General features: G+C 42.9%; 1 protein-coding gene across 2 annotated transcripts; it reads left to right on the forward strand.

The window, feature by feature from the left end:
- The first annotated feature begins 20,051 nt into the window (after positions 1-20,051).
- nrp2a (neuropilin 2a) lies at positions 20,052-79,371 on the forward strand. 2 transcript variants are annotated; one of them, XM_085263853.1, is made up of 18 exons: positions 20,054-20,987; positions 30,051-30,228; positions 40,113-40,294; positions 46,749-46,979; positions 48,370-48,525; positions 49,066-49,235; positions 50,183-50,338; positions 56,702-56,846; positions 58,634-58,809; positions 59,149-59,328; positions 59,423-59,567; positions 65,647-65,727; positions 65,957-66,061; positions 69,172-69,437; positions 70,898-70,994; positions 72,590-72,622; positions 77,581-77,631; positions 78,289-79,371. In XM_085263853.1, the coding sequence occupies exons 1-18, from the start codon at positions 20,912-20,914 to the stop codon at positions 78,591-78,593; spliced, it is 2,733 nt and encodes a 910-aa protein (XP_085119979.1). In that variant the 5' UTR covers positions 20,054-20,911; the 3' UTR covers positions 78,594-79,371. The 2 variants fall into 2 exon arrangements, with proteins under 2 accessions (XP_085119980.1, XP_085119979.1); XM_085263854.1 differs by lacking the exons at positions 77,581-77,631; positions 78,289-79,371 and adding an exon at positions 74,558-75,410 and having other exon boundaries at positions 20,052-20,987.
- The last annotated feature ends 64,808 nt before the right edge of the window (positions 79,372-144,179 follow it).

Consider the following 144,179-nt stretch of genomic DNA (forward strand, 5'->3'; position numbering starts at 1 on the left):
TGGGCCTAACTTGCACACTAGTCACATAAACTTCACTTTACTGCTCAGTTATGCTCAGGTGCAGCACAGTCACCAGATCTGTTACTTATAATAGCTTTCGATATAAAAATTATTTTTTAGTAGCTAGGTATCATAGGCTTCTGGCGCGGATTTGGGCAGCATATGCCTACTGGGACATAACCAGTATATCTCAGTAAGCTTTCCACTAGCATTGGAAAAACTATACGTGGTGCAGTTGCTGCGATAGCTCCAGCCTGACTCCCTGATGAGAAAGGCAGTAAGAGTTGGGTATGGAAGTACTTTGCATTAAGAGCTACTTTTGCTGTGCCGTTATTCACAAGGGTTCTTGCAGCACATAGCTCCACCACAAGATACCCTTCCTGACAACACCCCAGGGGGAACTGTGTCTTCTCCAAGAGTCAAACGTGGGATGATACAAGTGAATGAATGATAAATGTATTAACCACTATGCAATGCTGTTGTGCAGCTATGCTCCACGGGCTGAAGTGCTTGAAATGACTAATGTTACACAAATACTGACGCTAACATAATGTAACTAATATTATAGCTTGCATTGATGTTAACAGGCTACTCAGCAACCTTCCTAACATTTCAAGTCATGTCAACAAAACACAATGTTAACATTTCAAAAACATCCCTAGGTCAGTGACTTAAAACCAGTTGTGTGATTCAACTCTTCTTGCTACCGAACACTAAATTTCTGCTACTAAGTGAGTATTAGTGAGTATACCTTCAGTTTAGATGCCCAACAGGCACCTGATAAGGATGATTTTTTAGTCTCATTAGATCAGTCATTACAAACATCCTCTATACCACAAAATGCTGTAGTTAATGTTCCTTAATCTTAGACAGTTGCCCACACTGAAGAAAAGCTGAATAAGTACTGACATAAGCGAGCACTTAGACTAAGTTTGTTCTGATTTGCCACTCTTCTTTTTCTTTGAGTAAGCCAAGTTATCCAGCAGCTCATCATCAAGCTGGGATTTTTGGGGAGTTTCTTGTATTGTTCGAATCTCTCATACTCCAGACCTGCACGTCTACTTAGCGTTAGGGTAAGTTAGGCACATCCGGATCAGCTTTTCTGATTTGTTCAACCTGAGCTGACCAAAGACCCAGATTATGAAATATCCTGTTTTTACTGGTTCAACAGCTTGAGAATGAGGATCAGGCTGCTGAACCAGTAAAAACAGGCTTCCTCAGTTCCAACGCCAATGTTAGCCACAAGCCCTTTGATCTGTGTTTGCATGTGTGTTTTGTGATGTGTAGTAGTGAGGGACATTGATTAAACATTATTTGCATCCAGTGCTCCCAGACCAGTTAAAGGAATAAGGGAGAATGGATATCAATAATGTTAAAGATAAACTGAGTTAATTTCTTTAGAAGATGTCTAACACTGAAGGACAAACAGATTGATTAAAATCGACAAATGAAAGGAAAAACCAGCCTGAAGTGTATTTAAAGTATTGCATCACCACATGTTGTCGGAACAGCTAAATTGCCCTTTAACATCGATTCTACGTTTCTCACCGAGAGACATTCAAAAAGATATTCAGTTTTTTTGTGCTTTGATTGTGGATGAGACTCTCCTGTCCCTCCGAGGCCTGGGAACATGATCGCAAACAGCACAGCAGACCTACCGACTCCCCTCGCTGCAGGGGTCGAGGGTTCAGGTTTTTCCTTTAATCTGTCACTGATCTGTATCTTGTTTGTCATGAAGGATGGAGACGACCTACTCGTATTCCACCCGATAAACTTGTTTGTTGTGTTTTGCCTTGTCAGACACAAATCATCATCTATCTTCGCTTTGGTCAAGGTTGGCTTCACCTGAGGTCAGGGCACACTTGATAACACCTTGATATCTCCTTCTTATCAGCTATCTAAATTACAACCGCCCGGGACCACCGTGGGGAGCTACACGAGCGCATACCAAACATACCGGTGTCACCCTTCCCTCGGTCCTTGCAGTGTGACTTGAAGCTCAGCCAAGCTTGATAAACACTGACAGTTGAAGCGAGGTATTTCCATGACTGACGGTTATTGACTCAGCAATATGGTGATTTGTTTCTGCGCTGCGGCGCAATTGATTAGCCATAAGGAAACTCAGGAGACGTTATTGGATTGCTATTCAGAAAGATTGAGTGTCAGTCTCCATCGGATTCCAAATCTCATCCATCTCCTTTTTTCACTCTCTGGGTTTCTCTCTTCAGAATATATTAGTCATTTTCAATAATAACAGCCTGATATGGAGGCGTCTCCTGTCCTCCATTTGATATTCTATATCCATGGCTAAATAATGATCCACGGGCTTGTCTTGTTCACCTGTCACACTGTTCCTTCCTTCTCCATCTTTGCGCGTCAATGCCTTGCGGGTGCCTCGCCTGTCTCGCTTCCTTTCTGTCTGTCTGCTGCCTCCATGCTCTGACATTAAGGAACCACTCCACAAACTTTACACCTGACGACCAGTTAACTTGTGAGAGGTGGACTTCCAGAAGTAGACTGTAAAATTACATTTCTGTCCCTACAGGTACACTCTACACACAGGTACGCCCTGGGGCCTCCAGGTAATTATGTGTACCTTTTCAAGGCCTACAAATGTACATATACTGTATCGCCCTAAGCAGCAAATGGTCCAGTTTAGGGCTGGGCTATATCATACCGTTCACGGTAATACTGGTGTAATTTTGGGCAACATAGGAAAATTAAATATCGTGATAGAAAATGGGTAAAACGCACATGCGCAGTGCCTTTGTTTACATACGCACACGGCGGCGACGCAGAATGAGAAGAGCGAAAGCGGATCGTTGAATGAAACGATGAACCAGAACTGGTTTGTAAAAATGCTGAAACTTCAGTGGTGTGGAACTGGTTTGGCTTTCGTCCGTCAGATACACAACAAAGCACTGTTTATGGTAGAGCATGCTAGCGGGCCGTCGTTATTACCATGTTGTTTGGAAAATATGGCACACTTAAAATCAATCCTTTGATTTTTCTGAAAATCGACAGTGCCCCTTATAATCCCGTGTGCCTTATGTATGAATTCTGGTTGTTTACTGACCTCGAAACGATTTTATGTACACGGCGCTCGAAAATCTGTCAAATGTTTTAGTACAACTTTGCTAAGCTACGAACCCGCACCGCTTGATGGATTGTCAGAGCATTACAGCTATATTAGGCAGGCGCCTCGTGGAGTGATACGTACTGTGCTTCAACATAATATTACCATATTGTGTGTGTATAACCTCTTTTTAAGTTTTGTGGATATTATACATGGTTATGCTGAGGATATGTCAGCCAGTTTCCACTGGAAATGCCTTTTGGTTAAACTGTCAGCAAGGAATTTGCACTGTTAAATTTTTATATAACTTTAATGCAGATAAAAAACAGCTGCTTGTTTAAGTGAAAATACATTGATGGGGTTTTTTGCACTAATAAAGTTGTGGAGTTGTAAAGTGTTTTGTCTAGTGTCAATTATATCGTCAGTTATATCGTTATCGCAAATTTTCAAATGTATATCGTGAAAAATATTTTTGGTCATATCGCCCTGCTCTAGTCCAGTTGCATTTTTAAGGGTGCACTTTTTATTAGAGATGGACCGATCCGATATTACGTATCGGTATCGGTCCGATACTGACCTAAATTACTGGATCGGATATCGGAGAAAAATAAAAAATGTAATCCGATCCATTAAATATCACGAAAGCACCTCACAAAACTTGCAACGCGCCGTAACTCACCTCAGAACGTTAGCACGTTGGAGCAGTATGCATCACGTGATGGCTGTGGCATGCGGGACCTGTGGTGGTCTGGATAGCATTTGGAGCTTCGCTAGCAACCCGGCATTTCATCTCCGACAAAGTTATCCCGAGAGAAGTAAAGCAAGTGTGTAAGTCCATCTCTGAATGTTTGTAAAGCATTCCTGCGTTAAGCTTAACAAGCGATATATGGAGCGACTGCTTCTTCTTGCTGCTACTTCAATCATGAAACTGCTTAATGATCAGCTGATCGGCTTTTCTGTCGGGAGTCCGTGTCTCTAGTTTGCTTTTGGCCCACTTCGCACCAGAAAGAGGAAACCAGCGGCTGAACAACAGCAGCACGTTTAAGCTTGATCAGCTGTTGTTAGAATGTATTTAATATTACTTTCTACTCCAGGATCTTTTTCTACGTAGCTGACGGCTGTAACTGTGCAGGGGCGGATCTAGCAAAGTTTAGCCAAGGGGGCCGATAGGGCATTAACAGGGAAAAGGGGGCACAAAGACATACTTTTCTTTCTTATTCTCATTTAAAATGTCTAGCTTTTAATAAATAATTATCTGACACCCAAAGTTTTAATTTGATGCAAAATGAATAGAAGTCCATTACTGTATATAGTAACTATTACAGTTTTTTCTGAATGCTTAAACCCTAACTGTGATTCCTGTAGCACAATCTCTAAAACTATTCAGACTTATAGCAAAACCACTCACTGAGTTTGCAAAACTAAAAGCACAAAAACTGCTTTGCACTCAGTTTGCAATTTTGTAACACACACTTTGCAAAACTGTAGGCACAATTCACTGCACAACACTCAATTACTAAATTTCCAACACACTCCTAGCAAAAGTATACACATGTATGGCTATCATTAACACTAACTTGCCAACTGTCTGGCACACTTTCACATGTGAAAACTTTTTTAGATAATTAGTTCACTTTGCAATCAGCCTAAGCACTATAATACAGGTAAGCTGTGTGTGCGGAGTACAATGGAGGGAGCAGAAAGAGTGAGAAGTAGAGGAGGCCGAGGAAGAGGACGTGGAGGTGAAGAAGTAGGATGAAGAGGACGACAAGGACAAGGAGGAGCAAGAGGAAGATGAGGAGGGGGGAGAGGAAGATGAGGAGGGGGGAGAGGAAGGGTAGGAAGAGTAAGAAATAGAATTGCTGATGAAATCAGAGCTACAATAGTGGACCATGTAATCAACCGTGGAATGACCCCCAACGGGTCCAGCCTAACTCGAGCCGCTACACTGTAGCAAGTACCATAAGGACATCTTGAAATGAGAATCGGTTAGTACAGTCACTTCGCACAAAGATTTGTAGCACTGCCATATGCCAATGAGAAACACACCAATACCATTGATGTAAAAATACTGAAATTGTTACTTTACAGAATTGCTAGATGACCAGATGCTGGGGCAGAGGAAGCATGTTCACTGCAGACCAAGTAACCCATATAGTCATTATGGCGATTGCAAATAATCCTATACTTGGAAATAAACACTTGTGTTTGTTTTGATGTACTTGAAGTTTGGATCCCTCTATGCTTATGGATCTATGACAGAAGTATGAGCTCAAACTGACATAGCCTACCTTGTGCACAGAGAAAGCAAAGGCCAGATGTGTTTTGTATTCATACCATCAGTGTGCAGTTGGCGCATTGTGTGCTTAGTAGATGATGGCCTGTGTGTACTGTTTGATACGGAAACACCATTTTTACGAAGGTGTGAAGAGTTAATCTAGCTGTGTTTGCTTTTGCAAGAGAACTACAATGTTTTGATGATTGGGTGACAGGTTTTCTTATTTGTGTGAAGAGTTTTGCAAAATTAGCCAATAGTTACAAAAAATGTGCTTAAGCAATCAGAAAAAACTGTAAGTATAATATATATACCCTAGTAAGCTATAGTACTTTTTCCTTTGGGAAGGTACCATCTGTGCAGTCTGCAATTTTGTTGAAGAAAGATGTTGAATCTATTTAATATTTCTTGAAAAATAATTGATTTCTGTGCATTTTTTTTCACACTGCATCAAATTAAGGTTGATTACGTCGATTAAGCATCATGAGGTGGAGCGTGAGGGGTGGTTCCCCATTTTTTATTTATTTATTTTTGTTGCTGGGAGTTGGAACCCTATTAGTTAGGTTGCTAAATATTTACGCTAAGTACTCTTTAAAATACCAGAATAGGGAGGATGGTGCAGGTTTACAGTTTTTTACAGACGCTAGGACACATTTCTCAATACTTAGGTCACATTTGCAAAACTCCTCACACAGTGAGCACAACAGAAGTCTATGTGGGCTAAACTGAGGACCAGTTATCATTGTTTTGGCACAAAATGCATTCAATGACTACATCTCTCAAATTTCATGAATCATCTTCTCACTCAGACACAACAACTGCCAAAAATCTTTGTACGTACAGGACATTTTGCATGTGCTTACATACTGTTTTCAAAACTGTTACAGTTTTTTCTGATTGCTTAAGCACATTTTTTGTAACTATTGGCTAATTTTGCAAAACTCTTCACACAAATAAGAAAACCTGTCACCCAATCATCAAAACATTGTAGTTCTCTTGCAAAAGCAAACACAGCTAGATTAACTCTTCACACCTTCGTAAAAATGGTGTTTCCGTATCAAACAGTACACACAGGCCATCATCTACTAAGCACACAATGCGCCAACTGCACACTGATGGTATGAATACAAAACACATCTGGCTTTTGCTTTCTCTGTGCACAAGGTAGGCTATGTCAGTTTGAGCTCATACTTCTGTCATAGATCCATAAGCATAGAGGGATCCAAACTTCAAGTACATCAAAACAAACACAAGTGTTTATTTCCAAGTATAGGATTATTTGCAATCGCCATAATGACTATATGGGTTACTTGGTCTGCAGTGAACATGCTTCCTCTGCCCCAGCATCTGGTCATCTAGCAATTCTGTAAAGTAACAATTTCAGTATTTTTACATCAATGGTATTGGTGTGTTTCTCATTGGCATATGGCAGTGCTACAAATCTTTGTGCGAAGTGACTGTACTAACCGATTCTCATTTCAAGATGTCCTTATGGTACTTGCTACAGTGTAGCGGCTCGAGTTAGGCTGGACCCGTTGGGGGTCATTCCACGGTTGATTACATGGTCCACTATTGTAGCTCTGATGTCATCAGCAATTCTATTTCTTACTCTTCCTACCCTTCCTCTCCCCCCTCCTCATCTTCCTCTCCCTCCTCCTCGTCTTCCTCTTGCTCCTCCTTGTCCTTGTTGTCCTCTTCATCCTACTTCTTCACCTCCACGTCCTCTTCCTCGGCCTCCTCTACTTCTCACTCTTTCTGCTCCCTCCATTGTACTCCGCACACACAGCTTACCTGTATTATAGTGCTTAGGCTGATTGCAAAGTGAACTAATTATCTAAAAAAGTTTTCACATGTGAAAGTGTGCCAGACAGTTGGCAAGTTAGTGTTAATGATAGCCATACATGTGTATACTTTTGCTAGGAGTGTGTTGGAAATTTAGTAATTGAGTGTTGTGCAGTGAATTGTGCCTACAGTTTTGCAAAGTGTGTGTTACAAAATTGCAAACTGAGTGCAAAGCAGTTTTTGTGCTTTTAGTTTTGCAAACTCAGTGAGTGGTTTTGCTATAAGTCTGAATAGTTTTAGAGATTGTGCTACAGGAATCACAGTTAGGGTTTAAGCATTCAGAAAAAACTGTAAACTTATGGCCAAAACAATAACACAATGCAAAACTTGAAAAGACAGCAAAATCCAACAGCAATATTTTATTGAAACATATTTTAAATCTAAAAATGCAGTTTAACCAGCCACAGCTTATTCTCATTGTAGATGAACATCTACACAGGTGTTACTCCTTCAATTTTTCAACTCCTTCAATTCTGGCATGCCAGAAGATTCTTTCCTAGGTGTATTGCCCTAGATGACATAAGATGTGATGTGGCCAAATGGAGAAGACCGAGTAGATTAGCATTACTATTGTATGTGTATCAGTGGATGGTGTGTATACAAATTCTTGTATTTTGGGATTACTTAGTGCAAAAAAATAAAAATACATAAACAAATATTAATGAATTCTGCATGATGTCTGATTCATTCCAGTAACATATATTGAAATTATAAACAGAGATGTGTCCTTGTTTTACACAAGAAAACACTGTGTAATGCTACATGTTGTTAGTGTTTTTTAGGTCATTGTTTTGTGGGTGACAAAGTGTGTTTGTCGGCTGTCAACCTTTGCTAGTGTTCTGGAAGAATGAGTTTATTTGAGACCTGAATGAAGTCTTTTGTTAGTTGTAGTGCATTTTGAATGTGAAATGAACTGCTTTGCCAAGCTGACGGTCAGTTAGGAGGATTGTGTGAAGAGTTTTGCAAAAGTGACCTAAGTATTGGGAAATGTGTCCTAGCGTCTGTAAAAAACTGTAAGTTTATTAGATTGATCAGTATTGCTGAACTATGAAATATTTTTTTTTGCATACAGGTATAACAGAATAGCTTTAGTGTAGTTGTTGTTTTAAACTTGAGTATGAACTTATACAAAATGCAGCAAGATATTTAAAAAACAGTTTTGTTGATTAAAAAACACTATATCGGATTCATATCGGTATCGGCAGATATCCAAATTTATGATATCGGTATCGGTATCGGACATAAAAAAGTGGTATCGTGCCATCTCTACTTTTTATGTAAGTTAAATGTAAATTATGCATTTTGACAAGTTTTATTCTGTATCTCTTTTGTATACTGAGCACACAGTTGGTGCAGAGAATAGCAACGTTGCCTCACAGCAAGAAGGTTCTGGCTTAAATTGGACTCAAAGTACAAAGTCTGTGTAGTGTCTCATGGCACTTCTGTGAGAAAAGGTACTTGTCTGGTGAATCCACAGCAAGTGAGTGGGTATCGTGTGTTCTGCCTGCATGGCTCTATTCAGGCACACTAAGCCTAAACCAAGGATTTCTAGTAGTGAGGACACACCTTAAGCAGACTATTTTCTGCTATGTTACAGTGATTGAGCTGAAAAAGGCGAGACAGAAATTTGTCAGTTTTGAACCTAATATGTGGCTCGTATTACTTCTGTTCATCAATCATCATCATCCATCACTTTTTATTTACATGATCAATGCAAACATCTGAAAGCTACTTTGCAAAATCAGGAATAACATACTGGCAAAATAACTTTAAAGGGGCGTAGTCTGCTGTTTTCTAACTGCATGTTTCCATTCTTTTACATTGCAATACTTCCATTTGAAGTAAATTATTACTTTTCTAATACTGGGTTTTTATTCTGCCCCTCACTTCCTCCTCTGACTTTTCTCCTATCCCTGTAAGGCCAACCTGATTCTTAAGCCAACTTTCTCTCTGATTGCCTCTCACAAATCGAAGGTTTGACTAGCAAGTGGGTGGAGCTTCTGTGTCCACAGCCACAGCTGTGCAAAAGTTACCACATCAAGGCTATCTCCTCTCGTTGACATCATACAAGTCCAAAACCGAGTGTTTGTAGAGCAGTCTGAAGCCTTATAGCTTTTGGTTCACAGCGATCAGTTCAACATATGCTAACCTCATTATTTGAAACATCGGTTCTGTTTAATATCAGGATTCACTAGCATTATATGTGCTGTAGAATAAATAAAAGCATTTTAACAGATCTGTGTGGACTGAAATAGCATTATATCTATTATGACAACAGTTTATAACCAGTTTATAATCCATTGCGATCCATTAAATGAAGCTCTGGTTTCTCAGGCTCCTGCATTGGCTCGACCAGCGTGGTAATTTTCCCAAAGTGCTTGAACTTCCTGATTTTCTGTGGTTGCATTAATAACCGATTCGATCCTCCTTAATAATTTCTATAGTTATTCTTCATTCATAGTTTATCCTAGAGATGGCACGATACCACTTTTTTATGTCCGATACCGATACCGATATCATAAATTTGGATATCTGCCGATACCGATATGAATCCGATAGTGTTTTTTTAATCAACAAAAGTGTTTTTTAAAATATCTTGCTGCATTTTGCAAGTCTGCAAGTTCATACTCAAGTTTAAAACAACAACTACACTAAAGCTATTCTGTTATACCTGTATGCAAAAAAAAATATTTCATAGTTCAGCAATACTGATCAATCTAATAAACTTAAACCTACACCATCCTCCCTATTCTGGTATTTTAAAGAGTACTTAGCATAAATATTAAGCAACCTAACTAATAGGGTTCCAACTCCCAGCAACAACAAAAATAAATAAATAAAAAATAGGGAACCACCCCTCACGCTCCACCTCATGATGCTTAATCTACGTAATCAACCTTAATTTGATGCAGTGTGAAAAAAAATGCACAGAAATCAATTATTTTTCAAGAAATATTAAATAGATTCAACATATTTCTTCAACAAAATTGCAGACTGCACAGATGGTACCTTCCCAAAGGAAAAAGTACTATAGCTTACTAGGGTATATATATTAGACTTAATAGTCACTATATACAGTAATTGACTTCTATTCATTTTACATCAAATTAAAACTTTGGGTGTCAGATAATTATTTATTAAAAGCTCGACATTTTAAATGAGAATAAGAAAGAAAAGTATGTCTTTGTGCCCCCTTTTCCCTGTTAATGCCCTATCGGCCCCCCTGGCTAAACTTTGCTAGATCCGCCCCTGCACAGTTACCAGCCGTCAGCTACATAGAAAAAGATCCTCCAGTAGAAAGTAATAATAAATAAATTCTAACAACAGCTTATCAAGCTTAAACGTGCTGCTGTTGTTCAGCCGCTGGTTTCCTCTTTCTGGTGCAAAGTGGGCCAAAAGCAAACTAGAGACACGGACTCGCGACAGAAAAGCCGATCAGCTGATCATTAAGCAGTTTCACGATTGAAGTAGCAGCAAGAAGAGGCAGTCGCTCCATATATCGTTTGGTAAGCTTAACGCAGGAATGCTTTACAAACATTCAGAGATGGACTTACACACTTGCTTTACTTCTCTCGGGGATAACTTTGTCGGAGATGAAATGCCGGGTTGCTAGCGAAGCTCCACATGCTATCCAGACCACCGACAGGTCCCGCATGCCACAGCCGCTCTATCACGTGAGGCATACTGCTCCGACGTGCTAACGTTCTGAGGTGAGTTACGGCGCGTTGCAAGTTTTGTGAGGTGCTTTCGTGATATTTAATGGATCGGATTACATTTTTTATTTTTCTCCGATATCCGATCCAGTAATTTAGGTCAGTATCAGACCGATACCGATACGTAATATCGGATCGGTCCATCTCTAGTTTATCCTTCTGTGTGGTTTAACACAAGCATAAACTAATCATCACACTTTATAATTCCACTCTTAACTGTCAACTGGTGACTCATACGTGTCATGATTAGTCTTTTTTTTTTTTTCACACCATGTCCATTACCTAATAACATTTCAGATTTTATTTTCTTTATTTGTAACTGGTGTTGATCCAACCACATTCTTTTTTTTTGTTTTGTTAATAATGACTGATAATGTTCCACTTTGTGCTTTCACTGCATTGGCAGTGTGTTTTCAGCATTGTTATGCTGAGAGTTGAAACCAAACCATGACACGGCCTCCACCTTGTTTCACAGGTGGCTTACTAAACACAAAGACATGGAAAAGGTCAGGTACAAGAACTGGACTGAAAATGAGTGGAAAAAGCAGGAAAGGTCCACAGAAAAACTTTCAGAACACTTTAAAAATTTACAAAAAAATCTGTCTGCTTGGCAACAAACTATAAAGAAATGAGGGATGGCTCGGGACTGTGCACAGTACTATAACTTGGGCCATAAAGTGCATGCTTCCATCCTTTCATAATGGACAGCCAACCAAAAGCAATATTACAAAAGGAAAGACATTTGTAGCAAATTTTACTACACAGCAGTGAAGATCCAAAAGTTTCCAAAATGACCAGATGAGCAAAGACATTTTAAGGGTTGGATGTGCACATACGGAGGCACATTATAGACATTTAGTGAAACAGTACAGCTATAAAAAGATTGTCTGAGGGTTGATTGTTTACATGAGTATAAACTGAGAAGGACACCAACTGTGTGTTGTCTGTGAAACCGTCAACCAGTGTTGGTTGATGCTTCCTATTTACATTATAGCCACTTTAAAGGGACAAAAGAGTAAAAATGCCAGTTTTCACATGGCATGTCTTCTCTCTTTAGCCACTATTTCCCACAGCATCTAATCTCAAGGAGACAAAGCTAGAGTCCATATTGCATTTGCTGGTGAATATCAAGGTCAGTTTGTTTCCAAAGGATGCACAATGAAGCAAATGTCATTTAAAGGTTTGTGTGAGTGTGTGTCTGTGTGTGGGGCGAGGCAGGACATTCACTTACATGACTAACACAGATGTTACCTTTGTGGTCAGAAGGCTGTAAGTCAATTAGGTTTTGCTAATGGGGGCCAAGTGCTTAGCTGTGTCCAACACACACACTCACACAAACACACGCACGCACGATATTGATAAGATTACCATGGTAATGTGAATACATCAGGGTTAAACCACATTAAGGGAGACGCCTTTCTCGATGATCCTCTTTTTGTTTAGCTGCTAGCCATCTCAGCCTGAGTGCCCTCCTCTGCCTCTTCCTATGTTTGTTAATAGAACCTTTCTTCTTTCATGTCCCCCTCTTTCCTTCTGTCTTCGTGCTGTTTCTCCCACAGCAGATGCACGGTAAATCCTCCTTTGTGGCTCTTTACATCGCTAACTTCCTCTTCCCATCTGTCTCCCCAAGTAGTTTCCTCTCACTCTTTGTCTTTCTCCATTCAGCTGAGATCCTCGCATGATGGGGTTTTTTCTACAGAAATAAATACAAAATCCTTTATCTTTCAGATTTTCTTTTGTATTTACGCTCTTTATAACATTTGTTTTTATCGACGAAGCAAAGGAGAAAGTCATGAATAAAATGAGGTTGATTGATGAATAAACAGCTTGTTATTGGCATAAAAAGGTGGCATTATTTCAACAACTGATTAAAAAAATAAGGGTCATTGTCATGAAGAGAATCCATTCATTCATTCATTCTTTTTTTTGCCATTTATCCAGGTTCGGGTGATGCTGGCAGTACACTAAGCAGACAAACCTAGACTTCCCTCTCTCCGGCCGCCTCTTCCAGCCCTCCGAGGCGACATTCCCAAGCCAGCCGAGAGATATAACCCCTTCAGTGTTCCTGGGTCTGCCCTGGAGCTTCCTCCTGGTAGGACATGCCCAAAACACCTCTCCCAGGAAGCGTCCAGGAGGCACCCTAGTCAGCCAAACCACTCTTAACGGTTCCTTTCGATGTGGAGGAGAGGCAGCTCTACTCTGAGAATAAAAGCAATACAAATCATACTAATGCTGTATATGTAGCCAAACATGATATTTCCTTTATGCCAAAATACTTCATTGTTATCTAAAATCTGGTAAATAACTGAACCACACTCTTAAATTGTTTGATGAGTTTCTTCAAAGTGGACATCAGAGACATCAAACACTGCATTTTATTGTATCCCTACATACACTGTTCTCCTAATATACATCTTCAGTAATAATCAGTTTGGCTCTGACCACTCAGTAACCTTTGGGGATTAAAAAACAGAAGTGCCAAAAGCTGCAGTTCTTCTAATGGCCACTTGAGGCAGGCTCCAAAAGCGAGTCAGGTGCCATAGACTCCCATGTTAAAAAATCCAACCTTAGAGCAGAAAATAAACTTGTTTATAGCCCGGTACAAAAAATACAAAAACAGTTTCCTCCTCTACAAAAAATGTACAATGTATATATTTAATTAAAACTCCCTTATTTTAATTTTGCTAAGCTTTAAAATTAGGGCATCCGGACACAGGCAGTGTCAGCAGTGGAGAGCTGCATGTTATTTTGCAATCTATTTACATCTAGCAGCACGTTCATGGACAGAGCCCGGTAAATGCCCTGCATATGACTTATTTAGCCAGTTACAAATACAGTACAGATTACAGGTTTTAATAATGTTTACATACAGCGCCACCATCTAGGTGATAAGTTGGGGTTGGTAGAGCTGCTCCGACTTTCTAAATTGGAAGTCCGACTTGAGGGGGCTTTGGTATTGGAACTCCAGACTACAAACTTCAAACCATCAGGCATCATCTCCACTATTCCAGTCAGTGAACTGAATCTCATAAACTGTTTGTGTTGTTGCTACCTTTTAGAGCATTTTAATGCAACTATCTCACTTTTAATGTGACCTATTGTGGGCTACAGAGCATCCAAAAAGTTTCTCCCTTAGTTTTGTCGAGTGAAATTCTAATGCTTTATTCATTTTTGAATAGCACTAATTAGCAAATATGTGCATCTGCATGCTTCACTTTTGCTACTAAATTAGCTCCGTACCCTCTCAATTAAACACGCTCACTTCTGGCTCCAAAAAACCAAAATAACAAAACAGCACGATGACCCAAAATGCTGAAACCAGAAACCAACAGTTGTTCTAATGATTTCTATACATCCAACTTTTACATAAAGTCTGCACATCCAGCTGAATGCTACAATAAGCATGAGGAAAATTAGAAAGTACCCCTGCAGGCTAATGCTTATTTAGTTTGTGCTCTAACCCTGCGTTAAATGTGTTAACACTGAGGAAAATATGGATTAATGCCAATTTTAATCCTTTGAGGAAAACGAGCCATGCAGGGAAAGCAGCGCGTTGACTTTATCCACGGTATTAATGCACGCTATATAATCGATTGCCCGTGGATGATGTAATAACATAGTGTGTCTTCAGTCACAGTTAGAGCATGCATACATAATGACACAATCCTTCTCGTTCTGTTGTGCGTTGTGGTGGTACATAAAACTGCAGTTCCTTGCCGTGCAACACTTTTATCTCCCTCCCATGGAAAAAGAAACATCACGCTCTCTCTCATTAGGATGCACTTGTCCTCCAGTGTTTTCTCTCCCCAGTTTGTCGAGTGCTGTTCTTTCTCTCAGAGGCCAAGTGATAAAGGCCCCACAGAGTAAACAAGGCATGGAGAATGGCCTCTTGTCTTTTTTATTATTGTGCACTAATGCAGCGCTCATTCCTGCTGTGATGAAGCAGCGTTGGAGCCCACCTTGCGAGGGGCGGGGAAGCCGTCATACACCGTCTCATACAGACTCGAGCTGTACGCAGGAAAGACAAACACTTAAACATGCCAATTTACATGCACACGGGAGTCCCCAATGTTTAATATCAGCCATCAGAGAACACGCCCAAAAGGATTAGCCACAACATCTGCAGTAGCATTTTTTAAGTAGCTGGATTCCAGTTGTAATTTAAAAAAAAAATCACCCCACATGTCAGGTATTGTCTTGCAGCCTGGAAAATATGTGTAGTAACCCCCCTCTTTATGTGTGTCTCTTTTTTTTTTTGGTCTCCAGACTAAAAAAGAGGGGTGGGGGGCTTTTTGGAGGGAACGGGGTGGCGAAGGTCACTTTGATGTGACTATAAAGACACACAGCAGGCCAGTGGAAAGAGATGAAAGGGACGGAGCAGAAGTAAAATAGATCCTGGTGGAAAAGCAAAGGAGTAGGAGATGCATTTCTCTCTCCCTATCTCTGTGTCTGTTTTTTTTCTTTCTCTGCAAAATACAAAGGATAATGATGCTGTTTCATAAACAAGAGGTGACCAGGGAATAGAGCAGGCATCTTGCAATTAAAGCGAGCAAACAACAGTTTTTTGAACCAAGCTGACAGCAGCTATGAGGCAGTAGCTTCTGAGCAGTGGAGCCATCTTGCACACGAAGGAAGCGAAGCTCATATCTGAATAAAAAAAAAAACCCCAAAAAAACATGCAACTTATTAAGCAGGTTGATACATTACCATTCATCAAAATAGGGCATTTGGCAACTGCTGATCAGCCACTGATTTATTTAGTGAGTGATTAATAAATTCTGCTTTATTTAAACAGACTGCGCTCAGAGATGCTTTTTGGATATGCCATAATTAAGCAAATGAGATCTGTCTAGATTGCTGTCATATGTGCAGGTTTTCTGCGTGGTGATCTTAATATCTTAATCATTTTAATGTATGCATAATCTAACGTCGAGTTTGTTTATATTTACAGCGTGTTCCTAAAGATTGCTTGGAGCTTGGATTCCTCACCCTCCTGGCTTCATGCAGTTGCCTGCCCCCATTAGGCTCAGATGTGTACTGCAAATGAATCATCCTGTACAGAGACGAGGTTTGGCTGGATATCAGCCCAGACTGCAGTCAGTGTTTTATTATTATTATTTCTCCTTTCTGAATGGGTGACAGACTGAGCTCAGAAATCACAAAATGCCAGATTAAGTTTATTACAGCTTAAATCAACGCCGGACAGAAACACCACCCAACCGAAGATCGTTAAAGCTGGTGCCTCTGGGGTTGTTTCCTTAAACTGAAAACGTTGCATTCCAGTGTAAAGTTATTTAGCCGTTCCCTCTGTCCGTCTGTCTGTCTGCAGAAGCTGATTGTGACTGCAGCTGAAAGTGTTTTGATGATTGAGCTGTTTCTGGTATTGAAGGTAGCACAGAAGCTCACATACACAGAGAGAGAGAGTGAGGGAGGAGGAGTGGTAAGACAGCAGACAGACACCAGATGTTTCCGTGAAAAAATTCAACCAGTCAGCAAGCACAGCAGAGGCAATATCTGCAGTACAGTAGCTCGAAGCATGTGTGTTATTACCTTAGCCGGGGCATGCCCGTACCTTGGGTGGCCCGACAGTGAGTCTAGTGCCTCCTGGTGAAACACGGGGACACCCAGAAATCAGGTCGGGAATATGTTTCATGGGTTAGATTAGGATGTCTGTGTGTGTGTGCAAAGATGAACTTTTTAGATAAAAATCAGCGACATTTTTAATGATCCCGGGGGAAATTGGGTCACTGTAGCAGCAAAGAATATCATGAAGATAAAAATCCAGAATATGTAGATGATCAAAGAGAACCGATTCTGTTTCTCTCCCTGTTTTCTGTCACCCATGCAGTGCTATAATGGTAGATGCTCATATCAGACAAAGTTTCCAATAAATAGGCCAGCACGTGTGCAAATAATCTCAGACTTCTTACTGCTCCAAACACTCTGTTTCAGACAGGTTTTTTTCTGCTCTGCATCTGCGTGATGTCATTTGCCCCGCCCATGTGCTGGTGAAACCTTCTGTTTGCGAGTGGCAGCAAAACAGAAGAAAGCTGGCTTAAAGGGCCGAGACGGCAGATGAGTCGAGGAACTGCACCAAGACAAGCGTGGGATAAAATGATCTTGACGAGTCTAAGAATAAAAATATGCATCTGTTAATGGGTTGCATCCCCTTTGAAGCTGCAGCAGCCATCGGTTTACTCCAGAATCCTGTGTGTGGCTTTGTTTACATGTGTGCCTGTGAGTGCTCTTATCATTTAAACCTCTTTGCGGTCCCCCAAAGAAATGCCGGACATCTCTGAAGCATCATCCCCGTGAAGACCAAAAGGAGGTCGCGAAAGTCCCTGTCGACCCTCTGCTCTTGATGTGCCTGTAACCCCGCCCACACACACGCGGACGCTCACACTAAAGATGCTGATAGGGTCAAGTCGGGGCTATCTCTGGCTTATCTCCCACCGTCAGATCTAAAGCTGTCTGTCAGTGATGAAGAGAAGAAAGCTGAAGGCCTCAACCGGGATCACTCAGCCTCTCAAAGACTGCCCGACTTTCGCAAAGCTTCCTCCTTGAATCCACAGCCAGCTGACTACGGCGAAAAACACTGATGGGAGCGAGAGAGTGTAGGAGAGGTGTTGCAAGAGAAAGAGAAGAGGTAGAGAGGTGTGTGTTTGTGTGTGATGGAGATGTGTGTGTGTGAGTGTATTTGGGGGGGGGGGGTTAGAAAAAAATGAGGGAGAGTTATCAGTCATGCCGTCAGTCTCCGGGGCGGGTTGTGATAAGAGAGGCAGCGGTTGGTATCTCTCTTTCTCTCTCACTCCCACATACACACATTATGTGAGAGAGAAAGGCCCTGTTGTGTTCCCCTCTACCGCCCATGAGTGAACACAGCACAGGTGTGCTGGGGTGAGGGCTCAGACTGTATGGCAGCCATTTGTCGACTGCATTTTGGGGCAGAGAGACGAGAGAGGGAATACAGATGGTGAGACCTTGGGAGGGGGTTCTGTAGAAAAACGGGGTTCCCATATTGCAGCGGCAGGTTAAGTGTTTTGTTGCAAGGCCTCTTTCACTGAGAGACGTGACCTGTGGCTTTTTTTAAACAGGCTTCCAGCGCGTATCGCTTTAGTCATTTTCAGCATTTCCTAAACGGTGTCTTCTTATAAATGTCTTCTTCGCTCTTCTCCACTGCATCTCCTTTTCTATATAAACAGAAGATTTAGCCATGACGTAATGTTTCACCTACACAGGAACTCACACGTTATCAAGACCGTAGTTTGATTGACAGGTGTGCTTGCAAGTGCTGTGCAGCATTAGCTTGTTGCCAGGAGTACCAATGCATATGCAACCAAGAATCTGAGACTTCACAGTATCTCGTGTATTCCCTTGCGGGTTAAATCCAAACACGTTGCATCCACAACATTCCCACTGTACTTCTCCCACAGTTCAGCTTCCATTAGCCATGTGCTGACCCGATATTTTGGGGGGGGCAAGGGCAATGGTGGGAGGAGAGATGTTGACAAATGTTGGAGGGGGAGTATCAAATGACCCCTGGGGACGGAAGGGAGGGGCGGAGCAGAAAGTGACCCAGTGTTGCTTGAAGGTTTGGAAGCGCCTGTCTTCTCTCTCTTCCTTGTTATCTCTCTGAAAGGGTGATAGCGGAGGTTAAGCAAAGATCACTTCTGCTCTTTAAAGACTTCAGTCAGTGCTTTTGCCTCAGATAACGCAAACAACACGCATATAATCAAGTCCTCGATACACTGAAGGCGTTCGGCAGTAGAGGTGGGCGGATTAATCCATTTGGTATCAGATCGATATTAGCACGGCTGGATTGATACTTCTTTTTCTAAGTTCTGTATATAGCCCACTGAATTGTGCTGTGTAATTTTTTTTTAATTTTGGGGAAATTAAAAAATATGTGTCAGGCATGCACTATGAAAAATGAAGGTATCGGTATCAGTAATACTGGCTTTGTATTTTCTTGCCATCGATACCAAAATGTGCAATAACAAAAGTTCATGTGGGCACAGACCCCCCCCCAACTCGAAGCTCAGATTAGCCAATCACAGTGACATCTGACAGCCATTGTATCCTCAGGGCCAGAGGTGGGTTTTAAAATGACTGACAGGCAGTAAGAAAACCGCAAGTCGATGGCGTCTTCTAAACCTGGGGGTGTGTAGCGGCGGGGGATTGACAGTTGACTGAGGTGACACACAGACAGTGACACACAGACTTGTCATACAACCTTCTGTCAAGGGCATTGGGGGGGGGGGGGGGGAGTCTTCTCTTGACATTGTAGTAAATGTCAAGAGAAGACACAACTATTCTCCACACAACTTTCAGGTTGTGTGGAGAATAAAGAAAGAAGACGATGCTTAACGTTATAAAAGTGCACACTCAGAGGTAAAAGCTCCTACAGAGAAGCAGTACAGTATCTTACATTGCCTCAGAGAGTTTGCTGTGACCTTTAGGAATGCACATTTCCAAAGAAAGATGCCAGCAAGGCTACATACTGTACCTCATTACACAGCCAGGCCTCAACCAGTCCATTACATTACACGGTAATACAAGCCATAGGCAGGGCACATGGGCTGGACGCTGGAGAGGCCTTTCTCAGCAGATTATTTTGGGCTCGGTACTGTGTCATTACACGGCCTCCCGCTCTGTATTTAGCCCTGTTGATTGCAGGGCTGAAATTGGGCAGGGCTGAGGTGGGTTCTCCCTCCACTCAGTCGAGGGCTTTGACATATATTATCGGTCGTTCTTGTGCGTGTGTGTATTTTGTGGCAAAAGTCGGCTGTGCAGCCACCCGCCTCACTAATCAGACACTCCCTTCTTTCTCACTCTCTGTGATATATTTTTGATCTTCATCTGCACCCCCGCCCATTTTTTAAACAGCCCCAGGAGAAGCTGTGATCCCCTGGTTTACCATGAGAATGTTTTGTTTGTTTTTGTTTTTTAATCTCGGTCTCATCTGTGGAAGAGTTAATATCTGTGGTGTCTTTTGAAATAGGATGCATCTGTTTATGTGTGTGTGAGTGAGCGAGTGAGGGAGAGCGTGCCCCCCCCCCCCACACACACACACATCCTATAACCGGCGATCGACGGGAGGGGGCGGAGCCGAGGCGCCGTGACTGTAACGCGATAGCTGCTCAGCTCAAAAGCGCGATCACTCACACACACAGTGCACACACCTCACAGGCTGGACCCACGCTGCTGTCGGGGCAGAGCGCAGGCTTCACGGAGCCGTTACCAGAGAGAGGAGCGAAGACAGCAGAGAGGAGAGGTGCTGCAGGAGGAGGCACGGCATGTTCGTTGTTTCTGAGGATCCAGAGCGCGCTGCTTTTCATTTATTTCATTACTTTTGTGCCTCGCTGGGAAGCAGCTTCGGACTGGGGTTTACGTGGCTTTGAGAGCTGTTACCGTTGGACTTTTTTTTTCTTCGGGTTTCTTATAACGCTCCTACCGGAGAACCAGCCAAACCCTCGTGTGCGTAAAATCCGCGAGCGGGAGGACGCAGAGTTATAGGGAGATACCGGGACAGGGAGAGTCCCCCTCATCGGTCAGACGTTGGCGCACCCCGGAGCCTGCTGTCCTGTCCGGACTCTGCGAGGCGCAGATATCCCCTGAAGCCTCCCAGCTGCGGAGCGCACGCAGCACTGATCAAGGAGTTTGTTGATTCACTGTGGGTTTTTTCTTCTTCTTCTTCTTTTGGATGCGGTTTGGTGGCATCGCTCCGCTAAATGGACAGAGTCAAAAGGACAGCGCTTACAAAATATTCAGATTTTTCTCAGTGACAAGTAGTTGGCACACACTTTTCTCCACCAATGGTTTAATAAACACCGTGGGCTTTTTACTACAGCGGTTTAGTTTTCACTGCTGGTCCCAAACGGCTGTGGATTTTTCTTTTTTTTTTTTGGAGGAACGGAAGCATTTCAGTCCTGCGAGGTGGAAACATTAGATACTTGAAACTATCTACAAGTTTCTTTTGGTTTTTGGTTTTGTGTGTGATTCAACATGGATTTTGTGTTCTCGTTGGTTGGATTCTTAATGGCAGTGTGCCATGTATCGTTAAGAGTCAGAGGACAAAACGGTGAGTTTTTTTGGTTACTTCTTGATTTTGACGCACTCGTGATCTGAGTCAGCCAAAACAGCCTAATTGACACTAAACGTTGCTCTAAATCACGGGAACGTGTTTTTACTATAAGCACCACATTTAAGTATCATCTTCTCTTGGTCATTGTAATTGCTTTTATCCTTCAAATTCATTTCCAGGTCTCCAAGTCATATGTTTCAAATTATTTCAACACACAAACGCTCCCATGATAAAGCTGTTGATGTTTTATTCCTGCTAAATATGGCAAATACAGCAGCCTGCGGAGGAAAGGCTCTTTATTTGTTTTGTTTTTAAATGTTTAGATCTTATGCACTTGTTTCATCAAAATCATACTAAACATTAAAAACTGAAAGACATGGATGCGTTCATTAAATATTTAGAAAAACGGAAAGTGGAAATTGTTACGCTTAGAATAGTTTGCCGTGAAGCGTGAATGTTAAATTTAAACACGATGTTTATCCAACCCGTTCTCATCAGTTGTTTTCCTTTGATTAATCATCTCTGGGTATAAACTAACCCCACGCCTGATTAAAATGCTTTTGCGCACATCGTGATGAAAACGGCTAAAGCTGGGTGAAGAGCCTGCGTCTCACAGAGCCCGTGCGTAAAAGCGTACGAGCTTCAGTTGTGTTGACTAATAGGATCACTATCTTCATCAGCCACCACGAGTCTCTCCTTCAGTATCTCCTCGTGCTCCTCCGGGTTGTCTGGGCAGGGTGAAGCCAAGGCTGAGAGCTCCAGGCGGCGTAGTGGCACACCGCCACCTCTGCGCTCTTAGCCGTCTAAAAGAAAAGAAAAAACCGCAACTAGGAAGATAAGGAGCAGCATAATAGGAGCCAGTTGGTATGGATTTAGAGCCTTGTTTTAAGATACTTAAGTAGTTTACTGTTCAAACAGAAACGGCACTGTGGTATAGCTTAACCACATGAGTCCTTTGTATTCTTCAAAAAAAAAAGGGGGGGAATAAATTTCAGGTTTCACCATGTGGCATAAAAATCAGGGTGATCGCGATGCGTTCGATCGCCGGCAAATAAATGAGTGGATTACAAATTCACGCGTGCCGTTTCTTTACGCGGACAGAAATTGTGACAGATTTGAAGCTGCTGCCGGTGGTTGTTGTTGGTGGTGAGCAAGGCTTGTCTTACCATACAGAGAAGTGACGCCACTGGTGGGATGACACATGGCCTCACGCTCGGCTCACTCGTTCCTGTCTCGGATTGTTGACGCATTTACGGTGGCACACTTTTTCATATTTATGTGCGCTTTTCTTCGCCGCTGTGGTGATCAGGTGGCATTTCGCAACCCAAAACTGCTTTATGTCTTTCTTTCGCGTGTCTGTGATTCTCAGTGCTGGCTTTTTACTTCTTAATCATCATGCGCTGTAGTAAGATGTACATTTTATGCGATCTGCATAAGTAGTCTACTGGGAGTAGGCGGGCTGGGGAGCTGTCCGTGAGCTCATCATGACTGCTCAGCCTTTACAATACCACCCGCTGGCGTGCCTCAAAACAAAGCCAAGCTCTCTCTTCACTTCATTTGCACCCATCTTCTTTTTTTTTTTTTTTTAAAGCTACTTGTTTTAAATAGGACAGCTATCTCAGACATCCCTCTGAATGTGTGTGTGTTTTTCACTGGCTGCGCATGTACCCGTTGATCAGAGACAGATGTGGGCCTCTTGGCAGTCATCAGGCAGGCAAGAAGCTGGATCCCCCCCTATTCTCTCTCTCTCCCCTGCCAAGACACTGCACCACATCTCCCTGCCTCTGTACTCCCCTCAAGAGCCACATTACACACAGATGCCAGAGGAAAGAGAGACTGACAGATAACAGAACAGAGACAGAACAGGGAGAAAGCGAGAGCAGCATAAACAGAGAGACAGGGGGAGTGGGAGAAAGACGGTGACTCCAGAGTTTAAGAAAGCACAGAAGAGTGACCGAGCCATAGCACGAAGGCAACAAAGAGGAGGAACGCTCAGAAACCAGATCAGCTGAGTGGATTCTGCATCAAGCGGCATGGTGGAGGAAAAGGACGACATCAAAGTGTGCAGGGGTCAAGAGTCAGATCGCATCCAGGGTTCATGAAGGGACAGCGTCACGTAAAGTGGGATAAAGCCCCAGCCACAGGGGTGAAAATACTATCGCAGAGATCCTCTTGTGAATGTTAAGCACACAGAGTCACGTTAAAGTGTTTCATTTTCTAAAGAGTTGCTGTTTTGTGATGACAGAGTCCATCTGTGCTTCGGCAACTTGATACATTTGCAGCAGCAAAAGGTTTCCCCTAAAATGTAATGTTATGGAACGAGCAGATGCACGCCTGAGGCATCCCAGCCAGGAAACTCTTTTAAGTGTAAAAATCCTACGAGGTGCCAGGGTAAATGATCCACTAAAGATGTTCAGCGCTTGGACAGGTCATGCTGTGGACTTCTGTTTTTTTTTTGTTTTTGTTTTTTGTTTTTGTTTTTTGCTGGTGGCACCTTCACCCTCATTACAAAGCACCATTTTTTGTGTGTGGTTCTTCCTCAGGCAGTTTTCTGCTGCAATATTTCTGCACGAAGAAGAGTCACTTCCATTCCACTTGTCCTGTAATCACAATAGTTTGACTCGCTGACATGTGCATTAATTACTCCTTACCACAAGCATTAATATTCAAGCCATTAAGCAGCTCATTTGCATGTTTATTGAGCGGGCGGCTGTGCATCCTCTCCATTCATGGTATTGACTTCTTTAGAAGTTGGATTTCTATTATTTAATAATATCAGCTCCAGGGTGAAAAGAACTTAGTAAATTTTATGTTTATGTTATTCATGTTTTTTTCTTTTCTCCCCCTTCACCCCTTTGCCTCTTGTCTTCTCCTCTCGTCTAGGATCCTTTGCATTTCTCTGTACTTTAATCTGAAAAAAACAAGGTCACCTCTCTTAGCATTCATAGCCAAAGACAAACCCAGCGGCCCGTTCAATACCAGTCAGGTATGAGAGTCACAGGCTCGCACAAAGCCCTTGAACAGCTCACCACACTCAGGGTGAAATTAAATACAAGACCCCCATAAATAAAACAGAGCTGGGTCTTTTCAGTCTGTCGCATTAGCTGCACATGGGGGGGATCTTAGCGGGCGCTCGGGGACTGGGTTTTTAGGTAGGAAGCCATAGGGGGTCAGCTTTGTCAAGAGGCAGGGTGTTTTAGAATCTACTGCAATTCAAACCGCGGGTTCTGAAAAGAAGGAAGCAGTTCAGGAGTGTAAATTTAAAGAGAAGAAACTGCCTTTTTTGTAAGAAGTGTAATTCACCCAAAAAGAGGTTACTTTTTTTTTTCTTCCTTTTTTTTAAGCAGTCAGTTCCACTGCAAGGTAACACTCTGCAAGGTGGGGGGTAGAGGGTGCTAACAAATCACCAAGACTCCTGCAGCAAAGCTCAATTCTTCACAGCTTTCCCTTGCTGATGTAGGCTCGCTCCACCTTAGACGGGGAAAATCTTTTGTGAAAAGTGCTTCGGTGGTGCAGGTTTGACACTGGCGCGCAGAGCCGAGGGGGTGCACCGGTGGGGGGAGAAGGAGACGTGATACAGTAGCCAGGTAGCGTTTAGGATTAGGCCCACACCATTACCCCCCCCCCCCCCTCCACCCACCTCCTGCTGAAGGCACCAGTGACCATCTGTTTACTCGATTGATCCATTGATCCATTGATCGGAATGGCCAGCGCTGTGCATTTAGCTGATTAACGTGGGGCACTTATCCTGTTAGGGAGGGAGGAGTAGAGAAGGAGAAAGAAAAGGGAGGCAAAGAGGATTTGGGGATATTATCTGCTTTTGATGTGGCTTTTGTTAGTTCTTAAAAGAAATAATCCCCCTTTAAACACAGTTAACAGTGTTTAACAAAAAAGCCATTGTCAGCAACTGTTGCGTTTCTTGGAGCCGACTGTTATTTGCTTTTGGTCAGGTTTCACAAGCTCAAATCCACCTAAGCATCAATGCATGCTAGTGACCACTGAAATCAGGCTCAGCTTTCAGCGGAACGCCGTCGTTTAGCTACAGCGTATTTGATTTTAGATGTAAATTTGACGCAGCGTTGTGTAAGTGAGGGGAGAGATTTCTATGCTTGTTTTATGTTCACAAGCACAGACACAGCCCCCCCTGACAGGAACAAGAAAATGTTATGGGCGTCCAATCAGAATGCAGGGAATGAATAAAGGCGTTAAACTGTAATCCTCAGGTTTATTTCTACAGACTCCTCAATCTGAAAGGAAACGACGACAAGAACAGAGCATAAAAAAAGTGAAATGAGTCTCAAATGTCTTTCTGAAATAAAGTTATTGGTTAATTAAACTAATATGAACGTGGAATAAGAAATAAAGAACCAGCTGGATGATAGAAGTGCAACAGTTCTTGTCTCATTATTTTTATATTTCTGGTCTATTAACAATCTTGCTGTTTCCTTGCATGCATACACCTGTACACTTTACCTGCATCACATCCATGGCCAATTTGGACTCACCGATTAGCCTAACATGTGTCTTTTGACTGAGGGGGGAAGTCGGAGTACCTGGCGAGAGAAAGCATGAGTCTCTCTCTCTTAACGCTTTTATTTTGAATACGGCAACAAGAAACATTTGAAACCAGCATATTGACTAAACTCAACCATCTATGACTGGGTGGGCCACGCTCCCTGCTGCTGAGGCGCACACTGGTTTGACCTAAAAGGTCTTAAAGCAGGTCCCCACCTCTTCATCTCCCTCCCTCCTTTGGCCCAGCCTAGTGTCGAATGGGTGAGATTAAAAGCAGTCAGAGAGACAACCCCATGCTCTTCTCTGAATGTCTGAATGCATGAGTGCTGCCCACTCACTCCCCTCGTATTCCCTCACTCTGGGTGATAGCACTTTTTAATTAAGGTGGGGAAGCGGGGAGGGAGCAGGCGCAAGGGACGGGACGAGAGACACTAGGAATGATGGAGGGATTTATCAGCGCCTCTCCTCGCACTCGCGGCTTATCCCAGAGCGTGACGCCGTGCCTCCCCGATAAGGCAGCTAATAGAAATAAGAGCGGCGGGACGTGCAGCCGAACTCACACATGCTGCAGAAACCTGAGCTAAGACATGCAGACGTATGCACATTTTCTCAGATAATGAAGATAAAGGCAATCGCATTGGGTGCGAAGACGTCTCAGGAGCGACTAAAAAAGAAATGCACGCTCACACTCACACAAAAGTCATTAATTTCATTGATACAGTCTGCGCTGTGCTTTATGTCTTTTGGATTTCAGTTCCATCCACTCAAAACGCAGCTCTGCAAACATACTCTTAAGACTCACACATGCATAAAAGTGGCATTGTTCATTGTAATAGGGCCTTGGTCCATGCATGGTAGGGACATATGCAGCACTTTGTGTGTGAGTGTTTGTGTGCAGACAGATGGGCTGCTCTAGTAGAAGAGACAGTGTAATTCGTGGAGCTCGCTGGCAGCTCCTGAGTGCTTCCCCTCTGTTACTCATCCAGCACCACAAGTTCTGTTCACACCCAAACATTCTGCTTTAAAGTGAAACACACACACATTTGTACCATATAAGCATCCTCATAATGGCGAGCTATTCAAAAAATTAGAAGAGAATACACACACATCTGTCACTTTCCTTCTTCTATTAAATTTTTTTCTCATCAGCCGCAAACAAACACCCACCAAACTGCACACACGCATGTTTGCCAGTGCATGTGTGTGTGTGTGTGTGTGTGAGAGAGGTGACTGACAGAGGTTTCCCCCTGGGGGTCGGGATCTGCAGGACAGCACCGGATAGCAGGCATGTCTTAATGAGGCTCGTCAGGCTCTTTTGCGCTGCACACACGCACCCGCTCCTTTCTCCATCTTTTCTCTCTCCTCCTCGGCTGCCTGTATTTTTTTCCCCTTCCTCATCACCTTTTGTCGCCTCCTCCCTCTCCCCGCGCCTGTCACTCCTCTCCCTCGCTCTTCCCACCTATGTGCTCACCACCGCCCATCATGAATCAACCCAGCCTGCCGCCTTCACCCCCCCTCCGATCAATCTTTCCCCTTCTTTCTCAATCCGTGTTTTATCCATCGCCTCGCCATCAATCCTTCACCCTTCCTCACAACCCTCTGCTCTTCTTCATCCTCTTTCTTCACCCTCATCCTCTCTGTCACATCTCCCATTTTCCTTTCCTACTGTAATCCTTTCACCCCCCCCTTCTCTTCCCACTCATTCTGTCATTTCTCCTGCATCCCTCCTCTTCATCCTCCTTTGGAGGCCACTGAATGGGCAGCTCAGAGGAAAAAAAGTGTTGAGGCTGCAGGATTCTCCCCAAACGACTTAATCTGCCGAGGCTCTGCGCGCTGATAGCCTCTTGCACACCGTCCCCTCCATAGGCTTCCCAACAATGACTGTCTGTCTGCACAGCCGCGGCAGATAAAGAGATGTCTGTGCATGTGTGTGTCTATGTGTGTGTTTGTGTGTGTCTCGGTCTTTCTGTCTGTCTTTGTCATTCTTTCCTATCCCTGCTATCTTTTTGAAAAATTTCAGTTAGTGATTTTTTTCCTCCCTCCTGTGATTGACAGGCCCTCTGCGTGTTTTTGGAAGTGAGTTTGTGTGTGTGTGTGGGTGGTCCTTTGAACATTGTGCAGTGGCTCTCTGTGTTTCCGTGTATTTATACGTGCACCTAAACGCGTGGGCGTGCGTTAAAGCATGTATTCATGTGTGCACTTATGGCTAAAATTGCGTGTGTGTATATTTGTGCAGTAGTTTGTATCTGTGCATACGCAATGTGGGCGGCTGGAGTCATGCGCTCCCATGAAATCACCGGCAGCTCTGTGTGTGTGCGTGTGCCTGATGTGAGCGTGGGCGTTGCTCCTCTCCAGTAACAAAGTAAGGAAGCCATCGCAGCTCTATCAAATGTCAGAGAATCTAAGTGTGCCTTTTAAGCACAATAGGCGGTGGAAATGTCAACACTTGAAGGGTCTATTACACTTCAAGCCTTTGGTGCTGTTTTTTTCCCCCCTTATCTTTCCTTCTGTTTCCTTTATTGGTGCTTTCACAGAAATTTGAAAGAAACAGGCAAAAATATCAACCCATTTATGTCAATAATGGATTCATTCCAGTAGCTGAGTGGTTAAGGCCAACGTTTAGTGACACATTGTTAATGCCATATGATTCATGTTCCTGTCTCAGCTCCTTTCCTTCCTCATATGTATTCCTATGAACGTCCGCTACTGTAGTGAAACAGGATTTGTCTGTTGTTGCGTTCAAAATCGTGTTGGTTATTAAAGATCTCACTGGAGGATCAGCAAACATAAGCTAAACAAGGGATTGCCAAACAGGGATACAGTTAGCCCAGAGTGTACTTCAGGTCCTTCTAGAAGAATTATCTAAATTAACTTTCACCAGGACAAAAAGAACTGAATGGAAAGAATCAGTCAAATCTTAAAGAAACGCTTAACAAGTCATGACTTTTCCCTAAAATACATTTTTAAAGAGTCTATCCTAGTCTATTTTTTTTCTATCCCTTGGAAGATATACTTCTGCGGTTCTTCCATAGATTTCAATTTAGGATTCTTTGTCTCTTTTCACTATCTGAACGTCTCTCTTTGATTATGTCTTTGGTGCTTCTCTCCATAACCAGCAGGCACATGAAAAGATTAGCTCAACTAATAAGAAAATCCAAAAAGAGTAAGAATTGAACCGACCCGAGCAGTAACTTCTTAAAGTAATGGGTAACCGGTAAAAATCAACACAGAAAATAGATAAGTAAATATGAAAGATTATCGTTAGAAGTAAAAGCAAACATGAAGTTAAATAAAAGTAAAATGTATGTACAAAGTGTTACAATAGGAAGTTAAAACAATGGATAAAAACGTTAGCTAAAAGTATGGTGAAAAGCTAAAGTTGTTAGCTAGCACTATGCTATCCAAACAGAATTTTAAAAGATTTAACAGGTAAAATTGATCAGTAATCATAAAATAAAACATTAGAACCATTGTGGATGAAAGCAGTTTGGATTAATCTTAGAGCTGTGGTGGTACATCAAATGAAAAAGGTTGGGACCATCTGAGCTAAGCTAGCTCCTGCTGTTGTCGTGGTGCCCCTGTTTTTTTTTTTTTTCTCTAAAATTGATAATATCTCAAATCTGTTGCAGAGTAAGATTAATAAAGAACCAATATGCACAAGGCTGCCGGGCTTTGTGCGTGGATGTGTGCAGAATACTCATATATGTTTCTTTTGTATGTGCATGTGAGTTTATGTGTTTAGCATGTTTGTGGGAGATAACGGAGAGAGCGAGAGCCGCCGTGGCTCACGGGGCGAAATCAGAGAATGGGGTCTTTTGTTAGCGCGTTAGCTTTTCATTACAGAGTAGGGGTGAACCCCAGAACCTAGCTAGACAGGCCGTCTGCGTGTCACTTCCTGTCTAAGCCTGCAGAGCTACGCTATTGGCAAGCTATTGTTCCTGGGAGAGCGTGATAGGATCAGGGAATGTGTCCTAATGTTTGCAGATTGGCTTGCAGGAGCAACAATTACACTTGGAGAACGCTCCCTATGGGGGAGTAGGGAGATAAGAGCCTGGGTGTGGAAGAGGGTGAAAAAGGCTCGGTGTGTTTCTCTGTGTGTGTGTGTGCGCACTTTCACCAAATGCAACAGTAATGATCTTTTATTGTTTTAATAGCTTACCCATGTGGCGCTGCTTGCATTGAGAATCCACAATGGAGAAGTTTTTCCAATTTCCTCCTAACTGACAGCCTAAATTGCTTTCTTTTGTTTTACTGTTCATTTGTTGCTCATCACATCTTCATATAGAGAAGCAAGGTAAATGAAGGGGCGCCCACTGAGATGCTGCACTAGGGGAGCGCATCATTTCCTCAATCTTTTTTATTATTTATTTATTATTTTTCAGTGCTTTAAATGAGTCTGCCCCTGCAAATGACGCTGTGTAGAAATGCATCAAATTATGTTTAAAATAAAAACATGCATAAAACATTTTTAACCGCTCCTCTTCGCCTGCTTTATAGTCAGTACCTCCCAGCACCTTCTAACTCACCTTTCTGTCTCTTACACAGCGCCGGAGTGCGGAGGTTTGCTAGATGCCAGCGAGGCCGGTTATATCACCTCCCCTGGCTATCCTCTGGAGTACCCCCCACACCAGAACTGCCACTGGATCATCACGGCACCAGAGCCCTCGCAGCGCATCGTCCTCAACTTCAACCCCCACTTTGAGATCGAGAGGCTCGACTGCAAGTAAGACGGGAAGGCCGGGGAGGGGGGAAGGAGCTGGATTCGGGTCATAATGGTGCAGTCCATAAAACCCACTCTTTTCTGTCAGGGGAAAATTGGCTTCACCAGTAAGATGGTGTGCTATTATTGTGGCTGAATGATGATTCATGTTGACACGTTCATTAGTATGCTGCGAAAGCATCCGTATCTCAAACAAGTAATTTCCAGTTGAGGCGCACAGATTTTTACATACTGTTATAATTCAGTGCCGGGTGGTTTGGCCCAATTCCAGGCTGCTGAAACGTAATCCACATTTTGACCACAACAGGTCAATCGCAAAGGAAATTTTAATTGCAGATTGCAGGCTTCCTGTGAATAGCAGACCATTAGGTAGACTGTGGTTTTCTTTTTATATTTTCTGACATAATTATTTATTCAGAAAATGGAAAGCACATAAGCTCCATGTAGAAGCACATAACCATTAAACTCATTTTGTCCTGGATGCTAGTCGCCTTCTCCCAGGCAGTTATGGGGGTTAAATTCCTTGCTCAAGGGCACATCAGCTGCAATATCAACCCTCTGTGTTTTAGAGGACAGGAAATGCTGCTCATTTCCACATCCCAAGGTTTTCTGCTTCTTTCACACACTCTTGAATACAGACGAGGAAAAACAGGTCGCAATAAAACAATAAAACCCAAATGGAAAGAATGATTCAGATAGTTTAATAATAAGTTCCTGTGTTATTTCCGCTGGTTAAGCTTTAAAAAACAAGCGTTGTCAGCCAGGATGTATTTGTGTTTTATCCTGCTAAGAACCATATAAGGTGAGGTTTTTAACCTTCTGAAGAACAGCAGACTACTCGGGAAGATTTTTGACAGATGTAAAAATTTGAAATTGACTTTTGAAGGCATCAGCCAGCATTACCCAGACTATAAAGCTCTAATCCCCCCTCCATCTGATAATCAAATGCCAAGCAATATTTGGAAGTCGGCGTCTGCTTTTGGGCAGTAAAGACAGAATGATAAGATAGGATGTAAGAAAATGAATCATGATGTATTTTGAAGTCAGAGATTGGAGGGTGGGCCGAGAGAGAATAAACAGGGGAGGCTTTAAGAAGTAATAGAAGGGAATGAGACCCAGCTGTTTATCTCGATATGAGCGAGTTGGTCAGTTTCCTTTCTCAGAGACATAAATAATCCAAATCATATGGTCTTCTATTGTCTATGACCTCAGAGGAAGACAGTAGCGGGAGGGTGGAAAAAGCTCCCAGTCTCTACTGTTTAATTCAGTTTTATATACAACCAATTTTGGTCAAACGATGAGTCCATTTGGTCAGTTTATCAGTGCACTTTCTCTCTCTTCTCCACTCGGTAAATTGAAGAATTAATAATGGGGTTTTTTTGCATTTATTTTATTTATTTTTTGCATTGTTCGTCTACAAAGTGCTTTGTCTGGCTGGGAGAAGGGAAGAAAAACCAAACCAAAATAAAAAAAAACCGTTGCTTTCATGAGCGCATGAATGGCCGCTTTGGTTGGAAAATGTTTTGTAATATTTGACGGGTTCTTTTCGCACGGTAGCGCCGCAACGGCATTGAACTTGAAATGTTATTTTGATGTCGCCGCCTTTGAAACTCCAGGTTTCCGTCGTGTTTTTTTGTTGTGTAATTATCTTTTTGCACTAAAGCGCCTCTCCGCTTTGACACCAGCATCGCTGTGTCGGCAATGCGGCGTGCCCGCACTTCCTGTTGGACTGGTAGAGAGGGAGGGAGGGATGCCTCAGCTGTTGATAAGCAGTGTGTCAGGCAGTTTCTCACAGCCCAAGGCATGCAGGGCAGGAGGAGGCTGAGGGAGGAGGAAGAGAAACTGAAATACCCCCTTCTTCTACTTCTTCTTTTTTTTCCCTTCGGTACAGACAATCTTATTAGGATGGGGTTTTTTTTAACTTTTTTTTTTAACACACGCCTGAAGGGGACAAGGCCTCGGCGTGCCCTCTAACACACACTCCCACTCAGTCTCCCTTCATCCTGTATGTATGAGTGTGTGAGTGTGAGTGGGCGTTTATGAGTGAGTAACTGTGCAAGCACGTTTTGCAAGTTTGCACGGTTAGCATCCCTCTCTATCCATCACACCTCTGGTGACCCCCACCCCCCAGTTTGGAAAGAAATAGGGAATATTGCCAACATGTTTTTATGCATCAACTTGAACACCAGTGTGCCCTTCTGTGTTTTGTAGAGAACCCTTTAAGGCACAGAAAACAGCAAAATAGGGCTTGATAATCCTCCTCTCTCCATCCCGTGTTATGCTTTTCTTTTTTTTTTCTTTTTTACACGGATTGATCCAGGCCCTGTAGCGCTGTTACGGGTTGCTTCCTTTTCTTGCCTGTATGATTAGGCATGGCGGTGTGAGAGAGTGAGCAGAGAGGAGATTTTTGCATGTTTTCACGGTCCTCTCTGCGAGGTTAGGGCAAGGGGAGCCAGAGGGCTTTCCAGGAGGAGGGAAGGGCTCGGTATCTCGGCCGGGGCTGAAAATCTGCGTGACAGGTGGGATTACAGAGATGGCAGAGCAGAAAACCGAAGCGGTGTTACCTGAAAGACGCAGGGCTGTGGTGTCTGGACTGCTGATCATGGAAGCACGCAGGAAACGGGGGGAAAATGGTCACATGAAAGGCTGAACATATGTTTTTGGATATGCTTATAAAGCACGCATGCACGTGCGCTATTAAGCACGCAACCTGTCGGTGTAAAAGTGCTCATCAGTCATCACCTCACCACCGCCACCCCCACCCCATACCAAGGCACTTTAGGCCTTTATAAAACTGAGAAAAGTGCTTGGTCAGCTCAGGCAAGGCTTCTGAACGCTAATATCCCCTGCCAGCTGGTGATTTTCCCTCGGCGGGTTCAAACAGTCAGTACTCGTGCGATGTAACGAAGCCAAACACCGGCTCGACTGCAGCAATCAAATCGTGAGCCTTATGCAGGCGCTCCATGTCTGAGGTGGCACTTTAATTCAGGATTTCATTTCAGGGGGAGTCCGGCCATGTGCCAAATAGCTCTTACCTCCAGGCTGCCAGCCGATTGATGCGAACTAAATGTAATAAAGGCTAGATGAAATATCAGGCCCATATCTCTAATGCAATCTGCCATCACCAAGCCCCAGGATGCTACCTAGTGATATACCAGGAGTCGAGGAAGGGGAGAGAGAGAGTTTCTCTCCAGCTCTCTTTCTCGACGTCTCCCTCCTCCGATTTTTTCCTTCCCTCCATCTCTCCCTTTGTTCTTCCTCTCTCCCTCTCGCTCCCGCCCAAGGAGGTGTTTTATTTTTATGCACTTGAATTAAACATTGAAACGGGTGGGTGCACGCGCACACACAGACACACACACAGACACAAAAACAGTCATTCAAGAAGATCCATTTCTTGCACTTTTTCCCGGTTTTTATTTTCTCACTTTTATTTGGTTATTTGTTATTGAATGCAGTCTGCCTGAGGTGGAAAGATTTTATTATATAACTTTATAACTCTTCAGACACACAGCTAGACACCCCCCACACCCATCCCCACCCCCCGGGGCTTGTGACATGTCTGGCCACAGCGAGAAGTGCCACCAACACACGTACCAGCTCTGTGTTTCTATGCATGATATCGCCTTTTTGCTAGAGCTCGAGGGAGGGGTGTATGTCTGTATTCCGCTTGTAATGGGAAATCTATAAATGATCAGCAATAGCCAGAGGGGAAGGAAAGTAAAGAAGGCGCAAAAAGGGAAAGGGAAGGATGATGGCTGAGGATGAAAGGAAGGACAGACGAGCTCCCAGAGGTCATGGCTAAAGGAGGGAGTTGTTCCAGGATCATATCTGTCAACATCTGGCATTTGGCCTACAGTTAGGACACAATCATGGTCATCAGCGTCCAGCAGTCAACACAGCTGCCGGGATTTAATGATGATATAATGGCTAACTGGTACAATTAACCGTAAAAACCCAGCATGTGATTAGGATAGCCCGGTGCAGCTGCAGCACTGTTGTCTCTGTATTCATCTGTCACAAATGTAATCAGAGTTGATGAACTACGCCGCGGCGCGAGGAAAGCACAACGTTCAACATGCTTCGATAGAGGTGAAACGCGTCCAGCGAGAGTCAGCAGGGTCACGGCTTCAGTGCAGACAGCGTTTATAGTTTGATGCTTCCGATCGATGCTGCACTAGAAGGTCTGGGGCTGAGCCTAGACGGTCTGTGGTCAGTGGTTTGGCCCGAGTCATCTGTAAGCATGAACTCGTGATGGACAGCAAGGGGGAGGGCGGCGAGGCATGAGGAGATGAGAAGGAGAATTGCTGTTTGTTTTTTGGAGGGGGCTAGATTGAAGATGGCAGGCCCCCGCGGATCTGCTGGGATTTCGCTCGCAGCATCTAGTTAATATTTCAGAGGCACTTATGGCTTATTAGAGTCCCCTTTGCGGGTGGGAGGGAGTGTGTGTTCAGATATGTGAATATCTGGGTGTGTGTGCCTTTGCTTAATTTCTGCCTCTGCTTGTGTAAATCGCGGCGAGGTGGACGAAAGAAAGCCAAAGACAGCGCCTCATTGTTTACTGGATGGGGGTCTTGAGGTTTCTGTGAGCTCTGAGAAGGAGAAAAAACGGGTGGAGAAACACAGGCAACAGGAAGGGGGGAAATCATTTCAGCCGACGGCCCCGAGTGTCTGAGGGTACGGCCAAGTTTGATTTCCTGATGCTCGAGAACAGCTGTTCCCCTTTTACCAGCATAAACAAAATAAATCAAGGAGACAGTGACGCACCCGTGGCAAATTACGTGTTGATCTCTTACATAGTGCTGAAGTTCCCAGAGAATGCTTTGTGTAGGCACTGAGAATAAACTAAATGAAACACATACACAAAGCTAGCTCTTTTACAGAAGGGTGGTTAGATGAGAACTCATGTGCTGATTTCACAAAAGATGCAGGAGGATGGTACCAGCAAGGACTGTAAATGTATATAGCAGATCCCTAAAGGGGAATGACAGGACTGACTGCACATTATTGCATAGTGACCACTAGCAGGGTTAGTAAGGCCACAGAGGCATAAAAGGCCTATAAATATATAAGCAAGCAGTGCTCTGCAAAAAGACTTAACACCTAACAAAGGCTTGCAACCTCATATCTCTCCACAAGCTCCTGCTTAGAAGATCTGCCTAAATGAACACATCAAGATTAATGTTGGCTTTGAGAAGTTCCCAGATTTCACAGTAACACCTGCTAAATGATGGGCGATGATAGCGAATACGGCGGACCGTCGACTCTTCGCGAGGTAGGTTGTTAAATCTGCCCCTTCACATAAATAGTGCTCATTCTACTACTCTCCTCTAGTAAGGCCAAAAGGTGCCATACAAGCACAGCTCGCATTGTTTAATGGGACTGATTATTGTCAAATATGTGACAATAAATAAATCTTTGCTACGTAAACCTCATAAAGGATGTAATTTAGATAAAGTGTCATCATGTATAGTAATCTTCCAGAGCAGCTTCATTGTTTACGATACCGTCAGCACCCAATTTGGCATCTCTTAAAAGAAACCAGTACTGCTCGTACCAGTTTCGTCTTTAGTGGTTTCTCGATTTTTTTGTAGCCTATTTTTACAGTTTCTACTGTGTGTGGTGTGTATGTATACTCGCTTTGGGCCTGCGTTTGGTTGTACTGAGGCACTGCTGCCTGCAGGAAATGTCCCCGGTCCCCAGTAAACAGCAAAATGTGTGAAAGGCACAGGGGTGTCGTGATATATGAGATCAGAGGAAGAGAAGACGTGTCTGGGCTGGTGCAGAATTACTGGCCTTTAAGGGTTTTTAGTTTCTTTAACCTTCTCCCTCTGTTCCAGCTATATTCTATAGGGGAAATGAGGGAGGTCGAAACTGCTGCCCCCCATAATGGTTCCCTAACACAGGGCTGGTCGTGCAGACCTAGACAGACCACCAGACAGACGGAAAGTTGAGGATGGATGGTGTCAGACAGAAAGGCGGAGTTTGAATCAAAACAATTCCTAGAGGAATCTGGATCTGGATGGGGGCTTTCTGCTTCCGTGTGTGTGTGAGAGAGCGGGATGCGGCGCTAATGCGTACCTTCATGGGCGCAGATGTGCGAGTGCGCATGTGCAAATGATTTATGTGTGTGTCTGCGCAGTGTCCTGGAATGCAATCAAGTGTGTTCTTGGGAGAGACAGACAGTGGGCTCTCACACGTCAGGTCCTCATGCAAGTATTCATCAGAGCCTGGGGAGAGGCTGAGCGAACAGGTCAATAATCACATCTGAGGAACACTCACTCACTGACGCTAATCCACGACAGGAGAGAGGGAGAGGGGAGGGAAGGATAGAGACCCACTCCAAAATCAATTAAAACCTAATTAGGCTCTCAGCTCCTTCGCGGGCCTTTTATCCTCGGCGTTGGTGATGCAGCATCGACTGTGTACGCGCACGCATGTGCTTGTCTATGCGGCATGTGTCTGTGTACGTGTCTGTCTTTGTGTGTTTGTTGGCACATGTTTTGAGTGTGTGTTTTCCCTAAAGCATGTGTCAGTAACAGCCCTAAGCAGGCGTACTTAAGGGTTGGCTGCGGCTCTCACAGACTCACAGTTGGAGCCTGCCACTAAAGCCTCTACGATCGCCTCTGTAATGCAGGATTACAACCAAGACACGTATAAGAGTATTGGACAACAGCTTCTTTACTTACTAGGAGGAGAGCTCTTCAGGCCTTCTTTTGTGCAGATTGGCTTGAGCCCCAGTCGTCATCACAAGCTTAGACTGGAGGAGCGTGCAGGAAGACTGAAACATGTCGCAGTGCACCTTTGAAACTTTAAGATTTATGAATTTTTAAAAAAATAACAATAAAAATTGGTAAGAGAGAGGCAGAGAGAGTGAAACTGTTGAAACCGGTTCAGGAGGTGTAGCAATATCAGGCTATCATGCTATTTAGCCTAAGGCTGCTTTCACACCAGCCGTGTTTGGTTGGTTTAAATTAGACTCTGGTTCACCTGTGCAGAAGTGGACACAGTAATTCCACTCAAGTTCAGACCAAAACCGAGACCCTTTGGAGGAGGTGGTCTTGGTGGGGTTCTAAATTAACTCCAGAGCAGTTTGTTCGTGGCATGAATGTGATCGCACCTCAATCCAACCAAGCTAACAGGTGTGTCAGTACAGTTTTAGCTAAACACCTTCCTGTAGGTAACATAGCTGTGTGAAAAGTTCTGCGGAAGCCAACAACTAGCCTTGAAATGAACATAATGAAAAAGCTGCAAGTCCACAAACCCATCAACTGGCTGCGACCAGAGTAAACGGATCAGGCTTCAGAAACTGTGTCTTGCAGTTCCCCCCTAATCCAACTCTGGCACTGTTTTCGTTAAACCCTCCTTTGCCTCATATATAAACCTTCTTACCTTCATCTCGGCTTTAAAATATTCTCTGAAACCATGACCTGAAAATCTTCCCAAGGCCAAATCAAACCTGAGATTCCTTTATTTCCCAAAGTGCATGTCCTTTGTACTCTTTTTTTTTTTTTTGGTTTAATTAACTCGCCTCGTCCTGTACGTTCTTTTTGTTGGTCAGATGCTTTCATGTGGCGATATTGCAGGCTCATTGCAGCATTTTCACACTTCGAGCCTCACCTGTGCATGTACCACTCTGACCTAGATTAATATGGTTGGGATTATCCCTCCATCAGCAGTCTTAGCTTGAATGCTCTGTGTAGGAATCAATACACTGCAGGAATGCGATAGCCAAAAAAGAGGCTTAGTGACTCTACTTAATCCAGGTTTTATTCCAAGCAGGCAGCACAAAAGCAGTCTTAGTGCTGAGATTCCACAAAGAAACACAGCCTTGAGCTGATTGGTTTGTCTCATCTCTTCTGAACGCTTTTCATTGTAGAGAAGTCGCGGGGGGGAAAGCGCTTACCTGTTCGGGACATTGGCGAGATGCTGGGTTTGAAGGCGGCTCCAAAACCCGGAGTCATCTGCGACGATTTTTTAACATCAAACAACCCGTCACGCTAATTAGCGAGACAACAGCAGCCCTGTTGTTTTGTGACAGCTTTGTTACACAAACTAATTGAAGCAAGTGCGTTTTGCATGCCTGTATGTTTGAAGGGTGTAGCTGCAGGACGCCTGCAGCAATGCAGTCAGCTACATTGGGAAACCCAGTGTTTTGTGTTTAGTGTGTGTGTGTGGTAAAGACACTTGTAGAGAGAAACACGATTGAGTATCATGATAGATTATAAAATTACAAGGAAATTATTCACAGTTGCAACAACTTGCAATGCAATAACAACACAAATCTTGTACTCATACAGCAGCAAAACAAGCTCATGCTTAAGAGAATATAAGAGATAGAAAAGTGCAGATTCCTCTCAGACACTATTTGGATGAAAATGATTGAAACTTGCTTTAAAACAGTAATCCAGCACTGAGTTAGAAACAAGCAAAAATCACGGAGATTTCCACACCTTCCAGTATTCACACAACCCAAAATTACTATCCTGAAACCTGGTGATTCACTTTCAGCTCCAAAACATGAACTAGCTCCATCTTTATCATATCAGCAGAGCTATGATATAATTTAATGATGGCTGTCCAAGGCAGGGCTGTGTTTTCATACACTGCGTAGTATTCGCTAGCCGTTAAGGGAGCTAAGGAGACCAAATTAGTCTACCATTCATAGACTTTTTTTGCCTACATGAATATCAGTGAAAAATCTTTAGATCCATATTTTATGTGTGTTATCTCTTACAGGCTACATAGCTGCATTAAACAGATACTAAATATCAGCCTGCAGCTGTGGTGCATCTGCAAGCCACTTTGCAACCCACCTCCAAGCCGGCTTCTTCTTTCATCCTATACCCCACATGATCATCGCGGTGGGTCTTGTTGCTCCCAGGACAGACGGATGGAAATAACAATCTTCTTTTGACTGAACTCTGTGACTCTGTGTCGCCGCTTATGTCTAATAATGGCACAGGAGTGACACTCGGGGTTAATTTTGGATCAATCGGTTGGGCTGCCTCTTTGTGTGTGTTTTTCACACACACACACACACACACACACACACACACACACACACACACACACACACACACACACACACACACACACATGCGTAGTAGCCTGCCAGTTGAGAATTTGCTTTTATCATTCAGGGTCAGTTAGCTAGTCAAAGGTCAAAATGAGCCAAGAGCTCAAGCATGTGTAAGCTAATAAGCAAGGTGCCTGTGCATTTCTTTGGACCAATTTTACTCTCTGCTCCTTCACCTTAATGTCATCATCCCCCCCAGCCTTCACTGTTTTACTATTTCATGAGCTCCTGCCTATTTTTGCGCCTCTTATTAACAAATCCATCCATTTGCCCCAGTCTTCACCCTCAGATTGCAGCCACTTGTTCAATTACGTTCTGCTCAAACGCAGCCCTCTCTTCATTTTCTTTCCTGTTATCCAAGATTTGGTAAAATGGCGGGAGCTAACCTCGAGCTGATGTCAGAGGGATCTGAGCTTGTTGTCTCAAGCAGAACTGGGTCATAAGAGCTAAATTTATTGAATACAGCTGAGGGGAAGCAGCACATATGAGGTGTGGCAGAGATGTTTATTTGTGTCTTGAAGTTGTGTTGTGCTATTTCGCTCTGTGTATTCTGTCCTGAGGCTGAACTCTGACGGTAAATAGATCCACACCTGTCTGTTTTTTATTAGCTGTGCCGATTGCATAACCCCATAACTATCTACATTTATCTCCCCTCTACATTTCTCCTTTTATCTCTTTACCTTTCTTAATCCCTTCCTGATGCATTAAACTCTGAGTATGCTGCATCCTAGGATTTTTTTAAGGAATGCTTTTAAGAGAACATTTTAACATAACAGGAAAGAATCTAATTCATTTCTCTTATTCTTTTCAGATACGACTTCATAGAGATCCGCGATGGAACTTCAGAGACGGCCGATGTTTTGGGGCGGCACTGCAGCAACATCGCCCCAGGGCCAATTATCTCATCTGGGCCATCCCTCCAAATCAGATTTGTCTCTGACTACGCCCATCAGGGAGCCGGCTTCTCTTTGCGCTACGAGATATTCAAAACAGGTAAGGAAGCATTAACGGGTTGTGTTCTTAAAGCTGGGTCTGTTTAGTGCCACATTAAGTCAACAACGCCACACAGTTCATCGTGTTTTTTCTTAATTTTCTTGTTTTTCTGCAGATATTTTTGGGCAATTCAAGCAATATTTTATATTACATGAAAAGCAAAACAAACAACAACAAAAAACAAAACAAAACAGTGTGCATCATTTTGTTACAGTTTATGTGTGGGACATGTTTCATCAAACGTAAGGCTCCCCTTCTCAAAAACACTCAAGTTAATGGTTTTTTGTCATCATGCGCCTCCTTTGCCTTCATGTTAGCGGCCCAAAACCCGCAATCACTCATCCCATCACTTTCCCAGTAATTTACTTCAGCAGAGGGGACCGGGAATGCAGGCAAAACTTACAGAGCGAGGAAAAAACAACAACTTTTAAGTTGCCTCAAAGCACGTGAGGAATGCGTTCTTATATGAAGCAAGAATACACTTCCTCCGGGGCCGTTAGGAAGACTGGGGTGTGGGAAGGGTTATTGTGGGATGATGGAAAATGGAAAGAGCTCCGAGGCTACTTGGGAATTTGACTTAAGGTCAAAGGTTTATGAGCGGAGGCAGAGGCGAGGAGAGTGATGGGGACGAGCGTGTGGCGAAATGGAATTTTCTCAAAAGTCGTCAAAGTGCACGAGGTGAAGTGCGCTTTGTGGGCAAGGTTGAAGTATTGTTTTAGTGGCACTTGTGTGTTTGTGTGTGTGAGTTATAGTGGGAGGAGGTGAGGTGAATTGGTCAGGTGGCCTCGGGGGGAACAAGATTTATGTACGAGTTGCCAGCGTATTGTCTCTGCAGCAGTTAAAGGTAACTCCTGATTTGGGTCTGGAAATGCTTTTCAATTTAACACCGCGAAAACAGAAAGAATTCGTTAATTCACCTCCCACCTTTGAAGAAATGTCCCTGGCTTTGTGTCAAATGAGTGTGACCCAAATTTGATGTTACCGAGGACACCGAGCTCAGACCCTGGCGGTATAACTGACTGCATCTGTCTCACGCATAGATGGATCGAAGGCTGGTGGATTGTGGTGGAGGGGGGATGCGGTTGCCGTGCATTTAACAAGATCCTGGTATAAATACAGGGGTGTAAGAGCTGGTGTCACTGTGCGAGCACATGTAGGTGTCTGCTGGCTGCATGTGTGGGTGGTTCCACTCAGCTTGTTGTGCGAGATTCTGTCTGGCTCTATGTATGTTTGTATGTGGAGGCGGGAAGAGAGACCCGTATGTTTGTGTGTGTGTGAGACAGAGAGGTAGAGAGAGAGGGACAAACTGAGAGGGAAAATGATTGGGGTTAAGGGAGACAAACTGACAAAGAAGGAGTGAGTCAGAGAGTGGAAATGAATTCAGGATGCGTGATTGAGGCCATGTGTTAATTACGGCGTTCCCAGCGCCTGCACGCTCTCTCATCATGGCTGTTTGTCTTACCGTGGCAGGCCCGGGCCCTCTAAACAGCTTACAACTTCTGACGGGTACACAGAGATCCGAGGCTGAGATGTGTTTACTTACTAGAGGAGAAGTGGCAATTGTGCAAGTGTTATTTTTAATATTCTTAACGGATTTAGGCGTTGTGCATTTTTGCGCGCTTTTATTTTTGGGAGGTGATGGAGAAATGAATTTTAGTCCAGTCTGTTTTAATGTAGCTGCACAAAACTCAGTTTGTGTGTACAGTGTCGAGGTTGGGAGGTTGTGTTTATGGGTCTGTGTGTGTTTTTAAAGGGTGTGTCCTGACAGATAGAAATCTGTGCAAACAGCTGGGAGACGTGTGTGTTTGTGTGCGTGTCTTCAGCTTCCTCCCCATCTTAAACAGACAGCTGAGGCTGACCCCACCACACTGTGTCTGGAAGTCAGACAATGCAGGTCTGGTTTTGACTCTGTCCGTGTGTGTGTGTGTGTGTGTGTGTGTGTGTGTGTGTGTGTGTGTGTTTGAGATATCCTGCCCTGCTTTCTCTGCATTGGACTAATGATACTGTGGCTTGTTTTTGTTTTGTTCATTCAACCTTATTACATAAGCAGTGACTGTAGCTACTCCAGGGTTTTTTTGAATTGGACAAGCAATCTGTTTGTGCCACTGTGTGTGTTTGTGTGTGGTTTATGTGTGTGTAAGTGGCGTGGTACAGCACAGTTAGAGCTAATCACTTTCAGCGTTGAGGATCACAAGTCGACCTTTGGCTCTACATCCGTCCCAAATAACCCTTCACCCTTCGGTTCACGTCCTAAGAAGAGCCAGGGTCTTCCATCTATCCCTCAGTCCACTATACTCATGCACACACGCACGCACGCACACACGCACACATACAGTGCACAAACGCCTTAATCCTACTGTACAGTGAAAGTGCACAGCCCCCCTCCCTTCCCCCTTATTGTTGTGGCCTACTTTGGTCCTACTCATGCGTGCTTAACCCTTTATACAGCCCTGACTACCACCCCACACAAAGTCACGTGCTGCTGATGCTGTTACCACGGCTACAAGGGGAAGACTTATGATGGAAGCCCCCATTTCACCCTTCCCCAAAGCCCACCAGTAGCTCAGTGGGGGCAGAAAAACAGTGGCAGCCAATCCAGTGTTAAGATGGGAGCATAGAGAACCTTGGGGCATTGGGTCTCCTCCATGACCGCTGCTGACCGCTTCTGTGGCATCTGGGGGTTCGGGTGGTGGTGGAAGAGGGCGCAGCCTACGGCAGGGACCCCCGCCCAAGTACCAGACATAACACACTGGCCTTGCGTGTCTCTCTGATGCTATCATGCTGATTGGACGCGTCAGTGATGGCTGTTACGGCTGATTGCAACTTGTTTATTCCTGAAAAACCCATGAGCCCCATCCCACTGCCGAAATCACGCTCACGTAATTAACCGGCAAAAGGTGAATTAAAGTCATGAATAAATAAATCGAGCACAAAAAAAAAACAAGAGCGCTTAAGACTGATCAGCGATGAGGAAAAACGCGTACCCGGAATGAAATAACGAGACATTATCAGCAACCGCGTGAACGGCTTTGATCACAAACAGCAGGAGGGCTTTTTTTGGCATCTGCATTTTTTTGTATGTGTGTGTGTGCTGAAGATGAAAAACAATTGATAATGGTAATTCATTTAACAACAACAACACAACAGAGGCATCAGTCTAAGAAGAAACATTCCTCTCGAATTGTCTCTCCGGATATATAAAAGTGTCAAACCACAGCATGCCAAGAATGCTGTTTCTCCTTTTCTTGGGTCTTCCAGTTGTTCACAGTGTTGTTGTTGTTGTTGTTTTTGTTGTTGTGGGTTTTCAACACTTCCCCCCACACCCTTGTGTAGCGTGCCCCTTCCGCTACACATCTACACAGGCATGCACGTACACCGCCCTTCCCCAGATGCCTCGGGAGAGATTTTCTTCAATGGAAACCGTGAGCCGAACTCAAGCGTGGGGAGGTTACACGAGAGATCTGCTCGCGACTGTATACGAGGAGTGAGCTGTATGTCAGGCGGAGACAGGCAGGTGAGAGAGAGGAGGGTGAGGCAGGTTTTGATGTGCGGCAGACGCAGAGGTGAGCCCTCAGCTAGAGTTGTATGTCGACGCCAGGCGAGACAGAGGGTTGAAAGAGTGAATGAACACAGGCCCGGCGCGTCGCTGGGTGGAGGAGGAGAGGAAAGGGGTTGCCCTGACACAACGTGTGGAGCTGCCGCTACTACATCAGGCACTCATGTGCAAGAATCGAGTGGTTTCTACCCAGCAACTCGCCCTCTTACCCCCACCCCACCTCCAATCACACTGACACACACTCTCACTCACTCACACTATGACCTCCCGCTCCTTGCCAGAAGACAGCTCTCGCCAAATGGCAGCTCATGGTGCGATGCAAGCACCAGACAGGCACGTGTGTGTGCGCAGGCATGTGTGTGTGTTTTTAAGACATGAGGGGGTGACAGAGGGAGGTAGAAAGGGGCGAGGGGGACTTGTTTTTGGCGTGTTCATACACTGTGAGCTAATGAGCAGTGACGCAAAGAGAAGGTGCATATGCGCACACTCGGCAGAGCATCGGCACGTGACGTCGCGCGAGGGCGACAGCTCCTCGAGTAACAGACACGGCGTGTTTGGATGGGCGGTGGAGTCAAGCTGCGCTCAGATTGAAGATTTCACCAGCAGGACTCCGCAGACTTGCTTTGCACTGTGACCCAGTGAGAAACAAGGCCAGTGTGTTACTGGGTCTCACACATGCAGACACACACCTTCAAGCACGCACACACTGAGGGAAAACAGGCAGCAAGAAACGGGTCGTGTGAGCAAAAACGTACATGCAAAGAGGAGCATTCGCAGGAGATGTGACTCATGCGTACTGCGCAGTTCATTTGCTGTCGTTATGATCGCATTACAGATAAATGGAGATTGATGCTGCTTACTCCTACATTATAACTGTACACTTAACACACAGAGCTGAGGTCAGTGGTTGAAGGGATGGGGAGATCTTGGCTGTAAATTACCCTCACATTTCAGCATCCCTACTTCTGTGTGTGTGTTTGTGTGTGCGTACAGGCAGCCAGGCAACTGATCCACGGGTGTTTTGATGTAACGGTGTGTGTGGGAGTCGACACAAGGGGTTGAATGCCTGCTTTTAACGCGTGGGGGGGGGAAGATTCATACATTTTTTTTTTGTCAACATCTCAACTGTCAACTGTGACATGAATGTATTGGTGCCAGGTAAATCAATAGGAAGATATATGCATCATTGCACTCAGCTATATATGTAAGCACTTTTTTTTAAAATGTGAGGCTTTGGCAGGAAATGAGAGAAAACGGGGTATAAAGAATCTCTCACAAAATGGGGAATACAAATAGAGATATGGTATACGTCTCCTGGGTTTTCCTCCCTCTGTCTCTATGCTGATTAGGGTCAGCTCTCTGCCATTACCAAGTGTAGACACCGGGAGGGGGGGGTCAGAGCAGCACAGTCGACCCCTCAGCTTTTCATAGGGCCGCCTGATAATAAGAACCGGTGCCTCCGAGGAATGCTGCCGAAGGAATGTTCCACTAACGCGTCTGTGCTCCTAAACGCCGCCTCTACGAATATGAATCTGGTTATCAAACGCAGCCCTGGCAGCTCCCTGAGACAGTGCAGTGCTTGCCTGGATGCGGCGCCGCTTTCCCAGGTTTGAAATCCACCAGATGCCTCCTCCCGTGAGCCTCTTCAACCTGACCTCCCAGCTTTCCAGTGGAGTCAACGATGGGAAAAATGCTTCTAGCTTAGGCTTGTTTTTCCTTGCTGGTAGTGACCGACCAGGCGCATTTGTCTGGGAAAGGAAACTGAAGTTAAATGCGTCTTTAAATGAATTTACCTTCAACGAGTCATTTCAGCAGGAGAGAAGTAGCAAAAAGAAAAAAAACACACAATGTCCAGTTTAAGTGCGCTTTAGTTCTAGAGGAAGAGCTGCGATTTGTCCCACGTATCTTTGCAGCGTTGCCACATGAGGATGTGTGTGTGTCCGGTGAGCATGAAAATAGAAATGCATAAAGATGTACGACTGAACGGAGCCTGCATTGTAAAGATAGAACTATTTAAAGGGTGAGCGAACTCAGGCTCGGAAAATAAACACAGCTTATGAATGAGGCAGCGCGTGTGACATTTGTGTGAAGACCTGTCTATTTGCCGTGTGTGTGTGTGCGTGTGTGTGTGCTGGATTGTCAGCTCTCTCCCGCCTCATTGATGTGCCGGTCCATAAACACTCGGCCGTGACTCAGGCTGCCCAGTGGACCGCGGAGCAGTGGCTGATGGGTAGATGATCTGAGCCACACAGCTGCTGCCGCTCAAGGTGAGCCGCCCAGGGCGCATAAATCTGCATAGCTAATGAGGAGCCGCCGCAAAGGGCCCACTTAGAACCATTACACAACTTTTGTGGTATGCATGAGCGAGGTGTGCGAGAGAAAGTGAAAGACACGCACACACACAGAGTGCAAATGAGACCCAAAAAAGGGTAAAATTTTAAATATATGCTCTAAAGCAGGGTTCCGTCTTTAAAGGTGGAATTTTTTAAGGGCTCAGGTAAAGGCTGGGTTTTGCAGTGCACTGTCATTGTTTGAGAGCACAGAGGTGGTATGAATTTAAGGGGAGCGTGCACAAAAAAAGAGCTCTAAGCCTGCTTGCGTTGCATGATGCAAAATTAGAAATGCCCAGTTGAGCATTTGCTCGCTCTGTTGGGTTTTTTCCCTCCTCCATCTACAGCCACGAGTCGTGCACGTTCGTGTCCTTTCACCACCGCAGCTACTGTAAAATCCCAGCGGGGCTGTCAGTGACGAATGAGTTTCTGAAACACCTTCTGCAAGTCAGATGAGATACCGCCACGTGATCGATTGCTCCTGCTCGTAACGCGACCATTATGGGTTTTTGTTTTTGTTTTTCACTCCCGACTCTAAATATCCTCTTATCCTTGTGTGTCTGCTTAGGCTCGGAATTCTGCTTCCGCAATTTCACCAGCCCTACCGGCATGATCGAGTCCCCGGGGTTCCCGGATAAATACCCTCACAATCTGGAATGCTCCTACATGATCATTGCCCCGCCCCACATGGACATCACGCTCACCTTCCTGACCTTCGATCTCGAGAACGACCCCCTGCTGGTCGGAGAGGGTGACTGCAAGTACGACTGGCTGGACGTGTGGGACGGTCTGCCACAAGGTGAGCGCACAGACACACACAGACACACACAAACAGATGTCGGAATATCTCAGCGTGAGCGTAGACACACTGGAAAGACACCCTGTCCTCACCTTTTAACGTGCGTGGACAGCCACATTTCCACATGCACATTCCTACACTGAAATCTGCATAGCAGCCTTCAATTTCCTGTGCAGGCATCCCTCTCTTTGATGTAAGCTCTTACCGTACAGTCCATCCCATTACATGGGAGGGGGGGGACTGGACACCCCTGAGGACCAATCTGTTCCCATGGTTCTCTTCCCTCTCCATAATAACAACCCGTTCCTAACCCCCCTCGTACTTTCCTCCCTGTCCTCCATCCTTATCACCTAGCACTTCCTTCCTCCCCAGGGTGAGCGAGAGTGACGGCCACGATGAGTATCTGCTTGTATGCAAAGAGCCGAGATCAGAAAGTGGGAATGGGAGGGGTTTGGGGGAGAAAAACATTTGAGGATGTTATCAAGGGGCTTTGATAGTGACCGCCATAGGGTAATGCTAGTTGCTCTGTAGCTGATGAAAGCCACATTAGTAGTGGTGAGTGGTTCATTTCTCACCTCTCGCTTTGCCGAGTTCCTTTTCTTCTCTCTTTTTTTCCTTTTCTTTTTGAAAATATGAAGCAGGGTGGGGGGGGGGGGGGGAACCAAGGATTTGCTCTAATTATTCCATTTTCAGTCGCTAAGAAGGGATCCAAGTGGATTTAAAATTCCAATTATAGCCTTGAATTTAGGAGCTTTGATAGCTGAAAACAATTTATACCATTCAAAGTTGAGAATTAGGAGCAAATTAAAGTGTAACCCAGTTCCAGTGAGCCTGAGTTTCCTTGGGCGTGAAAGAGGGACGGGAGACGAGGCGGAAGGGTGAAGAATTTTTGTGTCTGGAGACCGTTGTAATCCTTAATGTTTGTGAGTGCGTGCGCGCATGTGTGTGTCTATGCGTGTGTGAGTGCTTGTCTGCAGCTGATCCCAGTGCAGCTTGCATTAAAGCAAGGGATTCCATTCCCTCTCCTGCTGGGTTCTGGCTGAGACACACACATGGCAGATGGAGGGATGGACAGGAGAGTTAAGGGAGAGAGGAATGAATGGAGGAAGGGGAGATGGAGGAGAGGCATGCTGTGAGTCATTAGACAACACTTACCGAAGCAGCATGACCACTGGAAACCTGTCTTTGCAGTGCTGGATTTCCTTTTTTTTAATCTTATAGGAATTATCACATGTGCGTGCTTTTTCTGATTTTTCTTCCTTCCTTGAATGTAGCATCATACAGAAAAAGCAGTAAATGTTGAGTTTTTCAAAATAACAGCACGAATGTTTCTTTTAAAATCATTTCTTTGCAATATGACTGTATAAACATGAATTTCGTGTGTGTGCAGTGGCTCCTCTGATTGGCCGGTACTGCGGGACAAAGATCCCCCCAGAGATCCAATCGTCCTCCGGCCTGCTGTCCCTCTCCTTCCACACCGACATGGCTGTCGCCAAAGACGGCTTCTCCGCCCGCTACAACATGACACAAAAAGAAGTCTCCGACTGTGAGTGCACCATCACTTTAAGAGCACACGTGTGCGTGCATTTGTGTGTACAGAGTGTAGGTTTGCTTACCTGCTTTTATTCCCAACTCGATTTTCTCTCTTTCACCGCTTTCGTCTCTGTCATCTCTGCTGACACTCGTCTTTCTCTCTTCATCTTTTTTCTTTTTCCTCCTCTCCTCTTACCCTCTCGATCTCTTCAGCCGTGCCTGCTTTAATGCTATTTCAATCTCGGAGCGCTCCCTCGCCCCTCTCAGCCTATTTTGCGCTCTCCTAAGAGAGCATGATTTCTCAGAAGCGGGCTCATACTATTTTCTTTTAGAATATAAATTAACTCAACCTCAATTTAACTTCACTCACCTGTTGGGCTGCTTTCTGCCTCTCATTGTCTTTTCTCTTTGTGTCTGCCTGAGTTTAACTTCACGCCTCTTGTTTTTTCGAGCTCTGTGCCCCTCATGCCTTTTCTTTCATGTCTGCTAAACCGTTATATTCAGTTATATTCAATGCAAACATAGCTGACGTTGCTCCCTCTTCTCCCGTCAGCATTTCACTGCAGCATGGCGCTGGGCATGGAGTCGGGGAAGATCAGCGACGACCAAATCACGGCCTCGACGTCCTTTTACGACAATCGCTGGCTGCCGCGCCAGGCTCGCCTCAACAACGACGACAACGCTTGGACGCCGGCAGAGGACAGCAACAAGGAATACATACAGGTATCACTCCGCGAGGTTCAAGCAGGCCTACGCTGTCGAGATCAGTCGATGTCAGCGGCAGCTCGCAGCAGCTGACGGATCAGCTGGTACCCTTTCATGCATTCAGTCGGCAAATGTCAACTATTTAAGTCGCTTTAGCCCACCTGCAGTTGTTTCGTACCCCAGAAAGAAGTCGTGCTGCTTCTTTCTTTGCCTTAAGCTTTCCATGAATGTACGTGGAAGGGGCAGAGAGGTTCCAGAACAGAGCCGTGCCACCAAATATAAATAACCGCGCATTTGAGCTGTCTCGAGGGCCCGGGTGTTTAAGAAACTTTTAAATGCAGTTGGTTTGCTCTGGTAGAAATCTGAAGGCGAATATTTGATTTAAGGCACAAAGTCTAGAGCAGGTCGACACTGATATCTGAATCAGCGACGCGTTAACTCGCTGGTGACAGTAAATTTGTCTCGGTGATACTTGCGGAAGAAGGCTCGGCGAAGAAGGCTCTCACGTACAGTGGGGGACACACAGAGGTGCTCACACATAAAGGGAATGGAGGAACTGTGAACCGATGATAAGGAAGTGCTTCCACACTCTCAATCTTTCCTGTCTCAAACGCGTGCATAGGCAGAGCGCGGAGGAGAGCGGCAAGAAGGCCGTGATTGATGAAGGTGCTCTTCAGGAATGCATCCGAACACTGCGCCATTGATCTTTGCCTCCAACCATTCCTCCCCTTACACACATCACAATGTACAGACACACACACACTCATAGATACCACCTAGGCTTCTTCAGTAGAAGGCCACAATCTGCTGCTGCTGCTGTGTGAGCAATAGACTTGCAGCTGCTCGGCTATCTGCATCAGCCCGGAGCACATCCATCCTGCAGTCTACGGAGCTTTCTCTGCCGCTATTCTATTTTATTTCAGTTCATGAAAACAAGTTTTATACATTTTCCCCCTTTTTTCCAGGTGGATCTTCATTTCCTCAAAGTTTTGACCGGTATTGCCACACAGGGCGCCATATCCAAGGAAACGCAGAAGTCCTACTACGTCACAACCTTCAAGCTGGAGGTCAGCACCAACGGAGAGGACTGGATGGTGTACCGCCATGGCAAGAACCACAAGGTAGAGCATTAAACGTGTTTATAAGTAAAAACGAAGCCTGAAATGGTCCAACGGGCAAGCTCGCTTTAAAGTGAAGCCGAGCATCCACGCTGAACGCCGCATTTACACCTCCGAGATGTTCTCAAACAACTAAGGTTGTTGTGTTCGCTCGAGAGCCATATCAATGGCATCAGCGGACGCTAAATTCCTGAAGGAGTCTTTCCCCTTCTAAGACTGTTTATGAACCCGAGTCATGACCTCAGTCATGAGTTGGAGAGAAAGGGAACGGGAGGGAGGAAGAGATAGAGAGAGGAGGGGAACCTGACAAACAAGAACAATGGAGTCCTCTGTGTGCCCTTATCTGGAACCGCTATTTATCATCTTTCTCAGCCTAACTCACACACACACACACCTGGGGATTGTGAAACCCTCTGGAGGCCGGCCAGGTGTGGACTGAGCAAATTTGCGCCTTGAGAGATTCGCAGCATTACTCTCCAAAATCGCTCCCATTTAGTGCTTCGATCGAGCCTCGTTAAATCTGCATTTGATTGCCTGCTCGTTGTTACTTATATACACACAATGGCAGGTTGTTGCCATGCCGTGACCTGCAGACAGCCTGTTTCCAGGGCATTTAAACCTTGTCCCTCACATCTGGTTTAAGGTCACTGTGGATTTCAAACAAAAAAATGGCAAGAGTGGGCGTGTGTGTAAAGAGGGGTTAATCCACACTACCCGCACAGACTGGGATTCCCCACCCCCCCTCATCCTTCTGTGTGTGCCAGTGATTGGTTTGGGTGGGGCCAGTGGGGGGTATTTGATGTAGAGATTATTAAACAAAATGTGGATTTGACACAAAAGTCAACATCTGTGCAATTTATTAGAACCCCCGGAAAAACACACACACACAATTGAGAGGACCCCCTCCCTTTCTTTAAATAACCTCTGGCTGATCTCCCTGTCTGGAGATCTGTGCGTGTGAGCGCATACGTATATGATGTGTGCCTGTCTGCGGCGTGTAATCTGAGTCCGGTAATCCGTCTGAGCAAAAACTGCTCGGACACTTTGAGACACGGAATCAGACAGATGTTTAGGCATGCATTTTGCATTCGGGAGAGAGATATTAGTGGCGCTACGCTGCTTTGAAAACAGCGTTTTGTTAGCTTTTAGAAAACCGTAAAGGCGGTAGGAGGATTGAAGATCTGTGAAAGATAGAACAAAATCTGAAAAATGTACGTTTTCTAAAGAAAATGGTGAAAACCCGACAAACAAAAGTCTGAGGAAGCAAAGTCAGGGAATAATGCCTGCTGCTTTTTCTAATTGGACACTACTTAATCTACATAAAATGCAGAATTGATTAAGCATACCATCTGCTTCTGATGATAAAGAAATACGACAGCTACAGCATTTACTGCATGCATGATAGGGCTCTAAATTCAAACTCTACAAGGATTTATTGCACACTCTCCCTCCTCTTATGTATAATAAAGAGGCATCTCAGATTGCGTTACATAAAACCTGCTCTTTGTGTATTTGCCGACCACAGAGAGAGCCGTCTAGGAGAGTTTGCAGCCACGGTTTTTACCTCGGACTTCGTGATGGTGAAGCCAAAGAATTCGCTTTACTCTTCGTGACCCTCGTCAGACAGGTTCCCTTCTGTTCTCCGAAGGCTGCAGTTGAATCTTTCCGTGACTGCTAATCCACCACTGGTGTTTTACAAACTCCCGGTTAGCCTGTCCTAAGCCCCCCAAAGAGCCCTTAAGTGGTTGAAGCTCAGTTCTCGTCAGGGGTCCTGTAATGACTGGGATTTGGTTCTTCTAATTGTCATTTAGCAGTGAGCTTGAAGCTCGTGCAGCTTTGGACAGGAGCGTGTAGACGTGTCATTAGTGTGTGTGTGTGTGTGTGTGTGTGTGTGTGTGTGTGTGTGTGTGTGTGTGTGTGTGTGTGAGTGTGCGTGTGCGTAAGGTTGAGGCACGAGTGTGCCTGTGCATCACGTATGAATCACCCGTGAAAGAAAGGGCCAGCTTGGTGGTTCTTACCTCCCCGTGTTTGCTAATGGAAGACAGCTCTCTGACACGATGCGTCGCTTTTTTGATGTGTTAACAAAGGATGAAGGGCTGAATGCTCCTAAGAAGAAAAGGGAAAGTAATGTGGGAAATTAGAGTGATGCAGAAAGGTGTAAAACACACCAGCGCTGCACATTAATCACCTCAATCACACCACCAGGTGTGGGCGTTTCTGTCAATTTTATAAATTTTTTTCCCAAATATTCTGCATGCCATCGCATTTTCAATTCGACACCCATGTGACTTGTTAATTCTAAGTCACATTTCTCACATATGCGCCTCATTACTTGATGAGATGCGAAGACACTCAGGAATTGCATATTTCGCACACTTACACGTAGACGCGAGCTTCGCAACGACTTTTTTCTTCTGTTTTGTTTTGTTTAAATAGACGCGCACGCTCCCGCGCCCAAACTAATTAACATTTAAAACACACGCTGTCACCTGTCTGTGAAGAAAATCCCAGGCGTCCCAGTGCTAAGCAAGCTTTGTGCTGCTGAAAGGCACTGTATGTGCTAAATCAGTCTAACACTGACACACACATAGTAACATGGAGGAGAGGGGGTGAAAAGTCAGCCTTCAGCTTTTCTTCCTGCACCTCCATCACACTGTAGAGTAGAAGAGAATAGAATAGCCTTTTATTACCTTTGTAGCTCTCAGGCTAGCGGTGGACATATCGATCGATCAGGTGGTATCGCTAATACTGGCCCTGTATTCACTTGGTATGCGATCAATGCCCACATTTGTAGTATCCCACAGCACTAGCTCGGGCACAAACACACAGGCTTTGTTTTCCGCTTATTCTACATGCTGATGCGTATTAAAAACAGCGTGTGCGTGCGCCGACACACAGCGAGACACAATCGGTTACATCGGCACCAAGCAGGAGGCTTTGACCAGAGGTGGTGTTAGGGTCACGACGTCAACCTTTGCACGCGCGCACACACTCGCCTCAGCCTCTCTTAGAGCTAGTTGTAGAGAGCGGCCAGCTGGAACCAGTTTCTACTGTCAACATCTTCATAGTGAGACACAGGGGAAGAGAGCCAGGGGGGATGAAAAGTGTAATGGACGGAGAAAGAGGCTTGGATCAGGAGAACAACATGGGAGTGAAGAAAGAAAAAAAATGGCTGGAAAACAAATAATGGCTTGTGCAGAGAGCTTGCCACATCTCCCCCTGGTGCCATCATGTTGCAGAAAAACACTGACAGAGGAAGGAGATGTGTGCCAAAACAGCGCAGAATGGATGGTAAATGAATCAAGCTATGATGTGTACATCCATCCGCACCTCACTTTCCAGGAACAAGCGCTCTAACAAGATCCAGCAAACCTCTGCCTGCTTTAAGATTGCACATTACATTTCCGTGCTCTGTTTGCTTAGAAATGTCAGGAGGATGTTTACTATAATACAAACACGCCCATCGCGGTGACCTGGTTCTCTGCAAAAGTCATCAATAGTTAAACACCCGTGGTGCCTGGGTTCTGCCGATGTCCGCGAAAAAGAGGCCTGACCGTCACATGTTGCTATGCGAGCGCGTAATGGGGTCTTCGTTATATTTTAATGACTCTCGGCTCACTTGGAGACACAACATGACAGCATCAATTATTCAGCCCACCTCGAAAGCACGCTCACGTGAGGGGAGGGACCCGTATAGACACACACATTAAAAAATAAAACCCCAAAATTCCAGTTGTTAGGCAGATTGGAGGTGGCCCAGACACCAACCACACTGACCGCCCTTCCTGTTGCTACAACTTCCTTTATTTCAAGTTGGCGAAAAAGTAACCAGGTTACCAACGAGTTAGTCAATGAACAACCATCTGCTTCCCATGGCCATTGACCTTTAACCTTAGAAGTAATGGGTGAGGAGTGGGAGACCACTCAGGTATCCTGACAATAGAGTGGAGGAAGTCGTGAGAACCGAGGACACTAAAGACCAAACCGGCAACTCTTCACTGCCCTTGTCTTTCTGTGCTGTCTTTCTTCTAAGTTTGCTCTCTCTCCACTCACATCCATAATAATTTGCTTTTTAAAAGGAAAATAAAAAGAGCCTCTGGAGATGATTCGTACTGAGAAGATTATTCTTTTTGTGTCAGTAATGTTGGCCACATTCCCAGGTTTTATCCAAAGATGAGTAGGAAAGAAAAGCAGCTGGCAGTGTTGCAGTGCATTGACTGATGGCCTTTTAGCAACGTTGGGCATTTTGAAACATTTCTGGGAAGCTGAAGCCCACAGATATTTTACAGTCATTCCTCAGTCTACCCACTTCTATTGACCGAAACGCACTGCTGTTTTATTTACGTGGCATTTATTAAAGTAAACTTTGTGCCAAAGTTGGAACTTTACACAAAAAATAGTGTTCGTTAGGTTTTTTTGTGTTTTTTTTTTTGCTTGTTTTTGCATTTCCAGCTTCTTCCCAAATGAGGAAATTCCACTGAATTTTCTCATTTTGGCTTATTATGTGATAAATGCTTGGATGGAGTATTTCCTGTTACAGTCGATCTGCTCGTTGTTCTTTTCCTCCCTGCTCGTCACCACTCCCTTCATATTCCTAAGTTATGTCCTCTGCCCTCCATTCAACCTTTTTCTGTCTGCCGCTCCCTTCTCCCGCACACCCTCGCTTTTTCTGTCATTAACCATCCTTCTGAGGACGCGCTTCCTTTCCCCCGCAGTCATTTTCGTTTTTACTGCCTCACGTGCTGCTCTTTGTCTCACATACCCGGCATCTGGGAGTGGGAATGATGGGGCGGTTGTATTGCAAGGCCTGCCCTCCATCGTGGACGCGCACTGGTGTTTACATAACCCCCATAACCACATCCCCTGTTTTGCCTCTTAGGTAAACATAACAGCTGTCTATCCTCGATCCAGCAGCAGATAGAGCAGCGATAGGCCCACTTATCTGTTCAAACACTCACAGCGCTTTGTATTATCAGTGTGAGCTCCACTTGATTTAATCAGGCCATGCCCAAAATCAAATAAAACCCCCCGAGAAGGATTTTAGAAATGATATCACTCGTATTCCCATCGGTTATGGAATTTCTGGAATATCATTTTTTAGAGTTAGGGGAATTTTGTAAATGGGTCAAACAGAAAGCAGACTTTAATGATTTAAAAAAAATATATTAAAAAAATCAAATTTTTAAGGCTGTGGTAGAGTGCTGAGGTTTGATCTCAATTAAAGTAAAAGAAAACTCGTGTAGGGACCTTTTTTTTAGGCATGATGCCTTTTAATCTTTAATTCAGCCGCTTGTAGCAGTTGTCTTCCCATCTCTCCATTGTGTGCGGCAGCTGTGATGCGGCGTTCCTATCAGCTGGCACGGTCAACCGCAAACAGAGAGTGAGTGACACTTAACAGTCACTCAGTTAAAAGACGCTCACCCTGCTTATCTGGGTGCGTGGGATGTGACCGTGTTTGTGTGGGCTCCTGTGGTTTCCTGCGTCTGGGTGTGCGGTTACAGTGAGTAGCCGCCAGCAAGAGGAAGAAAGGCATGCGGGAGGTGTGAGGAGACATCAACAGCGCGGTCTGGACGAGGAGATTTATGTAGAAAATGGAGGTTTTTGAGATGAAGGGATTCAGAGCGATGTGGGCTCGAGAGTGGAGGGAAGAGGATGCGGGGAAGGAAAGAGGAGGAAGTCACAATTGAGTGTTCCCATCCGATTCTCTCGAGCATCACAGGCGATTGCACACTTTTCTGCCCACAACAGGAAGTAACTTGACCACCGCGGTTACATTTGCCCTCTGACCCCTCCACCCTCGCTGCCCCACCCCGCTGCCTTACGGGAGGAAAGGAGCGGTTCAGGGAGAAGTGAATGTTGATGCTGTGGAAGCGTCAGGAAGTGAATTTCACTCGCATCCTGCCCACCTGGACAGACTTCCTGCCTCCGGCGGCTAATCATGTTCTGTCGTGTCAGGTCAACTCTCCCACAGCTTCCTATGACCACCAGTGCAGAGGTGTGTGGAAGTCGATAGATGTCGATAGGGTGTGTGTGTGTGTTTGAGGAAATCTCATCCTTCGATGGGCTTTCCCAGCCTCCCGGTGCTGAACCTTCGACCCTAAAACACATCGACAGCTGGGCTGGTGACACTGGATCCGTGTTTGGGTTGTCTCTGCTTTGTCCGGCCTGCCACTGTGTGTGTGTGTGTGTGTGTGTGTGTGTGTGAAGCCAAGCGAAACTGTGCACTGTGGGTGGGTGTTCAAACAAGAGTGTGTGTGTGTCTAACTGAGAAAGAGAAATAAGACAGCACAGCTAAGTTACAGCACATCTCCTCCTGATGGTAACCAACCCTTTTTTGCTTGTCCTCTGTTTGCCTTTGCTGTCCAGATTTTCCACGCTAACACAGATCCGGCCGAAGTGGTTCTCAACCGCGTCCCGCAGCCGGTCTTGGCCCGGTTCGTTCGGATCCGACCACAGACCTGGAAGAACGGCATCGCCCTTCGTTTCGAGCTCTACGGATGCCAGATTACAGGTGCGTTCGTGGGCGTGTGTGCGTGTCATGAAGCAGTCAAGTTGCCAGAATCATCCCGCTTTGCATTCATGGCTTGAACAGAACTTTTCGTGGGTTTAAATCAGTAATCATGCACCAGCTCTATCCTCTCGGTTCAACCAACACAAAGCACTGTTTTAAAATCTAACTTGTTCTAAAAAAAAGAAAAGAAAGAAAAACCCATCAGCTTTAACGACATTTAACTTCCTAAACCTTAAAGGGCCGGATCAAACACACACACGCATTCAGACATAAATGTGTATTTATACTCTCTCCCACAATCCCTCTTGCTGTGGTTTAAACATGGCAACCCTCGGGCTAATTAAAGAAAGCTTCTGCTTCTGTTCTTTCTTCCAGAGGCACCACCAGTGTCATTTTCCTCTTTCAGTGCTCTCCCACTTCTTTTTCCCCTCTGCTCGCTTTTCTGTCTCTGACTCCCTCAACGCTGCCACCCCCCACCACCACCACATCCCATTTTTCCTCTCATGGTTTTGGAGACTTTTTTTTTTTTGATGTGCCGTCTTTGCTCCGTGAGCTCCTCTAGATTGAGAAACGAGTACCGATCAATCATTCATGGCTCCCCGTTCACTCTTACATCAGAAACTGTGATTCGCCTCAGCCTCAACAGCTGCTGCTATTGGAATAACTATTAGCTCTTACAGTACAGGTGCTTCAGCACACAGGCGCTTTCTAAATATAGCGCGTGACCTCAAAAAAAAAGCAGGCACACCTCTTGGAATATACACAGACCCTTCCCACACGTACGCACAGTCACACGTTTTCCGTCTCCTGCGCTTTTTATTCATTATTTACATCTCCTGCATTTGCGGTGACATAACAACATGAAACTTTGATCTGTGTTCTCTTAAACCGTCAGCACTACTAACATCTCCCCACATCTCTTCCCCTCCGTCTCTCTCGACGCCCTCCGCGCTCATCCAGCGCCGCTCGTCTCTCACTCCGCCTACCTCCGTCCTTCCCCCTCTCCCACTGTTTGTCTCTGCAGGCGACTCATCTCTGCGTTTCTCTCTCCTTTTCCCAGCCTCCCCAAGCCGTCATCTCCCGCTCCAAGTCTCCTTCTCTGCTTTTATTTTCACCCCCGTCACCACTCTTTCTTTCCACTCTCTACTTCTCTGTCTCCCCGCTCCTTGTATCATACCTTATTTTTATCCCCTTAATCCTCATTTCTCTCTCACACATACTCCCTCAGCAAGTTTTATATTATTTTATTTTCACTTCTACTCACCCATCCGTATCGGAATGAGTTTCATTTCCGAGCACTTTGACGTGTACATAAAACTTTCTCTCAGTCGGCGAATGTACATAAAATGTGTGCCGCATAATGAGCAGACGAGCTATTGTACAGAATATAAAGAAACAATGCTCCGAACAGCATTATATGGCGCTCGGGGTATTTTTTTGTTAGATGTGAGAAGCGTGCATGCAAAGCAGACAAGTGTGCCCATTCAGCAGCAGACTTAACATATGCTTTTATCTCACTAATGGCAGCCTAATTGCATATTGAACATGAAGCGGTAGCGCTTTGTTACACATCTTTTTTTTCTCTTCCCTCCATTCTCTTGTCTCTCACCTCATCTTTTCCTGTTTGTTCCAGTCTAAACTCTTAATGCTCAGTGGCCAGCAGTGTGATCCTGCGGCAAAGCCTAACAGCTCCCCGGTGGGAAAATGTGTACCAGCACAGCGTTAGGTGGTCTCTTCTTCCAAGGAAACTAAAGAAGTCTCTAACCCTCTCTGCCTTTCCCCTCCAGATGCTCCGTGTTCAGACCTGCAGGGGCTGATGTCCGGCCTGCTCCCCGATGCCCAGATCTCAACCTCATCCAGCAGGGACGTGGTGTGGAATCCCGGGAGCACCCGTCTCGTGGCCAGCCGCTCCGGCTGGTTCCCTGCTCCTGCGCAGCCACTGGCTGGAGAGGAGTGGCTGCAGGTAGACTTTGCATTTATTGTGCATTACTTTAAAGCAATGATGTTAGCATACACCTTTACCTTCTAGTTAAGTTAAAACGCAGTCACAGAGCACAGCTGCCATAAAAACATAACTATTATGAGTCCCCCCCCCCCCCCCAAAAAAAAAAAAATGGCTGCCCGGAGTTTTTCCTTTCCATTGTTGCCAAGTGCTTTCTCATAGTGTGATTGTTGGGTTTTCTTTCTATAACTGTCTTTATCGCACAATATAAAACACATTGAGGTGTCTGTTGTTGTGATTTGGTACTATATGAATAAAACTGAATTGAATTGAATTAAATTATAAATCTAAACTCCACAGGTGGACCTGGGTTTAGCCAAGACAGTGCGCGGAGTCATCACCCAGGGAGCGAGGGGAGGAGACGCAGGAAGTGGAGCGGCCACAGATAACCGGGCATTTGTCAGGAAGTACAAAGTGGCACACAGCCTGAATGGGAAAGATTGGAATTTCATCATGGACAGCAAGACTAGCTTACCAAAGGTGGGTCAGGGGAGGCGGGCAGATGAAGAGCGATGCTCTTGTGTGTTTTTTTTACCAGTTCAGTAACCACTGCAGTGTTGGTTTTTTTGTGCAGATCTTTGAGGGGAACACACACTATGACACCCCAGAGCTCCGGCATTTCGAGGAGACAGTGGCCCAGTATATCCGACTCTATCCAGAGCGGTGGTCTCCGGCAGGCATTGGGATGAGAGTGGAGATTCTGGGCTGTGACCTTCCAGGTAGGACGCTCGGCCGTGATCTGTTTGACACAGGATCATTTTATATACATATATGATAATTTGCTGCCTACAGTATTCCAGGCTGAATTATTTGCCCTGCGCTGTAATGAACTCTAACCAGAAGTGAATGGACCTTGAGGAAGGTGGCTCACTAGAAAAGCGAGCCTCACATTAGATATGCATGAGAGTCATTAGAGGATGCCAGAGGTGAAAAGAGACACCCCGTGTGAGCTGAGAAAGGGAAACTGATAGCACCCTTGAAAAGTAATTATTTCTGATTTATTTCTGATATTATTACACCGGGCTTTGTGTTAGGTTGTCTTTAAGTATCCACAAGCACCGTGAGCGGCAGGCAGTGGACAGAGCTTGGTTTAAATGAATGCATCCCCAGAGAGAGAGAGTATTTATCAGTTCACTCTCCAGCGTGGTCTGTTATCCAGATGTGAAAGTGCTGTCGGATCATACGCGCTATCATCAGCACTCACGCACATATGGACCTTCACTGTTTACCACTCCCTCTGTGCCTCAAAAGGACGACTGGGCAGTATAGCTCAACATTTACAACAGCGCTTAAACATGAGTACATATGCATGTTTTGACACACGTTTACCCCACGCGCCACAGGAAACGAGCAAAGTGTTCATGCATGTTCTCTAGACACGTACTTTATTACACAAGCATGTCAAGCTACGCTTTCATTAGGACGATTTATGTGCTTTTGTGCGCTCCCACAAGACCTGATGAAGAGCACAGTTGAAGAGCGATTGTCATTATCACCTCTACTGCACGTCCAGCTAACAAAGTAACCACAGAGTCTACAATATAAATGTAAATGTGCACAGGTCTGTTTGCATGTGCCTCGTTGTGCAAAGATGCAGCACCCATATTTTCAATCCATCATTATGTACAGTTTTAAAAAAAAATGAACAGAGGGAAGTTCCATGCAGTTTATGATTGCTGCTTAAAGCTTGCTGCTCTAAACACCTGGTCCCTGGTCATTTTATCCTCCCCTGGAGCTCCTCCAGAGCACAGGAAACAATGTGTTTTACATTAGCTGCTGCCTGATGATTGACATGTGGAAAGCAGATCACAGAAACCAATGAACACTAAACACCAACTTAAAAAATGGGAACAAAATGAAAAAGTATTTTAGGCTTTACCGCTTGACAGAGTTGACTTTCTGAAGATGGAGTGGAGAGTTCGGGGGAAACGTGACACACAGTACTATTGTTAAGGGTCACACATTGTTCACAGACCACCAGAACTCAGCAGGGATGACGGACTACCGCTGACATCCCGTAAATCATTCGCTTCTCTGTCCCCTCTGATTTTTCAGTCGTTCTCTCCAGTCTTCAGCGATGTTCTCGGTTTACTTTTCACCTTATTGTGATTTAAAGTAAGAGGATGAAATTTATCCCCAAATCAACCCCAGCGCACTAAAGCACAATAAGAGCTCTCTCTCCTTATTCCTCCACATGGTTGCAGTTGTTTCGTTCCCACCCCGAGGCCCAGTGCGTGGGTCTAAAAATGTTTTTGTTCTTTTTTTTTTTCTTCGTTTCCATGCCTCCTCTCTTTTCGTCTCCTCCCCTCTGTTACTCATCACTCGCACCTCTTTTCCACGCTCGCTGCTGTTGGTCCTGACTCCTTCAGTTTCCTGCTCCCCCCCCCCCCCCCCCCCCCCTGTTGCCACACAACTGACTTGCACACAGATCCTCTACAGTGACTTTTTTTTTTTTTAGTGTACGTACTCCCAGAATGAAAAATTTATGAGCTCAGGGATGAAATTTTAGAGGGGAAAAAAATCCAGGTAGGCTCATTTCAGTCTTGGGAGCACTGAAAAGTAGAGCTCGCACATGCTCACGCACACACACCTCAAGCTGTCTGTCCTCCCTCCATAATTCGAGTAAACACAGTAGAGCTAGCTTTCAAATGATGATCGCTCTGAACCATTTTTCTCAGTTCGGTCCTATATCATTCCGCCTTTGGAGTAAGCGCATTATCCCAGTGTTTTCACAGCATCCCAGCCTCTGGAATTTTGGCTTCTTTGTTGTTTGTGCTCTTGCATTATTCATGTCATAAGGGAACCCGCCTCCCGTTTGGGGGAGAAAAAAGCAATAACCCTTAACTTAAATGATTAAGTTTTTAAGGTGAAGGCTTGATTTAGCATTAGAGTCCCGCAAGTAGCGATTAGGGCAACTCTCCAGGAAATTAATGCAATCTTTGAAGTGATGGTGCGTCTGTGTGTGTGAGGATGATCCCTGATCTGAGCACTTAACCCCACCCGGCAAAATATCAAATAATGGCTACTTGTCTACCCCATTGTGTTCTTTTGGGGTGTATGTATATCTGCGTGCATGCATCCATCACTCTGTGTGTGTTTGAGTGTATGTGTGTGTGTGCGCGCGTGTGTGTGCACTCAGTACTGCCAGGGAAAGATTTACAGAAAAGCTTTCTACATAATTGAAGATTTTTTTCCTCTTCTCTGACATATTGCTGAGTCAGACTCTTTGGAAGTGAGCAATGTCTTTTTTTACAGGGTGGGTTGGCCCTCACGACCGTGTGTGTGTGTGTGTTTGGCGACTGCGTGTGCACTGAAAAGCAAGCCCGCAGAAGAATTTGTCTGTGAGCATGTGCATTCGCATATGTGAGCGTGCATCTCGATTATCTATGTCAGCACTGCCCCACCCCCTTCCAGCCGCCTAGGGCCCCCGGTTCTAAGTGTTGGTATCTCATCCCGTGCATGATGATGACTTGCATCATCACCTGCAGCAGCAGACACATTATGTAAGACAACACTCTGCTGCAGAGGGACTGTTCCTGCATTTCAAGGCTCCCTCTCTGCTGTGCAACAAACCCAGCTCTCGCGACACCGTCCTCGCACGCATCAAGGACAGGACTCGGGGCATGGTAGGCAGGTCACATACGTTAACACACATTACCTCCCCCTCGCCTCGCACAAACATACACACCCTGCAAACAGCGCGCAAGTCAGTGCCATTCCCATCGCCCCCCAAAACACTCCTGTCACACCCTGGAAAGGTCAGCACATTTACACTGTGACAAGGCCTGACCTTTGAAAGCATAGAGTACTCAGGAGCTGGGCAGAATCTTAATGGACTCGACTGCGCGCTCTCTGCTTGTGTGTGTTTAGCTGCGGCGCGCGCTCAGGTAATGTGTAGATGGTTTATTTTAACGCCCGCTCCTGAGACTTAACTAGAGGACCCAAAAGGTCAGAATGGAATAAAAAGGCAAACACACACACACAAAAAGCAAAAGACGGCGAGAAGAGCGAACACAAGAGGAGGAATAAAGAGGAGACGCTGAACAAGACGTGGTGGCCCATTTGAAAGTCGGATGGGTGGAAGAGAGGTAGAAGGGTAGAGTTGCTTTCCATGCTTTTGCTTCCCAGTGGACCGGCAGCGATAAGAGTCTCATTAGGTAGTTAATAGCTGGCATAAAGGACGTGACATTAACGCTGGGTTAATGTCAGAAGCAGTCGCCAGCTGTGGCCAGCCTTTTCATCTCTGCCATTTCTCCAGCTGTGGCGCCGCTGCGCTCGTTTCCGCGGGAAGTTCTTTTAAGCAGATCAATTGCGTATCACAGTGTGTTTGTTGCCCTCATTGCTTTTTTCGCAGCCTTTAAATGATAATGGTAGCCTCACAGAAGGAGGAACCTTAACAGCAGGAGGCCTCTAGTACTGCCACTAACAGGCGTTAGACATGCTTAATCCATGTCACGCTTTTTCCTTCTTAGATACTCGTGTGTGTCTGTTCAACCTCCCGTCTCACACACGATCATCAAGCATCCAAGTCTTGGAGTTGTTTAGATGGACTAAATAAGAAAAAGGCAGAGGAAAATGAAATATAATGGGTTTGAGAGTGCACTTAGCCTTTTTTTTTAGGAGTCACCGTCGTCAAATGTCTGAATCTATTTGAAGAAAAGAGACAAACAGAAAGAAAAACAAGTTGGCTGACTAAATGTAAATGTGGGAAAACACCTGCATTTTTATTTTTTTATTATACATCTGGATCTTTGGCTGACCCAAACTCCTGCGTAAATTCCCACAGCTCACCAGGGTCAGCCCATCTGCTCTTAATAACTACGCTTTTATTTTTTCTTCCTACCACTTCACATTCTAGCTGCAGCCTGCTCAACATGTGTGTGTGTGTTTGTGCATTTGACATCTTTTAATGAGCAAACTGCTGGATTATTTATGCCTCTGTGTGTTGTTTGTCTTTCTTTTTGATATATGCGAGATTTAGTTGACGTTAATGGAGGACCGAAAATCATACATTTCACTTTGTGTTTGTTCTCCCTCCTTCCAAGCGCGCTTGAGTTATGGAGTGAAGAAGGCCCTCGAATGCACACAGACAAACACGCACAACAGTTCACACAGACAGCAGAGTGGGTGATGGAGTGTGTGTGTTTGTGTGTGCGCGCTTTTAGACCCTTCTTGACAGCGAGAGAGTGGTCCCAGAGTGCGATCATCCCGTCCGAGGTCGAGGGGAGTTTGTTAGACAGAGCCATCCATCAGCCTTAGCGCCAGCCTGTTTTGTGTGTGTGTATTAACATGTGGACATGTGTGCCTGTTCATTTGTGCGTCTGCATATCCGAGCCCGTATGTATGGTAGACAGATTCTGACGCCTGAGCTCCCAGACACAACATGACAAGGGCTCTCTTGGGTTTTCTGTGCCTTCCTCTGACAGGAGACATGAATTAGTACAGTGAGGCGGTTTCAGTACCACGTACGATTTGTAGGCACGTTCTTTGTGCTGAGTTATGATAAAATAACGATAAGGTCATTAACTCAAGCAGCAGCGTTACTGCATTGTCCTGCATAAAGGTGCATGCTAACGGAGACATTAGCTGTTTTAGCGTAACAAAAATCAACATTCATAAAACAAGAAGTCAAATTTTCCTGCTTCATCTGAGCGACTCTTTTTTGTTTGCTTGGATCAAACAAACTTGTTATTTTGTGTTTCTAATGAGCCAAGTTCACTGTTTCTGTTCTTTGTGCTAATAACTGTCGCTAGCTTACTTTGCTTTCGCCCATTTTTGAAGCCTTTGAGCAATTTTTTCATCACCCTAGCTACGAAACACACTAAATTAAAAAGAAAAAAACCTTACTTACTTTCTTAGTTACTGCGACGACCCAAACTACGTCTTCTTATCCCGCATTCTTGTTGTCTGCTCTTCTGTGCTGTTTTCTAGACTTTTTATAGCAGCTTATATCAAGAACTCGCTCGGCTGCACCGGTAAAAAGCATAATGAACATCCACAAACTAAATAAACATAATATAGGCACAAGTAATGTCAACAAACATGCGCACATTGATTGCAGATTGAACTTTGAATTGTGACATTTGAATAAAGTATTTGTATAAACCACATAGGTGCCGGCACTCTCAGTGGCATGTCAAAGTTTTATCAAGATTTTTCCGTTCGTCTAGGAGGAAATAGGAATCATACATACATATGCTACTATCATTATATATGATGATGTAAGGGGTGGTTCTGATAGCTACCCCATAAAAGATGCTCTTCTTTATTGTGTATTTTACTCTTAAATAAGACCATGATTTGCAAAATGAGCATCATGTTCTAATGAAGAAGATATAAAAGTAGTGAATGAGGGCAAAAACTCCTCTCTGCTGTATTAAATCAAGTGAGAAGAGGGGTCATTTTCCCATAGCCGTCTATATAATCTCACTCCTTCTGACCCCCTGCTGATTGTCAAGAAGACTCCATGACCTGAATGGCTTTCACTTTTTACACCCGGAGACTACCTTTATCTTTTGCATAGTCTATGATCTATGGAGGCACAATGGAGAGTTATTATTAAAGACTTCATTTCCGTCTTGTTGTTTTTTTTGCCTTTGTGAGTTTATCATTTCCTCTTTCCCGTTTGTATTTCCTGGCCCTCCCTAATGTGCAGCTCCCAAAGGACATATCGCCACATAAATAATGTCTTTAACAAACAGCAGTTCATTTTGCTGCCCTCTTTACAGTAATACATTGTCTGAAGTTGGCTTTAAGGGGCCACCTTTGACCCAAGTTTCATTATGTTTGTTCCTGCAGAAACCTCAACCCCAGCAGGCACCACCACACCCACGCTGCCAGCTGACGTCGAAACCACCATGGTCCCTGTCACGACTACAGGTGAGACAGGTGTTTAATATGAAAGAGCCAAAGAAATGCTGGATTAATAGCGTCATTAGGAAGCTGTAATAAGAAAGATGAAAGGCCTGAGAAAGCGCTGCATGACATTATGTAGATCAGCTGCAAATGCTCCTGTATCTGAAATGACTTTGATTTCTCACGCCTATCTGCCCTTTGGCTCTCGCTCTTACGCTGCCTTTTTCTCCCTGGCTGCTCTCCACCTCTACAGCGGCCACCTCTCCCCCATCAGACGCCGTGTGTGAGTTCGACCACGGCCTGTGTGGGTGGACACACGACCCCAACGCCCCGCTGCTCTGGTCCCTGCACAGCAACGGTGAGTCTCCTTAACAGAAATGTGAATATTTGGTCCGACTCCCTCAGTGTTTTTCCTCTGCACAGCATGCATTTAATAGATCTGAAGTTATGTCCGGATGGATTTACAGAACAGTGCAGTTAGCAGCTCAAGTTCACTACGGGAACCCCATTTTCTTTTCTTTTTTCCTTTTTTTTTTTATTGTGGGGTATCAGCTTTTATGTATGCAGCTGCAAGCAGACTTCTACTTGGGTGCAGAAATTGCACAAGCATGCCGTTTATTCCATCAACTTCCTCGGGTCTAGACAAGACTGCATTTTCTATAATTAAATGGAGTCATTCTCCTTCTGAATCTTCATTGAGTCCCCCCTTTTTCAATTTGATTAAAATAATTCCTTAAATTGAAACCAGTCTAATTTGTCAGCGACGCCGTGCGCCAGCCACGCCGCTCTTTCCGAGTGAATGAGAATGAAAATGAACTGAGGGAATCAGAGGGAGAACAGCCTCCACGGAAAGCGCACACAGCCTCGCATGTGACATGCAGAGGCTCACCTCTGCGTGTCAGAATGAAGTGTCGGCAGGAAGGGGTTAAGACCGAGCGGCTCCAATTAAGTTCAGAGCAGGAGATTCCAAAGACGAGTGGTTATCCCCAGTCGTCCTTTACTGCCCCGCAATTACCTCAGGCACGTCCCACATGATGCTGTGTAGACTTCCATTTACTTAGGCATTCCTTGAAGAAATAATTATTCATTTTCCTCTTACGCATACCCACAGATCAAAAGTCCAGCATTTGGCAGGTTGTTAAAAGGTACAGAAGAGGTTTCCTGCTGGGTTTCTTTTTTTTGCACTATTTATAATTTTTCAGGGTAAGGGATCGTTATCCCAAGATTGTTTTAAAATTCATTGGTCTCGAGCAAGTCTCCATGAAAGATTTAGCATTTCTGCAGCTGGAGAAAATTAAACAAGAGGTCCAGTCTCCCTCCCCCTACACACACACACACACACACACACACACCCAACCTGCTTCAGTGATGTCACCTCGGTCATGTTCAGGAGGACAGCAGATCTCGTGGCAAAAAGGAGGAAATGTTCTTGAAGCGTGACCTCTTCAGGTCATAAAAAATCTATGACGGGGGGGGCTTCAAAGCGGCTTCTTTCATTAGACAGGCCGTGGTGGCTTTCATGCCTGAAGTATCATTTCCAGCCATTTTGACACGCCGCCCGAGCCTTTGATTTTCCCACGGGGGTCAAAGGTCACGATATCCCAGCCAGCCTGCAGGATCTTTATTTCGCCCCTATCAAATCACTGTTGTAATCCTCTACAGAATTCCCTCACCTCTCCCAGAAACCACAAACTCATCACCTCTTGACCTCACACCTGACACCAGTCATAGTAACAGTAATAACACACAATCCTAGAAATAGCCACCATCTACTCTAATACTAAATCAGACTTCCTAGTTTATCATGCTAGTACCAGTGTGATAAACTGGGCTTTGTAGACTGAATCATTGTTTTCCTCATGCCAGCAGCAGACCTCTGTGAAATAGATTAATAATGCTCTCTTTTTGCTGTGTCCGGCGTGGCAGCCTCGATTATGAGGCGTCTGCTGAACAAGAGGCACAACAATGGACGGGGGGGGGGGCAACAGACTCCACTTCAATGCGAGGCGATGAGAATGGAGGAAGCTTTGGTGCGCACATTGAAATAAGTCATCCTCTCCAGTTGTATGCATATATATATATATATATATATATATATATTTCCTACAGTGACACATACACATTCATTCAAAGCTGCAGAGGGCCAAGGGACACACTGTCACACGCTGTCTTAGGTGTCACACACAGGCGACTGCGACACATGGCGGGCAGAGGGGAGCTGTCAACTAGGAAGAAGATTTATCCCCCCCAGATACTTCCAGTGTGATCTGCTGGACACACGGAGCAAAAAAAGGCTCACTCACTTAGTCACTCAGCGAACCTGAGTGCGGTGGCAGTGGATGCTACTGCACGCCGATTGAAACTTCTTACTCTTGTGGTAGTTTTTCTCTCGCCTATAAAACAGAAAGGCGCTTAATTGCTGGAACACATATACACACAGGCACCAACACACACAGACACACACACAGTTGTTCTTGATAAAGCAGGTGATTTAATCTGCAGATTGTTGATATTGGACTCTTTCCCACCGGGCCCACTTAAGAAATTCCTCAGCAGACACCTCACCGAGCCGCTCTCTCACACGTACGCGGGCATGCACAATGCAATCTGTGCTTCTCGTTCACACAGGCAGTCACTCATACATGCGGTCTCTCACAATGGAATTCGTGTCGCTTTCCAATTTGCAAACTAAACATCCTCTGGTGTAAACAAGTGGAGGGGGATGCATTTCTGTTGGACTTTTCCGTTGGTTAAGTCATTTACCTGAAAGGGAATGAAGAAAAAAACGCCTCAAGGGTCTTGGCTGGAGTTCTGCTAGCACTCGGTGTATGAACGACGCTCTCAGTGGACCTATTCTTCTCTGTGTTTATATTTGTCACATCCCTATTGTTTGGTATGACTATTGTGCTGTGGTGATCCCATTCCTGTTAGCAACTGGTGATTAGTGTCTCGGGTTTTTTTTTTTTTTGAACAGTCATGTTGGAAATGTCTAACCGTGTGAAAAGCCATTATGTACATGTGTGCATGTCTATATATGTGTCTAAGTCATGATTAACGACGATAATTCTCTCACTGTACGCACACACGATTCCCTTGTGTATGCGCTCCGTGTTTGCCGCACAGACTAACTGCAGCAGCATCCATTTACAGTGAATATCAAAACTCTACACAACCATTCATTTTCTATTTTTATTGCCTCGAGGCCTGAATGAAAATCCATTAAATCAGACTTCTGTTTATTTATTTTTTTCATTTTCATTTGACTGCAGTAACCAGCGAACTCAAGGTTAAAACAAAACCCTGCTCACTTTCGGTAATGTGGAGAGAATGCAGAAAGGGCTCAGTTTCACATTTTTGCTGTGAAATTGCTGTGAACAGGAATGTGCATGTGGCAACTTTTATATCCCATTTTGGTCCGAGTTAGAAAAATTCATGCTCTATCTTTTCTCATATCTCTTTCCCTTCCAGAGCTCAACAGCTATCTGTACATAGACGCAAGCCTAAAGACTGAGCAGCAGCGAGCTCGGCTCTTGAGCCCCGTGTTGACCGCCGACACTGGGCCCCTGTGTCTAGTCTTCTCTTACCAGATATCGGGGGAGGCCCAGGGCCACCTTAGGGTCCTGGTACAGGACGCCCACTTTGAAGAGACGGTCCTGTGGACACTAACAGACGATCAGGGCCCCGTCTGGAAGGAGGGTCGGACCATACTACCTCGATCTCCTAAAAGCGTCCAGGTAGTGGTTAAACTCTGTGTGCTCATAAAATAAATACTTAAAAAGAAGGCAAATGGGAGATGAAAGAATCAAGCTTCTTACCAGTATTATTGAGTTATATACGAATCAGGCTTTGTAATCTTGAGTTAGACATTTTAATTACATGCTACCCAGGAAGGGAAAACATTTCTGTTGTAGTTTTATTAGAGTAGGCTGTTAATATTTTCAATCTTAAACACCCCCAAAGCTACATTATATGCGCTCACCACCACCTACATGTCAAAATCTGTTAACTTGAACTTATTTTAAACTTTCAGGCAGGCTCTTAGCCATTTCATTCAGCCATGTTAAGACTTCAGCTTCAGCTGTTTACCCAAGATTTTTAGCTTAAGTGTTCAAACATTTATCCACAACTTTTATCTGCTACTCTAGTTACAGTTCCCCATCATACTTAATCATCATGTTTAGCTAACAGTAACTTTGCTAGCTATTTCAGCTCTATTGCAGGTGTTTTAGCTAACAAGTTTTAGCTAAGGTTTTCACAAACCGTTTCAACAGATTAGCCATAACTTAGACAACAATTTCTACTGTACTTAATATTTTTAGCTAGCATACAATTTAAAAATTTTTTTTCGACCGTTAGCGATCGCACCCATTTCTTTTGGTGGTAGGTTTTTTTGTACTGCTTAGCTGCTAATTGTTGTTTTACTGTTAAGAGTTTTTCCTAAATCTAAATAAAGTTTACTTACTTGGGTACTGACTTAGCTTACCAGGTTTAGCATGTGACCCATGTGCTCTAAAGCTATTCCAGAGTTTTAAGTCTGTCTTGAGGACGGTTCAGTTCCCAGTATACCCGGCCTGTTGGCCACATCATGCATTGCTATTATTTTTTATCACACAGCTGCTTCCATTCATGCTCGCCATGGTAGCCGCTGCAGTATTGTTCTCAGCTACAGGTGTACACGCCAGTAGCACAACACTCCAAGTATAAAAGGGCCATGACTGTGTGTCTTCCCCTTGCTTCTTGTAGTTCAGCTGCCCATGTGACGCTTCTTCTAAAGCTAAAGTACGCACTTGTACTTGTAGCAGAGCCTATGACAGTATCAGTTTTAAGCTCTGTGTCACTTTAGGCCACATTTGAAATAAAGTACGCTGTAGTGTCCCTCTGGCTGTGGGACTGTTTGGAAGTTGGCTGTGCATTTGTCAGAGACATCACAAGCAGTTAATGTTCTCATAAAAAAGTAAGTGGGAGATGGTTGCAGAGCAGGGAGGATGATTGCAAGTGTTGAGTGCAACTTTGAAATCGCAGGCACCGTATTAAGTTTTTATCCTATTTCTCCTCCTCCTGCTGCTGTCCCCATTTTCAATGTGCCTCCACCCCCCATCCTGTCATCCGTCTTCCTCTTCCTCTCACTTCTTTTTCCTTCAACTTTTCCCTCCTCCTCTTCCTCTTCATCCTTCCTTTTTTTCGGCTGTGGTAGGTTGTGATGGAGGGTTACTTTGTGCACGGCACCAGAGGGCACATCTGGATAGACAACATCCACATCAGCTCGAGCACCCCACTGACGGAGTGTACACGTAAGTCGCACATATGCTTTGTTTCTTTATTTTTGCTTCTTCTTGCCAAAAATCTTTACAGATAAACACACACACACTCATGACACATTATCTCACCCTCCTATCAGTCTACTGCTCCCTACTACCACCTCGACTTTCAGTCGTAAGGTCCTTGAGCAGTGACACACATGAAGTGAGAAACACCAGCACCACCACACACCAATCCTTCACTCGCCCTCCCATCCCAGTTTCAGAGACAGCCTCTCCTCCAAAGAGCCCACCGAACACAGAGATGAAAGCAGGAAGAAGAGGGAGGGACAGCGTTTACTCCTCCACGAAAAAAGAAAGAAAGAAAAGAAACGAAGAATAGGAAAACTAGGCCATAAACGCCCCGTGGGCCCCGGCGATGCTAATCTATGTTTCATTAGATTTCTCTTCTCTTTCTCCCTCTATCTCTCCTGCGCTCCCTCCTCTGTCGTATTTGTAAACAGAGATTTTCCCGAGCCATCAAAGGGAATTACTAGACAGGCTGTTTCCCAAGTAAGTTTCTGGGTGCCTCGCACGAGCCGAGCTCCAGTGTAGCCTCCCTAATCTAGCCTGAGCAGGGGCTTCGGAGAGGGTGTTAAACAGATCAGAGACCAAGCCGGCGGTTCGGAGCCAAAAACCTGCAGTCATCACTTCTGACTGACGTCCAGTGTGCTTTGGAGCCGGACCACAGTGGGAACATGGCGGCGGGGGTGGGGTGGCAGAGTGTAACAGAGGGAAAGTGTGTGTGTCTATGTGTATGGCCAGTGTTTTTCTGTGTGTTTGTGTTGAGTCATTTTTATATGTCTGTGTGTGTCATGCGAGTCCTGAGAGAGTCTAAGCAGCACAGCAGCTTGGAAGGCAAAGATGATAGCCCAGCCCCCCTCCTGCTTCCCTGCTGCTGTGTTTCCTCCTTCCTCCCTTCCCTCTCCTCCTTTGCCACTCCCAGAGCATGCTGGGATGTTGCTTATCACCAAACACAGTTGAGTTTTTCACAGTACGTCGGCGTTCCCGCCAAAAGGCGCCAGTTCCCAAGTCGGACCCCCTGCTCCTTTACTCCCATTCTCTCTTTCTCAACCCCCACCCCCAGTCACACACACACACACACACACACACACACACACACACACACACACACACTGAGACACACACACACACACACACACATCATTTCTCTGTGTTTGCATTCCAGGCAATCAAAGTGAAGGTTCTGCTCTGTGCATTCACAGCCCGCTCCAGTTTTACTGGACGCTGCAGATAAACAACTTGAAATGTGTGAACTTTGCAAATGCAGACACACACATACGCCCATAGCCTATACACTATACACTCCCGTCTCAAATTCCTGGCAACCACAATATACTCTGTTTGAAACAGCGTTCTAGCAGAGAATCACTGTAAATGCCATAATTCATGTGCGTTATCTGAGGAATTAACTTAAAATTTCCTCAGGAGGAGTTTGATAGTCTTGTGACATTTGCGTGACATTTGGCTGACTTTTTCTCTTATATTTAAAGTTATCTAACAGCTGTCTCGCTCTCTCCCCCCTCTCTCTCTGCTCCTGTCTCCCGCCCGCCTCTCTATCCTCACAGAACCCTTCGCGGCTTTTCCTCCCGAAAATCCAGGTGAGTCTGACTTTGGTGTGAAGTCACTTCTCCTGTGGTCTTGCTTCCTGCCCGTCGGTATGCACTAGCCTGGGTTTCTTTTTTTGCTTGGTCTGAACCACTAAAAGAAAAACCAATTAGTCTAAATCACTCTTTTACACTGACAGCACAGAAGCCGAGTCTGCCACAGCTTTGTGATTCCAGACTTTTTAAAGCTGATTCGCCACGTCACCGGCAGCATGTAGACGTCTCAAAATGAGTACTAATGGCAAATATTCACCAAACACCAAATTAATTTTGATCAAATTTTAGTGAAGTTACAGGATAGATCGCTTCAGTAGCTCATTGTTTTACCTTGTCAGTTTTAGCAGAAACAAAGGATTGGTCTCAAAAGGAAAGACTGTACGTGCGAAGGAAGCCGAATCCGGCACGGCATAAGGAGTCATATTTGAAAAGGGCTACATATTCTCTGTTCTAGGCTTCCTGACACAGCCTGAAGGGTTTTAAATAACTGTCTGCCTCATGAAAAATATTTAGAGCATCCTAGGAGACCCTATGAGATTGATGTTAGTGTTTTGGCATCTCATAATGTCTTCCAATAAGATAAGAGCTAGGAGGCTTCAGTGCGAATGTGATGTGTGTGCATTTCTTCGGCTTTTCTACTCCTCTGACTTCACACACGCGCACACATATAGCACACGGTGTCTAACCCTTGACAAACACACACATTAATATCATCACACACACAACAGCGTCCCCAGTGGAAAGCAATCAGATAGAGTGACTGAGCAGCATCGAGCATGGGTGTCTCTGTCTCCTCTCCCTAAGTCAGCTCTGCCTAATGAGTGTGTGCAGTGTGAAGTAGCAGGAGCACGCACCATTTCCCCCTGTAATTATGTGACACGGTCCAAAAATCAGGATGTATTCAGCCCCGCTTCATTTTCCCTTTAGTTCAGTGTGACATCCTACATACAGCTTCTCCACATCAGCTTTGGAAAGAGCATGTGGGCTTCTTCTTCTTTTCTTTTTTTTAGTTTTTCCACTCTGTCTACAAGGGTTTGTTTTAGTAGACTTGGATAGAGGAGTAGAGGCCTCTTGGAAGCCGGTTAGCTGGTTCTTACCAAAAATTTGAGAATTGGGTGGGGGAGGGGGAACTCAATCCAGGAGCAGCAGAAGAGTAGAGGATCTGTGGAGATGGTCTCCGAGGAGACAGCTCTTTGGCTTGAGAAGGAGAGGACTGGCCAGGATGCTGATGCATGACAGACAAAAAACACACAAAAAAGGAAAATGAAAAACCAAGAACAGAGAACAGGATAAATTATGTACTCAAAACAAAATCTGACAACTCGAGCCAGCTAAATAACAAATCCCGGTCCAATATGAGCTCAGAGAGTGAGAGAGAGAGTGCGAGCTCTGGAACGCTGGATACCCGTGTGATGTTCCCGCTGATCCTTGCATGGTTCTGAGATGATATCAAGGAGCTGTTTGTGACTTCCTGTGCCAGTGTGAAACAGGAAGAGGAAGCTCCTTAAGTCAATGTGTGTGCGTGCTTTTATGACTAATTATTTTGGCTTTCGTTTCACACCAAGAAATCTCACTGGAGCTTTGTTTAAAAAAAATAAATAAAGAAATAAAAGAAATAAATCGCTTGCATTGCACTTGATTGGATCCAACTATTGGAGCGATTTCAAACCAAATCTCTTGACGATCTTGGTGTGAAAACTTGTCCTCCAATTGCAACCCAAGCTACGTGACAGAGATGGATGCATTTCTTTCTTTCTTTTCTGGCCTTGGAGATGTCTTTCTTTCTTTCTTTTTGCAACTGGCATGCTTGTGCATGCTCACACGAGGTGCACGAACAGGGATAGAATCAGACGAATTCAGTGTTAAAAAGTGAAAAACAAGTGCCACTCCTCTCTTTTCCCGCTGGCCAATTATTCTGTATCTCTCCACCAGGGGGAGGCGTTCCTGTGCCTCCCTTGCCCATCCACTGGTATTACATTATGGCTGCCGGGGGTGCCCTCCTTCTCCTGGCAGCGGCCATCTTGGTCAGAGCACTCTGTTGCTGTCGACAACACCTGGCCACCAAGAAGAGCCAACTGTCTGTGGCCTATCACAGCTCTTCGCAGTGCTTCCAGTACTCTAACTGGTCCTCCAGTATGGCCACCCCCGGGGTGGAGCCGGTCCTGACGGTGAGGTTGGACAGCCGGGACCGACACCGTACCCTCTGCTAAAAGCGAAGCGCTTATAAGCTGCACTGTATTCGTCAGAGGACGACGCCGACCGGCGATGGCAGTGAGAGTCGTGGCGCAGCAAGATCGACGAACCCTCACTTGCTTTAGTTTACAGCCCCCAGCGGTGATGATGACGACAAAGACATTGTCCTAAATTGCTGAGTGATATTTTTTTTTTTTTTTTTGGCAAAGGAAACACTGTGGCCTCTCTCTCTCACACATGCACGCTCTCTAATGGATGTAGCTTCGGTTGCTGTTTTTCCTTCCCTGTTCCATTAAGGAGTTTTGCTGTTGACATTTCACACTATGCTGCTCCTGATGAGAGAACTGAAGACTGAGTAAGTTATTTGTCTGAACAGCTTGATTTGGACCATTGAGTACCGTCTGGCTCCTCATAACCCCAACGGTCCTTCTGGAATGACCCCAACGTGGACACACACACAGGCATGCGAGGGGGAAGAGGACGGGGAGGGGATTTTGAGCTGGTTCCGCTGCAAGGAGCCAGCCAGAGCTGCCAAACCACGAGGCTAAAACAAGACCCCAGAGACACAAGGAACCCTGCAGTGCTGAGAGAGGGAGAGACGGGGGGGGGGGGGGGGGGGGGGGGAGAAAACTGTGCTAGCTGTGGAAATGATCTGGCAAGGCCCAGAAAATGAAGCTCTTGGTATCTCTGTAATAACACAACCACAGGATAGTTGCAATATGAGTTGTGCCAATAGCGAGGGTGTTTGTAAAAGAACAGAAATGGGATGTGTGGAGGGGGGGGGGGGGGGGGGGGGTCCATTGTCCTTTTCAACAAAGCATGTGCACATTTACAAAAAAAACCCTCACAAAAATACAAAACAAAGGAATGCAAATCCATCATACTTAAAAAGTCCTGCATCGCAAACGGAGTTAACCAGCTCCGTTTGATTGAACGTCTCATCTTTCTCTCGATAAAGGCATCAGTCAGTGATGGATGCGGCCGTCTTCAGTGTTTCAGTGTTTCATCTTGAATCTCTTGTGTAATAAAGCACGTTGTACCACTCCCATTCATGCTTCATACCACCCACTCCAGTTGTTCTCCGTGTCTTTGAGCCGCCCAGATGAAAGCCGTGCCTGAGCCGAGCCTTGTCGTGTTTTCCAGTGTGAATATGTGCTTGTTGTTTTTAGGGTTGTAAATAGACACATCTGTCTGCCATCGCCGCTTCGATCCTTGATTTACGCTCCTACAAATCCCACAATGCCGCCGGACCAGCTGGAAGCCATAAGCGAAGTGTTTTTGCCTTATGTGTTCATCCTTGAGAGGAATCCGAGATATTACAAAAACCAGAGCAGAGAGTTTCAGCCATTCAGGGTTGGGTTTTTTTTTCCCTTTTTAGTGCCATTATTGGCCGGTGACATAAAATAAGACACAGCTAATGCACTTCTCGCTAATATTTAACACATATGGGCTCTAAAAACCCATTTTTATCGTGTAATTGTCACCGAGATAGACACACTAGCGGCAATTTCTCTCTCATCAGTTGGTACAGAGGTGATGAGATCTGACACGAGCTCAATTTAACACCCTGGATTGAATGAAATTGAGGTCTTCACTCTGTAGCTTAACGGGGCGTGCTTTCCCTGGTTTGTCACTGCTGCAAAAATCCATCACCTACAAGCCCGCAGCTCAGCAGAAATGCACCTCAATTTGTTGTCACAATTTAGAAGCTGCACTTTTTTCTGGCACACTTTGCCCATGTGCTTTTAAATCAACTTGGGGGGAGGAGGGACCGGACACCCTACTCGAGCCATCTCAACACCATTATGCTTCCAAGCCTCTAATAGTCGTAATTAGTTAATGGACAGATAGCATTTATTAGGTCTGCGGTAAGCACTTTTCCCTCCCATCAACCGCACCTCGATCGCCCAATCCCCTGCCAACTACCAGTTGCCCTGGAAACAGTATTAATAATGCCGGTGGCCATCAGAGACCAGCAGATCTAGACGTGTGCCTTGCCAAGCAGCTACTCCCACTCCTGACTGCTCGCCAAGAGCAAGCGAGCCCAAACATACACTCACATGTGCGGACACAAATGTGCACAAAGTTAAAAGAAAACCCACCTAAAGTAGAAGTACTCTCAGGCTATTGGGCTCGAATAAAGTGCTGGGAGGGAGGGCTTGCCACAATTCAGACACTCACATCCACGTCAATTTTCAGTTCACACCACCTGGCAGACCTGTTACTTTCACACAAAGCACTGTCACGAGCAACTGCTGACATTTTGTCTCCATTATTTTTCTCTTCTTTGATGATCTAATGCACCGGTCGAACAGTAATGATGATTTCAGCAGCGATAATGACGGGAATTGTTAATGATTTGATGACATGTTTGCATTGTTATTCACACTGAATGAGCAGTCTTACACCATCGATATACCATGTGATGACTGTGTGTTTGACAGGAATGTATCTTAATGATCTTTATTATTAATAAAGTCGTATTTTTCTATTTATAAGTGTGTGTATGAGTATAAATGTGTAATATCAAAATTAGCAGCAAATATAAAGCAGTTAACGGTATGCAAAGGGTTGCTGTTATTTCTGGTGATTGTGTAAAAAGACACTGAACTCGAGTTAGGCACTTGGCGAGCATTTAAAGGAAACCTTGCAGAGGCAAATGCAGAGGCATGTTTTTGTTTATTTGTTGTAATTACAGCTAGAATTATGCGTAAATCGGATTGGTGTTTAAAGTCGGTGTGTCCTGTGCTTCTGTCTGATAGTTAAGGGACCAGGTGGCGATGGACGAATTTACGGTGGCCCGCTAGGTGGAGGTAAGACACGGAGCTCACACCAGTACCTTTTTGTCATTTCTATAAAGTACTTTTATAAATTATAAAGAACATTTCTGTAAGTTATCTCCCTTGTGGCAGATGGCTATACCTGGTTCTGATGGAGGTTTCTTCCTGTTAAAAGGGAGTTTTTCCTTCCCACTGTTGCCAATTGCTTGCTCATAGGGGGTCGTCCAATTCTAGAGGTTTTCTCTGAATTTTTGTAGGGTCCATACCTTACAATATAACGTGCCTTGAGGCAACTGTTGTTTTGATATTAAATGGCACTACATAAATGAAAATTGAATTGAATTACCTCTGTTCGGACTTTAGTTTCTGTTTGTAAACGAGTCTTCTACTCACAACAATTCATGACTTTAGTGATGTTTGATACAATCTTTTCTCTTTAGTAAGTCAAAAACATCGCAAAAGATCAGGTAGGGTCAGAAAGTCAAGTTTACCTGCACTCCTGACAGATCACTTGATCTCATTAACAGCAGTTTACCTGTAATTGTAAAATCTCGTATTTACGTTGATTTTTCCAAGCCACTTTGCAACCCACCTCCCCATGTCATGTATATCATCATTAACTGTAGCAATAACAGGTTTATACAACCACTCCTTGCCTGTCATCATACTAACCTCCCGTTTTTGTCACAGGTTTACAGTTCCCAGAGAGGAACACGCCATCACCGTCATCCGAGCCTCCAGTCACGCGTGTCTCAGAAAAGGACAACTCGTGGCTGTACACCCTTGACCCCATACTGGTCACAATCATCGTCATGAGCTCTCTGGGCGTCCTGCTCGGAGCGGTGTGCGCCGGCCTCCTGCTGTACTGCACCTGCTCCTACAGCGGCCTGTCGTCCCGCTCCTCCACCACCCTGGAGAACTACAACTTCGAACTCTACGACGGCCTCAAGCACAAGGTCAAACTCAACCAACAGCGCTGCTGCACCGAGGCGTGAGAAAGAAAAGGCGATTCGAAAAGGAAAAGGAAGATGGAAAGAAAGAGAGGGATGACAGTCACCCTGTGAAAACCTCCCGCTATCTTCTTCATTTTGCTTCAGTTCACTTTATTCCTCAGCAGCGCAGATCCCAGGATGCACAGGCAACAAGAAAGCCACTTTCGAGCTCAAACGAGAACTTGTTTTCCTGTTTCGGAAAGCATTGCACAGTCCAGTATTGGTAGTTCTATGGCAAAATGAACCACTGAGTAAAAAACTGATGGACTGTTCCGTTCTGGGCCTAAAAAGTAAATATCTACACATATCAAGTACAGATTCTTGGTCCACCAACAGAGAAACGTTTATAGATGCATCATAGATTTGTATGAGGTCTAGTTTTGAAAGTGGATACTGTAAACTACACAAACAGCGAGGCAGACACATCGTGTTGGAAAGGTGGTAGGTTAGGAACGTGCTTAGAAAGCGTCTTTTTTTCTTTTGTTTTTTGGATCACGTGTGAACACAGTGGCCTAGAAGTTAGCTCCTTGGTGTGGACCGTTGGCTCCTTTGTTCTCTACGTATCAGCCTCAGTTATCCTCTTAGTTCCTGACAGTCTGTGGTCTATTTAGTCACCGACGCCCCTCGAGTTTGTCTCACTGCTCAATCACTTTCTGTTTTAATGTTTTAGTTCTGGCCTGTTACCCAGTCTGGCAGATATGTTTTGTTTTTTGTTTTTTTAATGAAGCAAAGGAAGTGTGTGTGTGTGTGTGTGTGTGTGTGTGTGTGTGTGTGTGTGGGGAGGGGGGAGGGGGGCTTTTTAACACATTATTTTACTGGCAGAGATGTTCTTGTTAGATTTAGTTTAGTCCTGTCAAAGAGAAGGTCACGTTTACATTGCGGTTAATGGTAAAAGGTCAAGGAGCTTTGGTTGGTGCAACCTATGGATTGCTGGTAAGAGTGTGAAGCACTGTAGAAAGAGAAGGAAAGAGAGACTATAAGAGACTATGACTGACAGCGCACTAAAAAAAAAATCCCCTGCCTCTCCCTCGTAGGGGCGATGTTCTCTCTTTCACGAGTACAAGACAAAAAAAAAGCAAATGGGATCAAAAACAAATGCAGTCAGACACAGCTCTTCTCAATCGACTGACTGACTGTGTGCCCGGACACACAACAACGCCTTAAAAGCAAACTGTTGGTGGAAATGTTGAAAAAAGGAACGTTGAGGAGACATCGAGACCAGAGAGGAGGATCTCTCTCGCTCTCTTTTACACGTGGACCTCAAAAGCCATGATTTAAAGGACCTATCCCCTCTTTTTTCCCGCCACCCACCTCCCCCACCGACACATACCAACACCGGAACCCCCGTCCCACCTCAACTTACTGGCTAGTCGTGGCCTATTTTGTGATTAATTTTTTTGTGCGTGTGTTAATTTTTACTGTTGCAGCATTTTTTTTTTAAACAGTTTAAAAAGGTCTTGTCGCACATGCTTGGATTGGACTTGTAAGCCATGAGAAGAAGGGAGTGAAGGCCTTTAAAATTCCCCGTCCACGGACACAAACATCCACGCACTTCCCTTGTATATACGGATGTATATACAGAACACAAATACACGTCTTTCCTCTCTGAAAAACTCGAGAAACTTTGGACATGCGCGCACACCGAGAGTATGGCAGAATCTAGAAATTAAAGGGAACGATGGCTTCTCACACTTTCGCACTCAGCATCACATCCCATCCACCCTTACTCGCTGTCTCTTTCTCTCTCTCCTCTGAGGCCCACATCTCTGGACCCCCACTGACTCTTTTCAAAGTGCCTTGGAGCCTCGGGGATCCAGCTTGCCTTTGGAGCCAGTATCAGATACAGTAAGTTGAGACTGCCAGCGACAGTCACAGCGCCCCCTTCAGCCCGGGGGGACCAAATGAAACACACAGAAAGACAGGACCCCCCCCGACAAACACACACACAAACACATACACCCCTAACCCTTCGCACTGCTAGGACTGCTGTTGTTGTTGTTTTAAAGGGGTCTTTGTACAGAAATGCTCTTTTTATGATTGTTATTATAATTATTGTTATGATTATTTAATAAAGGATTTATACCATAACGAATAAACTGATGATTTCTTTAACTCTGACGCGTTTTTACATTTTTTTGTCGAAATCTTGGCATGAGCACCGGAATGCTCGTGGCCACAACTTGATGCTTCCTGTCCAATTACTTCCTGCAAACTCCCTCTCAGACTTGGAGCCAAAACTTTCACTTTTAATTGCAAAAGGAGTACACGCAAGGAGCAACACACACAAACTCGTGTTCTTGCTCTCTATTTCTGCCACACACAAACACACACACATAATACTGTGTTGTCAGCCTGCTACACTTGGCCTCTAATCTCCCCATGATGTCCCATTAGTCTGGACCTCTGGTGGCCCTCATTTAGGAGCTCCAACATCAAAGCTTTGAAGTGCCCGGTGTCTCAGCCACACACGCGCGCGCGCACACACACACACAGACTCATACAGTACACATGCAATTACTTTGTTTCTCTTTTATACAGCTTGCTGAGGCTCCCACACACGGTTCCATTTATCTACATAAGCTTTCTTCACCTAAATGCAAGCCCTGTTAGCAAACGCAGTTTCCGATCCAGAAGGAGATATGTTTGACTTGTCTAGGCCTCGTGGGTGCGTGTGGTAAGGGAGCCAAAGTGGTCCAAATTTTATACAGGGGGCGGGGCAAACTTGGATAAATGAAAATGCTGCTCCTGAAATGTGTTTTTCCCTCGTCCGAGCTCATTGCAGTCGCACCTTATTAATTACAGCCGTGCTTAATACAAGCTGGAGTTTTAAAAGAAATGCAGCCTGCAGCATGGGTAGGACATTATGAGCTGTGCTAAGCATAATGAAAGGTGTTGTTGCTGCATGGTGGCAATGGCAGCGGCTGTTAGGATGCTCCGGTCCGTGACATAGCGGGCCAATTACCATCTCTGAAAGAAAAAAAACTACGAAAAAACATCCTCACAGACAATCCCCAGTCCGCTGGAGGAGTGCGATGCCATCTGCTCACAGGTTTGATTGATCCCGGCAGAACAGTCACGACCACATCACACGAATGAATGCCGACAGGAAATTACCAAAGGAGCCAGATTGTCATTGTTCCATGCTGCCTCTTGTTTTCACTACCAAATTATTCTTAATTTTTTCCCCCCCTCTGAGTGTGTGTGTGTGTGTTACCCAAATGTTGTTCTTTTTTTCTTTCTAAGTTTTTATCAGCCTGTAACGGCACGCTGCAGGAGCCCTTTCCTTTAGCCGCCAGATCAGAGAGTTTTGTTGCCTCTGAAGCCCGAGCGGTCTTCAAAGGGAAAACGCTCTGGCGCCCTATACGTGGATAGGCCAGATTGAGAGAAGGGAGCCTATTTGAGGGTCGCGCTACAGGAAGTGACTCGAACACACAGCTAATTAATCTGGGGGATTATGCAAGAAGGGTGGAAAAGAGAAGGCAGAGTATTAGTCATCACAGTCGGGGAGGAAACTTTCTTTGGTCTTCTAACTTAATTATTGTTCTCTTTACGTTGCCTGATAAAAGATTCTCATGATGGCTCAACTTTACGAGGCCTGTTTAAATCAGCTTTTTGGGGTTTTAAATGCAGTTATCCTATTAAACAGCTTTCGATTTACTCATCCAGGATATTAAGAGAACAGAATGTACCTCACCAAAAGTAATTCACACATCAAAAAAACACACAACTCCTTCAGTGAGTGTCTGAAAAAGAACACCTGGAGACTAGACAGCATATCTCCTTCAACTGCATCCAAAGAGCTGTCACAAACTGCAGCAGCGATGCACAGACACAAACGCACAAACGTACACGAGTCAAAATTGACAACCTGCTTACATGTTTAGCTGCACTCGAACCACCACCACATGCTTAAATCCCAGTGGTCTTTCTGGGAGGGGGGCCCAGATAAATCTTCCTGAGCCTGCCAAGCAATTCAAAGCACCTATATGGGTCATTGCGGGGAGGGTGGATGAAGGCTAGGCCGAGTGGGGGTGGGGGAGTGGGGGGGTTCGGTGGCAGTGTGCCTGCCAGTGATGCCAGACCCAGTGACAACAAATGCCAAAGTCTTGTACAAACAGCAGGCAAACCATCATTTTCCTTCCTCTGTGACATCATCATCTGCCCGCCTCCAGAGGATGCTGCTTCCGAAAACAAATACATGGAGGAAATGATTGGGGTGGAAAAGGCTCCTTTCAGAGGTCCAAACTAGGCCAGCAGTCCTATCATTGTGAGGCAGAAAGGAGGAAATTAACTTGATAAAAAAAAAAGATATCGAGTGTCATTTGAGGCAGTTTTGAGGCCTCTTGACAAGGGAACGCATCACTGATGGTCTGGTTTTAGGTTTTGTTTTCGCTTGTATGTTCCTCCCACTAGACTAAAGCTAATGCCTCGAGCCGCCTTTGCTCAGCAGCAACATTTTGGTTCAGATTTGATTTCCCAGAAGTATCACAGCTCTGCTATAGCCCCCATCATCAGATCTGAGCCACTGGCACTGTATCGCACTATTAAGACACTCAGGCATTTCCACATAACTGAACTTCTGTTGTGGACTCGCAACATGACCAGCGGTCCTGTGTGGCAGGCCACCTGTCCTCTCCACTTGAGGCTGGTGTGTTTACACTCACAGTTGCCCTATATAGCCAGGGAAACTTGTTATCGGGCATGGTGGGAGGCCTCTCGCAGTCAGCCCTAACCATCTGTCTGGAGTGTTGTTGGTTGAGCTTGATTGAAGGTGTTGCACTTCAAGTGCTTGACATCAGATGCCAGTGGGATTATTCCTTGAGGAGAAATGTTATTTGCTGTTTTAACCACTGTTTTGTTTGATCAAATGCTTAAAACAAGCAGAAAGTTCCAGGGCTGAAAAATAAGACTCGCAAATGGCCACGTGAGGGTGACTCCAAAGGCAAGTTGATGCCCTATGGACTCTAATGTTACCATAACCAGCTTCACAGATGAAATACACGTTTACTGACTGGTACATGAAATACTTTGATCTCTATTCCTGATGTTCCTCTTCATAACAGCTGTAGAGAGGGTATTAACCCTTAGAGTTTTACATTATTAGCTCTTTGAGTGAGGTAGGCTACTTTGGTCACTTAGACCAAAAACCGTAACCTAGGTTTCACCTATGAACTGTAAATAAAAGATGGACCCCACACATTGATTGTGTGGATTTTGTATTAAGAAGCCTCAAAGTTGGTGTTAGCTAGCTACTTGATAACTTGCATCCTTCTTCTAATAACCAGATGGTCACAGCAGATAGCTGCCCCTCCCTGCCCCTGGTTCTGCTGGAGGTTTCTTCCTGTTAAAAGGGAGTTTTTCCTTCCCACTGTCACCAAGTGGGTGCTCACAGGAGATCGTGTGATTGTGGCCTTGAGGTGACTGTTCCTGTGATTTGGTGCTATATAAATAAATTTTAATTAAATTGGACTGAATTTAAATGTGGTCACTTCTGTGTCCAAAATAACAAGTTGGCGCCAGCTGTAAAAGTGGAGGCTACAAAATGAAGAGTTCAGAAATACCTCCATCTCTTATATACAGTGTATGGAAGATGCTTGGCCCAATTTATTAAATGAAATCAGTGGAACTTTGAGTCTGTAGACCTATTGTCTGGCTCAAATAGATTTAAATGAGTAAGTTCACTTTGCCCAAGGAGATCTTTGATATGACTGATATTATGTTGAATTAGATAAAAGTTCTATTTTTGTATTGGGGTCAGCCTTACTATCAATTCAGACCCCAGAGGTCTGGCAAATTTTCTATCAATTATAGCAACCAATAACTTACTTTAGTTGGTTGGTCCAACCAAAATGACTTTTGAATAGAAGAGTGATCACCATTGATACTCGAAAACTGCAGGATGATGATGATGGTTTAAGTTTTAACTTAGCTCTTAAAACAGTTCAAGTAAGTTCTGTGAAACCTTAATCGCTGTGAACTCTTGAACCCGAGAGGGGAAAAAAACAGCTAAAACGTATCTGTCAGTCACAAAAAGGAAAGCAGTTAGTTGAGCAATCATCCCTGACAGGCTGTCAGGATTTGAGTGGGTTTTTTTTCTTCCTTTGGATAATCTTAAAAGCATCTGTAATAATCTGTTCAATGCTGGCACCGTAGACTGTTTCTTCACTCTGTATCTGTCAAATGATTTCAACAAAGCTGAGCAGTTAAGACTGTAATTATTTGAACAAGCGTGTCAATAATAGAATTGAAAAAAACAAAGTTGTATTTCATGAGAAGTGGTAATCAATTAACAGTGACAAAGGCATGACGCTTTAAAGAATGCAGCTGGAGCGGATTTCAGGGGGAAAAGGCAAATAAACAGCTGTGCTCATCACGATTCGCGCTCACTGTCATTAAAAGGGAAAAAAAGAAGAAAGAAAATAAAGAAATAAAGAAAACGTCAGAGTGTCTGAGCCTGTTGAGTGTGTTTGGTGCGGGGTGCTGGTATCCCAGTTTAGGCTTTCTAGAGTAATTGAAATAGCCTTCTCATAACTTTCCTTTCAAATCAGGGCTTTTTCATTACATTTTCCATTGAGCCAATAATCAAGTTCAATTGCACTTTGAGACCAATCTGTTCCAAAATAATTGACGATTTTACCCGTCGAAAAAACAACCGCCCAAGTCTCCCCGGCTCTGCACTTAAATCTCCTCACCTGAATCAAATTAGTAAGTAACGTGTGTTTACCAAGCAGCTGTGTCGGGAACACCCACCACACTTTTCCTTTGATGACGATGGTGTGATGTGGGCAGATATGCAGTAAATAAAAAGGTAAACTGTAAAAGCATCAAAGTTTTGTTCTGTAAATGCTCCCGTTTGGTATTTGCGATAAAATATTTGAAATATTTAAAACTTCCACATTTACTATAAATCTCCCAGGGGCCACATCCTACTAACATAGCCATATATAGATAATATGATCACCTCTCAGCCCCTCATATTTTGCTGCGTTGTTCAAAATAATCATTAGCAAATGTAATCATAACCGTAACAACGTGTCATTATTGTTATCACTGTTTATAGTATCACGGTGTGCTGCATGTGGTTTGTCCAAATGGTGCTCCCATACACCAGCAGAAGCTCATGCTTGACTGCTGGGGGCGGGTCTAATATTTGTCAAATGCCTTACTGCGTGTTTCATATGTTTAACAAAAAGAAGCATACAGCCACTTTATTAGGTGCGCCTTGCTGGTCATGGTTGGAGCTTTTTTTCCCATCAGAACCAAAATTATGTGTTGCATAGATTCAACAAGGAGGAAACTTTCCTCAGATTGATCCATATTTACATGACAGCATCACACAGTTGCTGCAGATTTCTCGGCTGAATATCCATCATGTGAATTTCCCGTTCCACCACATCCATAAGGAGTTCTGTTAGTTTGAGAACTGGTCACTGTGGACATATGAAGTTAAGGAAACCAGTTCGAGGGGATTTTAGGTTTTTGAAATGGGGTGTTGTTCTGTTGAAGCAGCCATCAGAAGGTGGGTGCCCTGTGGTCATAAAGGGATGAACATGGTCAGCAACAATGTGGTAAGCTGCCACATTTAAACAATGCTCAGTTGGTACTAAGGGGGCCAATGCGTGCCAAGAATGTATCCTCCACCCCGTTACATCACCAGCAGCAGTCTGAACCATTGATACAAAGCAGGATGCATGCATTCATGTTGTTTACAGCAAATTCAGGTCCTACTATCAGATTGTTGCACAGAACTCAAGACCTGAGCCAGTGTGAACTCAAGCACCAGTTTCCTGTTCTTAGCTGACAGGAGCGGCACCCGCTGTGGTCTTCTGTTGCTGTTGCCCATCTGCTTTAAGATTTGATGCACTGCGCATTTTCTGCATACCTTGGTTGTAACAGGTGGTTATTTGAGCTACTGTTACCTTTCAATCAGTTTGAAGCAGCCTGACCATTGATGTCAACTCTGCCCTCTGACATCAACACAGCAGTTTCTCCCAGAGAACTGCCGCTCACTGGCTATTTTCTCGTTTTCAGATGGTAAACTCTGGAGATGGTTGTGTGTGAAAATCCTCGCAGATCAGTTTATTTTTCCTAAATTTAGGCTCATTCAAGATTCCATATTAGTGGAAAATCTTAACTTCAGTCAAACCAGTCACAAAAAGCACAGAAAAAACAAAAAAAATTCCCAAATCTATCAGAAGCCATGATTGTTAAGTTATGTAAACCTAATTATGCTCACATGTACCCAGTAGTGCTCACATTCAACTAACTTTAATATCTTCATTATGTTTTATTTGTCAGATGTTTGCATTAATGCCTTTCCACATTCAGTCCCCCTTCAGTGATAACTCCATGGCCACAGTCATGCTGTAAATAATACACTTGGACATATAATAGATACATTTCTCTCAACAGGGAGAAAAAAGCAACAAAAACACTGACCTTACAACAACTATTCCCATCCTTCATCTTATCTATCCAATACACTGATTTCCATTATGGCATGAAATTGCAGCTGTCACTCAGCGACTGTTGTTTTCCTTCTTTACGATTTCATCATAGACAGTGTAAGCTGCGAGGAAAAGCGATGTGGCAGAGAAAGATTATGTGCCAGCGAGGCCGGTGTCGATGTGAAGCCTCGAGAGGGAGAGCTCTCACTGTTTGGTTAATGTGGGATGGAGCTCTGTGCTCTGTGTATGCCCTCAATCCTCTGAGTGGGCTGCTGTTGATGGTATGGGTTATATTTTATGCCTTGTAGGAGGTGAGGAAAAAAGTGTGCGTGTGTTTGTGTGTGTGTGTGTGTGTGTGTGTAGGACTGTAATGTGGTGACATTCGTCTCTCTGTGATAGCTCTGTACCATAGCGCTCTAGAAAAACTGCACCCAGGAGGAGAGCAGATTTACAGCCTCATTCAACTCTGCTGAGCTCCAGTTAAACATCATTCACACCACCAAGCTTAGCTATCCCCCTCTCTCTTTCTCTTTCTCCTATCTCCCCTCACAAACACCCTCCCTCATACCAGCACGCGCGTCGCACGGGCTCTCCCCGAATGATGCCACGGCGGCAGATCCACGGGAGAGATTTAGCTCGCTGCATTCCTCTCTGCATTGTTTTTCACCTGAATTATTACATCACGGAGCGAATCTCACATTTGCACCGGCTTCAAACCGCCACGCTCCCACACAAGCTTTCGTGCTCGCAAATATTCGTGCGGTGACTTCGAGAGGGAAGAGAAAAAGCAGAAAAAAACAGTTTACACAAATGGAACAATTGTTCTGCATGTAACCAAATAAAAGAGGGAGGAAAGAGGCCGGCTTGATTTGCTTATCACTCCCCCTCAAAGTGCAGTTTGGAGCCCTTTGAGACATAACAACCATCAGGCCACTGGGAGTATCAAGTCAAGTAAACACATTGTAGTAGAATAAGCAAGCTGCACAAAAAAAGGCCTTCCTCCCATGACCAAGGCCACACACAATGAACCAGCGCTGCAGTGTTCATATATACAGAGGAAAGAACAACAAATAGCAGGCAAATCCAAACGCTGCAGAAATCAAATCAATATCCCCACTTTATTTTTGATACAGTTTGGACTTGGCGTCATCATGGGATTATTTGTAACAGTAATAACACCTTAGAGGATGGGGACTGGGGAGCATGCGCCACCTGCCTCCAATTCTAACCCACCTGGGGAAGGGATAACAACAAGAGTAGCTGGATGAGTGGGTGGGCGTGCACAACTCCACCTGCACGCGTTGCGTTTAGTTTATGTTCTTTCATTTTTTTGCATGTACAGACCTGCTTGTTGGAGCTGTGGACGCGCACACGCACAGGTTTTAGTCCCCCAGGTGTCCTCCCACCCAGGCCGAGGCCTTTCTCCCGCACCTTCGGTTGTTATGGAAACAAGAGGGGGCGTGGGGCTGTGCGGGAACAGAATTTGCATGGGTATTGTATGTTAGCCCCAGAGAGCATGGTATGCTAAGCAGCACAAGTTCAGCAGGTCAAACTACAGTATCTCTCTCTCTCGCAGCACCTTGCCAAGAAGGAGAAGCGCCTCTGCACTTGTGTGCTTCTGTATTGAGTGGATCACCTCCAACAGAAGCGAAAATACAAAAGGTTCTGCAAATTATGCGCATATAAATTTAGCTCTGAGCTGCTTTCACAGCCATTTATGTCCAAAATATATATATTTTTTAACTTGGTATTTTCAAGTGGGAGACAAAGTGTTGCACCGTCTTGTCTACTGCTGAGTCTTGAATCTGTTGAGAAACCCCAGCTACTCATGAATATTAAATTATATGTTCTGTGTGTAAATGTATGGTATAAGCATGTGTGCAGGTCTCTTTCTGCGTTATTATAGCTATGTGTGGTGCAAGACAAAGCAGCCTCTGACACCAAATATGTTCCACCACGTTGCAATGTAACTGAAAGCAACAGTTCTTCATCAGCGGGAAGATGCTTCAAGTATTCCCACAACCCCCAGCTGAATAAATAACCTGCCCCCACTCAACACCAGTGAGAGTCCTTGTCTCCAGATGCTCTGGATCCGCATCTATCCACCAGGCCCAGCACTCCCCTCCCTCATCCACTCCTATAACCACACTACAACAGCCTAGAGGAGTGCAGCACTACCTGCATGCAGTCAGCACATGCAGATACTGTGCACACACACACACACACACATACACACAAAGCTGTGATGGATGGCCTTCGCCTCACGGTAATGCACCAAAGCTTTATCCGCCACCCTCCAGCCCAGAGGAATGAGACGCTCTTTTAAAATTGACATTCTCCTCCCTGGCAGCGTCCCCAGCAAACCATGTGGAAGTCAACCTGACCGCGTAGCTACTCATGCAGCAAGGTGGTTCCCCTCTCTTCCTAATCTGTCTTGGGTGTGTGAGGGCTCAGAGAAGCACTTCCAGTTCATTAAATGCCTCTCACTTCATACTCCATTATTCAAAGTTGTTAAGAATACATCACACTAAGTGTGCATTTATGTCTCATAGTGATGCATTGTACATACTAGGAGTACACTGCTGCCGCTTAGTGTAGTCTAGACCGCGGTCAGCTCCTCGACTAGATGGATGAGGTCCCGATGATACTGAGATTTTTAATTTTGATCATTTAGAGACAAAAAACCTCCACGAGGCTTGCATATTTCTGGTTCATGCTCCAAGTCACGCACATATAAAATTAAAATAAATAAGATGTAATGTTAATGGAACACCTTGAAAACCCATCAAATGTCAATGAGAAAGAAATCATGCTGGAACAAGAAGATGTCACAGCGTTAGACAGAAATGAAAATGATCATCCTACATCCCAAAAATCAAAGTAAAAAAATTACTATTAAATTTTACTTGATAACTAAATCAAAACTAATGCACGAGGACAAAAACGATGGTTGACTGCACTGACACTTTGATTAGCAAATAAAAAAACAAAAACAATCATTTTCACTTAGTTATTGGATGTGTATATGATCTGTTTTAATAAGTTATTTATTTTCATATTGTGAAATAGCCTAAAAAACAGACTAAGCATTCTAACTTTGTGCTATTCAGTCAGTCCCATACATGAACATGGACACACACTTGATCTTGTTTTATCTCATGGTTCTTCTGTTTTTTCTGTTTTTAACGTAGAGATTTGTGATGCTGTTTTCTGACCACAGTCCTGTGATGCTTCAAGTTCCTCTTGCCCGTACCTCAGTTAAACCGCGCTGCTGCTCACCGCTGTCGTATTTTTGACCCGTCCACTGCTGAGCAGTTTTTAACAGTTTTTAAGCAGAACTGTAAAATCCCGGAGCTTTTGTGCAGCCAGACTGAGGAACTGAGCTCATGGTTTTATTCCACCTACCAGATTGCTTTGGACACTGTGGCTCCGTTAAGAACCAGGCAGCCTAAAACTAAATCTGACCCCTGGCTGAAGGCTGTCAGACGCGAGTGCTGTCGAGCTGAGCGTGAATGGAAACAAGCTACAAGTGTCATTCCAGATGCTAAAGGACTGTTGGCATCAATATCAAAAACCTGTAAAAGATGCCAAAAGACAACACTTATCTGACATTGTTTCGTCAAACTGTCGCAACCTGCATGTTTTATTTAAAACCATTAACTCTGTTCTTAGTGCACCACATACTGACTGCAGCCTGTAAACGTTTTTTTAAACACTTTTTTATTGAGAAGGTCTCCTCCACCAGGGTTCAAATCTCTTGGCAGCCCTACTGAGACCCCCAATGTGTATTTAGATACCTTGGCACAGTACGTTAAACCAGCTGTGACAAACATGGAGGTCAAAGTGAACTCTGACCTGAAGCTTGTCAGCCAGATTAAGGCAGTGGTAAAATCAAGCTTCTTTCAGCTCAGGCAGCTGATAAAATAAAGACATTTATTTCACAGCAGCACTTTGAGACAGTTATCCACGCCTTTGTTAGCACTCGGCTGGATTACTGTAATGCACTTTATATAGGGATCAGTGCTTCATACATTACTCGTTTACAGAGGGTGCAAAATGCTGCAGCTTGTGTTTTAACTGGCACTCGAAGGTTTGAGCACATCTCCCCTAATTTAGCTTCACTTCACTGGCTGCCCATTTCTTTTGGCATTCATTTTAAAATTCTTTTATTTGCCTTTAAAGCTCTCCATGACCTAGCTGCATCTTAACTCTCTGAGCTGCCACAGTCTTATAAACCCACCCGCTGTCTCAGGTCAGCTGATCAGCTGTTCCTGAATGTTCCCAGGACTGAGCGCAAACTTAGAGGACATCGTGCTTTTGCTGTAGCATCTCTGAAACTGTGACACGATCTGCCTTTAGAGATTAGACAGGCTTCTTCTCTGCCTGTTCTTAAATCACTCCTGAAAACTCATCTCTTCACCCTGACCTTTGACACCTTGTAAGATGTTGGTTTTTAGTTTGAGTTTTTTAGTTTATTTTTGCTGTTTTATCTTGTTTTTAAATATAGGGCTGTTTAAATTTTTTTTATGTATTATGTGTTTTCTTTTCTTACTGTTAAGTTTATTCTATTGTTCTTAACTCATTTACTGTACAGCACTTTGGTTTTGTCCTGGGTTTTTTAAAGTGCTTTCTCAATAAAGATGGATTGGATTGGACTGGAAGATAAACACTTTAGTTTGCAGTACTGTGGTGAGTTCACAGTAAAGCACTGTGTTGGACTGGCGCACAGTGATTGTGGCGTTCATGGTCAGTGTTAGGTTACCTCAAGTACAGTGGATTCATTTGCATTTAAGCTGATGATGCTTAGATTAAGTCATCAAATTTCACCTTTATATCAGCTGTATAAGACAATTCTCAGGATACTGTTAGTGTAGGAAATGGAAAGACAACCAAGATATCTGTGAAACGTCTGCTTACATCTTGAATTCAGCTCCGGCGTATGTGGTAAGTTGTTAATGAGTGACTTTAATTTATTCTTTCTTCAGATGTGGCTATACACTCTACTGAGAATAAGCATACTGTCATGATATGAGTGGATCTTCAAAATAGACATCAAAATAGTTCATGGAGAAAATAAGTAGAAAAAGTAAAGATCTTCTTAGGAACAATACTGTTTGGATAATTATAACCATCATAAGCAACCGAATCATTTCAAGATGTATTTGCTCAAAAATTTATTTATTACTACAAACACTTATTTAAATTTAAACACAAGGAAAATCAACAGTTTCTAGAACTCCAACAGGGGCAGGACTTGGAGGTACTGGGATTTCAGGAGGCAGCAGAATGGTACACTGGTCAGTGTCATTATTATTGACCGGTGATGGTGGATGGCCTTGGGGGGAGCTGAGAGGTAACTCAGACCTCTTATCTTCAGGACACGTAAAGAAAACATACTTCTTTTCAGCAGCTGGAGACTTAGAGACATCCCAAGTCATCAGCCTCATGCGTTTAGGCTGAGGCAAAGGTTCCTCTTCATCCTCCACAGAAAAAACGCTTGAATATCTGCGCTTTCTGCCCAGACCTAACTCTGCAGTGGGTGGAGGTGTCAGAGGCAGAGGACACATTAAAAAGGCCAAATCATCATCCAGGGATGAACAATCATATTTAAAATCTGGATGCATGATCTTGTTTGTGTCCTTTGACTGAAAGCTGGCATCAGCAGGTGGAGGAACTGAAGAAACTGGAACATCAGAACTCATCAGCCTCATGCGTTTAGGCATCAAATGTTCCTCTTCATCCTCCACAGAAAAAACAGCAGAATGTCTGCGCTTTCTGCAGAGACGTAACTCTGCAGTGGGTGGAGGTCTCGGAGGCAGAGGAACATCAGTAGGACACATGAAATACGCCACTTCATCATCCAGGGATGAACGATCATTTTTCAAATCTGGGTGAATGATCTTGTTTGTGTCCTTTGACTGAAAGCTGGCATCAGCAGGTGGAGGACTTGAAGAAACTGGAACATCAGAACTCATCAGCCTCATGCGTTTAGGCATCAAATGTTCCTCTTCATCCTCCACAGAAAAAACAGCAGAATATCTGCGCTTTCTGCAGAGACGTAACTCTGCAGTGGGTGGAGGTCTCGGAGGCAGAGGAACATCAGCAGGACACATGAAAAACGCCACTTCATCATCCAGGGATGAACGATCACTTTTCAAATCTGGATGCATGATCTTGTTTGTGTCCTTTGAATGAAAGCTGGCATCAGCAGGTGGTGGACTTGGGAGCTCACATGCAGGTGCGCTGATAGGTCTGAACATGAAAGCGGGAACTTCATTGTCCAGAGCACAACGGTCTGCATCGGATGAGTGTGGGAGCTTCTCCTTTGCCTGTGGAGGAGGCAGACTTTGAGCCAAAGGGATCTTGTGTTGCAGAGGAACATTCAAGTCATCTGACGTTTTGCTCTGTTACATATTATTATTGTTGTTGTTGGATTTTTCTTTAAAAATTCACACGATTGAATGTTTAGAAACAGACACAGTGAAGGGTAACTTACCACAGCTCGAGCCATTTTAGGCGTCTGTCAAGGCAAAGACGCAGGATTTGGTTTCTCTGTGTAAGATTACAGGACAGTTGTCAGTTTCATTTTCAAGTCAGTTGGATAAATTCATATCAAACTTCTCAAACTGTATCATTAAAGCATTGTTTAGGTGGACAAATATGAAAGATATGAAGATAAAAACAGTAACAGCTGGCAATCAAGGGAAAACAACCTTATGAAAAAGGTCTTAATCATTATTGTTTAAAAGTAAATCTTTCAGTCCTTACTTCAGTGATTGTTTGAAGTCTCTGTGCTTGTTGTCAGTCGCAGATTTGTGTAAAATAGTTGCAGTTTGTGAATAAAGTTTGCAGGAGCTCCAAAGTTTGTCTGTTCAGTACCAAAGTAATGAGGAGACTGAGTGCAGGTTTGGAATCCTCAGTGACAGAAGAATGCAGCAATGTTTGAATTTGAATTTGTTATTGTTTTATTAACAACAACTACCAGGATCATGCCATAGCAACACAGTGATGCCCAGTCAAATGTCAGGTACAAGGGATAGCCCACATACACATCCAACAGCACAGTAAAGCAATGGGCACCAATGCCACCAGTCAGGCCTTAAAAATACCTGAGTTATATAACAGCACACTGACAGTGTCTCATACAAAAATATAAAATGTATAAATACAGTTAATATCATTTTCATTTAAATTTTATTTAATTCTCTTCATATAGTGCCAAACAGATGTCTCAAGTCGTCACTGTTACAACATAGATAAACATGAACATGAAATCCATTATTTAATTCTCTTCCATTCACTCCAGTTCAATTCAATAGCTATATAGATGGATAGACAGATACTGTATTATATACTATATTGATTCCAAATGGAGAATTAATGTGTTATATCACCAGGATAATGAATTCAAGTAGTACAATCTCCAATAAACAGACAACACACTTCAAGTTCAAAGTGCAATATGTGCAGGATCCAGGCTTTATATTGTAAGATGCAAAATGTTTATATATACATAATAAATTTGAAAAAATAAAGAAAGTTAAAAATCAAAATAAGTTTATTGTCACTGTGGCTGATGTGATTGCAGTATGAACCCAAAAGCAGACAAGGGAGAGATGGAACTGAATCTTAACAAAAAGCAAACCATTTATTAGGTTGAAAAAACATGAACACAAAACAAGGCCCAGCAAACAGGGGCGACAACTAAAACTAAAACCTACACTGGGAATAACTCGGTATGACTATGACAACTATGACAGGAAAAACATGAACATGAATCCGAGGAGGTGCATGCGAGAAACTCTGATGAAAAAACATGAACATGAACATGGACCTAAACAGAATCAGGAGATAACCTGAAACCCGGAATAACGTGAACGGAGGAAAACAGACACACCAGCACTGACCAGAGGAAGACAGCGGACTTAAATACACAGAAAATAAAAGGGGAAGTGGAAACACAGCTGACACAAATGAACCTGACACCACAGGGGAAGCAAAATGAAACACACTGAACATGGAAACACAACCCTTTCATAATAAAAGACGAAACAAGGAGAGACATAGACGTGTGATGGGCTGAGTTGAAAAAGCAGGAGGAGTCACAGGAATTATTACAAAAACATAGTTTTCATTTATCTAACCCAAAAAAGCTGTGATGGATGGCCTTCGCCTCACGGTAATGCACCAAAGCTTTTAATCCGCCACCCTCCAGCCCAGAGGACATAGTTGGACTGGCCATCGGGCATACTGGGCATTTGCCCGGTGGGCCGATGGTGATTTTTCGTCTTTATGGGCCAATGGGTTTTTTTTTCATTTTTTCCCCGTAACAGTATAAACACTGAAAGGTGGTGGATTGGCCAGATGCTGGGAGATGTGTAAAAATAACTCAATTGTTTGGTGGTGGCTATTGCGGAGCTTCCACAGATTCAGTAACATTAGCAAGTGGTGGAGGCCAGCAGATGCAACACGCTGGCAGGTGGATGACGGAAAGGCACGAGGAGCAGAGGCCGGAGGCGGTGAACTGAACTTCAGGTAAGAAGTTATGACCTGCAGTCTATCTGGGTCAGATATAAACCAAGTTTAGGTGGAGTTTATTTTCGTTGTGCTGACTTTTTACAGTCAGTTACAATAACTCGTACTGCGTGAGCTAGCATGAAGGAGTTTCTATACAGCTGTTCGGTTGCTATGATGTTACTGATAGTGAACTTTATTTTATTCATAAGGTTAGTTAGTAGAGTTGCCAACGGCTCCTTAAAAAAATGGAATGGTCCCTCATTCAGAGAAAATATTATGCGTTTTGTATTGAGCTGAGAAGAGACACAGTTTGTCCCGTACTTTAGCTAGAATGGGAAAAGACAAAAAGCTGGAGTTATTCTGTCTTTACGCTGCACAGCTGCCTCTTCTCTTATCCCCCCCCCCTCCCTCCCTCTCCTGTTGCTACTTTGATCATGAAACTGATCAATGATCAGCTGATCGGCTTTTCTCTCTTGTTTATTTATCTCCCACTTTGCGCCAGAAACAGGAATCAGAATACTTTATTGATTCTGATTCCTGTTTCTGGCGCAAAGTGGGAGATAAATAAACAAGAGAGAAAAGCCGATCAGCTGATCATTGGAAACCAGCGGATGTCACGCTAAACAACAGCAGCACGTTTAAGCTTGATCAGCTGTTGTTAGAATTTATTTAATATTAATTTCTAGTATCAGCTGATGTTTGCTGGAGCCACAGCTGTAAAGCTGCTGGTCATGATGTCGGTTTGGTTATGTGGTGAGAGGGAAACATGAAGATGAAACCAGGAGATGTCCTTACTGAATCATCAGAGCTGAACAGTGATGGAGAAACAGGTTTACCTTTTAGGTGACATGAATGAGTTGAAGGGAAGTTATGAACTGTTTCTGAGAGACAAATAACACCAGCATCCTTTTTCTAAGTAGCTGACAGCTGGTAACTGTGCAGGGGCGGGTCTAGCAAAGTGTTGCCAGGGGGCCAGGTAGGGCATTAACAGGGAGAGGGGGTCACAAAGAAATACTTTTCTTTCTTATTCTCATTTCAAATATTTAGCTTTTATTAAATAATTATCTGAATCTTGCGAACAAAGTTTTTATCTGACGTAAAATGTATAGAGATCATACATATACCAAAAAGACAGTGTACATCGCTGTCACAACAGCGTTTGTTTTCATTCAAAGGCTTTATGGCTTTAATACCTGGTGGGCTGGTCTGTAGTGAAAATGCCCAATTTTTTGTCCCAGTCCAGCCCTGCAGGTTAATACTGGCAGTGTCACCATGCCAGCTGACTGTATTTCATCATCAGCCAGTGTTGTTCTTTATACATCAATATTACCAAAGTTTACCATAAGGCAGCATAGAAAGTATTTACTTGCTTTCAGGTGTTATTCAAATGTTAGTCTTTTCATTTGTTTCCACACTTTTTTCCTGTTTCAAAATCAAACACCAGTTTGTGAGAAGATTATCTTCTTTTTTTAATAGGCATTGGTTTTGCATTGGCATTGGCTAATTTGCCAATTGTATGTTAAAATGTTCGTATTTTAATATTCAAAAATGTTTTTGCCCAAAACATATGTGCACTACATGTCAGTAAAAATACTATGCAAATATTGATGTCCTTGACTGCTGAATAAACACTGACTGATTGTATCTCTTGTACTTTATCAACGCAGTATCTAAAAACTTTGCACCGTAGTGGTTAAAATCTCATTCTAATAAGAGTTAAAAGCGCATTCGCTTATTAGGTTTATAGGGTTATTGAATTATGGTTAACGGTTGGTAGAATTGTTTTTAACATTATCTGACAATTACATCTGCCACCCTTCTCCAAATCTGTGCCCCTACCTGGCCCCCCCAACAAAAGATTTCTAGACACGCCACTGCTCGTTTACGGAGGGTGCAAAATGCGGCAGCTTGTGTTTTAACTGGCACTCGAAGGTTTGAGCACATCTCCCCTATTTTAGCTTCACTTCACTGGCTGCCCATTTCTTTTGGCATTCATTTAAAAATTCTTTTATTTGCCTTTAAAGCTCTCCATGACCTAGCTGCATCTTAACTCTCTGAGCTGCCACAGTCTTATAAACCCACCCGCTGTCTCAGGTCAGCTGATCAGCTGTTCCTGAATGTTCCCAGGACTGAGCGCAAACTTAGAGGACATCGTGCTTTTGCTGTAGCATCTCTGAAACTGTGACACGATCTGCCTTTAGAGATTAGACAGGCTTCTTCTCTGCCTGTTCTTAAATCACTCCTGAAAACTCATCTCTTCACCCTGACCTTTGACACCTTGTAAGATGTTGGTTTTTAGTTTGAGTTTTTTAGTTTATTTTTGCTGTTTTATCTTGTTTTTAAATATAGGGCTGTTTAAATTTTTTTTATGTATTATGTGTTTTCTTTTCTTACTGTTAAGTTTATTCTATTGTTCTTAACTCATTTACTGTACAGCACTTTGGTCTTGTCCTGGGTTTTTTAAAGTGCTTTCTCAATAAAGATGGATTGGATTGGACTGGAAGATAAACACTTTAGTTTGCAGTACTGTGGTGAGTTCACAGTAAAGCACTGTGTTGGACTGGCGCACAGTGATTGTGGCGTTCATGGTCAGTGTTAGGTTACCTCAAGTACAGTGGATTCATTTGCATTTAAGCTGATGATGCTTAGATTAAGTCATCAAATTTCACCTTTATATCAGCTGTATAAGACAATTCTCAGGATACTGTTAGTGTAGGAAATGGAAAGACAACCAAGATATCTGTGAAACGTCTGCTTACATCTTGAATTCAGCTCCGGCGTATGTGGTAAGTTGTTAATGAGTGACTTTAATTTATTCTTTCTTCAGATGTGGCTATACACTCTACTGAGAATAAGCATACTGTCATGATATGAGTGGATCTTCAAAATAGACATCAAAATAGTTCATGGAGAAAATAAGTAGAAAAAGTAAAGATCTTCTTAGGAATAATACTGTTTGGATAATTATAACCATCATAAGCAACCGAATCATTTCAAGATGTATTTGCTCAAAAATTTATTTATTACTACAAACACTTATTTAAATTTAAACACAAGGAAAATCAACAGTTTCTAGAACTCCAACAGGGGCAGGACTTGGAGGTACTGGGATTTCAGGAGGCAGCAGAATGGTACACTGGTCAGTGTCATTATTATTGACCGGTGATGGTGGATGGCCTTGGGGGGAGCTGAGAGGTAACTCAGACCTCTTATCTTCAGGACACATAAAGAAAACATACTTCTTTTCAGCAGCTGGAGACTTAGAGACATCCCAAGTCATCAGCCTCATGCGTTTAGGCTGAGGCAAAGGTTCCTCTTCATCCTCCACAGAAAAAACGCTTGAATATCTGCGCTTTCTGCCCAGACCTAACTCTGCAGTGGGTGGAGGTGTCAGAGGCAGAGGACACATTAAAAAGGCCAAATCATCATCCAGGGATGAACAATCATATTTAAAATCTGGATGCATGATCTTCTCTGTGTCCTTTGACTGAAAGCTGGCATCAGCAGGTGGAGGACTTGAAGAAAGTGGAACATCAGAACTCATCAGCCTCATGCGTTTAGGCATCAAATGTTCCTCTTCATCCTCCACAGAAAAAACAGCAGAATGTCTGCGCTTTCTGCAGAGACGTAACTCTGCAGTGGGTGGAGGTCTCGGAGGCAGAGGAACATCAGTAGGACACATGAAAAACGCCACTTCATCATCCAGGGATGAACGATCATTTTTCAAATCTGGGTGAATGATCTTGTTTGTGTCCTTTGAATGAAAGCTGGCATCAGCAGGTGGAGGACTTGAAGAAACTGGAACATCAGAACTCATCAGCCTCATGCGTTTAGGCATCAAATGTTCCTCTTCATCCTCCACAGAAAAAACAGCAGAATATCTGCGCTTTCTGCAGAGACGTAACTCTGCAGTGGGTGGAGGTCTCGGAGGCAGAGGAACATCAGCAGGACACATGAAAAACGCCACTTCATCATCCAGGGATGAACGATCACTTTTCAAATCTGGATGCATGATCTTGTTTGTGTCCTTTGAATGAAAGCTGGCATCAGCAGGTGGTGGACTTGGGAGCTCACATGCAGGTGCACTGATAGGTCTGAACATGAAAGCGGGAACTTCATTGTCCAGAGCACAACGGTCTCCACTGGATGAGTGTGGGAGCTTCTCCTTTGCCTGTGGAGGAGGCAGACTTTGAGCCAAAGGGATCTTGTGTTGCAGAGGAACATTCAAGTCATCTGACGTTTTGCTCTGTTACATATTATTATTGTTGTTGTTGGATTTTTCTTTAAAAATTCACACGATTGAATGTTTAGAAACAGACACAGTGAAGGGTAACTTACCACAGCTCGAGCCATTTTAGGCGTCTGTCAAGGCAAAGACGCAGGATTTGGTTTCTCTGTGTAAGATTACAGGACAGTTGTCAGTTTCATTTTCAAGTCAGTTGGATAAATTCATATCAAACTTCTCAAACTGTATCATTAAAGCATTGTTTAGGTGGACAAATATGAAAGATATGAAGATAAAAACAGTAACAGCTGGCAATCAAGGGAAAACAACCTTACGAAAAAGGTCTTAATCATTATTGTTTAAAAGTAAATCTTTCAGTCCTTACTTCAGTGATTGTTTGAAGTCTCTGTGCTTGTTGTCAGTCGCAGATTTGTGTAAAATAGTTGCAGTTTGTGAATAAAGTTTGCAGGAGCTCCAAAGTTTGTCTGTTCAGTACCAAAGTAATGAGGAGACTGAGTGCAGGTTTGGAATCCTCAGTGACAGAAGAATGCAGCAATGTTTGAATTTGAATTTGTTATTGTTTTATTAACAACAACTACCAGGATCATGCCATAGCAACACAGTGATGCCCAGTCAAATGTCAGGTACAAGGGATAGCCCACATACACATCCAACAGCACAGTAAAGCAATGGGCACCAATGCCACCAGTCAGGCCTTAAAAATACCTGAGTTATATAACAGCACACTGACAGTGTCTCATACAAAAATATAAAATGTATAAATACAGTTAATATCATTTTCATTTAAATTTTATTTAATTCTCTTCATATAGTGCCAAACAGATGTCTCAAGTCGTCACTGTTACAACATAGATAAACATAAACATGAAATCCATTATTTAATTCTCTTCCATTCACTCCAGTTCAATTCAATAGCTATATAGATGGATAGACAGATACTGTATTATATACTATATTGATTCCAAATGGAGAATTAATGTGTTATATCACCAGGATAATGAATTCAAGTAGTACAATCTCCAATAAACAGACAACACACTTCAAGTTCAAAGTGCAATGTGTGCAGGATCCAGGCTTTATATTGTAAGATGCAAAATGTTTATATATGCATAATAAATTTGAAAAAATAAAGAAAGTTAAAAATCAAAATAAGTTTATTGTCACTGTGGCTGATGTGATTGCAGTATGAACCCAAAAGCAGACAAGGGAGAGATGGAACTGAATCTTAACAAAAAGCAAATCATTTATTAGGTTGAAAAAACATGAACACAAAACAAGGCCCAGCAAACAGGGGCGACAACTAAAACTAAAACCTACACTGGGAATAACTCGGTATGACTATGACAACTATGACAGGAAAAACATGAACATGAATCCGAGGAGGTGCATGCGAGAAACTCTGATGAAAAAACATGAACATGAACATGGACCTAAACAGAATCAGGAGATAACCTGAAACCGGGAATAACGTGAACAGAGGAAAACAGACACACCAGCACTGACCAGAGGAAGACAGCAGACTTAAATACACAGAAAATAAAAGGGCAAGTGGAAACACACTGACACAATCATCCTACATCCCAAAAATCAAAGTAAAAAAATTACTATTAAATTTTACTTGATAACTAAATCAAAACTAATGCACGAGGACAAAAACGATGGTTGACTGCACTAACACTTTTATTAGCAAATAAAAAAACAAAAACAATCATTTTCACTTAGTTATTGGATGTGTATATGATCTGTTTTAATAAGTTATTTATTTTCATATTGTGAAAGTCCTGTGATGCTTCAAGTTCCTCTTGCCCGTACCTCAGTTAAACCGTGCTGCTGCTCGCCGCTGTCGTATTTTTGACCCGTCCACTGCTGAGCAGTTTTTAACAGTTTTTAAGCAGAACTGTAAAATCCCGGAGTTTTTGTGCAGCCAGACTGAGGAACTGAGCTCATGGTTTTATTCCACCTACCAGATTGCTTTGGACACTGTGGCTCCGTTAAGAACCAGGCAGCCTAAAACTAAATCTGACCCCTGGCTGAAGGCTGTCAGACGCGAGTGCTGTCGAGCTGAGCGTGAATGGAAACAAGCTACAAGTGTCATTCCAGATGCTAAAGGACTGTTGGCATCAATATCAAAAAACTGTAAAAGATGCCAAAAGACAACACTTATCTGACATTATTTCATCAAACTGTCACAACCTGCATGTTTTATTTAAAACCATTAACTCTGTTCTTAGTGCACCACATACTGACTGCAGCCTCGTCTGCAGCCTGTAAACGTTTTTTTAAACACTTTTTTATTGAGAAGGTCTCCTCCACCAGGGCTCAAATCTCTTGGCAGCCTTACTGAGACCCCCAATGTGTATTTAGATACCTTGGCACAGTACGTTAAACCAGCTGTGACAAACCTGGAGGTCAAAGTGAACTCTGACCTGAAGCTTGTCAGCCAGATTAAGGCAGTGGTAAAATCAAGCTTCTTTCAGCTCAGGCAGCTGATAAAATAAAGACATTTATTTCACAGCAGCACTTTGAGACAGTTATCCACGCCTTTGTTAGCACTCGGCTGGATTACTGTAATGCACTTTATATAGGGATCAGTGCTTCATACATTACTCGTTTACGGAGGGTGCAAAATGCTGCAGCTTGTGTTTTAACTGGCACTCGAAGGTTTGAGCACATCTCCCCTAATTTAGCTTCACTTCACTGGCTGCCCATTTCTTTTGGCATTCATTTTAAAATTCTTTTATTTGCCTTTAAAGCTCTCCATGACCTAGCTGCATCTTAACTCTCTGAGCTGCCACAGTCTTATAAACCCACCCGCTGTCTCAGGTCAGCTGATCAGCTGTTCCTGAATGTTCCCAGGACTGAGCGCAAACTTAGAGGACATCGTGCTTTTGCTGTAGCATCTCTGAAACTGTGACACGATCTGCCTTTAGAGATTAGACAGGCTTCTTCTCTGCCTGTTCTTAAATCACTCCTGAAAACTCATCTCTTCACCCTGACCTTTGACACCTTGTAAGATGTTGGTTTTTAGTTTGAGTTTTTTAGTTTATTTTTGCTGTTTTATCTTGTTTTTAAATATAGGGCTGTTTAAATTTTTTATGTATTATGTGTTTTATTTTCTTACTGTTAAGTTTATTCTATTGTTCTTAACTCATTTACTGTACAGCACTTTGGTTTTGTCCTGGGTATTTTAAAGTGCTTTCTCAGTAAAGATGGATTGGATTGGACTGGAAGATAAACACTTTAGTTTGCAGTACTGTGGTGAGTTCACAGTAAAGCACTGTGTTGGACTGGCGCACAGTGATTGTGGCGTTCATGGTCAGTGTTAGGTTACCTCAAGTACAGTGGATTCATTTGCATTTAAGCTGATGATGCTTAGATTAAGTCATCAAATTTCACCTTTATATCAGCTGTATAAGACAATTCTCAGGATACTGTTAGTGTAGGAAATGGAAAGACAACCAAGATATCTGTGAAACGTCTGCTTACATCTTGAATTCAGCTCCGGCGTATGTGGTAAGTTGTTAATGAGTGACTTTAATTGATTCTTTCTTCAGATGTGGCTATACACTCTACTGAGAATAAGCATACTGTCATGATATGAGTGGATCTTCAAACTAGACATCAAAATAGTTCATGGAGAAAATAAGTAGAAAAAGTAAAGATCTTCTTAGGAACAATACTGTTTGGATAATTATAACCATCATAAGCAACCGAATCATTTCAAGATGTATTTGCTCAAAAATTTATTACAAACACGTATTTAATTATCAACACAAGGAAAATCAACAGTTTCTAGAACTCCAACAGGGGCAGGACTTGGAGGTACTGGGATTTCAGGAGGCAGCAGAATGGTACACTGGTCAGTGTCATTATTATTGACCGGTGATGGTGGATGGCCTTGGGGGGAGCTGAGAGGTAACTCAGACCTCTTATCTTCAGGACACGTAAAGAAAACATACTTCTTTTCAGCAGCTGGAGACTTAGAGACATCCCAAGTCATCAGCCTCATGCGTTTAGGCTGAGGCAAATGTTCCTCTTCATCCTCCACAGAAAAAACGCTTGAATATCTGCGCTTTCTGCCCAGACCTAACTCTGCAGTGGGTGGAGGTGTCAGAGGCAGAGGACACATTAAAAAGGCCAAATCATCATCCAGGGATGAACAATCATATTTAAAATCTGGATGCATGATCTTGTTTGTGTCCTTTGAATGAAAGCTGGCATCAGCAGGTGGAGGACTTGAAGAAAGTGGAACATCAGAACTCATCAGCCTCATGCGTTTAGGCATCAAATGTTCCTCTTCATCCTCCACAGAAAAAACAGCAGAATGTCTGCGCTTTCTGCAGAGACGTAACTCTGCAGTGGGTGGAGGTCTCGGAGGCAGAGGAACATCAGTAGGACACATGAAATACGCCACTTCATCATCCAGGGATGAACGATCATTTTTCAAATCTGGGTGAATGATCTTGTTTGTGTCCTTTGACTGAAAGCTGGCATCAGCAGGTGGAGGACTTGAAGAAACTGGAACATCAGAACTCATCAGCCTCATGCGTTTAGGCATCAAATGTTCCTCTTCATCCTCCACAGAAAAAACAGCAGAATATCTGCGCTTTCTGCAGAGACGTAACTCTGCAGTGGGTGGAGGTCTCGGAGGCAGAGGAACATCAGCAGGACACATGAAAAACGCCACTTCATCATCCAGGGATGAACGATCATTTTTCAAATCTGGGTGAATGATCTTGTTTGTGTCCTTTGAATGAAAGCTGGCATCAGCAGGTGGAGGACTTGAAGAAACTGGAACATCAGAACTCATCAGCCTCATGCGTTTAGGCATCAAATGTTCCTCTTCATCCTCCACAGAAAAAACAGCAGAATATCTGCGCTTTCTGCAGAGACGTAACTCTGCAGTGGGTGGAGGTCTCGGAGGCAGAGGAACATCAGCAGGACACATGAAAAACGCCACTTCATCATCCAGGGATGAACGATCACTTTTCAAATCTGGATGCATGATCTTGTTTGTGTCCTTTGAATGAAAGCTGGCATCAGCAGGTGGTGGACTTGGGAGCTCACATGCAGGTGCGCTGATAGGTCTGAACATGAAAGCGGGAACTTCATTGTCCAGAGCACAACGGTCTGCATCGGATGAGTGTGGGAGCTTCTCCTTTGCCTGTGGAGGAGGCAGACTTTGAGCCAAAGGGATCTTGTGTTGCAGAGGAACATTCAAGTCATCTGACGTTTTGCTCTGTTACATATTATTATTGTTGTTGTTGGATTTTTCTTTAAAAATTCACACGATTGAATGTTTAGAAACAGACACAGTGAAGGGTAACTTACCACAGCTCGAGCCATTTTAGGCGTCTGTCAAGGCAAAGACGCAGGATTTGGTTTCTCTGTGTAAGATTACAGGACAGTTGTCAGTTTCATTTTCAAGTCAGTTGGATAAATTCATATCAAACTTCTCAAACTGTATCATTAAAGCATTGTTTAGGTGGACAAATATGAAAGATATGAAGATAAAAACAGTAACAGCTGGCAATCAAGGGAAAACAACCTTATGAAAAAGGTCTTAATCATTATTGTTTAAAAGTAAATCTTTCAGTCCTTACTTCAGTGATTGTTTGAAGTCTCTGTGCTTGTTGTCAGTCGCAGATTTGTGTAAAATATTTGCAGTTTGTGAATAAAGTTTGCAGGAGCTCCAAAGTTTGTCTGTTCAGTACCAAAGTAATGAGGAGACTGAGTGCAGGTTTGGAATCCTCAGTGACAGAAGAATGCAGCAATGTTTGAATTTGAATTTGTTATTGTTTTATTAACAACAACTACCAGGATCATGCCATAGCAACACAGTGATGCCCAGTCAAATGTCAGGTACAAGGGATAGCCCACATACACATCCAACAGCACAGTAAAGCAATGGGCACCAATGCCACCAGTCAGGCCTTAAAAATACCTGAGTTATATAACAGCACACTGACAGTGTCTCATACAAAAATATAAAATGTATAAATACAGTTAATATCATTTTCATTTAAATTTTATTTAATTCTCTTCATATAGTGCCAAACAGATGTCTCAAGTCGTCACTGTTACAACATAGATAAACATGAACATGAAATCCATTATTTAATTCTCTTCCATTCACTCCAGTTCAATTCAATAGCTATATAGATGGATAGACAGATACTGTATTATATACTATATTGATTCCAAATGGAGAATTAATGTGTTATATCACCAGGATAATGAATTCAAGTAGTACAATCTCCAATAAACAGACAACACACTTCAAGTTCAAAGTGCAATATGTGCAGGATCCAGGCTTTATATTGTAAGATGCAAAATGTTTATATATACATAATAAATTTGAAAAAATAAAGAAAGTTAAAAATCAAAATAAGTTTATTGTCACTGTGGCTGATGTGATTGCAGTATGAACCCAAAAGCAGACAAGGGAGAGATGGAACTGAATCTTAACAAAAAGCAAATCATTTATTAGGTTGAAAAAACATGAACACAAAACAAGGCCCAGCAAACAGGGGCGACAACTAAAACTAAAACCTACACTGGGAATAACTCGGTATGACTATGACAACTATGACAGGAAAAACATGAACATGAATCCGAGGAGGTGCATGCGAGAAACTCTGATGAAAAAACATGAACATGAACATGGACCTAAACAGAATCAGGAGATAACCTGAAACCCGGAATAACGTGAACGGAGGAAAACAGACACACCAGCACTGACCAGAGGAAGACAGCGGACTTAAATACACAGAAAATAAAAGGGGAAGTGGAAACACAGCTGACACAAATGAACCTGACACCACAGGGGAAGCAAAATGAAACACACTGAACATGGAAACACAACCCTTTCATAATAAAAGACGAAACAAGGAGAGACATAGACGTGTGATGGGCTGAGTTGAAAAAGCAGGAGGAGTCACAGGAATTATTACAAAAACATAGTTTTCATTTATCTAACCCAAAAAAGCTGTGATGGATGGCCTTCGCCTCACGGTAATGCACCAAAGCTTTTAATCCGCCACCCTCCAGCCCAGAGGACATAGTTGGACTGGCCATCGGGCATACTGGGCATTTGCCCGGTGGGCCGATGGTGATTTTTCGTCTTTATGGGCCAATGGGTTTTTTTTTCATTTTTTCCCCGTAACAGTATAAACACTGAAAGGTGGTGGATTGGCCAGATGCTGGGAGATGTGTAAAAATAACTCAATTGTTTGGTGGTGGCTATTGCGGAGCTTCCACAGATTCAGTAACATTAGCAAGTGGTGGAGGCCAGCAGATGCAACACGCTGGCAGGTGGATGACGGAAAGGCACGAGGAGCAGAGGCCGGAGGCGGTGAACTGAACTTCAGGTAAGAAGTTATGACCTGCAGTCTATCTGGGTCAGATATAAACCAAGTTTAGGTGGAGTTTATTTTCGTTGTGCTGACTTTTTACAGTCAGTTACAATAACTCGTACTGCGTGAGCTAGCATGAAGGAGTTTCTATACAGCTGTTCGGTTGCTATGATGTTACTGATAGTGAACTTTATTTTATTCATAAGGTTAGTTAGTAGAGTTGCCAACGGCTCCTTAAAAAAATGGAATGGTCCCTCATTCAGAGAAAATATTATGCGTTTTGTATTGAGCTGAGAAGAGACACAGTTTGTCCCGTACTTTAGCTAGAATGGGAAAAGACAAAAAGCTGGAGTTATTCTGTCTTTACGCTGCACAGCTGCCTCTTCTCTTATCCCCCCCCCCTCCCTCCCTCTCCTGTTGCTACTTTGATCATGAAACTGATCAATGATCAGCTGATCGGCTTTTCTCTCTTGTTTATTTATCTCCCACTTTGCGCCAGAAACAGGAATCAGAATACTTTATTGATTCTGATTCCTGTTTCTGGCGCAAAGTGGGAGATAAATAAACAAGAGAGAAAAGCCGATCAGCTGATCATTGGAAACCAGCGGATGTCACGCTAAACAACAGCAGCACGTTTAAGCTTGATCAGCTGTTGTTAGAATTTATTTAATATTAATTTCTAGTATCAGCTGATGTTTGCTGGAGCCACAGCTGTAAAGCTGCTGGTCATGATGTCGGTTTGGTTATGTGGTGAGAGGGAAACATGAAGATGAAACCAGGAGATGTCCTTACTGAATCATCAGAGCTGAACAGTGATGGAGAAACAGGTTTACCTTTTAGGTGACATGAATGAGTTGAAGGGAAGTTATGAACTGTTTCTGAGAGACAAATAACACCAGCATCCTTTTTCTAAGTAGCTGACAGCTGGTAACTGTGCAGGGGCGGGTCTAGCAAAGTGTTGCCAGGGGGCCAGGTAGGGCATTAACAGGGAGAGGGGGTCACAAAGAAATACTTTTCTTTCTTATTCTCATTTCAAATATTTAGCTTTTATTAAATAATTATCTGAATCTTGCGAACAAAGTTTTTATCTGACGTAAAATGTATGGAGATCATACATATACCAAAAAGACAGTGTACATCACTGTCACAACAGCGTTTGTTTTCATTCAAAGGCTTTATGGCTTTAATACCTGGTGGGCTGGTCTGTAGTGAAAATGCCCAATTTTTTGTCCCAGTCCAGCCCTGCAGGTTAATACTGGCAGTGTCACCATGCCAGCTGACTGTATTTCATCATCAGCCAGTGTTGTTCTTTATACATCAATATTACCAAAGTTTACCATAAGGCAGCATAGAAAGTATTTACTTGCTTTCAGGTGTTATTCAAATGTTAGTCTTTTCATTTGTTTCCACACTTTTTTCCTGTTTCAAAATCAAACACCAGTTTGTGAGAAGATTATCTTCTTTTTTTAATAGGCATTGGTTTTGCATTGGCATTGGCTAATTTGCCAATTGTATGTTAAAATGTTCGTATTTTAATATTCAAAAATGTTTTTGCCCAAAACATATGTGCACTACATGTCAGTAAAAATACTATGCAAATATTGATGTCCTTGACTGCTGAATAAACACTGACTGATTGTATCTCTTGTACTTTATCAACGCAGTATCTAAAAACTTTGCACCGTAGTGGTTAAAATCTCATTCTAATAAGAGTTAAAAGCGCATTCGCTTATTAGGTTTATAGGGTTATTGAATTATGGTTAACGGTTGGTAGAATTGTTTTTAACATTATCTGACAATTACATCTGCCACCCTTCTCCAAATCTGTGCCCCTACCTGGCCCCCCCAACAAAAGATTTCTAGACACGCCACTGCTCGTTTACGGAGGGTGCAAAATGCGGCAGCTTGTGTTTTAACTGGCACTCGAAGGTTTGAGCACATCTCCCCTATTTTAGCTTCACTTCACTGGCTGCCCATTTCTTTTGGCATTCATTTAAAAATTCTTTTATTTGCCTTTAAAGCTCTCCATGACCTAGCTGCATCTTAACTCTCTGAGCTGCCACAGTCTTATAAACCCACCCGCTGTCTCAGGTCAGCTGATCAGCTGTTCCTGAATGTTCCCAGGACTGAGCGCAAACTTAGAGGACATCGTGCTTTTGCTGTAGCATCTCTGAAACTGTGACACGATCTGCCTTTAGAGATTAGACAGGCTTCTTCTCTGCCTGTTCTTAAATCACTCCTGAAAACTCATCTCTTCACCCTGACCTTTGACACCTTGTAAGATGTTGGTTTTTAGTTTGAGTTTTTTAGTTTATTTTTGCTGTTTTATCTTGTTTTTAAATATAGGGCTGTTTAAATTTTTTTTATGTATTATGTGTTTTCTTTTCTTACTGTTAAGTTTATTCTATTGTTCTTAACTCATTTACTGTACAGCACTTTGGTCTTGTCCTGGGTTTTTTAAAGTGCTTTCTCAATAAAGATGGATTGGATTGGACTGGAAGATAAACACTTTAGTTTGCAGTACTGTGGTGAGTTCACAGTAAAGCACTGTGTTGGACTGGCGCACAGTGATTGTGGCGTTCATGGTCAGTGTTAGGTTACCTCAAGTACAGTGGATTCATTTGCATTTAAGCTGATGATGCTTAGATTAAGTCATCAAATTTCACCTTTATATCAGCTGTATAAGACAATTCTCAGGATACTGTTAGTGTAGGAAATGGAAAGACAACCAAGATATCTGTGAAACGTCTGCTTACATCTTGAATTCAGCTCCGGCGTATGTGGTAAGTTGTTAATGAGTGACTTTAATTTATTCTTTCTTCAGATGTGGCTATACACTCTACTGAGAATAAGCATACTGTCATGATATGAGTGGATCTTCAAAATAGACATCAAAATAGTTCATGGAGAAAATAAGTAGAAAAAGTAAAGATCTTCTTAGGAACAATACTGTTTGGATAATTATAACCATCATAAGCAACCGAATCATCTCAACATGTATTTGCTCAAAAATTTATTTATTACTACAAACACTTATTTAAATTTAAACACAAGGAAAGTCAACAGTTTCTAGAACTCCAACAGGGGCAGGACTTGGAGGTACTGGGATTTCAGGAGGCAGCAGAATGGTACACTGGTCAGTGTCATTATTATTGACCGGTGATGGTGGATGGCCTTGGGGGGAGCTGAGAGGTAACTCAGACCTCTTATCTTCAGGACACATAAAGAAAACATACTTCTTTTCAGCAGCTGGAGACTTAGAGACATCCCAAGTCATCAGCCTCATGCGTTTAGGCTGAGGCAAAGGTTCCTCTTCATCCTCCACAGAAAAAACGCTTGAATATCTGCGCTTTCTGCCCAGACCTAACTCTGCAGTGGGTGGAGGTGTCAGAGGCAGAGGACACATTAAAAAGGCCAAATCATCATCCAGGGATGAACAATCATATTTAAAATCTGGATGCATGATCTTGTCTGTGTCCTTTGAATGAAAGCTGGCATCAGCAGGTGGAGGACTTGAAGAAAGTGGAACATCAGAACTCATCAGCCTCATGCGTTTAGGCATCAAATGTTCCTCTTCATCCTCCACAGAAAAAACAGCAGAATGTCTGCGCTTTCTGCAGAGACGTAACTCTGCAGTGGGTGGAGGTCTCGGAGGCAGAGGAACATCAGTAGGACACATGAAATACGCCACTTCATCATCCAGGGATGAACGATCATTTTTCAAATCTGGGTGAATGATCTTGTTTGTGTCCTTTGAATGAAAGCTGGCATCAGCAGGTGGAGGACTTGAAGAAACTGGAACATCAGAACTCATCAGCCTCATGCGTTTAGGCATCAAATGTTCCTCTTCATCATTAACAGAAAAAACAGCAGAATATCTGCGCTTTCTGCAGAGACGTAACTCTGCAGTGGGTGGAGGTCTCGGAGGCAGAGGAACATCAGCAGGACACATGAAAAACGCCACTTCATCATCCAGGGATGAACGATCACTTTTCAAATCTGGATGCATGATCTTGTTTGTGTCCTTTGAATGAAAGCTGGCATCAGCAGGTGGTGGACTTGGGAGCTCACATGCAGGTGCGCTGATAGGTCTGAACATGAAAGCGGGAACTTCATTGTCCAGAGCACAACGGTCTGCATCGGATGAGTGTGGGAGCTTCTCCTTTGCCTGTGGAGGAGGCAGACTTTGAGCCAAAGGGATCTTGTGTTGCAGAGGAACATTCAAGTCATCTGACGTTTTGCTCTGTTACATATTATTATTGTTGTTGTTGGATTTTTCTTTAAAAATTCACACGATTGAATGTTTAGAAACAGACACAGTGAAGGGTAACTTACCACAGCTCGAGCCATTTTAGGCGTCTGCAGGATTTGGTTTCTCTGTGTAAGATTACAGGACAGTTGTCAGTTTCATTTTCAAGTCAGTTGGATAAATTCATATCAAACTTCTCAAACTGTATCATTAAAGCATTGTTTAGGTGGACAAATATGAAAGATATGAAGATAAAAACAGTAACAGCTGGCAATCAAGGGAAAACAACCTTACGAAAAAGGTCTTAATCATTATTGTTTAAAAGTAAATCTTTCAGTCCTTACTTCAGTGATTGTTTGAAGTCTCTGTGCTTGTTGTCAGTCGCAGATTTGTGTAAAATAGTTGCAGTTTGTGAATAAAGTTTGCAGGAGCTCCAAAGTTTGTCTGTTCAGTACCAAAGTAATGAGGAGACTGAGTGCAGGTTTGGAATCCTCAGTGACAGAAGAATGCAGCAATGTTTGAATTTGAATTTGTTATTGTTTTATTAACAACAACTACCAGGATCATGCCATAGCAACACAGTGATGCCCAGTCAAATGTCAGGTACAAGGGATAGCCCACATACACATCCAACAGCACAGTAAAGCAATGGGCACCAATGCCACCAGTCAGGCCTTAAAAATACCTGAGTTATATAACAGCACACTGACAGTGTCTCATACAAAAATATAAAATGTATAAATACAGTTAATATCATTTTCATTTAAATTTTATTTAATTCTCTTCATATAGTGCCAAACAGATGTCTCAAGTCGTCACTGTTACAACATAGATAAACATGAACATGAAATCCATTATTTAATTCTCTTCCATTCACTCCAGTTCAATTCAATAGCTATATAGATGGATAGACAGATACTGTATTATATACTATATTGATTCCAAATGGAGAATTAATGTGTTATATCACCAGGATAATGAATTCAAGTAGTACAATCTCCAATAAACAGACAACACACTTCAAGTTCAAAGTGCAATATGTGCAGGATCCAGGCTTTATATTGTAAGATGCAAAATGTTTATATATACATAATAAATTTGAAAAAATAAAGAAAGTTAAAAATCAAAATAAGTTTATTGTCACTGTGGCTGATGTGATTGCAGTATGAACCCAAAAGCAGACAAGGGAGAGATGGAACTGAATCTTAACAAAAAGCAAATCATTTATTAGGTTGAAAAAACATGAACACAAAACAAGGCCCAGCAAACAGGGGCGACAACTAAAACTAAAACCTACACTGGGAATAACTCGGTATGACTATGACAACTATGACAGGAAAAACATGAACATGAATCCGAGGAGGTGCATGCGAGAAACTCTGATGAAAAAACATGAACATGAACATGGACCTAAACAGAATCAGGAGATAACCTGAAACCGGGAATAACGTGAACAGAGGAAAACAGACGCACCAGCACTGACCAGAGGAAGACAGCAGACTTAAATACACAGAAAATAAAAGGGGAAGTGGAAACACACTGACACAATCATCCTACATCCCAAAAATCAAAGTAAAAAAATTACTATTAAATTTTACTTGATAACTAAATCAAAACTAATGCACGAGGACAAAAACGATGGTTGACTGCACTAACACTTTTATTAGCAAATAAAAAAACAAAAACAATCATTTTCACTTAGTTATTGGATGTGTATATGATCTGTTTTAATAAGTTATTTATTTTCATATTGTGAAAGTCCTGTGATGCTTCAAGTTCCTCTTGCCCGTACCTCAGTTAAACCGTGCTGCTGCTCGCCGCTGTCGTATTTTTGACCCGTCCACTGCTGAGCAGTTTTTAACAGTTTTTAAGCAGAACTGTAAAATCCCGGAGTTTTTGTGCAGCCAGACTGAGGAACTGAGCTCATGGTTTTATTCCACCTACCAGATTGCTTTGGACACTGTGGCTCCATTAAGAACCAGGCAGCCTAAAACTAAATCTGACCCCTGGCTGAAGGCTGTCAGACGCGAGTGCTGTCGAGCTGAGCGTGAATGGAAACAAGCTACAAGTGTCATTCCAGATGCTAAAGGACTGTTGGCATCAATATCAAAAACCTGTAAAAGATACCAAAAGACAACACTTATCTGACATTATTTCATCAAACTGTCACAACCTGCATGTTTTATTTAAAACCATTAACTCTGTTCTTAGTGCACCACATATTGACTGCAGCCTGTAAACGTTTTTTTAAACACTTTTTTATTGAGAAGGTCTCCTCCACCAGGGCTCAAATCTCTTGGCAGCCCTACTGAGACCCCCAATGTGTATTTAGATACCTTGGCACAGTACGTTAAACCAGCTGTGACAAACATGGAGGTCAAAGTGAACTCTGACCTGAAGCTTGACAGTCAGATTAAGGCAGTGGTAAAATCAAGCTTCTTTCAGCTCAGGCAGCTGATAAAATAAAGACATTTATTTCACAGCAGCACTTTGAGACAGTTATCCACGCCTTTGTTAGCACTCGGCTGGATTACTGTAATGCACTTTATATAGGGATCAGTGCTTCATACATTACTCGTTTACAGAGGGTGCAAAATGCTGCAGCTTGTGTTTTAACTGGCACTCGAAGGTTTGAGCACATCTCCCCTAATTTAGCTTCACTTCACTGGCTGCCCATTTCTTTTGGCATTCATTTTAAAATTCTTTTATTTGCCTTTAAAGCTCTCCATGACCTAGCTGCATCTTAACTCTCTGAGCTGCCACAGTCTTATAAACCCACCCGCTGTCTCAGGTCAGCTGTTCCTGAATGTTCCCAGGACTGAGCGCAAACTTAGAGGACATCGTGCTTTTGCTGTAGCATCTCTGAAACTGTGACACGATCTGCCTTTAGAGATTAGACAGGCTTCTTCTCTGCCTGTTCTTAAATCACTCCTGAAAACTCATCTCTTCACCCTGACCTTTGACACCTTGTAAGATGTTGGTTTTTAGTTTGAGTTTTTTAGTTTATTTTTGCTGTTTTATCTTGTTTTTAAATATAGGGCTGTTTAAAATTTTTATGTATTATGTGTTTTCTTTTCTTACTGTTAAGTTTATTCTATTGTTCTTAACTCATTTACTGTACAGCACTTTGGTTTTGTCCTGGGTATTTTAAAGTGCTTTCTCAGTAAAGATGGATTGGATTGGACTGGAAGATAAACACTTTAGTTTGCAGTACTGTGGTGAGTTCACAGTAAAGCACTGTGTTGGACTGGCGCACAGTGATTGTGGCGTTCATGGTCAGTGTTAGGTTACCTCAAGTACAGTGGATTCATTTGCATTTAAGCTGATGATGCTTAGATTAAGTCATCAAATTTCACCTTTATATCAGCTGTATAAGACAATTCTCAGGATACTGTTAGTGTAGGAAATGGAAAGACAACCAAGATATCTGTGAAACGTCTGCTTACATCTTGAATTCAGCTCCGGCGTATGTGGTAAGTTGTTAATGAGTGACTTTAATTTATTCTTTCTTCAGATGTGGCTATACACTCTACTGAGAATAAGCATACTGTCACGATATGAGTGGATCTTCAAAATAGACATCAAAATAGTTCATGGAGAAAATAAGTAGAAAAAGTAAAGATCTTCTTAGGAATAATACTGTTTGGATAATTATAACCATCATAAGCAACCGAATCATCTCAACATGTATTTGCTCAAAAATTTATTTATTACTACAAACACTTATTTAAATTTAAACACAAGGAAAGTCAACAGTTTCTAGAACTCCAACAGGGGCAGGACTTGGAGGTACTGGGATTTCAGGAGGCAGCAGAATGGTACACTGGTCAGTGTCATTATTATTGACCGGTGATGGTGGATGGCCTTGGGGGGAGCTGAGAGGTAACTCAGACCTCTTATCTTCAGGACACGTAAAGAAAACATACTTCTTTTCAGCAGCTGGAGACTTAGAGACATCCCAAGTCATCAGCCTCATGCGTTTAGGCTGAGGCAAAGGTTCCTCTTCATCCTCCACAGACAAAACGCTTGAATATCTGCGCTTTCTGCCCAGACCTAACTCTGCAATGGGTGGAGGTGTCAGAGGCAGAGGAGACATTAAAAAGGCCAAATCATCATCCAGGGATGAACAATCATATTTAAAATCTGGATGCATGATCTTGTTTGTGTCCTTTGAATGAAAGCTGGCATCAGCAGGTGGAGGACTTGAAGAAACTGGAACATCAGAATTCATCAGCCTCATGCGTTTAGGCATCAAATGTTCCTCTTCATCCTCCACAGAAAAAACAGCAGAATATCTGCGCTTTCTGCAGAGACGTAACTCTGCAGTGGGTGGAGGTCTCGGAGGCAGAGGAACATCAGCAGGACACATGAAAAACGCCACTTCATCATCCAGGGATGAACGATCACTTTTCAAATCTGGATGCATGATCTTGTTTGTGTCCTTTGAATGAAAGCTGGCATCAGCAGGTGGTGGACTTGGGAGCTCACATGCAGGTGCGCTGATAGGTCTGAACATGAAAGCGGGAACTTCATTGTCCAGAGCACAACGGTCTGCACTGGATGAGTGTGGGAGCTTCTCCTTTGCCTGTGGAGGAGGCAGACTTTGAGCCAAAGGGATCTTGTGTTGCAGAGGAACATTCAAGTCATCTGACGTTTTGCTCTGTTACATATTATTATTGTTGTTGTTGGATTTTTCTTTAAAAATTCACACGATTGAATGTTTAGAAACAGACACAGTGAAGGGTAACTTACCACAGCTCGAGCCATTTTAGGCGTCTGTCAAGGCAAAGACGCAGGATTTGGTTTCTCTGTGTAAGATTACAGGACAGTTGTCAGTTTCATTTTCAAGTCAGTTGGATAAATTCATATCAAACTTCTCAAACTGTATCATTAAAGCATTGTTTAGGTGGACAAATATGAAAGATATGAAGATAAAAACAGTAACAGCTGGCAATCAAGGGAAAACAACCTTACGAAAAAGGTCTTAATCATTATTGTTTAAAAGTAAATCTTTCAGTCCTTACTTCAGTGATTGTTTGAAGTCTCTGTGCTTGTTGTCAGTCGCAGATTTGTGTAAAATAGTTGCAGTTTGTGAATAAAGTTTGCAGGAGCTCCAAAGTTTGTCTGTTCAGTACCAAAGTAATGAGGAGACTGAGTGCAGGTTTGGAATCCTCAGTGACAGAAGAATGCAGCAATGTTTGAATTTGAATTTGTTATTGTTTTATTAACAACAACTACCAGGATCATGCCATAGCAACACAGTGATGCCCAGTCAAATGTCAGGTACAAGGGATAGCCCACATACACATCCAACAGCACAGTAAAGCAATGGGCACCAATGCCACCAGTCAGGCCTTAAAAATACCTGAGTTATATAACAGCACACTGACAGTGTCTCATACAAAAATATAAAATGTATAAATACAGTTAATATCATTTTCATTTAAATTTTATTTAATTCTCTTCATATAGTGCCAAACAGATGTCTCAAGTCGTCACTGTTACAACATAGATAAACATAAACATGAAATCCATTATTTAATTCTCTTCCATTCACTCCAGTTCAATTCAATAGCTATATAGATGGATAGACAGATACTGTATTATATACTATATTGATTCCAAATGGAGAATTAATGTGTTATATCACCAGGATAATGAATTCAAGTAGTACAATCTCCAATAAACAGACAACACACTTCAAGTTCAAAGTGCAATATGTGCAGGATCCAGGCTTTATATTGTAAGATGCAAAATGTTTATATATACATAATAAATTTGAAAAAATAAAGAAAGTTAAAAATCAAAATAAGTTTATTGTCACTGTGGCTGATGTGATTGCAGTATGAACCCAAAAGCAGACAAGGGAGAGATGGAACTGAATCTTAACAAAAAGCAAATCATTTATTAGGTTGAAAAAACATGAACACAAAACAAGGCCCAGCAAACAGGGGCGACAACTAAAACTAAAACCTACACTGGGAATAACTCAGTATGACTATGACAACTATGACAGGAAAAACATGAACATGAATCCGAGGAGGTGCATGCGAGAAACTCTGATGAAAAAACATGAACATGAACATGGACCTAAACAGAATCAGGAGATAACCTGAAACCCGGAATAACGTGAACAGAGGAAAACAGACGCACCAGCACTGACCAGAGGAAGACAGCGGACTTAAATACACAGAAAATAAAAGGGGAAGTGGAAACACAGCTGACACAAATGAACCTGACACCACAGGGGAAGCAAAATGAAACACACTGAACATGGAAACACAACCCTTTCATAATAAAAGACGAAACAAGGAGAGACATAGACGTGTGATGGGCTGAGTTGAAAAAGCAGGAGGAGTCACAGGAATTATTACAAAAACATAGTTTTCATTTATCTAACCCAAAAAAGCTGTGATGGATGGCCTTCGCCTCACGGTAATGCACCAAAGCTTTTAATCCGCCACCCTCCAGCCCAGAGGACATAGTTGGACTGGCCATCGGGCATACTGGGCATTTGCCCGGTGGGCCGATGGTGATTTTTCGTTTTTATGGGCCAATGGGGTTTTTTTTCATTTTTTCCCCGTAACAGTATAAACACTGAAAGGTGGTGGATTGGCCAGATGCTGGGAGATGTGTAAAAATAACTCAATTGTTTGGTGGTGGCTATTGCGGAGCTTCCACAGATTCAGTAACATTAGCAAGTGGTGGAGGCCAGCAGATGCAACACGCTGGCAGGTGGATGACGGAAAGGCACGAGGAGCAGAGGCCGGAGGCGGTGAACTGAACTTCAGGTAAGAAGTTATGACCTGCAGTCTATCTGGGTCAGATATAAACCAAGTTTAGGTGGAGTTTATTTTCGTTGTGCTGACTTTTTACAGTCAGTTACAATAACTCGTACTGCGTGAGCTAGCATGACGGAGTTTCTATACAGCTGTTCGGTTGCTATGATGTTACTGATAGTGAACTTTATTTTATTCATAAGGTTAGTTAGTAGAGTTGCCAACGGCTCCTTAAAAAATGGAATGGTCCCTCATTCAGAGAAAATATTATGCGTTTTGTATTGAGCTGAGAAGAGACACAGTTTGTCCCGTACTTTAGCTAGAATGGGAAAAGACAAAAAGCTGGAGTTATTCTGTCTTTACGCTGCACAGCTGCCTCTTCTCTTATCCCCCCCCCCCTCCCTCCCTCTTCTGTTGCTACTTTGATCATGAAACTGATCAATGATCAGCTGATCGGCTTTTCTCTCTTGTTTATTTATCTCCCACTTTGCGCCAGAAACAGGAATCAGAATACTTTATTGATTCTGATTCCTGTTTCTGGCGCAAAGTGGGAGATAAATAAACAAGAGAGAAAAGCCGATCAGCTGATCATTGGAAACCAGCGGATGTCACGCTAAACAACAGCAGCACGTTTAAGCTTGATCAGCTGTTGTTAGAATTTATTTAATATTAATTTCTAGTATCAGCTGATGTTTGCTGGAGCCACAGCTGTAAAGCTGCTGGTCATGATATCGGTTTGTATATGTGGTGAGAGGGAAACATGAAGATGAAACCAGGAGATGTCCTTACTGAATCATCAGAGCAGAACAGTGATGGAGAAACAGGTTTACCTTTTAGGTGACATGAATGAGTTGAAGGGAAGTTATGAACTGTTTCTGAGAGACAAATAACACCAGCATCCTTTTTCTAAGTAGCTGACAGCTGGTAACTGTGCAGGGGCGGGTCTAGCAAAGTGTTGCCAGGGGCCAGGTAGGGCATTAACAGGGAGAGGGGGTCACAAAGAAATACTTTTCTTTCTTATTCTCATTTCAAATATTTAGCTTTTATTAAATAATTATCTGAATCTTGCGAACAAAGTTTTTATCTGACGTAAAATGTATAGAGATCATACATATACCAAAAAGACAGTGTACATCGCTGTCACAACAGCGTTTGTTTTCATTCAAAGGCTTTATGGCTTTAATACCTGGTGGGCTGGTCTGTAGTGAAAATGCCCAATTTTTTGTCCCAGTCCAGCCCTGCAGGTTAATACTGGCAGTGTCACCATGCCAGCTGACTGTATTTCATCATCAGCCAGTGTTGTTCTTTATACATCAATATTACCAAAGTTTACCATAAGGCAGCATAGAAAGTATTTACTTGCTTTCAGGTGTTATTCAAATGTTAGTCTTTTCATTTGTTTCCACACTTTTTTCCTGTTTCAAAATCAAACACCAGTTTGTGAGAAGATTATCTTCTTTTTTTAATAGGCATTGGTTTTGCATTGGCATTGGCTAATTTGCCAATTGTATGTTAAAATGTTCGTATTTTAATATTAAAAAATGTTTTTGCCCAAAACATATGTGCACTACATGTCAGTAAAAATACTATGCAAATATTGATGTCCTTGACTGCTGAATAAACACTGACTGATTGTATCTTTTGTACTTTATCAACGCAGTATCTAAAAACTTTGCACCGTAGTGGTTAAAATCTCATTCTAATAAGAGTTAAAAGCGCATTCGCTTATTAGGTTTATAGGGTTATTGAATTATGGTTAACGGTTGGTAGAATTGTTTTTAACATTATCTGACAATTACATCTGCCACCCTTCTCCAAATCTGTGCCCCTACCTGGCCCCCCCAACAAAAGATTTCTAGACACGCCACTGCTCGTTTACGGAGGGTGCAAAATGCGGCAGCTTGTGTTTTAACTGGCACTCGAAGGTTTGAGCACATCTCCCCTAATTTAGCTTCACTTCACTGGCTGCCCATTTCTTTTGGCATTCATTTAAAAATTCTTTTATTTGCCTTTAAAGCTCTCCATGACCTAGCTGCATCTTAACTCTCTGAGCTGCCACAGTCTTATAAACCCACCCGCTGTCTCAGGTCAGCTGATCAGCTGTTCCTGAATGTTCCCAGGACTGAGCGCAAACTTAGAGGACATCGTGCTTTTGCTGTAGCATCTCTGAAACTGTGACACGATCTGCCTTTAGAGATTAGACAGGCTTCTTCTCTGCCTGTTCTTAAATCACTCCTGAAAACTCATCTCTTCACCCTGACCTTTGACACCTTGTAAGATGTTGGTTTTTAGTTTGAGTTTTTTAGTTTATTTTTGCTGTTTTATCTTGTTTTTAAATATAGGGCTGTTTAAATTTTTTTTATGTATTATGTGTTTTCTTTTCTTACTGTTAAGTTTATTCTATTGTTCTTAACTCATTTACTGTACAGCACTTTGGTTTTGTCCTGGGTTTTTTAAAGTGCTTTCTCAGTAAAGATGGATTGGATTGGACTGGAAGATAAACACTTTAGTTTGCAGTACTGTGGTGAGTTCACAGTAAAGCACTGTGTTGGACTGGCGCACAGTGATTGTGGCGTTCATGGTCAGTGTTAGGTTACCTCAAGTACAGTGGATTCATTTGCATTTAAGCTGATCATGCTTCGATTAAGTCATCAAATTTCACCTTTATATCAGCTGTATAAGACAATTCTCAGGATACTGTTAGTGTAGGAAATGGAAAGACAACCAAGATATCTGTGAAACGTCTGCTTACATCTTGAATTCAGCTCCGGCGTATGTGGTAAGTTGTTAATGAGTGACTTTAATTGATTCTTTCTTCAGATGTGGCTATACACTCTACTGAGAATAAGCATACTGTCATGATATGAGTGGATCTTCAAAATAGACATCAAAATAGTTCATGGAGAAAATAAGTAGAAAAAGTAAAGATCTTCTTAGGAACAATACTGTTTGGATAATTATAACCATCATAAGCAACCGAATCATTTCAAGATGTATTTGCTCAAAAATTTATTTATTACTACAAACACTTATTTAAATTTAAACACAAGGAAAATCAACAGTTTCTAGAACTCCAACAGGGGCAGGACTTGGAGGTACTGGGATTTCAGGAGGCAGCAGAATGGTACACTGGTCAGTGTCATTATTATTGACCGGTGATGGTGGATGGCCTTGGGGGGAGCTGAGAGGTAACTCAGACCTCTTATCTTCAGGACACGTAAAGAAAACATACTTCTTTTCAGCAGCTGGAGACTTAGAGACATCCCAAGTCATCAGCCTCATGCGTTTAGGCTGAGGCAAAGGTTCCTCTTCATCCTCCACAGAAAAAACGCTTGAATATCTGCGCTTTCTGCCCAGACCTAACTCTGCAGTGGGTGGAGGTGTCAGAGGCAGAGGACACATTAAAAAGGCCAAATCATCATCCAGGGATGAACAATCATATTTAAAATCTGGATGCATGATCTTGTTTGTGTCCTTTGACTGAAAGCTGGCATCAGCAGGTGGAGGAACTGAAGAAACTGGAACATCAGAACTCATCAGCCTCATGCGTTTAGGCATCAAATGTTCCTCTTCATCCTCCACAGAAAAAACAGCAGAATGTCTGCGCTTTCTGCAGAGACGTAACTCTGCAGTGGGTGGAGGTCTCGGAGGCAGAGGAACATCAGTAGGACACATGAAATACGCCACTTCATCATCCAGGGATGAACGATCATTTTTCAAATCTGGGTGAATGATCTTGTTTGTGTCCTTTGAATGAAAGCTGGCATCAGCAGGTGGAGGACTTGAAGAAAGTGGAACATCAGAACTCATCAGCCTCATGCGTTTAGGCATCAAATGTTCCTCTTCATCCTCCACAGAAAAAACAGCAGAATGTCTGCGCTTTCTGCAGAGACGTAACTCTGCAGTGGGTGGAGGTCTCGGAGGCAGAGGAACATCAGCAGGACACATGAAAAACGCCACTTCATCATCCAGGGATGAACGATCATTTTTCAAATCTGGATGCATGATCTTGTTTGTGTCCTTTGAATGAAAGCTGGCATCAGCAGGTGGTGGACTTGGGAGCTCACATGCAGGTGCGCTGATAGGTCTGAACATGAAAGCGGGAACTTCATTGTCCAGAGCACAACGGTCTCCACTGGATGAGTGTGGGAGCTTCTCCTTTGCCTGTGGAGGAGGCAGACTTTGAGCCAAAGGGATCTTGTGTTGCAGAGGAACATTCAAGTCATCTGACGTTTTGCTCTGTTACATATTATTATTGTTGTTGTTGGATTTTTCTTTAAAAATTCACACGATTGAATGTTTAGAAACAGACACAGTGAAGGGTAACTTACCACAGCTCGAGCCATTTTAGGCGTCTGTCAAGGCAAAGACGCAGGATTTGGTTTCTCTGTGTAAGATTACAGGACAGTTGTCAGTTTCATTTTCAAGTCAGTTGGATAAATTCATATCAAACTTCTCAAACTGTATCATTAAAGCATTGTTTAGGTGGACAAATATGAAAGATATGAAGATAAAAACAGTAACAGCTGGCAATCAAGGGAAAACAACCTTATGAAAAAGGTCTTAATCATTATTGTTTAAAAGTAAATCTTTCAGTCCTTACTTCAGTGATTGTTTGAAGTCTCTGTGCTTGTTGTCAGTCGCAGATTTGTGTAAAATAGTTGCAGTTTGTGAATAAAGTTTGCAGGAGCTCCAAAGTTTGTCTGTTCAGTACCAAAGTAATGAGGAGACTGAGTGCAGGTTTGGAATCCTCAGTGACAGAAGAATGCAGCAATGTTTGAATTTGAATTTGTTATTGTTTTATTAACAACAACTACCAGGATCATGCCATAGCAACACAGTGATGCCCAGTCAAATGTCAGGTACAAGGGATAGCCCACATACACATCCAACAGCACAGTAAAGCAATGGGCACCAATGCCACCAGTCAGGCCTTAAAAATACCTGAGTTATATAACAGCACACTGACAGTGTCTCATACAAAAATATAAAATGTATAAATACAGTTAATATCATTTTCATTTAAATTTTATTTAATTCTCTTCATATAGTGCCAAACAGATGTCTCAAGTCGTCACTGTTACAACATAGATAAACATAAACATGAAATCCATTATTTAATTCTCTTCCATTCACTCCAGTTCAATTCAATAGCTATATAGATGGATAGACAGATACTGTATTATATACTATATTGATTCCAAATGGAGAATTAATGTGTTATATCACCAGGATAATGAATTCAAGTAGTACAATCTCCAATAAACAGACAACACACTTCAAGTTCAAAGTGCAATATGTGCAGGATCCAGGCTTTATATTGTAAGATGCAAAATGTTTATATATACATAATATTGTTGAAAAAATAAAGAAAGTTAAAAATCAAAATAAGTTTATTGTCACGGTGGCTGATGTGATTGCAATATGAACCCAAAAGCAGACAAGGGAGAGATGGAACTGAATCTTAACAAAAAGCAAATCATTTATTAGGTTGAAAAACCATGAACACAAAACAAGGCCCAGCAAACAGGGGCGACAACTAAAACTAAAACCTACACTGGGAATAACTCGGTATGACTATGACAACTATGACAGGAAAAACATGAACATGAATCCGAGGAGGTGCATGCGAGAAACTCTGATGAAAAAACATGAACATGAACATGGACCTAAACAGAATCAGGAGATAACCTGAAACCCGGAATAACGTGAACGGAGGAAAACAGACGCACCAGCACTGACCAGAGGAAGACAGCAGACTTAAATACACAGAAAATAAAAGGGGAAGTGGAAACACAGCTGACACAAATGAACCTGACACCACAGGGGAAGCAAAATGAAACACACTGAACATGGAAACACAACCCTTTCATAATAAAAGACGAAACAAGGAGAGACATAGACGTGTGATGGGCTGAGTTGAAAAAGCAGGAGGAGTCACAGGAATTATTACAAAAACATAGTTTTCATTTATCTAACCCAAAAAAGCTGTGATGGATGGCCTTCGCCTCACGGTAATGCACCAAAGCTTTTAATCCGCCACCCTCCAGCCCAGAGGACATAGTTGGACTGGCCATCGGGCATACTGGGCATTTGCCCGGTGGGCCGATGGTGATTTTTCGTTTTTATGGGCCAATGGGGTTTTTTTTTCATTTTTTCCCCGTAACAGTATAAACACTGAAAGGTGGTGGATTGGCCAGATGCTGGGAGATGTGTAAAAATAATTCAATTGTTTGGTGGTGGCTATTGCGGAGCTTCCACAGATTCAGTAACATTAGCAAGTGGTGGAGGCCAGCAGATGCAACACGCTGGCAGGTGGATGATGGAAAGGCAGGAGGAGCAGAGGCCGGAGGCGGTGAACTGAACTTCAGGTAAGAAGTTATGACCTGCAGTCTATCTGGGTCAGATATAAACCAAGTTTAGGTGGAGTTTATTTTCGTTGTGCTGACTTTTTACAGTCAGTTACAATAACTCGTACTGCGTGAGCTAGCATGAAGGAGTTTCTATACAGCTGTTCGGTTGCTATGATGTTACTGATAGTGAACTTTATTTTATTCATAAGGTTAGTTAGTAGAGTTGCCAACGGCTCCTTAAAAAATGGAATGGTCCCTCATTCAGAGAAAATATTATGCGTTTTGTATTGAGCTGAGAAGAGACACAGTTTGTCCCGTACTTTAGCTAGAATGGGAAAAGACAAAAAGCTGGAGTTATTCTGTCTTTACGCTGCACAGCTGCCTCTTCTCTTATCCCCCCCCCTCCCTCCCTCTTCTGTTGCTACTTTGATCATGAAACTGATCAATGATCAGCTGATCGGCTTTTCTCTCTTGTTTATTTATCTCCCACTTTGCGCCAGAAACAGGAAACCAGCGGATGTCACGCTAAACAACAGCAGCACGTTTAAGCTTGATCAGCTGTTGTTAGAATTTATTTAATATTAATTTCTAGTATCAGCTGATGTTTGCTGGAGCCACAGCTGTAAAGCTGCTGGTCATGATGTCGGTTTGTATCAGAATCAGAATCAGAATACTTTATTGATCCCTGGGGGAAATTATTTTTTGTTACAGTGCTCCATTTTAAACCAACATTAAGACAAGACAGACAATACGCTAACTAAGAATAGTACAATATATACATATATATACATACATACATACATAAGTCACTTATAAATAAATAGTTGGAAAAGAAACATGTGTAGTTGTAGCAGCAAACAGTGTGTTAAGTGGATGCGTTGTACAGGGAGATGGCCACAGGCAGGAATGATTTCCTGTGTCGTTCAGTGGTGCTTTTCGGTAATCTCAGTCTCTCACTGAACGAGCTCCTGTGACTGACCAACATGTCATGGAGTGGGTGGGAGGTGTTATCCAACATTGTCTTTATCTTGGACAGCATCCGCCTCTCCGACACCACCTTGAGGGAGTCCAGCTCCATCCCCACAACATTGCTGGCCTTACGGATCAGTTTATTAAGTCTGTTGGCATCTGCGACCCTCAGCCTGCTCCCCCAGCATGCAACAGCATAGAGGATCGCACTGGCCACAACAGACTCATAGAAAATCCTCAGCATTTTCTGGCAGATGTTGAAGGACCTCAGTCGCCTCAAAAAATAGAGACGACTCTGGCCCTTCCTGTAAAGTGCTGTGGTGTTTTTAGCCCAGTCCAGTTTATTGTCAATGTGTACTCCAAGGTATTTATAGTCCTCCACAATGTCAACACTGACCCCCTGGATTGAAACAGGGGTCAAGTGTTTCCTGGTCTTCCTGAAGTCCACGATCAGTTCCTTGGTCTTTGCCACGTTGAGCTGCAGATGATTCTGCTCACACCACGTGACAAAGGAGTCGACCACAGCCCGGTACTCTGTCTCATCATCCCTGCTGATGCATCCAACCACCGCAGAGTCATCAGAAAACTTCTGAAGATGGCAGGTCTCTGTGCAGTGGCTGAAGTCTGTGGTGTAGAGGGTGAAGAGGAAGGGGGAGAGGACAGTCCCCTGTGGTGCCCCTGTGTTGCTGATCACCTTGTCAGAACCACACTGTGGGAGACGTACATATTGTGGTCTTCCTGTCAGGTAATCAACAATCCAGGACACCAGAGAAGCATCCACCTGCATCGCTGCTAACTTATCACCCAGGAGGGTCGGCCTGATGGTGTTGAAAGCACTAGAAAAGTAAAAAACATGACCCTCACAGTGCTCGCCGGCTGGTCCAGATGGGTGTAGACACGATTGAGCAGGTAGATGATGGCGTCCTCAGTTCCGAGACGAGGCTGATAAGCGAACTGAAGGGGATCCAGATGTGGTCTTACTATGGGTCGTATATGTGGTGAGAGGGAAACATGAAGATGAAACCAGGAGATGTCCTTACTGAATCATCAGAGCTGAACAGTGATGGAGAAACAGGTTTACCTTTTAGGTGACATGAATGAGTTGAAGGGAAGTTATGAACTGTTTCTGAGAGACAAATAACACCAGCATCCTTTTTCTAAGTAGCTGACAGCTGGTAACTGTGCAGGGACGGGTCTAGCAAAGTGTTGCCAGGGGCCAGGTAGGGCATTAACAGGGAGAGGGGGTCACAAAGAAATACTTTTCTTTCTTATTCTCATTTCAAATATTTAGCTTTTATTAAATAATTATCTGAATCTTGCGAACAAAGTTTTTATCTGACATAAATGTATAGAGATCATACATATACCAAAAAGACAGTGTACATCACTGTCACAACAGCGTTTGTTTTCATTCAAAGGCTTTATGGCTTTAATACCTGGTGGGCTGGTCTGTAGTGAAAATGCCCAATTTTTTGTCCCAGTCCAGCCCTGCAGGTTAATACTGGCAGTGTCACCATGCCAGCTGACTGTATTTCATCATCAGCCAGTGTTGTTCTTTATACATCAATATTACCAAAGTTTACCATAAGGCAGCATAGAAAGTATTTACTTGCTTTCAGGTGTTATTCAAATGTTAGTCTTTTCATTTGTTTCCACACTTTTTTCCTGTTTCAAAATCAAACACCAGTTTGTGAGAAGATTATCTTCTTTTTTTAATAGGCATTGGTTTTGCATTGGCATTGGCTAATTTGCCAATTGTATGTTAAAATGTTCGTATTTTAATATTAAAAAATGTTTTTGCCCAAAACATATGTGCACTACATGTCAGTAAAAATACTATGCAAATATTGATGTCCTTGACTGCTGAATAAACACTGACTGATTGTATCTCTTGTACTTTATCAACGCAGTATCTAAAAACTTTGCACCGTAGTGGTTAAAATCTCATTCTAATAAGAGTTAAAAGCGCATTCGCTTATTAGGTTTATAGGGTTATTGAATTATGGTTAACGGTTGGTAGAATTGTTTTTAACATTATCTGACAATTACATCTGCCACCCTTCTCCAAATCTGTGCCCCTACCTGGCCCCCCCAACAAAAGATTTCTAGACACGCCACTGCTCGTTTACGGAGGGTGCAAAATGCGGCAGCTTGTGTTTTAACTGGCACTCGAAGGTTTGAGCACATCTCCCCTATTTTAGCTTCACTTCACTGGCTGCCCATTTCTTTTGGCATTCATTTAAAAATTCTTTTATTTGCCTTTAAAGCTCTCCATGACCTAGCTGCATCTTAACTCTCTGAGCTGCCACAGTCTTATAAACCCACCCGCTGTCTCAGGTCAGCTGATCAGCTGTTCCTGAATGTTCCCAGGACTGAGCGCAAACTTAGAGGACATCGTGCTTTTGCTGTAGCATCTCTGAAACTGTGACACGATCTGCCTTTAGAGATTAGACAGGCTTCTTCTCTGCCTGTTCTTAAATCACTCCTGAAAACTCATCTCTTCACCCTGACCTTTGACACCTTGTAAGATGTTGGTTTTTAGTTTGAGTTTTTTAGTTTATTTTTGCTGTTTTATCTTGTTTTTAAATATAGGGCTGTTTAAATTTTTTTTATGTATTATGTGTTTTCTTTTCTTACTGTTAAGTTTATTCTATTGTTCTTAACTCATTTACTGTACAGCACTTTGGTTTTGTCCTGGGTTTTTTAAAGTGCTTTCTCAATAAAGAGGGATTGGATTGGACTGGAAGATAAACACTTTAGTTTGCAGTACTGTGGTGAGTTCACAGTAAAGCACTGTGTTGGACTGGCGCACAGTGATTGTGGCGTTCATGGTCAGTGTTAGGTTACCTCAAGTACAGTGGATTCATTTGCATTTAAGCTGATGATGCTTAGATTAAGTCATCAAATTTCACCTTTATATCAGCTGTATAAGACAATTCTCAGGATACTGTTAGTGTAGGAAATGGAAAGACAACCAAGATATCTGTGAAACGTCTGCTTACATCTTGAATTCAGCTCCGGCGTATGTGGTAAGTTGTTAATGAGTGACTTTAATTTATTCTTTCTTCAGATGTGGCTATACACTCTACTGAGAATAAGCATACTGTCATGATATGAGTGGATCTTCAAAATAGACATCAAAATAGTTCATGGAGAAAATAAGTAGAAAAAGTAAAGATCTTCTTAGGAATAATACTGTTTGGATAATTATAACCATCATAAGCAACCGAATCATTTCAAGATGTATTTGCTCAAAAATTTATTTATTACTACAAACACTTATTTAAATTTAAACACAAGGAAAATCAACAGTTTCTAGAACTCCAACAGGGGCAGGACTTGGAGGTACTGGGATTTCAGGAGGCAGCAGAATGGTACACTGGTCAGTGTCATTATTATTGACCGGTGATGGTGGATGGCCTTGGGGGGAGCTGAGAGGTAACTCAGACCTCTTATCTTCAGGACACATAAAGAAAACATACTTCTTTTCAGCAGCTGGAGACTTAGAGACATCCCAAGTCATCAGCCTCATGCGTTTAGGCTGAGGCAAAGGTTCCTCTTCATCCTCCACAGAAAAAACGCTTGAATATCTGCGCTTTCTGCCCAGACCTAACTCTGCAGTGGGTGGAGGTGTCAGAGGCAGAGGACACATTAAAAAGGCCAAATCATCATCCAGGGATGAACAATCATATTTAAAATCTGGATGCATGATCTTGTTTGTGTCCTTTGAATGAAAGCTGGCATCAGCAGGTGGTGGACTTGGGAGCTCACATGCAGGTGCGCTGATAGGTCTGAACATGAAAGCGGGAACTTCATTGTCCAGAGCACAACGGTCTCCACTGGATGAGTGTGGGAGCTTCTCCTTTGCCTGTGGAGGAGGCAGACTTTGAGCCAAAGGGATCTTGTGTTGCAGAGGAACATTCAAGTCATCTGACGTTTTGCTCTGTTACATATTATTATTGTTGTTGTTGGATTTTTCTTTAAAAATTCACACGATTGAATGTTTAGAAACAGACACAGTGAAGGGTAACTTACCACAGCTCGAGCCATTTTAGGCGTCTGTCAAGGCAAAGACGCAGGATTTGGTTTCTCTGTGTAAGATTACAGGACAGTTGTCAGTTTCATTTTCAAGTCAGTTGGATAAATTCATATCAAACTTCTCAAACTGTATCATTAAAGCATTGTTTAGGTGGACAAATATGAAAGATATGAAGATAAAAACAGTAACAGCTGGCAATCAAGGGAAAACAACCTTATGAAAAAGGTCTTAATCATTATTGTTTAAAAGTAAATCTTTCAGTCCTTACTTCAGTGATTGTTTGAAGTCTCTGTGCTTGTTGTCAGTCGCAGATTTGTGTAAAATAGTTGCAGTTTGTGAATAAAGTTTGCAGGAGCTCCAAAGTTTGTCTGTTCAGTACCAAAGTAATGAGGAGACTGAGTGCAGGTTTGGAATCCTCAGTGACAGAAGAATGCAGCAATGTTTGAATTTGAATTTGTTATTGTTTTATTAACAACAACTACCAGGATCATGCCATAGCAACACAGTGATGCCCAGTCAAATGTCAGGTACAAGGGATAGCCCACATACACATCCAACAGCACAGTAAAGCAATGGGCACCAATGCCACCAGTCAGGCCTTAAAAATACCTGAGTTATATAACAGCACACTGACAGTGTCTCATCCAAAAATAGAAAATGTATAAATACAGTTAATATCATTTTTATTTAAATTTTATTTAATTCTCTTCATATAGTGCCAAACAGATGTCTCAAGTCGTCACTGTTACAACATAGATAAACATAAACATGAAATCCATTATTTAATTCTCTTCCATTCACTCCAGTTCAATTCAATAGCTATATAGATGGATAGACAGATACTGTATTATATACTATATTGATTCCAAATGGAGAATTAATGTGTTATATCACCAGGATAATGAATTCAAGTAGTACAATCTCCAATAAACAGACAACACACTTCAAGTTCAAAGTGCAATATGTGCAGGATCCAGGCTTTATATTGTAAGATGCAAAACGTTTATATATGCAGAATATTGTTGAAAAAATAAAGAAAGTTAAAAATCAAAATAAGTTTATTGTCACGGTGGCTGATGTGATTGCAATATGAACCCGAAAGCAGACAAGGGAGAGATGGAACTGAATCTTAACAAAAAGCAAATCATTTATTAGGTTGAAAAAACATGAACACAAAACAAGGCCCAGCAAACAGGGGCGACAACTAAAACTAAAACCTACACTGGGAATAACTCAGTATGACTATGACAACTATGACAGGAAAAACATGAACATGAATCCGAGGAGGTGCATGCGAGAAACTCTGATGAAAAAACATGAACATGAACATGGACCTAAACAGAATCAGGAGATAACCTGAAACCGGGAATAACGTGAACAGAGGAAAACAGACGCACCAGCACTGACCAGAGGAAGACAGCAGACTTAAATACACAGAAAATAAAAGGGGAAGTGGAAACACAGCTGACACAAATGAACCTGACACCACAGGGGAAGCAAAATGAAACACACTGAACATGGAAACACAACCCTTTCATAATAAAAGACGAAACAAGGAGAGACATAGACGTGTGATGGGCTGAGTTGAAAAAGCAGGAGGAGTCACAGGAATTATTACAAAAACATAGTTTTCATTTATCTAACCCAAAAAAGCTGTGATGGATGGCCTTCGCCTCACGGTAATGCACCAAAGCTTTTAATCCGCCACCCTCCAGCCCAGAGGACATAGTTGGACTGGCCATCGGGCATACTGGGCATTTGCCCGGTGGGCCGATGGTGATTTTTCGTTTTTATGGGCCAATGGGGTTTTTTTTCATTTTTTCCCCGTAACAGTATAAACACTGAAAGGTGGTGGATTGGCCAGATGCTGGGAGATGTGTAAAAATAACTCAATTGTTTGGTGGTGGCTATTGCGGAGCTTCCACAGATTCAGTAACATTAGCAAGTGGTGGAGGCCAGCAGATGCAACACGCTGGCAGGTGGATGACGGAAAGGCACGAGGAGCAGAGGCCGGAGGCGGTGAACTGAACTTCAGGTAAGAAGTTATGACCTGCAGTCTATCTGGGTCAGATATAAACCAAGTTTAGGTGGAGTTTATTTTCGTTGTGCTGACTTTTTACAGTCAGTTACAATAACTCGTACTGCGTGAGCTAGCATGAAGGAGTTTCTATACAGCTGTTCGGTTGCTATGATGTTACTGATAGTGAACTTTATTTTATTCATAAGGTTAGTTAGTAGAGTTGCCAACGGCTCCTTAAAAAATGGAATGGTCCCTCATTCAGAGAAAATATTATGCGTTTCGTATTGAGCTGAGAAGAGACGCAGTTTGTCCCGTACTTTAGCTAGAATGGGAAAAGACAAAAAGCTGGAGTTATTCTGTCTTTACGCTGCACAGCTGCCTCTTCTCTTATCCCCCCCCCCCCCTCCCTCCCTCTTCTGTTGCTACTTTGATCATGAAACTGATCAATGATCAGCTGATCGGCTTTTCTCTCTTGTTTATTTATCTCCCACTTTGCGCCAGAAAAAGGAATCAGAATACTTTATTGATTCTGATTCCTGTTTCTGGCGCAAAGTGGGAGATAAATAAACAAGAGAGAAAAGCCGATCAGCTGATCATTGGAAACCAGCGGATGTCACGCTAAACAACAGCAGCACGTTTAAGCTTGATCAGCTGTTGTTAGAATTTATTTAATATTAATTTCTAGTATCAGCTGATGTTTGCTGGAGCCACAGCTGTAAAGCTGCTGGTCATGATATCGGTTTGTATATGTGGTGAGAGGGAAACATGAAGATGAAACCAGGAGATGTCCTTACTGAATCATCAGAGCTGAACAGTGATGGAGAAACAGGTTTACCTTTTAGGTGACATGAATGAGTTGAAGGGAAGTTATGAACTGTTTCTGAGAGACAAATAACACCAGCATCCTTTTTCTAAGTAGCTGACAGCTGGTAACTGTGCAGGGACGGGTCTAGCAAAGTGTTGCCAGGGGCCAGGTAGGGCATTAACAGGGAGAGGGGGTCACAAAGAAATACTTTTCTTTCTTATTCTCATTTCAAATATTTAGCTTTTATTAAATAATTATCTGAATCTTGCGAACAAAGTTTTTATCTGACGTAAAATGTATAGAGATCATACATATACCAAAAAGACAGTGTACATCGCTGTCACAACAGCGTTTGTTTTCATTCAAAGGCTTTATGGCTTTAATACCTGGTGGGTCGGTCTGTAGTAAAAATGCCCAATTTTTTGTCCCAGTCCAGCCCTGCAGGTTAATACTGGCAGTGTCACCATGCCAGCTGACTGTATTTCATCATCAGCCAGTGTTGTTCTTTATACATCAATATTACCAAAGTTTACCATAAGGCAGCATAGAAAGTATTTACTTGCTTTCAGGTGTTATTCAAATGTTAGTCTTTTCAGTTGTTTCCACACTTTTTTCCTGTTTCAAAATCAAACACCAGTTTGTGAGAAGATTATCTTCTTTTTTTAATAGGCATTGGTTTTGCATTGGCATTGGCTAATTTGCCAATTGTATGTTAAAATGTTCGTATTTTAATATTAAAAAATGTTTTTGCCCAAAACATATGTGCACTACATGTCAGTAAAAATACTATGCAAATATTGATGTCCTTGACTGCTGAATAAACACTGACTGATTGTATCTCTTGTACTTTATCAACGCAGTATCTAAAAACTTTGCACCGTAGTGGTTAAAATCTCATTCTAATAAGAGTTAAAAGCGCATTCGGTTATTAGGTTTATAGGGTTATTGAATTATGGTTAACGGTTGGTAGAATTGTTTTTAACATTATCTGACAATTACATCTGCCACCCTTCTCCAAATCTGTGCCCCTACCTGGCCCCCCCAACAACAGATTTCTAGACACGCCACTGCTCGTTTACAGAGGGTGCAAAATGCGGCAGCTTGTGTTTTAACTGGCACTCGAAGGTTTGAGCACATCTCCCCTATTTTAGCTTCACTTCACTGGCTGCCCATTTCTTTTGGCATTCATTTAAAAATTCTTTTATTTGCCTTTAAAGCTCTCCATGACCTAGCTGCATCTTAACTCTCTGAGCTGCCACAGTCTTATAAACCCACCCGCTGTCTCAGGTCAGCTGATCAGCTGTTCCTGAATGTTCCCAGGACTGAGCGCAAACTTAGAGGACATCGTGCTTTTGCTGTAGCATCTCTGAAACTGTGACACGATCTGCCTTTAGAGATTAGACAGGCTTCTTCTCTGCCTGTTCTTAAATCACTCCTGAAAACTCATCTCTTCACCCTGACCTTTGACACCTTGTAAGATGTTGGTTTTTAGTTTGAGTTTTTTAGTTTATTTTTGCTGTTTTATCTTGTTTTTAAATATAGGGCTGTTTAAATTTTTTTTATGTATTATGTGTTTTATTTTCTTACTGTTAAGTTTATTCTATTGTTCTTAACTCATTTACTGTACAGCACTTTGGTCTTGTCCTGGGTTTTTTAAAGTGCTTTCTCAATAAAGATGGATTGGATTGGACTGGAAGATAAACACTTTAGTTTGCAGTACTGTGGTGAGTTCACAGTAAAGCACTGTGTTGGACTGGCGCACAGTGATTGTGGCGTTCATGGTCAGTGTTAGGTTACCTCAAGTACAGTGGATTCATTTGCATTTAAGCTGATGATGCTTCGATTAAGTCATCAAATTTCACCTTTATATCAGCTGTATAAGACAATTCTCAGGATACTGTTAGTGTAGGAAATGGAAAGACAACCAAGATATCTGTGAAACGTCTGCTTACATCTTGAATTCAGCTCCGGCGTATGTGGTAAGTTGTTAATGAGTGACTTTAATTTATTCTTTCTTCAGATGTGGCTATACACTCTACTGAGAATAAGCATACTGTCATGATATGAGTGGATCTTCAAAATAGACATCAAAATAGTTCATGGAGAAAATAAGTAGAAAAAGTAAAGATCTTCTTAGGAACAATACTGTTTGGATAATTATAACCATCATAAGCAACCGAATCATCTCAACATGTATTTGCTCAAAAATTTATTACAAACACGTATTTAATTATCAAGACAAGGAAAATCAACAGTTTCTAGAACTCCAACAGGGGCAGGACTTGGAGGTACTGGGATTTCAGGAGGCAGCAGAATGGTACACTGGTCAGTGTCATTATTATTGACCGGTGATGGTGGATGGCCTTGGGGGGAGCTGAGAGGTAACTCAGACCTCTTATCTTCAGGACACATAAAGAAAACATACTTCTTTTCAGCAGCTGGAGACTTAGAGACATCCCAAGTCATCAGCCTCATGCGTTTAGGCTGAGGCAAAGGTTCCTCTTCATCCTCCACAGACAAAACGCTTGAATATCTGCGCTTTCTGCCCAGACCTAACTCTGCAATGGGTGGAGGTGTCAGAGGCAGAGGAGACATTAAAAAGGCCAAATCATCATCCAGGGATGAACAATCATATTTAAAATCTGGATGCATGATCTTGTTTGTGTCCTTTGAATGAAAGCTGGCATCAGCAGGTGGAGGACTTGAAGAAACTGGAACATCAGAATTCATCAGCCTCATGCGTTTAGGCATCAAATGTTCCTCTTCATCCTCCACAGAAAAAACAGCAGAATATCTGCGCTTTCTGCAGAGACGTAACTCTGCAGTGGGTGGAGGTCTCGGAGGCAGAGGAACATCAGCAGGACACATGAAAAACGCCACTTCATCATCCAGGGATGAACGATCACTTTTCAAATCTGGATGCATGATCTTGTTTGTGTCCTTTGAATGAAAGCTGGCATCAGCAGGTGGTGGACTTGGGAGCTCACATGCAGGTGCGCTGATAGGTCTGAACATGAAAGCGGGAACTTCATTGTCCAGAGCACAACGGTCTGCATCGGATGAGTGTGGGAGCTTCTCCTTTGCCTGTGGAGGAGGCAGACTTTGAGCCAAAGGGATCTTGTGTTGCAGAGGAACATTCAAGTCATCTGACGTTTTGCTCTGTTACATATTATTGTTGTTGTTGTTGGATTTTTCTTTAAAAATTCACACGATTGAATGTTTAGAAACAGACACAGTGAAGGGTAACTTACCACAGCTCGAGCCATTTTAGGCGTCTGTCAAGGCAAAGACGCAGGATTTGGTTTCTCTGTGTAAGATTACAGGACAGTTGTCAGTTTCATTTTCAAGTCAGTTGGATAAATTCATATCAAACTTCTCAAACTGTATCATTAAAGCATTGTTTAGGTGGACAAATATGAAAGATATGAAGATAAAAACAGTAACAGCTGGCAATCAAGGGAAAACAACCTTATGAAAAAGGTCTTAATCATTATTGTTTAAAAGTAAATCTTTCAGTCCTTACTTCAGTGATTGTTTGAAGTCTCTGTGCTTGTTGTCAGTCGCAGATTTGTGTAAAATAGTTGCAGTTTGTGAATAAAGTTTGCAGGAGCTCCAAAGTTTGTCTGTTCAGTACCAAAGTAATGAGGAGACTGAGTGCAGGTTTGGAATCCTCAGTGACAGAAGAATGCAGCAATGTTTGAATTTGAATTTGTTATTGTTTTATTAACAACAACTACCAGGATCATGCCATAGCAACACAGTGATGCCCAGTCAAATGTCAGGTACAAGGGATAGCCCACATACACATCCAACAGCACAGTAAAGCAATGGGCACCAATGCCACCAGTCAGGCCTTAAAAATACCTGAGTTATATAACAGCACACTGACAGTGTCTCATACAAAAATATAAAATGTATAAATACAGTTAATATCATTTTCATTTAAATTTTATTTAATTCTCTTCATATAGTGCCAAACAGATGTCTCAAGTCGTCACTGTTACAACATAGATAAACATGAACATGAAATCCATTATTTAATTCTCTTCCATTCACTCCAGTTCAATTCAATAGCTATATAGATGGATAGACAGATACTGTATTATATACTATATTGATTCCAAATGGAGAATTAATGTGTTATATCACCAGGATAATGAATTCAAGTAGTACAATCTCCAATAAACAGACAACACACTTCAAGTTCAAAGTGCAATATGTGCAGGATCCAGGCTTTATATTGTAAGATGCAAAATGTTTATATATACATAATAAATTTGAAAAAATAAAGAAAGTTAAAAATCAAAATAAGTTTATTGTCACTGTGGCTGATGTGATTGCAGTATGAACCCAAAAGCAGACAAGGGAGAGATGGAACTGAATCTTAACAAAAAGCAAATCATTTATTAGGTTGAAAAAACATGAACACAAAACAAGGCCCAGCAAACAGGGGCGACAACTAAAACTAAAACCTACACTGGGAATAACTCAGTATGACTATGACAACTATGACAGGAAAAACATGAACATGAATCCGAGGAGGTGCATGCGAGAAACTCTGATGAAAAAACATGAACATGAACATGGACCTAAACAGAATCAGGAGATAACCTGAAACCGGGAATAACGTGAACAGAGGAAAACAGACACACCAGCACTGACCAGAGGAAGACAGCAGACTTAAATACACAGAAAATAAAAGGGCAAGTGGAAACACACTGACACAATCATCCTACATCCCAAAAATCAAAGTAAAAAAATTACTATTAAATTTTACTTGATAACTAAATCAAAACTAATGCACGAGGACAAAAACGATGGTTGACTGCACTAACACTTTTATTAGCAAATAAAAAAACAAAAACAATCATTTTCACTTAGTTATTGGATGTGTATATGATCTGTTTTAATAAGTTATTTATTTTCATATTGTGAAAGTCCTGTGATGCTTCAAGTTCCTCTTGCCCGTACCTCAGTTAAACCGTGCTGCTGCTCGCCGCTGTCGTATTTTTGACCCGTCCACTGCTGAGCAGTTTTTAACAGTTTTTAAGCAGAACTGTAAAATCCCGGAGTTTTTGTGCAGCCAGACTGAGGAACTGAGCTCATGGTTTTATTCCACCTACCAGATTGCTTTGGACACTGTGGCTCCGTTAAGAACCAGGCAGCCTAAAACTAAATCTGACCCCTGGCTGAAGGCTGTCAGACGCGAGTGCTGTCGAGCTGAGTGTGAATGGAAACAAGCTACAAGTGTCATTCCAGATGCTAAAGGACTGTTGGCATCAATATCAAAAAACTGTAAAAGATGCCAAAAGACAACACTTATCTGACATTATTTCATCAAACTGTCACAACCTGCATGTTTTATTTAAAACCATTAACTCTGTTCTTAGTGCACCACATACTGACTGCAGCCTGTAAACGTTTTTTTAAACACTTTTTTATTGAGAAGGTCTCCTCCACCAGGGCTCAAATCTCTTGGTAGCCCTACTGAGACCCCCAATGTGTATTTAGATACCTTGGCACAGTACGTTAAACCAGCTGTGACAAACCTGGAGGTCAAAGTGAACTCTGACCTGAAGCTTGTCAGCCAGATTAAGGCAGTGGTAAAATCAAGCTTCTTTCAGCTCAGGCAGCTGATAAAATAAAGACATTTATTTCACAGCAGCACTTTGAGACAGTTATCCACGCCTTTGTTAGCACTCGGCTGGATTACTGTAATGCACTTTATATAGGGATCAGTGCTTCATACATTACTCGTTTACAGAGGGTGCAAAATGCTGCAGCTTGTGTTTTAACTGGCACTCGAAGGTTTGAGCACATCTCCCCTAATTTAGCTTCACTTCACTGGCTGCCCATTTCTTTTGGCATTCATTTAAAAATTCTTTTATTTGCCTTTAAAGCTCTCCATGACCTAGCTGCATCTTAACTCTCTGAGCTGCCACAGTCTTATAAACCCACCCGCTGTCTCAGGTCAGCTGATCAGCTGTTCCTGAATGTTCCCAGGACTGAGCGCAAACTTAGAGGACATCGTGCTTTTGCTGTAGCATCTCTGAAACTGTGACACGATCTGCCTTTAGAGATTAGACAGGCTTCTTCTCTGCCTGTTCTTAAATCACTCCTGAAAACTCATCTCTTCACCCTGACCTTTGACACCTTGTAAGATGTTGGTTTTTAGTTTGAGTTTTTTAGTTTATTTTTGCTGTTTTATCTTGTTTTTAAATATAGGGCTGTTTAAAATTTTTATGTATTATGTGTTTTATTTTCTTACTGTTATGTTTTATTCTATTGTTCTTAACTCATTTACTGTACAGCACTTTGGTTTTGTCCTGGGTTTTTTAAAGTGCTTTCTCAATAAAGATGGATTGGATTGGACTGGAAGATAAACACTTTAGTTTGCAGTACTGTGGTGAGTTCACAGTAAAGCACTGTGTTGGACTGGCGCACAGTGATTGTGGCGTTCATGGTCAGTGTTAGGTTACCTCAAGTACAGTGGATTCATTTGCATTTAAGCTGATGATGCTTAGATTAAGTCATCAAATTTCACCTTTATATCAGCTGTATAAGACAATTCTCAGGATACTGTTAGTGTAGGAAATGGAAAGACAACCAAGATATCTGTGAAACGTCTGCTTACATCTTGAATTCAGCTCCGGCGTATGTGGTAAGTTGTTAATGAGTGACTTTAATTTATTCTTTCTTCAGATGTGGCTATACACTCTACTGAGAATAAGCATACTGTCATGATATGAGTGGATCTTCAAAATAGACATCAAAATAGTTCATGGAGAAAATAAGTAGAAAAAGTAAAGATCTTCTTAGGAACAAAACTGTTTGGATAATTATAACCATCATAAGCAACCGAATCATTTCAAGATGTATTTGCTCAAAAATTTATTTATTACTACAAACACTTATTTAAATTTAAACACAAGGAAAATCAACAGTTTCTAGAACTCCAACAGGGGCAGGACTTGGAGGTACTGGGATTTCAGGAGGCAGCAGAATGGTACACTGGTCAGTGTCATTATTATTGACCGGTGATGGTGGATGGCCTTGGGGGGAGCTGAGAGGTAACTCAGACCTCTTATCTTCAGGACACATAAAGAAAACATACTTCTTTTCAGCAGCTGGAGACTTAGAGACATCCCAAGTCATCAGCCTCATGCGTTTAGGCTGAGGCAAAGGTTCCTCTTCATCCTCCACAGAAAAAACGCTTGAATATCTGCGCTTTCTGCCCAGACCTAACTCTGCAGTGGGTGGAGGTGTCAGAGGCAGAGGACACATTAAAAAGGCCAAATCATCATCCAGGGATGAACAATCATATTTAAAATCTGGATGCATGATCTTGTTTGTGTCCTTTGAATGAAAGCTGGCATCAGCAGGTGGAGGACTTGAAGAAAGTGGAACATCAGAACTCATCAGCCTCATGCGTTTAGGCATCAAATGTTCCTCTTCATCCTCCACAGAAAAAACAGCAGAATGTCTGCGCTTTCTGCAGAGACGTAACTCTGCAGTGGGTGGAGGTCTCGGAGGCAGAGGAACATCAGCAGGACACATGAAAAACGCCACTTCATCATCCAGGGATGAACGATCACTTTTCAAATCTGGGTGAATGATCTTGTTTGTGTCCTTTGAATGAAAGCTGGCATCAGCAGGTGGAGGACTTGAAGAAAGTGGAACATCAGAACTCATCAGCCTCATGCGTTTAGGCATCAAATGTTCCTCTTCATCCTCCACAGAAAAAACAGCAGAATATCTGCGCTTTCTGCAGAGACGTAACTCTGCAGTGGGTGGAGGTCTCGGAGGCAGAGGAACATCAGCAGGACACATGAAAAACGCCACTTCATCATCCAGGGATGAACAATCACTTTTCAAATCTGGATGCATGATCTTGTTTGTGTCCTTTGAATGAAAGCTGGCATCAGCAGGTGGTGGACTTGGGAGCTCACATGCAGGTGCGCTGATAGGTCTGAACATGAAAGCGGGAACTTCATTGTCCAGAGCACAACGGTCTGCATCGGATGAGTGTGGGAGCTTCTCCTTTGCCTGTGGAGGAGGCAGACTTTGAGCCAAAGGGATCTTGTGTTGCAGAGGAACATTCAAGTCATCTGACGTTTTGCTCTGTTACATATTATTATTGTTGTTGTTGGATTTTTCTTTAAAAATTCACACGATTGAATGTTTAGAAACAGACACAGTGAAGGGTAACTTACCACAGCTCGAGCCATTTTAGGCGTCTGTCAAGGCAAAGACGCAGGATTTGGTTTCTCTGTGTAAGATTACAGGACAGTTGTCAGTTTCATTTTCAAGTCAGTTGGATAAATTCATATCAAACTTCTCAAACTGTATCATTAAAGCATTGTTTAGGTGGACAAATATGAAAGATATGAAGATAAAAACAGTAACAGCTGGCAATCAAGGGAAAACAACCTTATGAAAAAGGTCTTAATCATTATTGTTTAAAAGTAAATCTTTCAGTCCTTACTTCAGTGATTGTTTGAAGTCTCTGTGCTTGTTGTCAGTCGCAGATTTGTGTAAAATAGTTGCAGTTTGTGAATAAAGTTTGCAGGAGCTCCAAAGTTTGTCTGTTCAGTACCAAAGTAATGAGGAGACTGAGTGCAGGTTTGGAATCCTCAGTGACAGAAGAATGCAGCAATGTTTGAATTTGAATTTGTTATTGTTTTATTAACAACAACTACCAGGATCATGCCATAGCAACACAGTGATGCCCAGTCAAATGTCAGGTACAAGGGATAGCCCACATACACATCCAACAGCACAGTAAAGCAATGGGCACCAATGCCACCAGTCAGGCCTTAAAAATACCTGAGTTATATAACAGCACACTGACAGTGTCTCATACAAAAATATAAAATGTATAAATACAGTTAATATCATTTTCATTTAAATTTTATTTAATTCTCTTCATATAGTGCCAAACAGATGTCTCAAGTCGTCACTGTTACAACATAGATAAACATAAACATGAAATCCATTATTTAATTCTCTTCCATTCACTCCAGTTCAATTCAATAGCTATATAGATGGATAGACAGATACTGTATTATATACTATATTGATTCCAAATGGAGAATTAATGTGTTATATCACCAGGATAATGAATTCAAGTAGTACAATCTCCAATAAACAGACAACACACTTCAAGTTCAAAGTGCAATATGTGCAGGATCCAGGCTTTATATTGTAAGATGCAAAATGTTTATATATACATAATATTGTTGAAAAAATAAAGAAAGTTAAAAATCAAAATAAGTTTATTGTCACGGTGGCTGATGTGATTGCAATATGAACCCAAAAGCAGACAAGGGAGAGATGGAACTGAATCTTAACAAAAAGCAAATCATTTATTAGGTTGAAAAACCATGAACACAAAACAAGGCCCAGCAAACAGGGGCGACAACTAAAACTAAAACCTACACTGGGAATAACTCGGTATGACTATGACAACTATGACAGGAAAAACATGAACATGAATCCGAGGAGGTGCATGCGAGAAACTCTGATGAAAAAACATGAACATGAACATGGACCTAAACAGAATCAGGAGATAACCTGAAACCCGGAATAACGTGAACGGAGGAAAACAGACGCACCAGCACTGACCAGAGGAAGACAGCAGACTTAAATACACAGAAAATAAAAGGGGAAGTGGAAACACAGCTGACACAAATGAACCTGACACCACAGGGGAAGCAAAATGAAACACACTGAACATGGAAACACAACCCTTTCATAATAAAAGACGAAACAAGGAGAGACATAGACGTGTGATGGGCTGAGTTGAAAAAGCAGGAGGAGTCACAGGAATTATTACAAAAACATAGTTTTCATTTATCTAACCCAAAAAAGCTGTGATGGATGGCCTTCGCCTCACGGTAATGCACCAAAGCTTTTAATCCGCCACCCTCCAGCCCAGAGGACATAGTTGGACTGGCCATCGGGCATACTGGGCATTTGCCCGGTGGGCCGATGGTGATTTTTCGTTTTTATGGGCCAATGGGGTTTTTTTTTCATTTTTTCCCCGTAACAGTATAAACACTGAAAGGTGGTGGATTGGCCAGATGCTGGGAGATGTGTAAAAATAATTCAATTGTTTGGTGGTGGCTATTGCGGAGCTTCCACAGATTCAGTAACATTAGCAAGTGGTGGAGGCCAGCAGATGCAACACGCTGGCAGGTGGATGATGGAAAGGCAGGAGGAGCAGAGGCCGGAGGCGGTGAACTGAACTTCAGGTAAGAAGTTATGACCTGCAGTCTATCTGGGTCAGATATAAACCAAGTTTAGGTGGAGTTTATTTTCGTTGTGCTGACTTTTTACAGTCAGTTACAATAACTCGTACTGCGTGAGCTAGCATGAAGGAGTTTCTATACAGCTGTTCGGTTGCTATGATGTTACTGATAGTGAACTTTATTTTATTCATAAGGTTAGTTAGTAGAGTTGCCAACGGCTCCTTAAAAAATGGAATGGTCCCTCATTCAGAGAAAATATTATGCGTTTTGTATTGAGCTGAGAAGAGACACAGTTTGTCCCGTACTTTAGCTAGAATGGGAAAAGACAAAAAGCTGGAGTTATTCTGTCTTTACGCTGCACAGCTGCCTCTTCTCTTATCCCCCCCCCTCCCTCCCTCTTCTGTTGCTACTTTGATCATGAAACTGATCAATGATCAGCTGATCGGCTTTTCTCTCTTGTTTATTTATCTCCCACTTTGCGCCAGAAACAGGAAACCAGCGGATGTCACGCTAAACAACAGCAGCACGTTTAAGCTTGATCAGCTGTTGTTAGAATTTATTTAATATTAATTTCTAGTATCAGCTGATGTTTGCTGGAGCCACAGCTGTAAAGCTGCTGGTCATGATGTCGGTTTGTATCAGAATCAGAATCAGAATACTTTATTGATCCCTGGGGGAAATTATTTTTTGTTACAGTGCTCCATTTTAAACCAACATTAAGACAAGACAGACAATACGCTAACTAAGAATAGTACAATATATACATATATATACATACATACATACATAAGTCACTTATAAATAAATAGTTGGAAAAGAAACATGTGTAGTTGTAGCAGCAAACAGTGTGTTAAGTGGATGCGTTGTACAGGGAGATGGCCACAGGCAGGAATGATTTCCTGTGTCGTTCAGTGGTGCTTTTCGGTAATCTCAGTCTCTCACTGAACGAGCTCCTGTGACTGACCAACATGTCATGGAGTGGGTGGGAGGTGTTATCCAACATTGTCTTTATCTTGGACAGCATCCGCCTCTCCGACACCACCTTGAGGGAGTCCAGCTCCATCCCCACAACATTGCTGGCCTTACGGATCAGTTTATTAAGTCTGTTGGCATCTGCGACCCTCAGCCTGCTCCCCCAGCATGCAACAGCATAGAGGATCGCACTGGCCACAACAGACTCATAGAAAATCCTCAGCATTTTCTGGCAGATGTTGAAGGACCTCAGTCGCCTCAAAAAATAGAGACGACTCTGGCCCTTCCTGTAAAGTGCTGTGGTGTTTTTAGCCCAGTCCAGTTTATTGTCAATGTGTACTCCAAGGTATTTATAGTCCTCCACAATGTCAACACTGACCCCCTGGATTGAAACAGGGGTCAAGTGTTTCCTGGTCTTCCTGAAGTCCACGATCAGTTCCTTGGTCTTTGCCACGTTGAGCTGCAGATGATTCTGCTCACACCACGTGACAAAGGAGTCGACCACAGCCCGGTACTCTGTCTCATCATCCCTGCTGATGCATCCAACCACCGCAGAGTCATCAGAAAACTTCTGAAGATGGCAGGTCT

This window comes from Mchenga conophoros, linkage group LG23, assembly GCF_057382185.1.
Source record: "Mchenga conophoros isolate Kocher_MC1m ecotype Shallow Benthic linkage group LG23, M_conophoros_male_GT1.1, whole genome shotgun sequence".
NCBI lineage: Eukaryota > Metazoa > Chordata > Actinopteri > Cichliformes > Cichlidae > Mchenga > Mchenga conophoros.

What these genes read in the sequence shown, in the direction of transcription:
- nrp2a (XM_085263853.1), top strand. Translation starts at nt 20,912, where the DNA reads ATGGATTTTGTGTTCTCGTTGGTTGGATTCTTAATGGCAGTGTGCCAT. An exon ending in GCAAGACTAGCTTACCAAAG is followed by an intron (nt 59,329 to 59,422) that starts GTGGGTCAGGGG and finishes TTTTTTGTGCAG; the next exon opens with ATCTTTGAGGGGAACACACA. An exon ending in TTTTCCTCCCGAAAATCCAG is followed by an intron (nt 72,623 to 77,580) that starts GTGAGTCTGACT and finishes TCTGTCTGATAG; the next exon opens with TTAAGGGACCAGGTGGCGAT.